At 37.3% G+C, this 135,234-nt stretch overlaps 7 protein-coding genes across 7 annotated transcripts; 4 read left to right on the forward strand and 3 right to left on the reverse strand.

Annotated features, from left to right (window-relative positions):
* Positions 1-955: 955 nt before the first annotated feature.
* On the reverse strand, positions 956-13,805 carry LOC586442 (serine/threonine-protein phosphatase 6 catalytic subunit). Its single transcript, XM_030988964.1, has 8 exons — positions 13,669-13,805; positions 11,168-11,263; positions 10,565-10,630; positions 9,989-10,130; positions 8,041-8,120; positions 7,204-7,321; positions 4,425-4,516; positions 956-3,974 (listed from the first exon to the last, which is right to left on the reverse strand). The coding sequence occupies exons 1-8, from the start codon at positions 13,744-13,746 to the stop codon at positions 3,726-3,728; spliced, it is 921 nt and encodes a 306-aa protein (XP_030844824.1). The 5' UTR covers positions 13,747-13,805; the 3' UTR covers positions 956-3,725.
* Positions 13,806-35,231: 21,426 nt separating this feature from the next.
* On the reverse strand, positions 35,232-44,704 carry LOC579235 (queuine tRNA-ribosyltransferase catalytic subunit 1-like). Its single transcript, XM_030988969.1, has 8 exons — positions 44,480-44,704; positions 42,548-42,616; positions 41,468-41,685; positions 40,650-40,765; positions 38,796-38,934; positions 38,042-38,117; positions 37,181-37,375; positions 35,232-36,601 (listed from the first exon to the last, which is right to left on the reverse strand). Exons 1-8 carry the CDS (start codon positions 44,702-44,704, stop codon positions 36,449-36,451), a joined length of 1,191 nt encoding a protein of 396 aa, XP_030844829.1. The 3' UTR covers positions 35,232-36,448.
* Positions 44,705-47,504: 2,800 nt separating this feature from the next.
* On the forward strand, positions 47,505-67,569 carry LOC105441372. The gene is made up of 16 exons (XM_030988980.1): positions 47,505-47,877; positions 51,715-51,895; positions 53,747-53,877; positions 54,180-54,280; positions 54,741-54,835; positions 55,586-55,782; positions 56,264-56,342; positions 60,391-60,580; positions 61,448-61,597; positions 63,487-63,683; positions 64,067-64,133; positions 64,609-64,804; positions 65,847-65,916; positions 66,518-66,589; positions 67,006-67,070; positions 67,554-67,569. Exons 1-12 carry the CDS (start codon positions 47,675-47,677, stop codon positions 64,692-64,694), a joined length of 1,677 nt encoding a protein of 558 aa, XP_030844840.1. The 5' UTR covers positions 47,505-47,674; the 3' UTR covers positions 64,695-64,804; positions 65,847-65,916; positions 66,518-66,589; positions 67,006-67,070; positions 67,554-67,569.
* LOC115925393 lies at positions 64,721-77,163 on the forward strand. Its single transcript, XM_030989116.1, has 11 exons — positions 64,721-64,804; positions 65,847-65,916; positions 66,518-66,589; positions 67,554-67,610; positions 68,160-68,251; positions 68,977-70,094; positions 70,710-70,805; positions 71,753-71,985; positions 73,255-73,308; positions 75,152-75,290; positions 75,823-77,163. The coding sequence occupies exons 1-11, from the start codon at positions 64,721-64,723 to the stop codon at positions 75,890-75,892; spliced, it is 2,085 nt and encodes a 694-aa protein (XP_030844976.1). The 3' UTR covers positions 75,893-77,163.
* Positions 77,164-82,084: 4,921 nt separating this feature from the next.
* LOC581579 (phosphatidylserine lipase ABHD16A) lies at positions 82,085-98,590 on the reverse strand. Its single transcript, XM_781568.5, has 19 exons — positions 97,987-98,590; positions 97,216-97,272; positions 96,385-96,451; positions 95,514-95,600; positions 94,511-94,596; positions 93,717-93,781; positions 92,777-92,949; positions 91,685-91,830; positions 91,001-91,064; positions 90,395-90,444; positions 89,296-89,460; positions 88,167-88,230; positions 87,537-87,600; positions 87,065-87,121; positions 86,150-86,212; positions 85,548-85,624; positions 83,786-83,884; positions 82,727-82,773; positions 82,085-82,199 (listed from the first exon to the last, which is right to left on the reverse strand). The coding sequence occupies exons 1-19, from the start codon at positions 98,053-98,055 to the stop codon at positions 82,101-82,103; spliced, it is 1,599 nt and encodes a 532-aa protein (XP_786661.3). The 5' UTR covers positions 98,056-98,590; the 3' UTR covers positions 82,085-82,100.
* A 1,746-nt stretch (positions 98,591-100,336) lies between these two features.
* On the forward strand, positions 100,337-111,376 carry LOC115918742 (multivesicular body subunit 12B-like). Its single transcript, XM_030988996.1, has 9 exons — positions 100,337-100,401; positions 102,546-102,626; positions 104,151-104,252; positions 104,640-104,736; positions 105,897-106,029; positions 106,598-106,726; positions 109,719-109,837; positions 110,109-110,170; positions 111,090-111,376. The coding sequence occupies exons 2-9, from the start codon at positions 102,555-102,557 to the stop codon at positions 111,204-111,206; spliced, it is 831 nt and encodes a 276-aa protein (XP_030844856.1). The 5' UTR covers positions 100,337-100,401; positions 102,546-102,554; the 3' UTR covers positions 111,207-111,376.
* A 6,449-nt stretch (positions 111,377-117,825) lies between these two features.
* Positions 117,826-127,729, forward strand: LOC115918743. Its single transcript, XM_030989001.1, has 2 exons — positions 117,826-118,320; positions 125,084-127,729. Exon 2 carries the CDS (start codon positions 125,939-125,941, stop codon positions 127,205-127,207), a length of 1,269 nt encoding a protein of 422 aa, XP_030844861.1. The 5' UTR covers positions 117,826-118,320; positions 125,084-125,938; the 3' UTR covers positions 127,208-127,729.
* Positions 127,730-135,234: the final 7,505 nt, after the last annotated feature.

Consider the following 135,234-nt stretch of genomic DNA (forward strand, 5'->3'; position numbering starts at 1 on the left):
GACCACCCATCTACAAAGACCACATTTTTGTTCCCTTGAAACTGGTTCCTCATTGAAACATGTACTGATGGAAGCTGTTCATAAAGACCGCCTGCCTATAAAATATAACATTGGTATATGATGTACGTGAGGCTCTGAATATTCAGAATGATAAATTGTCCCAACCTCGTTTACAAGCACATGCACGCAGAAATAGGTATATGGGACTACATACACATGCAGATTTAGTGTCTGGCCCAAACCCTTTAGCTATTTATCTGTTTGAACTGTCCTTTAATGGATTTATGAAAATGATTGAACTGCACTGCACTATTCTCATCATATTTTGAAAATAAGGGCATTTTGAGAGTACGGTAATGCTTTTCAGAAGACATTTCTACGGCAATATGCTTCTAAACCGAGAGAAAAAGAATGGGAGAGTTTACAAATTATGTTTCAACTTTACAAGAACTCAACTTTTCCTTCAAGGAATGGCTAGGCATCGAGGTCATCCAAGTTTGCATATGATGGGTGGACTGTCATGTGATATATCTGATATTGGTTCATTTATCACTAGCCAATATATTTAAAGTGTGTTTTATGGGGTTATAGATTGAAGTTCTAGCAAGTGCTTCACTGCTACACAGTGCCTAAAGAAAATGAAGAGACAAGTTGAACATGATGAAAAGTGTGTGGAATATTAGCTATCATGTCATAGCAAGACTTACAAAGTTAGCTTTAGTATTTGTCAACAGTATACAGATAACAAAATCTGACATATAAATGTGAATGTTACTTTATTGTTCAAGGAAACAATACTAGATAAGAGATTAAACCCTTGTTGTGAAAACTGCACTTTAGTTTAGATATTCATTTGTGACGGATGTAGATACGTGTGTGTGAGAGAGAGGATGGGGGAGGTAAGAAAGGGAGAGAGAGACAGTACTTGAAACATACAATAAAAATACTGGTATGATTTTTTTTTCTTCAGGTTTATTCATATATTTATACACTTTTTCTCACCAGATAATATACAACGCTACACTGCATAGAGATATATCCATATGAAATTTTAATCAAATCCCCATCTTTGAATAATACAGAAATTGTGAAGATATCTCTTCCCCATCTTAACAAAATGAACCCCTCCTTTATTCTCAGTCACATTGTAAGCCTGTTGACAGACTACAAGATTGACAAAGCCCATGTACAATTCAACTATGCAAGGGAGTGAAGGGACATATTCTAGATTTAGAAGACAAAATTAAGGGATGTGGCATGAATTTTTTTTTATATAGGAGTTGGCCCAGGAAATTTCTGTTACAACTCTGGACTATAAATTGTATATAAAAAAAATCATCACATCTAAACACAAACGAACATAGGTGTATATCACAAGCGAATGAAAACTGAATGGCTAAATTGAGATGAAGATGAACTACACGTATACACTTCTTCTGGATCAAACTTTCTCATGCAAATTGAGACTGAACACGAGAATCTTTGGTTTTTAATTACATATCATGCAACTTAATGTTTAGTAAACAAAGAAAAATATTCCAGTATGAAAGAAACATGTGTCAGACAACAACAATCTCTAAGATAATATCTCATTCAAGAACAAATTCTTCTTGAAATTCAGGCAAACTATGGGTCCAATTCTGTTGCTTCGACAAATGTCCTTTCAGATCAGGAATTTTAAAAGTATAAATAAATACTACATTCTTCAAATTGGCAACACGGTGGCAAATTTGAAATCGGTTTAAAAACAAAAATCAGAATGCTTGCCTAGTGATATCATTTCCATTCAGCTGTTTTCATTTCTCTTATATGTATGAAATGATATGAACGGGTATTAAAAATGTCAGTGACGCATGCTTGATGAAAATACTGATTTCATTAGAAATCAAACACTTTGAAATGGCCCTCATCATCTCTGCATCATAAAAATCACACAAAAATACAGTGACACAAACATCGGAAAAGAAACAAATATTAAAATTAAAACAATAAGAAAATATAAAGAGCAAATAATGTTAAAAAGGCATGAAAAAGACATTGAATTTGCTTTAAAATAAATTCTGTTTACTGAATTTGAAGACTTATCACACAAAGTGTTAGGATGGTTAGAGTAATGCAAGTTAGTTGTTCCTGAGTTTGATGTAATGGGACTTCTAAGACAATTAAATGTGATCAATATATGAAACCTGTGTTTGCCTATTTTTATTATCAAGTAGGTAGTAATATTTCCATTCCTATTTGTCAAATTTTCCTAATAACAAAACCTGGGTGGTATTTCCCAAAGATCCTAAGCTGAACTTATCTCCGAGTTGGATTTAACAATTATGGAAAGCTGTTAGCATTTTTGAAAATATTTCATAAAATCTACCGTTTTAAAAGGCATAAAATGTTGATTTAAATCATTCATATTTTCTATTATAAAGGAGATTTCACGTTCTTGATGTGAAGTTTATAAAAATTCTAAAATACTTGAATTTTTGCTATTGAATATATCTTTGTTAAGGCTACAAATTGCTCTCCATAATGTTTAAGTCCAACTTAGAGATAAGTTCAACTTTAAGATTTTTGTGAAAACACCCCCATATCTCTTATCCTCATACTGTACATTGTGCACACATCCACATACTGGATCCTATCTCATCCCATACCTAATGTCTAATGTATGAACATGCACTACACAATATTATTTACAATAATTTACAAAATACTTGTAAAATATAATTATACATCTTGATATCTCTTCCCTATCTTCCGTACATGTTGTTTATAATGCAAAAGAGAAAATGTCAGGGTGACTACCGGTACATATCTTTGAATATTCCAGCCGTCAATTCACAATCATGACTCAGAGGTGAGGTGATCCAGACCATGTTTAATGGGAGAGCCATGAATAATATTGTCATAATTTAAGAGCGTATTCATCAATTTCTTGTTATTGTTAGTCACTCAAATCTGGCTGTAAAAATGGTAAAATAATGTTGAAAATACAGAAACGGTAAATATGCATCAAGTAGAAATACGGTTACATGTAAATTAAAGGCGTGGATCATGGGAACAACTGAACAATAAATACATGGATAATAGTATGATGTTCTTTATAAGTTAGGTACGTAGCTTAAAACCAGATTTTTGTGAGTGCAACGTGAGAAAGATTCAATTTATTGCAAGGATATATGAATAAGATTTACATCTTTTTTTTAAATACAAAGATTGGCTCTTTGATTTCATCCAGCCATTAACAAGCTAGTTTATTTCCAAAATAGCAATAACCATCGTGCTTCTTGTATCTAGATTTCTCACATGACAATATACGCATGATTTTTAATAAGATCAATATCTTGCTTCTAGAGGACCAGAATATAGATGTCCTTCATATTGACCATAAAACAGTGACTTCATAGTGCATTTTTTTTTTTTTACTAGATTAGCTGGATGGGATTGAAAATGAAAATACAGTCAAACCTGTCTTAGTAGCCACCTGTCCATAACGACCACCTGTCTACAGCGGTCACCTTTGTCTACCTCTAAGAAGAAATGTGTGTTATAGACCTGTTATAGCGGCCAGTATTCCCACCTCCCTTGGGTGGCCTTAATAGACAGGTTTGACTGTACATTAGGCCGATCCATGGCAACAGGTGCAGATAGGATTGTTTTAATAATCCTAATCAATTATGCCACTTTCTCTGGGTCGAACAGTCTTTATAGGATGGACAAAATGTGGAGAATCAGAGGAAATATGGAGTTGTCGTCCTGGCTGGAATCACGCGTTCGCTGTCTGGAACGTTGCGGAATAGTTTAGCCTCTCGGGTCGTGGCGTCGTTGAATGCGAGTATCGAGGCGATGTTTCCACAACGGTAGCAGTAGTTGGGGGCGCTCCACACCGTTACTAGCTTATCGTCAAACATGTACTTGTATCCTTCTTGCACCAGCTGGTGAGCTCTGCATATTAGCTTCAGGTTGTTGATGTGAACAAACTGAATAAAGAAGGCAAAAATGTAAATACAAGTTGGTGAGTAATAAGTTATGCATTAATCATACACCTGTGACCTCTTTGCACCAACTGTTTTGTTTGTTTGATGATGATTGTTGTACCCGACAATTAAGAATGCATGTATACATGCTTGTAAGTAAGCAATCATGGGACCAACGGCTTTAAGTCCTCTCTGAGGGACTTGGGTAATCAGGAATAATGCCTTACCAAAGGGCAAAAGAGCATTGACTTGGTTTCGAACCCTGGACCTCCCGGTTACAAGACCACTGCTCTACCACTGAGCCATTACGCCTCCTAGCTCTCCACATTTGCTTTAAACTCTCAAAACTCAAATGATCAGGAATTTTCTAAATTATAAATACAAATTTTGTATGATTCAAGACTACAAAAGGAAAACTTTATTCTCTTCTCAAAAACTGTTTTCAATACTGACCTCATTAGTGACCTTTGACCCAAACAGCCAGCCTGCTCCCCTCGGACTGATGGCCCATGTTTCCACGTTGTCAGGGTCCGACCAGACGAGATGTGAAGACTACACAGTCAAGGAGAATCAACATTGAACATCAAACATTGTCATTTATTAACCAACGCGATAAAATAAGTGTGTGATATCATATCAAAATTAGTATCAACTAATATCAAGTAAATTATACATTCATACACTATTTCTACAATCGACCTGCGCCATATTTATTGCGAACCTCAAAGGATGATGACACATAGCAGAGCAGATAAAATACAGGGGTGGTATTCTGAACATTGTTGTAAGTTTTGTGTTATCTTTTGTTGTATCTTCCAGAGATAACACAGCGCTAATATTGTTGTAAGTTGGTATTCTGAACATCATTTTATCCCTGTGTTATCTCTTGAAGGACCGCCTCTATCTTATCTTTGACCACTGTTGACACGCCCATATGTATGGACCCTACCAATCAAAATCTGTGTTATATAAACATGATAAGTAGGTCAACCAATAGGAATACTTTATGCCATATCTGAAGATGCACCTAGCTCTTGGGCGTAATTAGTTTTTTGAGTGCTTATTACGCGCATCATCATTTTGCGCTGTTGAATGTGGATCATGAAGACAAATCACGCTTTCACTACATTGGTTAAGATGAGAGCATTAAAATCGTCATATCCTAGCATGTAATATCTTAAAAAGTTCTCATCTGTGATGTTTCCGGTCAACACAAAATCTTCTTCTAACTCATCATTGACACAAAGTTGGTTCTGGGCAAGAAATATTGCCGCCATTATGTCACCACGAAAGATACAACAACCCCCTACCTGTTGTAAATATTGTTGTAAATACCATGCAAGATAAGATAAGATAAAAGATACAACAACTTTCAGAATACCAATTATCTCGACATATTATCTCTCGTGCGCATATGCAAATGAGGATTAAACGCCACTTTATTAATAATACGCACAATTACAAGTGCACCAAACTATGAGCGCAGGCGCGGCCAATGAGATGAGAGAAAAGATACAACAAAAGATAACACAAAAGTTACAACAGTGTTCAGAATACCAACTTTATCTTATCTCCAAAGATACAACAATATTAGAGATAACACAGGGTTCAGAATACCGCCCCAGATTTCTCATTTATATGAAATCAAATCAGTTGTCCAATACCTCAAATATGTTTGAAATTCTTAAGAATCATACTTCCACAGAGATGCCAACCTTCTTCAACAAAAACTAGATGGAATTCGACTGCGCGCAGTCGAAAATGATGCCTCCGTCATAGAGCAATTTTACCAACCAAAACAGAAGAAATTTTTCAAATTCAAGTTCATTTGTAATCCATTAACAGGTTCTCAAAATATCGTGATTACAAGCTATTTTTGCATACATAATGAGCCATGACCTTTGACCTCATGACCCAAGAATCTACTCGGTTCATTGGCTCTGCAAGATACATACATGATCTAAGTTTGGCAGGAATCCATCAATCTGTTCTAATGATAATGCGATCACAAGCCATTTTTGCATACATAATGAGCCACGTGACCTTTGACCTCATGACCCCAAAATCTAATCAGTTCATCGGCTCTGCAAGTAACATACATGACTAAAGTTTGGCAGGAATCCATCAATCTGTTCTTGAGATAACGTGATCACGAGCTGTTTTTGCATATATAATGAGCCCTGTGACCTTTGACCTTTGACCTCGTGACCCCAAACTCTAATCAGTTCTTTGGCTCTGCAAGATAAATACATGACCAAAGTTTGGCAGGAATCCATCAATCTGTTCTTCAGATAACGCGATCACGAGCCGTTTATGCTTACATAATGAGCCCTGTGACCTTTGACCTTTGACCTCGTGACCCCAAAATCTAATCAGTTCATCGGCTCTGCAAAATAAATACATGACTAAAGTTTGGCAGGGATCCATCGATCGGTTCTTCAGATAACGCGATCACGAGCTGTTTTTGCATACATAATGAGCCCTGTGACCTTTGACCTCGTGACCCCAAAATCTAATCAGTTCATCGGCTCTGCAAGATACATACATGACCAAAGTTTGGCAGGAATCCAGCAATTGGTTCTTCAGATAACGCGATCACGAGAACGGGACGTACGGACGTACGGACGGAAACTCGGACGGACGTACGGACGGACGGACAACCCGAAAACATAATGCCTCCGGCTACTTCGTAACGGAGGCATAAAAAGTATTCTTAAGAGCAAAAAACAGTATTTTAGGACAAAAAACAGTATTCTTGAAAAAGTCTCTCAACTTAACATATCGCCCAATCGAGCAGCTTAAAAAACCCGGCAGTACCACGTATACATACCCGGATAGGAGTGCGACGTGCATACATTACACGTGGGTTGTTCGCAATGTGCGCAGTTTGGGGCCCGTATCACCATCCTGCGTGCATCATTTGAAGATGTAGGTGCATAATACACTTACGACACAAAGCCCATGATCAGAAATTAAGACAAACGTCATAAAAAAAAATTTAAATTTTTTTTTAAAAAACGTAACAAAACATACAAAAAACGTACTGCCGTATTGATAGCGAAAAAACGGAACAAATACGGCAAAAACGGAACAGTTGGCATCTCTGCTTCCATGTATCACCCATTCCCATCGATGTAATCTTTACTTTTCGTATTTCAAACCTCAAGAATATTCTTTTTCTGGTCAGATTTGTCTGACAAATACACAGTAATACTGAGTTTGTAAAGGATATCACAAAATGCTCCTTTGTGTGGTATTTCCTGGGCACGTTCTATCATTCTGATCTGATCGATGGTTTTGACGTCTGGTGACAGGCCTCCGTGCACACATAGAACCTGTTCATCTATGATCTAATAAAGACAGAAAGAAAATAAAAGAATAAGTGAGCAACTTATTGTAAGGTTGATCAAGCTCTTCTATCTCTATCAAACACTCATAAAGAGTACCCCTTTACTCCTCTCAATGCATGCTTTTGTCTGTCTGTCTGTCTGTCTGTCTGTCTCCCTCCCTCCTAGTGTGGTACGGTATGTCACTGAAACAGCTCCCGTAGGACTTTTGTGCCAAAATTGGATTCATTGGGGTCAAAGCTATCAAAAATTGATGGGGTTTAAATTTTCCAGAAGACACCAAATTTCCCTATTGCGCTCTATATAAGCCATTTTGGCGCCCAATATGGACCCCCCAGGAAATGAAGGAGGGGTCTGAAAATTTGAACCCCATCATTTTTGGCCAATTGGAACCCTTTTGAAGCCAAAACAGCAACAAAAAAAATCCAAAAAATCCAAAAAAAAAAATCAATTTGGGCCAAAAAATCCTACAGGATTACATACCATACCGCACTATCCCTTTCTCTATTTTTCTCTGTCTATGCCTTTTTTCTCTTATTGATTACAGTTACAGCATTCGATTTGTGTACTACCTTATCATGTGTAATATTTAATTGGATTTAATTACAATTTTCTCAAAATATAACTGAAAACATGCAAAAATATATATATTGGACTCCATTCTATAATTCATATAATTCATTTAACCCACATTGCAATATAATAATTGATTAGGTACTTACTGCAGCAATGGTAAGAAGATCAAAGACTTTGGTACAGTATCTCCATGCATTGGCATTGCCGTATTTCGTCTGACATTCGTCTACAACACAATGACATTAAAGATAAAGTTAAGTACTGGTCATGTGATTGCATTGTGAAAGAAAAGGTGTGGAATGGATCAGAAAAAATTGATCATGTAGCATGTGTAAGTATTGGTGTGTACTGCAACGTTCTGGAGTCCTCAAAATAATAATAAATTTGGCCCAGTCTTGGTAAAATAACAAGCACTGCACACAGAAAGATGTATATGGAACCACACAAATGGTGTCGGGCCTACTTAAAGTACCTTGATTCCCTTATCTTTCTATGCTCATTACTCAGCCAGTATACATTTTCTACCAAAACTGTTTGGCAAATGATATTTACATGTATTTGTAATTTGAACATTCAGTGTAAGTTTTGTTTGTTCTGTAAGAATTCATTTTCTTTTTTTTACCCAAACTCAATTTTATTTTTAACAAAATGGACTTCACAAATCAACATATCTGTTGATGAATACTTGAAGACAAGAATGGGCGCATGTGAGAAGAGGTATGCTGCCAGTACCCCTTTGAGTCTTTGCTGAGGTTAAGGCAAAGTGAAGAATATGCCACTGAGATATTAAACAGCAACTGAACCATAAGCCTCCAAAAGGAGGAATGAAAATATCACGATGACTGCAGGTACTGCTTTCATGCGTTATCAATTATATTAAAGTGTATGCAATAAACTTAAATCGATTTATATAGCTATGCTTAGAATAGAAAACTGAATGGCGATTTTATTTCTGAGGTAAGAAGAAAATAAAATAGCCTTATAGCAAGGTATAGCGTACAATTGCGAGAGGGAAGTACCAAGAAAAATATATCTTAGTCATTAACATAATGAATATATATTATTGCCCAAAAGAGTATTTTTTCTTACCTATTTTCATTGAATGATTGTGACAAGATCTGATCTATTTTTGATGGATAAAGTTGAATTTTTATTCAGATCTTTATTGTTCTATATCTATGACTCCTTAGATTGATCAATACAGTTCTGTGAACATATAAACTTTATCCATCAAGAATAAATCATACTGTCACAACCATTTCAAGAAAAAAGAGGTAACCAAAATTTATTCAACTTTGTGGGCAACAGTGTACCATTATCATTAATTTCCCCATAAAGGGAGCTTCTTTAGGAATCTTTTCCAGGGTTGTACCGTAAATCTCTGTGTATAAGGCGCACTTTTTTTCCGTCTGGAAAAATCGAAAGTCGGGGGTGCGCCTAATACACAAGTACAGGATATTTTGAGTTCTCAAAATGCTACTTTTTAATGGTTTCCGAAAATCTCTGTGTCTCAACATGAATTACATAATGCAAATAAAGAATAGGATCTACTATTTGAAGTTAAACTACGTTCCTAATTTGAAGGGAAGAGAGTTTTTTTTTTTTTTTTTTTTCCACTTGCGATAAATTATGCCCCTTCACAAAGCACTTTGCCGGCGGAAGCTCTCCCATGTCTCCAGCTCACTTACCTGTATCATGCAGCTCACTTACACGGGGGATATCGAATCACCACTCAAAAACTAGCCTGTCTAAATTTCGGTTTGGACTCGGGAGGAAAATTTTTCTGTCATCTTTAGTTTTAAAAACAACATTGTTACTATTCTTTTTTACTTTGACTTTTTGACTGTAAAGTCATAATAAATAAAAAGTCCTTCCCAATTCCCTGCATCATGGCTTTGGTTTCCAAACGGGACTGCACAATTTGCCGATTAAGTTTGTGTCGGCTGAAAAGCAAACCCAAAAGGAAAAAAAAACGATTTTTTTTTTTTTTTTTTTTTTTTTGAATCTCAAAAATAGGGGTGCGCCTTATACACAGGTGCGCCTTATACACAGAGTTTTACGATATTCAGCGATAGATTGATTACTTGAACTCACCATAGAATCCATAGACCTGTGTAATTTGTCTGCTCTCGTGGTTCCCACGTAGCAGAACAATACGGTCCGGGAACTTAGCTTTGAGTGTGAGTAACCGGGTGAATGTCTCTAAGCTGTAGTACCCTCTGTCTACAAAGTCTCCCTGCAACAAAAAAACAATGAGACTCATGGAGTATTTCAAAATGACACCCTGAATTGGAATTCTTTTCGAACCTGTGTCGTGGTCTGATGGATACATCGTTGGCTGTGGATCACATGGTTTGTGATTAAGAGTCTTGCGGCAGAATTAATGTCCTTCGACATAAGGACTATATAAACCTAGAGCCAAGTCCAAGGGTAGAAACTATCATATTGTCAGTCTGGAGCTAGACGGGCGTCAAACAATATCATTTTATCAAAACCTAATGCCCCTTTGGCTCCAAATGGATGATATTAGTATAAAAACAAACCTACACATTCTTCAATCCCTTATTACTAAATTTTGGGTAAATTTTCATTAAAATTACATGCAGAATTCACTTGGATTTTTAAAACAAGATTCCACTAACAAGAGGATTAAAAAAAAAAAATTGTTACCATAAAAATGTAGCTTGTATCTGGGATCTGACCTCCTGTCCTGAACAGCTCTTCCAAGTCATAAAACTGCAAAAAAAGAAGGAGAAAAAACTTATACAACAATAAAATTGTAAATTGGTAAAGGTGAGTGTAAATTAAAGAGATAGAAAGATAGCAGATGGGTGAATTTGATAAATCTAAAGAAGACAAAGGCATTTAAAAAGCGTTTTTTACCGCTACTCGAAAAGAAAAAAGGCACAACATCTTAAAGCCAGTTCTTCTTATAACGATACATTAAACGAGGGGGAGGAGGAGGAGGAGGAGGAGGGAGGAGGAGGAGGAGGAGGAGGAGGAGGAGGAGAGAGGAGGAAGGAGGAGGAGGAGGGAGGAGGAAGGAGGAGGAGGGGGAGGAGGGGAAGGAGGAGGGGGAGGAGGGGGAGGGGGAGGGGGAGGGGGAGGGGGAGGGGGAGGGGGAGGGGGAGGGGGAGGGGAGGGGAGGAGGGGGAGGGGGAGGGGGAGGGGGAGGAGGAGGAGGAGGAGGAGGAGGAGGAGGAGGAGGAGGAGGAGGAAGGAGGTGGAAGAAAGCAACAAATCTAAGAATACTACTCAAGTACATCAAATTACCTGGCCATGTATATCTCCACACACTGTCACTGGAGTTGATACCGGCTGAACGTTGCATTCTTCTAACTGCAGGTCACACACCAAGTCACATAATTTCTAGGAGATGAAAAGTAGAGAAATATTTTTATTTGGAAGGCATGAAGTACATACAGGAGGAGCATGTGTAGTACACACATACAGAGGCATATATATCAAGGTAGACCAAATGCTCCAGACTCTGATATCGACGATTATTCCAACTGACTCACTGAATGCCTCTATGCAGAGACTGAAGTACATCGTACAGGTGAGGCAATACACTTTGCATGATTGCTAATCTCATCATGTGCACTAACTTCAAGAAAAAAGCGGACAGATTAGATTAGCTGAAAGTTAAGTCCTTATGTTTTTATATTTTACAATGATTTTCAACATTTTTGTTTATAGTTTATATAAAATTTGACTTATTTTCTTTCTACTCATCATTTTTAAGACTAGATAACTTGTGCATGTGGCAAGGATTACCATCTGTGTATAGGGAAGATTGACAAATATTGTCAATTTTACTAAAGAATTCCCCACACCAGATGGGTAGGATGAGAGAAGCCAGTTAAAGAAAAGTCAATTTCCCAGAGACTCTCTATAGACATTAAGTTCTCAAATATATTGATGAGATTGGAAAACAAAAAGTTAAGCTCAAAGTAAAGTAGCAATGGCTTCTTACAAGGAGCTTTCAAGGCTGAAAGGGGTGCTCAAAATGTACATGATAAACCGCCGAGTTGCCAATTGGCGTTTGATTAATTATACAATGTCTACTTCCCAATCTTCTATCAGATTTTACTTGAACTTAACCTGATATGATCCTCTCATTTTTAATTTCATACCTTTGTATTGGGCAACCTGATGCCCGAGTTGAGCGGACTTTTCCTTTTGTTTCATCTCCGTACAACAGAATTTACTACAATTAATGCTTAGGCCTATCCTAATTTGTGCATTGCAATAACAAATAAAACATGCAGTTGGTGCATCAATTGAACAGTTAATAATACTTTCAAATAGACCTCTATTCTAAACATCCTGACCATTTGTCCTTTCACATTTTCATTCTATCTGAATTTTGAAACCTGTGCCTGATTTTGAGGGGACTGGCAGGCATTTTACTTAATAGTAGTAGCAGCACACGGACATGTCATTGATTAGACCGAAAGCTTCAGTCTCTATACCGTCGGTTGTTCCACTGAGACTACGTCTGGCTCCACTAGACCTCCGGTTATAGAGACTGAACGATCGCCTATGCCAGCCTATGTTGAAGATATCACGGCTAGATTTTAGCCGTTAGGCCCCTCCCACAAACATGAACAAACTTGCCACGGCCGTATTGTTATGCCCCCAAAATCCCCCAAAATGTCATTTTACCTCGTGCATATCCAATTTTACATTAGGCCTAGGCTATAATACATCGGTTCCACTTACTAACTTGATTGAAATAATCCGTTTAATGGTCCCTTTTAAGGAAATTATGGGTCAAAATCGACATCCATGTTGAAAATCTTGCAAGCCGTGTTTTAAACTCTCGCTGCCGTCAATCTCATCCCTTCTAGTCTACGCCGAAGGCAAAAATGATTATGAAGCAAAAACTGTGATAACGCCATTACGAACGTGTAGATGGCGCACAGTTTTTCCTTCATAATCATTTTGCCTTCGGCGTAGAGTAGAAGGGATGAGATTGACGGCAGCAAGAGTTTAACACGGCTTGCAAGATTTTCAACATGGATGTCGATTTTGACCCATAATTTCCTTAAAAGGGACCATTAAACGGATTATTTCAATCAAGTTAGTAAGTGGAACCGATGTATTATAGCCTAGGCCTAATGTAAAATTGGATATGCACGAGGTAAAATGACATTTTGGGGGATTTTGGGGGCATAACAATACGGCCGTGGCAAGTTTGTTCATGTTTGTGGGAGGGGCCTAACGGCTAAAATCTAGCCGTGATATCTTCAACATGGGCTGGCATAGGCGATCGTTCTGTCTCTATAACCGGAGGTCTAGTGGAGCCAGACGTAGTCTCAGTGGAACAACCGACGGTATAGAGACTGAAGCTTTCGGTCTAGTCATTGATCAGGTTCTTGATTTAGCAATTTAGCGGCGACTCGAGTCCAAGATTGAAACATTTTCAATGTGATATTTACTCACGACAGTTCTGTTGTAAAAGAATATTTACAAGTTGCTTGTGATGCTCAAATGACATTATGTATTGAATGTCTCAATCTTAAACTTTACCTTTCGTCCTACATCAACTCAATCGCCACTGCACTGCACTGCACTGCACTGCACTATCGCATTATCAAGGCAGTTGCTGAGCTGAGCTGATCGCTGAGCGGCGCACAGCGTTAGTGTAACTGTAAGTGCCAATGCATGAAAACCACGGCTTCGCAAACCACGGAAAAGATTTGTGGTTTATATTTAAAATAACACAAATGATAAATATTTAGCTAGTTTCTAAGAGTGTCCGTACATACCTTCAAGTCATTTTCTGGAAGATATTTGCACTGCTTCGCAATCTCTATCCATCTATCGAGGTTCGATGTTTCTGCCATTTTGAATGAATCTGTGAGTCATGAGCTAAGAACCGGAAGTTGATGATTCTTGTTATGTATGCGCTACATGCACGGTGGCTGCATCGAGGGGATGGGAGCCAAAGGAGGGCTAGGGGTGGCGGTGGTGGTGGTGGTGGGGGGGGGGGGGGGGGGGGGTATTTACGTCATAGCCATTCAGTTAGAACAAGAAGTGAAAGAAATAAATAAATAAAAGAAGAAAAGGAGATTGAAAAAAAAGAGAGAGAGGGAGATTAAAACATTTAATTAAAACAAATATGTACATACTGCAGATCCTCCGGGCCCCCCCCCCCCCCGAAAAAAAAAAAAAATTGAGAGAGAACCATAACATATTGAACTTTGCAAGAATCAAATGACAAATGAATGACAAATGAATGTCAAGGTAATGTCAAGAATTTTATCAATTGCCTGTCAATCTACCCCCTTTCTTTCATCATCGTCGTCATCATCATCATTGTCATCATCATCATCATCATCTTCATCATCATCATACTGACATTTCTGGATTGAATTTAATCTATAAGTTATGTGCATGAAATCTAAATTTCGATCAGGAACTTCAATTGCCTGTCAATCTACCCCCTTTCTTTCATCATCATCGTCATCATCATCGTCATCATCATCATCATCATCATATCGACATTTCTGGATTGAATTTAATCTATAAGTAATGTGCATGAAATCTAAATTTCGATAAGGAATGTATGTGGATATAATAAATCAGATGTGCATAATTACTATACACCATCATTGCAGTCACTTTTTTTAATACCGTTTACATTTAAGCTGAAAAACACATATAAGCAAATGAATACATCTGAAGACATCGTGTACTTATAAAATATTTATTCAAAACTTTCCCTCATTTCATTTCCTTTCCTTATATACAACATACATAAATAATAAACATGCAAAGTAAAAGGAGACTTCGCATAGCAGCACGTAATATACACGTTTTTATCAATTAACAAACAAGTATAAACATGATGACTTTTAAAAGTACTTTGATCTATAAAAACATCCAGGTCATATATATGTGAATGATTCAAAACCAAATAATTAAATAAAACAGAAAAAAAAGAAGGAAAAAAAAAGAACATAGGTAAACATGATACATGAATTGGCCACTAAACGATAGTTAGATATCTTGATCAAACCTGATCACATAAATGTGTTGGTCCTCTGCATTTAATGTGGTAAGAGCATTGGTTATTTGATTTAGTGGTCACACCACTAAATCATCGCAAGCTAGAAGTAAACAAATATATACCGGTAGTACATGTAGTTATCATTATCAGAAGAGGATGACTGAGCCTTTAGTAAAATTGTGTTTTTGAAGAAATCTTTGCAGAAAAAAAACAATTGCAATAACTACAATCTGTGTTTTGATAGTTTACAAAATAAATATAGGATATAGGTTGCATATATGTTCTGACAGGCAAATGGTTCTATCTGTACAATCTATAAATACTTTTCTATGGTATTTGAATACCTGATAAACAGAATATTGTATTTCACCATTGGGCATACAACCTGAACTGTCATTATATCTCCCAAACCTAGGCCTAGCTGTCTCATAAAACTTGATATAATACCTTAGATTAATATAGCACCATTATCCATTCTAATTAAATGCTCAAGGCGCTTCAAAATATTAGGGAACACATTACATCATGACAAAGGAATCGTGTACATTTACATATACATAAGAAAGGAAACAATACAAAAATGAAAGCATGTATAAACACAAAATTGAACAAATGGGGTTTAAGGTTGCTCTTAAAAGACGTTGAAGAATCAGAGTTCTTCAGCTCCTATCAATATTAAATGCTAAATTTCTATGACAAATTTGCTCTCAGCCAATCAAATGCCACGATTTCAGTAGCTTATAGCATTTATTTGATAACAACTTTTGTGAAACAGGGCCTAGAACCTGAGCCATTAATGAAGATAAAGAGACCTACAAGAATCATAATACACATACATAGGTACATACAAGATACAAGATATTTTATTTGGTCTTTACAAACATGATAGTTACATAGAAACTTGGTTTCCACTGGCGTTACAATAATAATCAAGAAAATACATAATTACAAGAAATGAATATATCACGTTTATAGAAATAGAGGAAATAAGGAACAAATACATATGCAAAAGATAATGCATGGTTTCCCAAAATTCAGGAATCATTAAAAATAGAGAATCTCTGTTCTTGCCTTTATAAAGAATTTAGAAGTATACAACGCCACCCTTTATAGAAAGTAATCCACGAAGGATTGAATCTGGTTTCAAAGTGGACGTAATATTCAAATTGTGTTTTTGAAGAAATCTTTGCAGAACAAATGTCCAAGTGCGATAACTACCATCTGTTTTTTGATAGTTTACAAAATAAATATAGGATATTGGATGCATACCCTTTATAGAAAGTACTTCTATTTATGGCTAAAATCCACGAAAAATTAAACCTGGTTTCAAAGTGGATGTAATATTCAAGATATGGAATTGTCAGAGCTGTGCTGCCAAGGTGGAGTATGCAGTTAGACATGTATGAAAGGAAGTTGGTTGATAGAAGGATGTTGGTTGATGAAAGGATGTGTGCGTTTGTGCATCTGTGCGTCTGTGTGTGATGATGTATGTAGTCTGTTTGTTTATTTTAAATCTTTAAATGTTTTTCACTTTTTCTTTTTTTGGGATACCATGTTACAAGCATTTTGCGTTTCGGTATTCCTAACCATACCGGGTAATTTTATTTACTGTTTTGAATTGATATACTGTTATTGTTTTCATTGATATTATTTAATGGTTGAATCAATGAATACAAATACAAAATACAAGAACACTTGTTGAGGTGTCGCCGAGTGACTTTGTCCTCCGCACCCTGGACCTTAAACAGAAAGTACTGTTCGCCTCGGAGGAAAAGGGAGCAGCAATCTGCTATGGCAGCACGCAGGTCCACAAGATGGCATGGAGAGCAATCTCCACCGGTCTCCAGGATGCTGTTATCCAGCATGAGCTCAGATCAACTCTGCAGCAAGATGTCTAGGATGAGGAGCTCCTGGAGGTATTGACTACTGCAGTTGCCCATGAGAGCGAGTGGCAACAAAAGTTAAAACCCCACCAAGCTTGAGTTGCTGCTGCTGTCATCACAGAACCGACACAACCGACACATTCTGACCCTTAACAAACAAGTAAGCCAGAGACATTGGACTTGAAAGAATTGACAAATAGCATACAACAGATTGTCAAGGCGTAGCTCAGTGCGCTGATGGCTCAACAGAGAGGACCAAGAGCTGGTAGGAGAGAGAGGGGCAGCGAGGCATGCCAGCAGCAAGGACAAGGGGAGAGCTGTCGCCACTGTTTTTGCTGTGGAAGCTCCGAACACTATGCCAGGGGCTGCCACTTAAGGAGGCAGGGAAACGGGGTAGGGTTACTCGGGAGGGACAACCAGTAACCTCAGACCCGTCACAGTCCCTACCTACCATCAACACGACAACAATCAATCCCAAGACGAGGACGAGGATGGTGAAACTGGTAGGAAAGCAATGCATTGTATCTCTGGTCCTGAATGATACTCCTGTGGAAGTCTTGTGGGACACAGAGGGGCACAAGTCTCGATAATATCATCAGATTAGCTGCGACGGTGCATACCAAAAGCCCAAGTACTACCGATTTCAGCTAACCTGGATGGAGAAGAGTTTGCGTCTGCGTGACTTCATTACTATACTACTAAATGAACCATTTTTTCTGTTAACTGTCGGCATATGGTTAAGTGTATGTGTGTGTCTGTGTGTTAGGGTGTATATGTGTCTGTGTGTGACCTCGCCTGACCAAGGCGAGATTCTTGAGATTCAAGGATAAAGTAAAAATCCAGTAGAATGCTAAACAACTAAAGGGATCTAAAATTGTAATCTTGGATGAGTTGCCACTCCTAATAAGGAAGGAAAGAAGTGCCCAGATGCCGGCGTTAAAGGTAGCGAGACACGTGGGAATTTTTTTTTTTTGCCTCGCAGACCCTTATCATTTCTCCTAACAGATCCTCCGTGCTCAGGACAGGTTCCGCCAGGGAGGGCCAAATATTTGTATGTAAGATATATAGAATTGTCATTCATTTGCATTATTTTGTACAAACATGGCTTGACCTAAATGGCTAGATTACTTTTCTAGCGATGATTTGTGAACCATGATAGTAATTGCCCGTAACGTATATGTATAGCTTTTGATGTAATTGTGTGTGTGTGTATGAATGAATATGTGTAAATGTGTAAATGAATATGTTATGGTAAAATAATCTTTCCATTAATATATAGTTTTCTCTCTGGTGGGGACCTTCAGCTTCCCCTCTCCCAGAAATCCTACCCCATCAGCATGATGACGACGGAATAAGCGTAAATGCGAACCCTGTCGACGCGTGGTATGAATATACTAATGACACTGGAACCCAAACGTCAGACCCTGAGGACCACATCGCCAAATTAATGGACAGATGCCGTATTTCTATCAAACAAATCCCGGACTCAACACGCACTGAGGCCTGCAGCAAGACTCAGGTCTACTTTCACACGTTAAAAAGTAGAGAAAGTGTTTCAATGGTTATTTTGGGTGTGGCCTGTGTTACCATCCTGGAAAACTTGTAGACAGAACTGTGAAGTATCCTATTGATGTGTGTGATTATGAAGATAGGGATAATGACATGCAGGATGATATGGCTCAATCCATGCAGGAAGGAAGAACGATGAGAGGATTCAAGGGTTCAAGTGCCTTTAGTAACTTAGATTATTTTCCAATTGCTTGGGGATTCCCTGCAGATTTTATGCATTGTTTACTGTTGGAAGTTGTAAGACAAATAGCAGACTTATGGTTTTCATCACCAGCTGGCGATCCATACTATATCGGGCCTCCCAGAATACTGTCTTTGTTAGATGAACGACTCAAGTCAATTAAATCTCCTAGCTTTGTTGCCAGAGCCTCATGTCCAATGTCAGAGCGAAAATTTTGGAAGGCCACTGAATGGTACATGTGGTTGCTTTTTTATAGTTTACCATGTCTGAGCGGCATTTTGCCAAATATTTATATGAATCATTGGGTCATTCTTGTTCAAGCTTCCTCTCTGCTTGTGCATCAATGCAAAATACTTTGTGTTTCAATGGTTATTTTGGGTGTGGCCTGTGTTACCATCCTGGAAAACTTGTAGACAGAGTTGTGAAATATCCTATTGATGTGTGTGATTAGGAAGATAGGGATAATAATGACATGCAGGATGATATGGCTCAATCCATGTAGGAAGGAAGAACGATAAGAGGAGTCAAGGGTCAATCCAAGTGCCTTTATTAACTTAGATTATTTTCCAATAGCTTGGGGATTCCCTGCAGATTTTATGCATTGTTTACTGTTGGAAGTTGTAAGACAAATAGCAGACTTATGGTTTTCATCACCAGCTGGTGATCCATACTATATCGGGTCTCCCAGAATACTGTCTTTGTTAGACGAACGACTCGAGTCAATTAAACCTCCTAGCTTTGTTGCCAGAGCACCAAGTTCAATGTCAGAGCGAAAATTTTGGAAGGCCACTGAATGGTACATGTGGTTGCTTTTTTATAGTTTACCATGTCTGAGCGGCATTTTGCCAGATATTTATATGAATGATTGGTTGTTACTACAGAAATGTATTTCTCCTGATGATTGAAACACAAGTGATATACTGATAGTTTCATTTGTAGGCAGAATGCAGATCTTGTATGGATCTGCAGCCATGTCATTTAATTTGAATTCTTTAACACATTTACCCAAAAGTGTCAGCATGTGGGTATGTCCCTTATGGACACGCTCATGTTTTCCATTTGAGTCGTTTAACTGGCGCATTAAACACCAGTTGCAAGGGTACAGAGGAATTATTACACAAACTATGCTTACGTTTTTAATTTTGCAGAATCTTCCTCACTGGATAGACATTTATTCAACGTCTCCTATTCCAAGTGATTTCTCTAACGTAATGCTAAATAAAAGAAAAATTGAAGACAGAATGACTGCAAATTTTGGGGATGTGTTTGTCCTGGGCATTGGCAAGCTTCGTGATCTCTCTGCACATAAAACTGATGCTCTTCAAAGAACTGATTATTTTGTTAGGGAACGTAATGAGGTTCAGGAGTTCAAAAGAATGTATAAGAATGGAATGTCCTTTTACACTATTACATACAAGGCCCAAAGTATTCATAGAAATAATAGTCTTGTGTTACTTCAGAATCAGGGAGTAGGAGAATTGCAGAGTATACTCAGTTATAATCAGCAGTGTATCATGATTGTAAAGTTTTTGGCTATAATGGAAGAGTCCCCATTTGTAGACATGCACACACCGGCTGCAACTCGCATTTGAGAATATAAAATGGCTTTGAACCGGAGATCCAGGCCTTGTATGCAAATGAACCTGAGTGTGGCAGAGCAGCAGAAGAAGGAACATTACAGAGACTTGTTGAAGACCCCGACAGGTAGCTTGCCGGACCCTGATGGACTTATACAAGGATGGGAGTCTGAGGCAACAGCCATCACTAAGTGGCCACCGACAATGGCATTCGAGATAGGTTCCTATCTTCAAAATATTGATGACATCCCTCTTTGAAAGAGACTGATTTCTGATTATAAGGATAACCATCCGGCTGGATGAAGGAAGTCAAATTCCATCAGATCACCCCCAGACAGCAAGTTCTGCTTTCTTTGCACGAAGTGCACACCATCTCAACGTGTTCGTGACATTCCGTGGAGTTTGTGGATTGCTGTGGAGAAACAGAGTGGAGTGGTGCATAGTGCTTTTTGCCAGTGTTTTGCTGGGTGAGTTAGCCCGCATTCTTTTTATAAAGCTTTAAAAAATCATTGAAATTGTATGTGAATTACAACCCATTAATCACATGTACATATTACACTGCAGGTACCTGATTTGAAGCAAAACCAAGAGGGTTTTTTTCTCTGAAGTTGGGCAATAACATTTCATTAATTAACTTGGCTTTTAATTTATTATCGATTACAGGTACAGTTCAACATGCAACCATGTAGCTGCTCTGCTCTTCAAGATTGACTTCGCATGGCGTCATGGGCTCACCAATCCAGCCTGCACTTCAAGGGAGTGTGAGTGGTCAGTATTTGCAGGCAAGAATGTGGTAGACTGTGCACAGTTTCATGACCTGGACCAAGCATCAGTTTTCGAGACAAGGTATTTTCATAATTTTTTAAGATAAATTAACCCAAAATAAACAAAATTGAGATGCATGGTGCAGTGTATTAATTGTGTCTTCATGCACCATCATTGTATGTATTTTTATACAGCTTTGAATTCTGGTATATTAGACAATGATTATTTGTTGGATTTTATATCTATTCAATACTTGTCAAACTTTGGTATCATTATAGTAATATTTGTTTTATCACTTGGTGTGTGTATTAGAAAAAAATATCAATCAATGAAATACAGAATAATATTTATACATGTAAATTCAAATTTTTGTTATATTAAACAATAATTTGCCAATGAAGAAAAACATAAGTTTATGAGATGATCCAGAGAACGATTTCATGAGTTAAGTTCTAAAAATGCATTATTATCTCTAAAAATTATTTTCTTTTTCTTTTCCAGCTTCATCTCCCAGAGCTGAAGGACACAACACCACCACACATCGCCTCTTTTCACCGTTGAGCAGCAGATCGATGACAGGGAAGTCAACTCTGAAGTCCTTGACGGAAGAATTCAGCTCGACCTCCCCAAAAGCCAGCTGCTTCCAGTTTGTCAACGTCACCGCCAACAAGCAGCCTAAAGTTCCCGAGGTCGCAGCTGAGGAAGAGGTTTCTTCGCTAAACCTACCGCTACCACTCCCAGCCTACGCTTCACATTTCTTTTCGGGGGAGGATTTCCTCAGGGAACTGCCTATCTACACAACAGACATGACAAGACTGATTGAACGAATGACACGTGGACAAGCAGACAACAATGACTGGCACCTTTACCGGCATGGACGGATCACCGGCTCCACTGCTCATGCTGTCCTGACAAGAGGAAGAAAGTTGGCAGCAAGCGATGGAGCAGGGCCGTCCACCACAGCACCTTCAAATCTTGCCAATCGTATATTAGGTCGCGAGGTGGTGTCTGCATCGATCCCTGCCTTGAAGTATGGGAGGGAAATGGAAGGAGAGGCCAGAGCAGCCTACGTCATCACTTAGCTAAAAAATCTTCTCTCTACTTTGTTTATGAACTTTAAAATCCAGGAGGCAATTTTCTTCTTTTCTTAGAATGTTGTACTTTCTATCTGATTTAAAATCATAAACAAACAATTACTGTCTGTGTGCAAACAAGGATAACAAGGAAGTTTTCTTCCGTAAGATGTTTTGTTGCTGTCATAAGTTTATGCCATGCACAGACCAGTTATCAACTGGTGCAACTGGAAATATGCAACAGACCACCAGTCACACCAAATTTCCGCTTAATATGCATCATGGACCAGTTAGAATCAACTGGAACCAGTTGAATTTAACTGGTTCCGGTTGAAGTTATCTGGAACCAGTTGGAAATTTCAACTGGTGGTAACTGGTTTTTCCTTCTGGGTGGGCCGGGACATGGTTTTTGATCACCTTTAGTGATAGTTCCATTTTCTCTCTTTTAATCCTTGATGCAGGTCAAGGATCTGGAGATATCATTGATGGTGGAGGATCTGGATCTCCAGACGAAACGCTGTGAGGGTTGGCCAGTCAATCAAAATGGAGTCCAGAATGACGTAACAATCTCCTTAGATGCTAGGCGTTTAGACACAACTCCGGAAAAAAGCTCATCGATGAGCCGAAAAAAAATAGGAAAGAACTCTTACGTGAGAACATGGCTACAGCAATAAAAAATTGCCAAAGTGCAAAGTACAGAATTAAATTGCGAGAAGTACAAATTTTAGCTGAACTATGAATGTATATTGAGCATACTCTATCACCATCATGCAGAAGCTTCCAAAAGCAATTTGATCTTGGTCTTTGTAATATCGATATAGACCTGCAGCTTTTGGATCTAGGTGTAGATACTAAAAGCAAAGAATACAGCTTCAAGGCTAGGAATATATGCCAAAGCTTGATGCATGTCTTGATCCTCAGTAGGATCTGCTTGTCTGTACCACTCTTACAAGATTTGTGACATCCCTGAAAATTAAACTTGCTGCTAACCTACACCTGCAGGATACCGTCAAAGTTGCTGAGTATCATGGAGTGGTACAAATCTGAGAACTAAAGAAATGAGTTGAAGAAACACCTTGAGCACGGCTTACAAAGTAACTGAAATCAATCAACAAATTATGGAATTGGCTGTGCACCAATGCTCAATGCTAATACCCAAAGGGCAACTCTAAAGCAGACATCTGCAGGCTTTGGAAAAATTGTCAGATGTTAATGGCAAATTTTGTGCTATCATAAAGGGGCATGGATGTTGCAAACAGTGCACCATGTGGTATCCATCAGATGGAAAACTAGACCCTGTTCAATTCTATGATAATTCTGTGAACACCAAGTGTAAAGGAGACTTAGCAGCTGGTGTACAATTCATGTTGGAAAGAGCACTTGGCCATAAAAAATGACAAAACTAGTGGCACGCTGAGCTTCGTCTAATTAGTTTTCAAGAATCGTTGAGGCGTTCCATCCAGGATCTTGAAGACATCGTCACATGACCGATTGCCGTAATGAGTGATTACGGGGCATCATCCTTCCGACACAAGTCTCCAGGGATCGATTCATCGTAGAAACCATGTCGGTATTTGATCTTCTGATATAGCAACAAATATTAGCAAATACCAAACAAAAGGCCTTTTGTATTGGATAACTTCAGATAAAGAACTGGAAACAGGAAGTTAACTTCAGACGGGAGTCCACTCGTTGTTAATTGAGTAATTAATTGACAGCACTAATATTTACATATATGTGTAATAACAGATTCTTATGAATACCGGTATAGTTGTGTTTTATATTTCAAAGTTAAATCGTTACCAAAGTTCAAACTGTAACCAAGAGAACATACTGTTGAATTTAGATACTGATTTAGTTTTAATTAAACATTCTTTAAAACTCATGTATCAGAGTCTTCTTGGCTATTTTGTTGTATCCTTGAAAAATCTTGACAATAAAATTGTCTCTCTTTGAATGCCAATGCCAGAAATATTCAAAACGCTCAAGTGATTGTGAACGAGGAAATGGCCGTGCACCAAAAAACATAATTTCAAACAGCTCATCAATATGTTAGACCTGAAATGACCTCAATGCAAGCAAGCACATGCATATTACTAGGTAAACCATCTGCAAGTAATGCATTATACAATGTACTAGGTTATCATGGAAGTTCTAGAAAACAACAGGGGAGGGATCAAAATAAGCTTTGAAGGGCACTTATACGTAAAGAAGAGAACCCATTCAGATAGGAAAGTTAGATGGCAGCCTTTCTGCTTTTTCCCATTTATACAAATCATTTTGTTGCAGTTTGATGTTAGTTCTTCATGATAAGCCAATTGCTCTTCTTCTGGTGACCCAGTTCTTGTTTGGGTCCACAAACTATCAGAACATTCAAGATAGCTTATATCGGCATTTCCTTCTTGCCTTGTAAATTACATGGACACGCATATTTTAAGTCACCTCGCACTTGCGATAGACATTCGTAGTCTCCATGGTTTGTTTTTCCGAGACGTCCAATCACGGCGTTCAATAGCCTCATGTTTTTACCTAGATGCGTGATTTTTCACCACTCTTCTGTTTGTACTCAATAGAGACACACGTTATTACAGGACACAGTCATTGCAATGCATCACTCCATACTTACTTTGTAGCGTACGACCTTTGCAACTTTTTATTCTCCGCGTTTCAAATCGTCCGCGTTCGGATTTCTTCTTCGCTGGACTGTATACCGCGAATCTTTATTTGTTTCACTCGCCGAGTAGGCTATATTCTTCAGTTCACGCTCGTGCTAGCCAGAGGCAGCCATTTTGTTTTCTTGACACATCACGTTGTTTGTACATATATTTCCGGTAGATTCGTCGAAACCTCCGACAAACTTTTAGTCTAGGATATAGTATTGCTGTGTTGTATATATTGATAGCGTATTTTCTCGCTGAACATTTTCGTCGACGAGACATAGTTTTGGACCAAGTTAGTTCTTTTCAGCTACGTTCGTCGAGAAGACAACTTATAAGTTCTAGTTTAAATCACTTCAAGTTTACCTGTTTACTTAGACTGATCGGTGAGTACAAACTACAACCTTCTTTTTTCTCACGTCTTTATAATTGAACCTACGCTTTGTAGAGACACAAAGGAACCAAGATGAAGGTTGTGCATTTTGACTGTTTAAAACCATGTGATGGAGACAAGCCTAATAAATGGAAGACACCTCCTACTAGATGAGAAGATGCTGGAAATGATGCCAGAGAGATAGATAGAGCCCAACTCTGAAGAGGTTGATTATGATTCAATGCCCGACGTGACTGTAAATAAGAGACAAGAAGTTACTAGACGCTATCCACTAAGGAAAAGAAGACCCACACGTTTCTTTTATTAAACAATGGTTTTGTGGAAATAAACTGTACTATAAGCATCGTAACTTATAAAATCTTGTTTATATTTATTCTACACATATCAGATGAAGAGCTACGTCCGGAAGACGATCGGAATACAACAGAGGCCTGCATCTTATAGGTGCAGGTACTGCCAGTACCGCTCTACAATTCAGGAACTATTACGCCTGCACGAATTGGAAGTCCACAGGTAAAAGAGTGGACCACACACGCTACCTACAGCCCCAAGGTACAGGAGGCACCACCGACATCAGGAACTTCTGCCCGGGCGCCTACCAACCCCAACTAGGTCTCCAATCACCTAGTCCATAAAACCAAGGCGAAGCGTTACTCTGGTGCTATTCGAGGAATTTCCGGCTATCATATCGCCGCTAGCTTCCCCTACCAAGCTAGACTCCGAACCCCACATCGTGGAGGAAATCTGGGAGGAACTAAACACAGTCAACAATGCCACCCAGGTGGAACTCGATGTAGGAAACAGGGAAACTCAAACCGACCCCACTCCTACTGTTAATGATCTATTTCAATCAGGAATGGCTGCCATAAAGAAGAGAGGAACCATCGTGAGCGACATAAGGAGCCACACAGCTGGACAGGAGATTATCCACACCGTAGAAACAGTTGAACTTCTGGATGGAACGAAATACAACCGTTGCTCCTACACAACATGGAACGTGCACTTATATATTCTTAATTTTTCATCGCCCTAGATTACCTATCACAAATAAATTCTAATTCTTAAATCTACTCAGTGGTGTTACAATGTCGTATCGCAGTATCGTATCAAGAAGGATAATGAAGACATTCAAGCCGTCTGTGATACAATTGAAAAAATGGTCAACCCATTCCAAGAAACCAATCTCCAGCAGTATCGTATCAAGAAGGATAATGAGGACGTTCAAGCAGTCTGTGATACAATTGAAAAAATGGTCAACCCATTCCAAGAAACCAATCTCCAGCAGTATCGTATCAAGAAGGATAATGAGGACATTCAAGCAGTCTGTAATACAATTGAAAGAATGGTCAACCCATTCGAAGAAACCAGTGAATGTTTGTTGCACATATCATCTGGGATTGTTGCTACAGAAGAAATAAAGAATGATTTTCTACTTGCTCATAGCCGCGGTCAATGTCAAACAGAAGAATACTTTCAAGACAGACAATCAAACAAACTATCAACAGAGACACAAAGACTAAGGGAGGAGGATCGGATTAGTAACTCCAGAAGTTCCGACCACAGATGGGTACCGTCTCATCATCTTAGAACAGCCATACAGCACCAGTGTGCAACCATGCATGGCTGGGAAGAGTGATTCAGCAGCAGCAGTCAAAGATCTCCTGCAGTATCGTATCAAGAAGGATAATGAAGACATTCAAGCCGTCTGTGATATAATGAAACAATGGTCAACCCATTCAAAGAAACCAGTGATTGTTTGTTGCACGTATCATCCAGCAGTGTTGCTACAGAAGAAGTCAAGAATGGTTCGCTACTTAGTCATAGCCACGGTCAATGTCAAACAGAAGAATATTTCAAGACAGACTTCAGTCAGGGACCAAAGACCTCTTCACAACAATCAAACAAAAAGGACTAAAAATATTCACAACAATGAAGAAGAAAGAAGCATAAAAAAGCAATGTAAACAGGCAAAAACATCGGCAGATAAGAGTATGTTGGCCAAAATGCTCATTGCTTCCTGAAGTCGAGACATTGACCTACAAGATTTGATGAAGCACAAACTAACATCATATACTTTGGCCTTGGCAACAGACGAAGGGAACTTAGTCAATACAAACAAAGCTTCTTTGCTTCGACATTTTGAAGTAAAATGTGTGCAAACTTCATATGAACCATTTATCCTGAAAGAAACAGTTTGGGTAGTTGATGGAATGGCACTCATTCAACAAATTGGTGGACGCATTTCGTCATTAATGACCTTTGGAAATCTCGCAGAATGTATCCTCAAATAGCTTATAGGTTTGGCTACTTATCTGTATGCCAACTCAATCCACTTCGCAATTGACCAGTACCCATCTGTTTCAATAAAATTAGGAGACGCTCATTCAGCAAATTTGTGGACACATGTCGTCAGTGATGACCTTTGGAAATCTCGCAGAATGTCTCCTCAATAGCTTATAGGTTTGGCTACTTATTTGTACGCCAACTCAATCCACTTTGTAACTGACCAGTAACCATCTGTTTCAATAAAATGAGGAGAGCGAGGCAAACTAACTAAATATGTTCTCTTTAAACAAAGAATAAAAAGGCAGGTAATGATATTCCAGAAGTCATTATGGATGGCACGATTATTACTCAAGTATCAAATATTAACTTTTTAGGTATCAAAATAAGTGAATTCTTATCTTAGAAACCACATATTGATGATCTTTGATCTTGTACTTATGTATACTTATATCTTTATGTGTCATTATCATACAAATGCCTTTGCTAGATATTTTCAATGATCTTTTAGGCACAAATGCCTCTTAACACTTGTATTTCACCTGTCAATGCGCAGATTTTCATCAATTTCTTCCCAAAACTAGAATCAGTCAAAATTCCTTACGTTGTAATAGAATAGGTTATGGAATGACCTGGACAATTTATGTCATGTCTGCAGTATGACCACCATGATTGGGATCTCTTCTTCTGTACAGTGGGTATGTGCAGTTTGAATGAAACGTACATGTATGTTGTCTAAATTCCTTTGGGTCAGCTGAATTATCTCTTGTCATTATTGTAGTAGGAATTGCCCCCACCCTCCTACAAGCTATTACAAGCTCATACAAGCTCCTAACACAAGGGGGCGCCATTGGTCTTCATGCACTGGCAAGGCAGACAAGCTCCTAACACAAGAGGGCGCCATTGGTCTTCGTGCACTGGCAAGACAGATTGAGAACTAGACACTGACTGATACCAGACTTGAGGGAGCCTAAAGATATCAGTAAGTGCCTTCTTTGTCTCTTTTGTAGTATTTAAGAAGTAGTACATCGTAGCCTATGATCTGTAGACCAGGGCTACTTTATTGGCGCTGCGAGCAAATTACTTTCTTGCATTTGCGAGGAATTTTAAGACTTGTGATTTTTGCACAGCGAGCACGGCTGCCCTAAAGCATTAGGTAACATATGCGGTCCGATGCGCTGGGCTAAGCTGCTCGCTGTGATTTGCTATAATCAGTAGACTAGATCCTAAGTTAAATTTCGAATTTTCGTCTTGGGCAGGGCGGGCTATTCTGCTTTGCCTATTTCGTCATTTGTTGTGTATATTTTTCTGTTGTTTCGTGTGGGTGTCGCGAGCTGGGCTGTAATATTAGCTCAGTTTAAGACATTTTTGCTGTGATTTTTTGGTCGATCGTCTGCTCTCGTTAACTCCGAGTATAGTTCCGGCGCGGCTAGGAATTGGAATTGGAACCAAAAGCGGGTATCGGAAGGACCCATGCGGTGATCTGCACTTCTCCTCGGGAAGCCGGAGCCGCGATGGAGGAACCCGCTATAAAGACCGTAAGACTAAGGCCTGTTGGAGTCGCGGATGGGTTACCCTTGCCCGAGGACAGGGTGCGGGTCGAACAAGAGAAAGATCCTACTCTGAAGGCGCTGAGTAAATGGCTAGAGGATCAGCGGGAACCCGATGAGGCCACCATAATGCTGTGGGGTCCGGAGGAGAAGTTCCTCTGGATTAACAGGACTCGGTTCACGCTGGTCGAAGGGGTCATCTGCAAAAATGCTGAGGACCAGGGTTTATTGCTGCTAGTGCCCAGGTCGTTGAGGGAGGAGGTCATGTATGCAGGTCATGACCTTCCGGCTGCGGGTCATCCCGGCAGGGATCGGACAAAGTCGTACATTCGGGTCAAGTACTTTTGGTACAAAATGGGCCAGGATGTGGCGGAGTATGTCCGAACTTGCCAGGCCTGCAATCAGAACAAAAAGACAACCAGGTACGGTAAAAGTCCCATGCGCAATTATCACGCGGGGGCACCTATGGAGCGGGTTCACCTGGATTTTCTTGGGCCCTTGCCTAAGTCATCCAGGGGAAACGAGCACATACTCATGATGGTGGACCAGTTCACCAAGTGGGTAGAGTGTATCCCACTACCATCTCAGAAGGCGGAGGAGACTGCCCGTGCTGCAGTGGGGGAATTCTTCTGCCGTTTCGGCTATCCGTTTGCGGTTTTTACGGATCAGGGGCGCAATTTTGAAAGCAAACTCTTTAAGGGAGTTTGCAAAGTCCTGCTGATTCACAAGGCCAAGACAACACCGTACCGACCTTCGGGAAATGGCCAGGTAGAAAGGTATAACCGTACCTTGATGGATGCAGTCCGGTGCTACGTGGGGCGGAACCAAAATGAATGGGACGAGTACCTGCCACAAATCTCTGGAGCACTCTGCGCTACAGTTAACCGGAATACCGGATATACCGCTAACCGGTTGATGCTCGGGCGGGAGGTGAACCAGCCAGCCCATTTAATGTATCCCCTCCCCAGGGGCAATTTGACCCTGGATCGAGAGGAGTACTTGAGCAAGCTGGTCAAGGCAACCCAGGCGGCGCATGAGGCAGCTAGGGCCAATCTACAGAGCGCCCAGAAACGAATGAAGTGCGATTACGATGTGCACTCGTTCCGGCGGCAATTCAATGAGGGTGATCCAGTGTATGTCCTTGACACTGCACAGGTCAAGGGCAGATGTAAGAAACTGAGCAGCCCTTGGAAAGGCCCCGGGAGGGTGGTTAAGGGGCTGACTCCAGATCTTTATCGGGTAGAACTCCGAAAGTCGATCTCCACTGTCCATCAGGATCGCCTCAAGCCATGCCGGGACCGGGAGTTGCCGGAGTGGTGCCAAGAGAGCAGGCGAGTCGACCCGGAGACCTTGTTTTGTATATGTCGCCAGCCATATGATGAGACCCGTTTTATGATCGGCTGCGACGGCTGCGAAAATTGGTTCCATGGGGACTACGTAGGGGTAACCCCAGCGAGAGTACCCATATAGATAAGTATTGTCCTCTGTGTGTGGAGCGAAGGAAGAGGTAAGGTTAGAGGTAGTTATTTTGGGGCGGGAACTAATTGTGTTTCCGCCTTTCTCTTTTCTTCCCTACAGATGGGAGGAAGCGGCGAATTTGCTGCTACCTTTGGACGACACAGAGGACTTCTCAGACCTGGAAGACATATCGGAGGGGGATAGGCTTTTGGCGCCCTCTGAGGAGCAAGGGGGCCCGGGTTTCTTGGGGTTCCTGGGAGTACCGTTAGGGGAGGGGCAGATATGGCACCTCCAAGGGAGGAAGTAGTAGCTAGGGGGGTCCTGGATTGGCTCGGGAGGGGTAGACACCTTCCATATCCGGGTGTAATAGTGCGTATGGCCCCGTCGCAGCTTCCCTGGGACGTAGTCCTGGGGTCCCTCGATGGGGCGTATGGGCGGGCGGTCACCAATGATGATGCGGGCTGGGTTGGTTGCCCGCATGAGTACCTCCGGGGGCGTTTGCCCCTGGAGGAATACATCAGCAGGTTCCCGTTACTGGGGGCTGGGGAGGGAGCCGAGGAGGAGGACGAGGCACTTATGTACTTCGACCCCGATACTCCTTGGTGGGAGCCGGGCATGGTTGAGAGCCAGTTAAGCCAGGATGCGAGAAACCAGCCAGGCCAGGGAAAGCGGCCATTGAGCGGGTCAGTCACAGGACCTGCTAAGAAGTATAAGGGGCGGGGGGCGTGTCCTATGTGCGGGGCCCGCCCTAGTGTCAAACTCCAGCAGCACGTATACGTATCCTGACAAACACCAGCAAGACTGGGATAGATATATTCCTTTTGCTACCGCCGCGTACAGAAGCACCGTACACAAAACAATACAAGAGACACCAAACATGATGATGTTTGGCCGAGAAGTTACCTATCCTTTAGACCTTTCGTTTGAGCAAGCAACTTCAAAACTAAACACTGATTATGCTCAGGATCTACGAAACAGAATGGATAGTATGTATTCGAGGGTAACAGAACAAAGTGACAAAAACTTGAGACGACAAAAGCGAAACTATGATAGGCACACGAATGACGAAACGTTCACTGTAGGTCAATTTGTTTGGCTTTGCAATGACCAAAGAAAGAAGGTATAAGTCCAAAACTAACAAACCGATGGGACGGACCTTTCCGAGTAATAACTAAACTATCCAATGTAACTTATCGCATTCAGCGAACACCCAGAACACCTCAGAAGATCATTCACTGCGATCGACTGAAACTATATGAAGGACCAGAACTCAACGCTTGGAAAAAACCAAAAACACAAAGAACCATCATATGTGATGTCGAGGAGACACTCAACAATCACGACGGAACTTGTAACAATAACAAAGACAACAATACTAACACGGCCGAACTTGACAGACGTTATCCCCAAAGAAATAGACGTCCGCCTACTTATTTTTACTAATAAAACTATCATTTCTAATTTCGGCACATGAAGTAATAAATATATTTCGATATTATCATAACTAAAACATAACCATGGTCTTCAAGTGCCGGACGTGTAGATATAAGAACAGTAACGAGGAAGTTGTGAGAAATCACGAGAGAGACAGACATGGCGACAGTAAGCCTAGAGATCGAAGCCGATTCACCGGGATGTACTGGCTTTTGTCCCCAGAGCGTGACGTCCAGCCACTATCAGTCCCTTCAGTAGAACAACTGATTCTTTCGCCAGCATTCGTCAAACAGAACCTGAATGTTGATTTTCTTCTAGACAAACTTAAGATTTCTGTGGAACAACAGCAAGCTGTCGAGCAAGCAGCAAGCTGTCTAGCGAGCAACAAAGGGCCAGCGACACAACCCTGTGTGGCATCAACTCAGGAAAGGGAGGTTAACCGCTAGCAATTTTGGGGTCGTGTTGAAGGCGAAAAAGAGTCACACCATCTCTTATCAAACGGCTAATAAGGACTTACGACCTAAGCGGCGTCCAAGCCATCAACTGGGTGGGGCATAACCCAAGAGGAGGAAGGTATCAAAGCGTTAAAGGCATCCAAGCAATAGGAGGTAGTCGACTCTGGACTCTGGCTGTCCTGGTCAGGTGTTTCATCAACTAAAACTGATTTTGATTTTTAAAATCAATTTTAAGGCCGAATCAGTTCTAGCTTAAAACCAATACTTGTGAGCCGTTTCATCAAATCGATTTTAAGCTAAAATTGAATTTAATTGATTTATATATATATGCGAACGAGCCTAATCATATTGTATCCATTATCCCGCAAAATGGCGTCGTCTGGAAAAGGAGGAAAAGGCCCGAAGAGTGGTGGAAAGGAAAGTAAAATCCGGTTTTCTTATCTAAGGCCATGTAAAATTGATTTCATGTTGATCGTCCCTGCCCGCTTCCTTTTTTCCGCCCGCCTCCTTATATTTGATATTTGATATATTTTCGTTTTATTCAGAAAACAACACAGAATACTTACCATATGCATCTTTTCCACCTTTTCTTCAAATACGCTGTTCAAATATTCTTGTACAAACATACTAAGACTCTAGAAAAAATTGTATTGAAATGTAGAGTGGTTGATATGCTATATGATCGGCTAAATGCTGAAGTGAAGCTGCGCTAAAAAATGATGTGATGATGCATGCGCTGCGCATGCATATATTGCATGTATATGCTTGAGTCGAGGAGCTAGCTAGAGATGAGTCGATTGAGTCGACTGATCATCGCATCGCAGATACCTCACGATAGCGCGGCCGAGCTCTAGCGCTGGATTTCAGACAGCATGCATGCGCGTAAATGCATGCGCATGCAACGACTTGCATACCTTGCCGACGATATATCTACCCATATGGCCAAAGCTGAGATGAGCCGACTTTTCAGCCAGCTAGCTAGTATAGTGTTGCCAGGTCGTGATAGGCGCAAATCGCCAAAAAGTTGACGGAAAATGTATACCTATACTATCTATAGCAAAAAAGAAATATATTTATGTTTGGATTTTATTTTATTCACCATATCATTTTTTATTTTATTTTTGCTCACCAAAAGTCACCAAATAAATATCCAGATCGGCAATGGGCAACGTTGCTAGCTAGCCCTGGCACCTTTCGCCGCGCGCGCCTAGCTCACCTACGTTAGGCGCGGTGGAAGTGCGCGTTTGTGTATATATTTTGTGCATGAGGTCCATACCGTAAGTACTAGTACCTGTATGTATATACGTACGGTATGCATGTCGTAGCCGTGTTGTAGTTTTTTTTCGTCATCGTGATTTCATCCCATCCGCTTCTTTGTTTTGTTTACACCATCAGAATGTCTTCTTTTGTTTGTTGTATGATTGAGGGAAGGCGGGGAAAGGGGAAGAAATGGTTTAGAAGATCAACATATTCATCTACAACTATATTGGACATTTTCAACAAATTTTCATCTGGACAGTGGGACGGAGGGGATGACATCGCAGTACCATCGTTACAAAAAAAAAATATCAAATATCAAATAACATGGTACACCCTCCTCCTCTTTTTCAAAAAATCTGGACGATCAACATGTAATCAATTTTACATGGCCTAATAATTATATCTACAAATGAGAAACATTTTTTTAATATTAGATAATCATTGGGTTATTTTAATTTTTGAGATGATAGTTTCATTTCTTTATTAATATTTATAATATTGCATCGTAAATTAGCTCTAAATTTTAATGCAGACGACCGAAGATAAATGTAGTCCCATTCGTATAATCTTGTGTCGGGTAAGGGCACTTTACCCGACACGTACTACACCGTACACGATTGATCACGAGAGTGTTGACATCAACATCAACAGTAGATCTAGAGTCTATACGGAAGAAAAGGTAGCCCTGTTGGTCTTCTGGTCGCTTCTTCTTTTGGTTGTGATTAACAGAGGAAAACAACTTTAGTATGGAATGAAAGATAATGTCATTCTTCTCATCCAAATGGCAATAGATTCTAGAATTAGAAATCTTGAAACAAAAATCTAAATAAATCAGCCCATCAAAAGATGGGTCTAGACGGTAGACCCACTCCAACAAAGCATAGACGCTAGAGTCAATGCTAATAATATGCGTACTGACCTTTAGCCAGGCTCTAGGGGGAAAAATGTGATTGATCTCAAAACAAAATTGGGAATTCATTACCGGTAATTATTATAATTAACAAAATTAATTCTGCTTGTGTCTAAAACGAATCCCAAGTCAATAATACTATTGTAGGCCCTACTTTGATCTGAATTTAAATCAAAAAATGTTTTTCCTTGCAGTTGTATTTCAATTTTTTTCCTTATCATTATATGTACAGTTCAGAGCTGGTAATTTTGAAGACTGGGAGACTCTCATGATGATTAATTTCATCAGGGACAACTGGAAAAAGTTGTTTTCCCGTGCAGGACACAGTGGGACGAGAGTATGTTTCTAGACTGTAGTGAACTATCTTGTGGATAAATTATTTTATTGAGCAGGTAGTCTTTACATGTATTTTTACTGTATTTTTTTTTTTTTGATGGGGGGGGGGGATGGGTGGTATGAATATTTCAGTTTTGCAATCATTTTTATTATAAAGAACATTTCTTCAATTTCACTGAACTTTTGTATTTGATAGATTTAATCAATATATAGTTCCTGCCAGAATATTGCCTGTTTCAATTGCTTCTCTTCAAAATTATTTGATGGACTTGTTGGTGAGGAAGCCATCCATTCACCCAGCGGAATGCAACTATCGCGGAGGCGGTTAAGAGAAAAGAAGAATGAAGAAGGGGGCTTCGACATAGGGATGCTGTTGCTATGCAGTATTACATAACATCACCCTGCGAGGAACCTCTGTACAACCCTCACTGAGGAGAAGCCCCTAATCAAGAAGATGCCACATCATCACTTATTCATTGTACACTCTCACTTGCCATGTGGAGTTAGAGTAATAAACAGGTAGGCTGCAAAAGGGACATAGTACCTTAACAGATGAAGTTGTATGTATGGAGACAGGACTCCCAAACAAGAAAATTCTATAAATTGTCACCGGGTACTTACAACGTTTTGAGGATAACATTGAATATTTCAGCAGCTGGCGAGTCAAGGCGATATCATTTCAGGACCAGATCTTCATCACGCTCATGAAGCTGCACCAAAATTACACGAATTTACATCTAGCACAACTATTCCACACCAGCACTGCCACAATCTGCAACGCCGTCATCACATTCTTCCACATCTTATTTGATCTACTCTACGAAGACACGATGAAGACTGTCCCATCCCGCGATAAAAACAAATTGTCTATGCCAGACGCATTCCAACTATTTGGGAGTTGCAAAATGGTTATCGAGTGCACTGATGTGGAGATTGCTGCTCCGAAGCTAATGAGCGATCAAAAGAGAACCTACTCTTCATATAGAGGTACCCATTCCTTTAAACTTCTCCCGGGTGTAGCAACAAATGCTGTCATCACTTATTGCAGCAAGCTGTTTCCAGGGTCAGTTTCTGACAAGGCTGTAGTAAAGGAATATGTCATCCTCACACATTTCAAGGCCGGCGACCTCATCCTTGCTGACAAGGGTTTTCTCATCCAGGACATTGTGTCATCAGGTGTTGCAGTCAACATACCCCCTTCCTATCCCACGGCAAGTTCAGCGAGGGCGAGGTGAAGATCACCAAAAACATTGCGAAGTGCCGGATCCACGTGGAAAGTGCCAACGCCCGCCTGAGGACTTCAGGATTCTAAATTTCATTCCCCCCTACCTTAGGTGCTACACTGAAAAAATTGTGAAAGTCTGTTGCTCTCTAGTCAATCTACAGCATTCTCTCATCAGAGAGATTAGAGAGGGAAGCTGACGGGAAATATTATGACGCATGGTAATCATAGACGATATGAAATTGAGGGACACATGCACTTTATAAATAATTACCCATATTTATGTACCTCGTTTTTTTCTATTGATAAATTATGTATTGTATTTTCTATCATTTGTATGTTCACTGTCAATAAAGCCATTGGAAGCCAAATTTCTATGTAATTTTTGCATGCATGGATCAATAAAATAATCTTGAATCTTGAATCTACAAGAACCCGCAAATATACAACAACAGACAATATTAAATATGTGGATTAAAAAAAATAATCTGCTATTAAGTGACAGACCTAGCTATTAAATACAGTGCTGTCATCTCTCTAATTCTACATTAACCGATCTGAGTGATTCTACGACCCACGTTGGGTAGTTCTTGTCTGGATAAAGATCCTTGAAGTATGACCTGATGAACTCCGGAAACCTCCCCTCCATGATACTCTCTCGTATATTTTTCATCAATCTCATCTGAATAATGAAAAAAGAAAGAAAATGAAGGAGTAAAGAGACAAGATTTGTCAACTGTATTTGACAGCTAGGCAAGCCCAGGGCTGGTATTCAATGCAATACTTAAGTTTGAAATATGAATATTTTACTTAGTCTTCGGATTAGATAAAACACTTAGCCAAATTTGGTATTCAGTTCAAACTTTTAGCTAAGTATTTTATCCTAAATTCAAGACAGCTTTGGAGGCCTTAATTGGCAGGCATATGGTTTTCTAACGCAGTATCATAACCTGTGCATAATCATATTAGCACGCATTACTTTTGATTGATCGTGTGATGTCACAATGCTTATCAGTATTAGTATTTTAGTTAAATTTTGTCTTACGTATGTAAAAGTCTAAAATGCAATTTGAGAACGAGATAAGTAACATTCTTAGTTTAGTAATTTACTTAGTAAATTTCTTACTTATTCTAAGTTTTGAATCGAATAGCATACGGTAAAAAGTCTGCAACTCTTTATGAAACACATTTCAATAAAATATGGTGAACGACTGAAATAGTCAAATATGAAACTAGAATGATTTCAGATTGTGATACTGACCTGGAAAGCTATATTATGTATGCTAAGGAGTTGGCAAGCCACAGTACTGAAGTTCCATATGGAGTGGATGTAGGCCCTCGTGTGACGTTGACATGTGAAGCATACGCAGTCCTTGTCGACGGGCTGAAAGTCGTTTGCAAACTGCTTATTCTTGAGTTGAAGTTGGCCGTCCATGAGTAGAGCACAGCCAAATCTCTGGCAATGATAAATAAAATTATATAAAGGGTAATAATTATGATGATAATGATTATGTAATGATAGTGATATGATCCATCATAGGAGATGCTCAAGGTAGCTACAGAATATTACTATGCCTTGGCTTTAGTTAAACTGCCCCGAGGTGCTCAAAACATTCAAGGAATGTCTTATAACCAGGTACCCATTTATCTCAACTAGCAACTATCTATATTTGTATTGCCCAAGGACATTTATAAGTGATGCAGATGAACACTTGAACCATGAACTTTTCAATCTACTATTTTACCAAGATACCTTGGTAAGAACTTTGTACCATAAAGCAAGAATCTGGATTATTAAACTCAGGTCACTCATCACAGTTTACTTTCATTGTTATGATAATAAATGAACTTCAACCCCAATGAACTATATCGAGTAAGATTTAGATCAATAAGTCCATCTTAAAGCCCCTCTGCACTAGTTTGGCATGGAGGGATTAGACCTCCCTGCAAGGTCACTGTCAGGTGGTTATCTCATCAAATCAGCTCTCAAATAATATAAGAAAAAGGGCATCATGGGGGATCAACAGGTACGGCTTAGGCATTGTTGGCTGTATATAGGGCGCAAGTAGCTATAAGTAGTGCAGTGGGGCTTTACAAGAAAATAGAAAAGTGGGCTTCTTACCGCTGTTCTTGTTGGGTAGACGCAGTCATACATATCTACACCTAATGCACAGCATACTACAAGGTCCATTGCATATCTGAGAGTAGAGTAAAAAACAGGTTTGACAGATCACAAACATCCCACAATATATGAAGGCATAGGTAAAAAACAACTATAGATTGGAAATACAAAAACATAAAAAAATAAATAAATAAGGGGGAAATTGGCAAATTTTTCTAAAAATATGTTATTGATTGTTTTGGACAAATGTGAGTTCTACTCGATTAACTATATGAGAGTTTTGACATCAAAATTTCATGGAAATGGACTGAATTAAAACAAAATTTTGATAAAGGTTATATAAACATTGTTGATGAGTAATAAATCTCATGACTGACTTTTGGTGTTGATATATTTATTTCAAAGAAGGAGTACAAAAGACTGATACAGCCGGCTCTTAAGGCCATTAAAAAAAACACATGTTTAGCATCTTGCTTTTTTGAAAAATAGGGAGGAGGAGACCCTTTTTTTTCTTCCAAAATGGCTGCTCGGCAAATATTCCCGACAGCTAGTCGGGCTATTTTTCAAGATGGCCGGCGCCATCAGCATTTTATATATATACTTTTTTTGTAGAAATAGACCATCTTATTAGTATGCTTTTCATGTTTTTTCATTTAAAAAGAAAACAAAAGCAGGCGGCCTCAAAAAAAGGAAGGGTGCAAGGAGGCTAAATAAGATTTTTTTTTAAATGGCCAAAGATTGTTTGACTACTCACCCAACTCCCATGCAATATCTGGGTTTATTTTTTGGTAAGTGGTCAGTTGATAGGGACACCATTCTCCAGAACTTGTCCTTTTCTTCCCCACCGCTAAGACCTCCAATAGCATAGCCTGGCGTGTCACGCTTTACCATCTCTGAAATTAATGATGAGAAGAAGAAAAAAACGCGTTAGGAATATCAAAGTAAGGAAGCTATTAAGAAGAGAGTCTTTCTTGTTTCTTTCGCAAGTCAATCGCAGAGCCTCTAAATACTAAGAGGTACAGAAAAAAACATTTCTTTCCACAGGTATAACTCTCAATGGATAGTAACAAAGATTACAATTGCATATCCTAGTGAATCGTTTTTTGCAAATTTGCATCTTCTTTTTTATCTTTATATAACAAATTGAAATCCAACTACAACGTACATCTGTGAATCTTGATGTGCATCCCCTCTTTCTTTTTTTCTTCTTTTTTTATGTCTTTTTTCCCCTTTTACCAATATTTTGTTCCCTCCATATTTGTATTATTATGTATCCTTTGAGGGTAGTCATACTATAAAGCTTTGCTTACTTTGTCCACCCTCCTGTTTGATGTTTTCGATTGGTTACAGCCAGCCTTACTTTATTCTACATATATTCTTTTGTAATGTTTGTTTGTTATATACTTGTAAAAATGCAAAAGAAAAAGAAAATCAAACAGAAATAAATAAATCAAAAATCAAATCAAATCAATCAAAGTATGGAGAGAACAGACATGAATTTGAGACTTCCAAGGACATAGCCTGCAGTATATTATACATCAGGGCAATTCCACGGTAACGGAAGGACACTCAGACAAGATTTTTGAACTTCAGGTTCATACTAAAAGAAATGTTTTATTAGTATGTATTAAACTATGGGGAACAAAATGTGTTTCAGTCAAGTGGAAAGCTTCATCAACTTCACAAAGTTTGGATAAACACTAATTAACTGGAAAAACCATGTCCATTTTTATGTCCTTCCGTTACTGAGATAATTAATATGCACATTCTTAAACTACTTAACTATAATGACAATTTTTGTTGGGGAGAATTAAAGGCACTTATATAGGTATTATATCTGTACTGTTTCACATCTTATACTAATAAAACAGTTCTTTTAGTATGAACCTGAAGTTCAAAAATCTTGTCTGAGTGTCCTTCCGTTACCGTGGAATTGCCCATCATCATCTCTTCAATTTATGATGAAATCAACAATACTAAACCTCCAAGGCACAGGCGAAAGTATAATGATTAATAATAATTATTAAGAGAACATTAATCCAAATACACATCGTATCGCATATAGTGCCTTGAGTTCATGTGTCAGTTTTAGTTTTGATGCAAATCAAATACGGTCGGATAGGTGCCTGTAATATAAATAGCTATGTCATGTTAAAGGGATTGGGTAACTTTGTCTCAGATTCTGTCCTGGATTTAACTCATGCTGCAATGACAATTATAAACCTTCAGGTCGGTCAGGAATCCCATGACTTTTACAAGTCGATCGCCTGTCTGATTATCAAGATATCTAAGATTGGAAATCAAAATTAAATTTAGCGTTTTCCTAACGGTTTTCATAACACTACAGTCTATTAGGGAAATCGAGTATGGTAAAACCGGTCACTCAAAGATTTTTACTTTTTTGAGGCCCTTCTTGATCATTTTGAAGCACAATTTTTTTAGGGCTTCAATATTACACCATATCACAGACACTGATAACACGTACATGTAGGGTCGTGCATCTCAGATTTAACATTGTTCAACGATGCCTTTAAAGCAACTTAATGTAGGGGTAGAGTTCCCCTTTGAAATGGTAACAAATTATAAATCTTAAATTGGTTCAAAGTACCTTTGAGACACTGTATCCTGAGGTCTTTGTCCAATCCACCTTGAATGATGGCAAACAGATTCTGATCATGTGGCCTCCCTTGGGCCTTTATACAGCGATCTAGCCAACGAATTGACCTGGTCATCAAAAGAACAAGAACAAAATAATTAACGATATATCGTATGAAGTCGGATATCATGACAGAAGAGATTCCATGGGGCTTCATAAAGCCGTCTTGTTAATGGATTGACCTGACATCACAAGAGTAAGAAGTTAACAGGGTATTAATATCATACCGAGTAGGAAATAACAAGCATGCACAAATTGTGATCATGTTGCCTTCCATGGACTTTTTACCAGTAATCTAGCCAATGAATCGACCTGGAAACGAAACCATAACAATGTAATGTTACTGAATTCTCACACATAGATGAGGTACTGTAGGAAAGAAGCAGGCATATGCATAAAGAAAAATGAGTTTTGAATGGGATATCTCAAAAACTCATAACCTGTTCAATTTGAATTCGCACAGAGCACATTTCAAGAATTTGAAATGTATATAAAGCAAGTTTTCTCACATTTCTTCCAATGTATAATACAATAAACATTGATATTATTGTACAGACCTGGGCCCCGTCCTACAAAGAGTTGATATCAATCGCAACTACATAGAGATTGCAAACTTGCGATTGATTGGAGGATTTGCAATTGATTTGGATCAATCACAACTCTTTGTAAGACTGGGCCTTCAGATGTTGCATTTGAATTAACTTCGTTTATATTCATAAATAAATCAGTTTTTGTCATCACCACCATCATCATAAATTGAGTGAGTTTACCTATGCATTGCCTCCTCCACCCTTGGCCCTGTAGTCAGACTATGCACCACATCATCTAGCTGCATGATAATGTCTGCCCCGATGCTGTTCTGAATCTCGATGGATCTTTCCGGAGTGAGGAGCATCTCCTTCTGGTTGTAGGGGGACTCAAACTTCACGCCCTGCTCTGTGATCTCAGCGAGCTTCAACAGAGATACCATTTGGAACCCACCACTGTCCTGCAAAGAATATAGAATATGGTTAAAAAAAAGAGAGGTGAGAAATTTATATCAAATCGTCTTCAGATTTTAAAAGAAAGAGATAGTCATCAGATCTTCATGCTTTAATTTTCCTAGAGGCCACAAATCATTTTGCCTTAAATGTTTTAACACCTGGTAATGTCCCTTCCTACGTAACAAAGATTGAAGGGGGCTTATCAAACAACCCCCTCCCCCCAAAAAAATATTGTATATTTTTAGTAGATACAAAATCATCACCCTTTAAAAGGAATAGATTAAAAATTAAACTATGAGAAATATAATCGATATACAAATAATGAGCTTGAAAAACCTTGAAATGACAAAACATTTTTTAAGGCGCCCATGGTACTGGTAGTTGATTAATCTTTTCCTGGAAAATATGCATTTGTTGAAAAAAATTCCTATCGTTACACTTCATCTCCCATTATCAGTTTGCTTCTTTCTTTCTTTTTTGTTGAAGGAATTTCTGAAACATCTGTAGTGATTCAGCCTGAGCCAATACGGCTCTGGCGGGTATAAACCCATATGCGCGCAAGTCCCGCATTTGGCGACACCCGCGGTAGTTTCCGCAGTCATGCCCGATACTGGGTATGTCAGATTTGAACTGGAACTGCAACCGCGCTACATGCCGTCTGCTGTTCCTCCGAGTCTCTGATCTCAACATAGCTTCGTGGAGCTCCACCGTCGGTGTTTCATCGAGTCTTCGAGATTTACTGCAGTTCTACAGCCTATGGTAGGATTGACCCTTATTATAGTAATTTATAGCATTGCATAAGTTAGCAGTAGTTATTTAGGCCCAGTAAGATTATATTCCGCCCCGTCACTATACATCTTCACTTACTGTAAGCAATGCCCTGTTCCAATTCATGAAGTGATGTAACCCTCCTGCTTTTTCTAATGTATCAGGACCCTGTATAGTGTAAGACAGAAGAAAAAAAGGGAGAAATACATGTTACCAAATATACAAAGATATAGGTGGTTAACCATGACAAAATTGAAAAATAAATATATGAGGTCTTGGACGGAATAATTAATAATCAAACTCAAAGATGGAGCACACGCAACTGTGTATCTATTCTTGCAAATGGCAACAATTAGGCGTGTACAGAAACCAATATGCATGGATAGTTTGATATCAAGCCGCCATTATCATGATTGTTATAGATTCTCTAGAATTTATAGTGAAACTGAAAAGGTAATCAAGACTATCGCAATTGATGACATTCATGACAGTTACCATAGGTCTATAGACTATTATTGACAGAATCATTGCTCAATTACACTTCAGAGTTTGAGTCCAAATTATTTTGCTTGTCAATTATCAATACTAGCTCATAAGTAGGCACATTCATGGGGCACTAGAGGGCGCTTCGCGAGCGTACGAAAATCTGAATGGCCTTGCTGCGGTGGGTCGGCAATAATCAGCCCAAAACTTGGATATGGGAGGGTGGAAGGATATATCTTTTTTATAATGTTATCCGGTCTTACCCCTAACCATCCTATGTTTAATCTATGTAGAAATAACATGCGAGTACGATAAGAGAAACATCGGGCCCATTACTGATGCAACTTTTTAAATATTAGCCTAGAAATGACCACCGACAAATCTTCATAAAATCTGAGTTATAAACAACTCACAACTAGGCTCGGTAATGCAAATACGATTTTCTGAAAATTCAGGTGTGATTTTTTAAGTTTCTTTCAAGTATATTTCTGCGCATCGCAGCGCAAATTTTCTTCACTGCTTCAAAATCACCCTTGAAATTTTTTTTTGCAACGAATTTGATACAGGGTCCGCGAGTGTTTCCCGTTCCTTGCGTGGTGAAAGTTTGGTAATACAAAGTTTGCATTGACTCGCGCACGAAAAAATGGCTCGAAAACAAATGTCAAAACGAGAAATAAACAAGCTTTTGTATAGTTATAAGAGATCTACCAAGGTTTCTTTGTCGATATAATTTATTATATAGTCTCAATTAGAATTCAGAATTATCTCACTGAAACCGACGAAGTTCTCGATCGTAGTTATTTTCACTTTGCCAGCAGACGTTCTAGCGTGGTTTTGGCAAAAAGCTAGCCCGCCACCTTCCCACCTCGAACCTTTCGAGTTCCGCTAAAATTGTGCGCTGCGGAGCTCCGAGGGTGCGTTGGTATCGCTGGCAAACTCTCGGGCGCGCGGCTAGCTCCCCACGACGGACCATTCGCGGTATGGCGAGAGTGTGTGTGTGAGATACGATTTTGGATTCGAGAACGCACGTACCACAATCGTGCGCGTCATTTTCTGCTGTCGAATGTCTACGACCAATTTTACATGTACGATTTTTAGTACAGATACTTGGTCAGTTTTCTTCTAATATCTTTGGTTTTACAACATTTAAAAATATAATTTCTTCAAATTTGCTCCTGACTCGGTTCAGACTAGACCTAATTGTCTGATGTGTTTTCAAGTCAATTTCTTGAATATATTTTTTTGCATGAATTTGCCTATCATAAGATTAACATCTCAATCCACAGTCTCCGAAATTGAGTGTGACTGCACTGCAAAAAAAGCAAGCAAACTAAAAAATTCAAAAGCCATCCGTTCTTCAATTTCAGTTTCAACTACCCATAATTTTAGTCGAATCAGAATTGAAGAGTCAAGGTAAAGCAGCTTGCAAAAGCCTAACTAACTCATGTGCATCCACCCCCCCCCCCCCCCCCCCCCGAGGAGTGTCGCACCATGGATCATGGTCGCGTCCTAGCGGCCTAGGCAAGGCGGTCAGCTCGCAACACTTACGGGTCTCATTCCCAAGTGATACGTGTTTCCTAAAATAAGCTGGCAATTTAAGTCTTTCAGCTGCTCACACGTCACCCCTTTCATGGTTCCTTGAGTTCCAACTGGCATGAATACTGGCGTATCCACAACTTGATGGGGAAGTTTCATTTTACAAACCCTCGCTTTCGTTGTGCCACATTCTGCGAGGATTTGTAACGAAAGCGCATGTTTCGTGGGCGCTGCCATTTTGCTTGCTGATGATTTGACTGCGCATGCGTTGATGATAAAGAATGATACGGAGGAAGGAGGATGAAGCCACTGATCTAGATGAGGTACGATAACGATGATGATTCTAATGATAAAGATGAGGACGGGGTTGTTTATGATGGTGATGAATGATCGCGAATGACATGATGATGATCATTATGATATGATGATGAATAATGATGACGATGTTGATGATGATGATGATGAGTGCGGGCGTTTATATGTGTATATCAGTAATTATTTACTCAGGGGAGGACCGTCTTTTGAAGGCATAATGGGCCCGCGGGGGGGGGGGGGGGGGGGGGGGGCTGTAGCCCCTGCATCTTTCTTCAGAACATGCCACATCTTGTAGTATATTTTGGTCGTATATAGATTGCATATTTTCAGCTAGTAAATAGGCCTATTATTTATTTAAAAAAAAAAAAAAACTCCTCTTAATTTTATTGTTCGGTCATCTCGGGCACTGTTTTATTATCTTCCAAAATCCTTATGAGTTATGATCTAGACAGGCACATGTCTGATTGTGTGAAACTTTTCAGCAGGGCCTATAATTGTATACACAAAACAGAACAAACTACAACAACACTGATTTTTCAATATAGTGGGGACCTGCATGTTACCGTATATCTTTATCGCTTAGTACTATGTTACGATTGCCGTTTTGTTCCATAATGTATTGTGTTAATTTTGAATTGTTCTCCAATTATTTGTAAATATTGTGATTCTGTTTTGATTAAAAAAAAATTACAAAAACAATCTTGACAGTGCTTCTTTACGGGTAGTATAGGTTCGGGAGCATTTGTAATGTGTGTTATGAAAGAAAGATAAATAAAACTTGAACTTGAACTTGAACATTTGCCGGATATAGCGCCGAGCCTCCGGAACGGTTCTCGGAGTTTTTAACAATTTAGAACCTTAAAAATTACCGTCAGAGCGATTGTAATTTTCTCCTTGAAAGTCACAAAGCCCCGATCAGTTCATTTTATAAATCATCTCTTTATAGAACTATTTTGTTATCGTACTGTTCTACTTTTGTCCGAAATCTTTATATAGGCCTAAATATAGTTAATGTTGAGCCAACTCATCAAAAATGTAATTTGTTTGCCAGTGTAATTTGATGTTTCGTGTTCTTCCTTTCTTTCTCTTCATCTCTCTCTCTCCCACCCCCTCTCTCTCCCCCCTCTCTCTCTCTCTCTCTCTCGCTCACTCTGTCACTCGCTCACTCTCTCACTCCATCATGAATTTTCGTAACAGATCTCCTCTGAAAGCTCTATAGATATGTTTATTTTGATGAAGACTGTAATAAATGATGGTCAAAATGAAATCCGTAATGTGCGGAATTTTTTTTCTCGGGCGATTATCATCCCTAAAAGGGTGAATATTGTAGCACATATTCACGCACACTAAGTCGTAGAAACGAATACATAATATAATTCGGGTGGTGGTAAAAAAAAAACACACTTAATTTTAGAAAACAATAAGAACTATACGCCGGCGGTATTTTTTAATTTGAAGTCTCCTACGTAATGTTAAGATTTATGTGTGAAACTCTTTTTGTTATAGGCTAATTGTGCCATAACTTGGAACAACGATTGTACCACCAATAGATTCTTGTATAGGTTCCCATCTTTATGTAAAGTGGAGTTCAGCACATTTCACAAGAGTGGGTAGGCCTAGTACGTGGCTGAAGTTGTAATACAATTTGATTATCGAGTATTATATCGAGTATTAAACTGCTAATATAATTATATAAACCAGAAAGAATGCTGCGTTCCAGTACAAAGTCTTTATTTTATGTCCCACAAACTGACAAAATCTTATGGCCCAGTCTTATGGAGACAGTTCCTTTTCATATGCAGCCACTGTTTTATTAATTGCCGGACGATAACTTAGAAATATAGAAACATACGAAAAGTTCAGAAGTAACATCAGTCTATTTATCACTTTACTCACAACTATGAACCCAGTGCACCATTTCCACTTTTTCTGTATTCTGTTGCGAAAAGGCATGCGCGTACGCAGGATTTGTTCAAGGGGGGGGGGGGGGGGGGGGGGGGGGGGGTGGACATTTTTAAATCGGGCCGCAAATTTCTTTTTTTTGGTCCCCCCAAAAATCGCAACGACTCAGCAAGCCGCTGAAAAAGCGGGGGGTGGGGGGGGGGGGGGGGGGGCCTGCGTACAGGTATATAGAGTCGCATATCGACATCCCAGGAGCTAGAGATCGATATGCAATTAATTATGCCTAGTCTATGTTGAATTGTTAATTATGCGCTATACATAATCCTTTTAACTATTATTGTCATTATCATCTCATTTTAATCATTTCTGAGTGTACTATCAATATTATGTTATTATTCTCAGGACAGAACTAAAAAATTAAAAAATGCATTGCCAATTAATGTAAACGATCAAGGGGCGGGGTCCGAACCCGGGTCGAGATGAATTTCAGGAATATATTTATTAGTCTCGTGTGTTATGATCCAAGACTATCTTTGGAACCTGCTGATTCGGCCTTAACTATCTCGACCGCTAAGAGGACGATTGAACATCCAATCAGCTCGACTCTCAAGTAGAATATTAAAATACATTTCTTTATCGGTTTAAAATTGTATGTCCTTTCAAAATTAAGTAAATTGTAAAAGCAATTACTTTTCTATGTAATATTTTGATAGAAACTCTAAAACATCACAACTGAAGAGCCCGCTGAAGGATGGGTCGATGCTTATAGCCTGAGTTATGTTTGGCCGAATTTCGGAGCCCCCAAATTCGCGACGCAATGTAAATTCGCATCGATCGTAACGACGACAGTTGTGTACGGAAGAGACAGACCTAGCAACATAGGGTTAACTATGAATAACTCCTGTATTTTGTCATATTTTATTTCATAATTAGTCCTGGATCATATTTAAACCGTAATAATGTAATTTAGAGCACGAAAATTAACCGGAGATGACCTTAAATTGGCGGCAGGATGAGTACTTCGAGTCGCTGCTGGCGCAGCCCGAGGACCTGGAGGCACACAGGGCGTTGGAGCTGCTGGTGGATGATATCCACAAAGACAAGGAAAAGACCATCAATGCTTTCATCTCTCACTATGGTTCCGAAGACTTTCTCTGGGGTATTGTCCGGCTACTGGCTGAAAAGAATGCAAGGTAGATTCACATTCATATTAACAGTTAACCGACCATACACCATGTGCTTAACCAAACACAGGTCATTATTAATTATGTGCAAAAGAGAGTTTTTTATTTTATTTTACTGGTTCAAACAACCACTGCAGGATAAACAACCCAGAATGAATTAGGCGCTAGTTCAGATTCAGAAGTCTATCCAAAATTTGACCCGGAAGTCCCGCGTGGAGATACCCTACTTAAACATACCTAAAATGAAGTAAATATTCATAAAAGTCCAAATAACGGTCATGATTTAAAAGTTGATATGTTTGTTACCTGTTTCGTTGCAATTTTCTTATCTTTTTCGGAGTATTTTTCAAAGACTTATAATATGCACTTTCTCAAAGGATTCACGGCATACTGCAGCACAATACAATTACATACCGTCTCGACGGTCGGGTGCGCGTGCGGGCGCGCGTGTGTGTTAGGTTAGCGACTGAAATCTTAGTTTACAGTCGCTAACTGAACACGCGCGCGCCCGCACCCAGTACAGTATTTTTTGTTGTTGAAAGATAGCATTTCAAAGCTTGTTGATGAAATGTACTTAAATTTGAAACTTCTCACTATTTTCACTAGTTTTGTACTTTTGTTGTTGTTGAATTTGTAGTAAAGACGAATATATTGTTTGCATATACACAGACAGGGGTGCTGGGCAGACGTGGGTATACTCTAGCCATGCTGGGAGAGTCATTCACAATAACAAAATATATAGTGTTGTATATTGATTTCCCTTTTTCTTTTTGAAAGAAAATTCAAATTCAAGTTTTTGCTCTCTAGAGGTAGATCTATACGCGTACATCTACGTTTACCGTCTCTATGAAAATGATATAAATTCTTTACCTACACTGTACAGTGAGACTAGAGGAGCAAATCCCTATAATACATTTCACAAGAGAAAAATAAAGTATTATTTAAATGATAGTAAATACATCAAAGAGAGAGAGAGAGAGAGAGAGAGAGGATAAGAAAGGGGGAATATGATATTGCCCAAATGTAAACTGTTTGATGAAGGACTGTGTCTTTCGAAAATATAATGCATTTTTAATACCTTAAATTACCAATAGTCTCGAACTGTTATACAATGCCCCTCATGGTGCTTCAATGTGTGGACTGATATGGAAGTTACAACATCATGTACATGTGTAATATATGCTGACTGTCTGGCAGAGTGTTGTTTTGTATATTTGGAGGTCAAAATATGCCTGAGATAGAATTTCCCAAATCCCCAATTTACGGTCAGAGATAACTTCAACATTTTTTAATTTTGTAGGTGGACAAGTCCTTTTCAGGTTGTTTATTGAACCTTTGTTACACCCCTCAAAATCCCCTTGAAGACTTTTACAATGTACAGTATGTAGCAATAGATCTGCTGGATTTGTTGAAGAGTAAACAGTGAGATGGTGTGAGAGACATATGTCAGCTGTAAACATTTTATTGTTGATGGTATATCATAGTCTTAGCAAAGCCTTCCTGCAAACAGTGTTTTCACTTTCCCATTGTCTGTGTTTGAAAGTGTAAGAGTTGAGATAAAGGGTACGGTAGTCTTGATTTGAATGCAGTCTGACTTGAGGGGAAACAGAAATTCATTTGTGTCTGTATTTGTGCTGGTGAAAGAGTCTAGAGAGAGGGCAAATAGTATTTTAAAGTGACATTTCTTTGTTGAATTGTAAATCCCGAATGCAAATATGTGAAAATAGAATTCCAGCTTGCATGCTAAGTAAGGATTTATTGGTATTCTAATGCAGCATTTTTCAACCAAGATGCTAGAAGACATGCATTAATTGCTAGGTGTGCCGCAAGAGAATGATTACCAATTTATTTTGGAATTAAGTTAAATTTGTAAAATCAAAGTGCACAATATGCCCCAAAACATCATCCTGTGTATTTTGATGATGAAATAACATAAAGAGCCCCATTTTCTTTGCATACTTCGCTCTCTCACAAACTTTATGGTTGCAGGCATTGAGCTGCATGAATACCATCCTATTCCGGGATGTCAGAATATTGTCACATTGTTTTTCTTTAATCAAAATGAAAATTTTACTCCAGTAAAGTGCCTTTTTTTTCCTCACTTACCAAATCCAAAAAAGATGATTCTTGGTAATGAGATTCTTGAATATCAACTTATTCAGGTATCTAGTTTCCCCAATAAATGATTTACAATTTCTTATCTTTGAGTGTATTGATGACAATTAATACAATTTTTACCGTAATATATTAGAAATGCAATTCTTTTTGGCTTTTTTTAATTTTTTTTTTATATATTTATATATTTGGGCAGGTGTACACAATGTACATGTATGTATATAAGAGTGATGAAAAACAACTTTTAACTCCCAAAAGGGTTCTGTGTCACTGATTTCTAATGGATATTAAAGCATAATGGTTTGGAGACCTTCTGGTTGAAGTGTGCATGGATTATGCATTGATTTATTCTCAAATGTATGAGTTTTAGATTGGAAGTTTCATGCAAAATTGTATTTTTAATTTTATTTAGAAAAAGTGGTGCTGTACAATTTGTACATGTTCTTTGTTGAGAAAAGTGGTGTCTTACGTTTTGTTAATATGTTTGGTAATAATAAGCATAACACAGGAATAAAAAAGAAGATATGGAATTTATGATTGACAAATTTGATTTGTCAATTTTGGTATCTTTCTGCCCATGCAAATTCAGACTGATAGTTTAGTTCTTCATTTTACCATCTTTTTGTTTCAAATGCTATCTTGATCACCATGCAGCTGTACATTTTCTTTTGAGTAACTGAAAACAAAAAAATTAAATGCAATTTAATGTAAAAAAACAACAACATAACTTTCAGAGAAACTCCCCTTTTGACACAATAGAGCAGTTTTGAAAATAGATTATTCCTGCACTAACTATACACTCTGTACTTTGGGACCTCGTTATTGATCCAACTATCGTGAATTAGGGCCGATTTCTGGGTCTTTTGATGGCAAGAAGTGTAACGTCACAAAGGATTTTCTTGTCCTTATTGATTATCTGAACAAAACATTTAGTAGAAACTATTTGTGGATAGCTGCTATACAATAGGGGTGTGGTAGAGAATTGCTTCTCCGAACTCTAGCTGACAAAGGATCTTGTAGCGTTGTTCTTGTGTATAATGGTATAATAAGAATACATGGAGACTTTACTTGTTTGAAAATTAAGGACACATAAAGGAAAAAGACATGCACCCATTATACAATAACAGGCTAAAACAAAAAAAGTCCATTTTCTACATTTTCATATGGCCCTAAAATTTGTTAGATTTTGAAAAGGATGTGTGCAAGATCGATACACACAATTCTAACATGCAGCAAACATGTGATGTAACCCTTCTTTTTTTTTAAAATCTATAATGATGAAGTCATTGGTAAATTCTAGGTGATATAATATTATATAGCTCCCTGATTTTTAATGTTTATTTCTTGTTTTAATTCGTTCGTTATTCTCCTCAAGCTATTATATCATCATACATGGGATTCAATCAAATATATTATTTTCATTATTATTGTATTCATTTTTGCCAAGTTTTTTCTTCTTCTACTTCTTGTTCTTCTTCTTGTTCTTCTTATTCTTATTATCATCATTATTATCATCACTATCATCATCATCATCATCAGCAGCAGCAGCAGCAGCAGCAACAGCATCAATCATCAATCATCATCATCATCATCATCATCATTATCATCATTTTCATTTGTAGTAGTGTTGCTGTTTTTTATCATTGATGATTAATTTCTCACATTTTGTAAAGCAAATAAAAACAAATAATATGTAGAACTGACTTTGACAATAAAACAATTATTTTACAGAGTCGCTGGGAATGCTGCCTACATCTTTGGTACCCTAGCAGAGCATGACGTAGGTCAACTTCGTGTGATGTCACTGGTCAAGGGGTCCTCGCCTCATCACATACTGACCGATCTCACTGGGATGCTCTCCTACGACGATACAGAGTGTGTCATGAATGCTGCTGGAACCATGGGAACATTGGTAAGAAAAGTCATCAGATGCTATGTATAAATATCAAAAGAGAGGTATTAAAGGGCAAGTCCACTCCAAAAATAACTTACTTACAAAAGAAGCAGAAAAATCAGACAAACCAATCCAAAAAAAAATTGAGCAAAATCTATAACCTTCTGAACCTTCTGAAATTGTAGTCAGCAGGGCGGTATTCCGCATATCGCTATTATGGCAGGTGATGCATGCTAGAGTGTGTTTCTGAAATTATCAACTGATGTAGCTATTACTGACTGCTGGTCGAGGGTATTCCATGCTCGTCCAGTTCTTGGAAAAAAGGAGTATTTGTATACGTCCTTTCTGGCAAAGGGGATTTCTATTGAGTGATGGTGGTTTCTTCTTAACCTTGACCCTGTTGATACTTGTATGTAGTCCTCTTGCTTTAGGCCCACCTTTCCCTTGTAGATTTTGTACAGCATAACCAATCGACTCTTTTCCCTCCTGCGTTCAAGTGATTCCCATTCAAGGCAGGTCTGCATTTGTGTGACACTGCTGTCCCTTTGGTAGTTTCCTGTTACGAAGCGTGCCGCCCTCCTTTGAACTGCATCCAGTTTATTAATCTGCCCTATCCTGTATGGGTCCCAGGCACAGCTTGCGTATTCTAACACTGGTCTCACTAGGGTCGTGTATGCGATGGCTTTCACATTCCCTGGGCAAAACCATAGGTTTCTCCTGAGGAATCCTAACGTGCGGTTGGCTTTCATGGCTGTGTTGTCAACATGGTTCGCCCACGTCAGTTTACTGTCTATTTCCACTCCCAGATAAGGATGAGAGCTTGTCTGTTGTAAGTATTGTCCACAGAAGATATAATCCCTTGTCAGAGGTTTTTTCTTATTCGAGATAATCATCACTGAACACTTGGAAGCGTTGAACTTCATGTTCCACCTATCTTGCCACGACTCCAGAGATGTAAGATCCGCCTGTAAGGAGTCTGTGTGCCTCTCGTTCTCTACTTCCTTGTATACCAAACAGTCATCTGCGAATAGTCTGGTCTGGCTTTTCAGCAGGGCTGGAAGGTCATTGATATACATCAGGAACAGTAACGGCCCAAGCACTGTCCCCTGGGGCACCCCGGATAGAACTTTGCTTGTTGATGACGGACTACCTTCACAAGTCACTCTCTGGGTTCGGAATGTCAAGAAATTCCTAAGCCACCGATGTGTATGGTGTCTAATCCCGTAGTAGTGAAGCTTTTCCAGTAGTCGTTCATGTGGAACCTTGTCGAACGCTTTAGCAAAGTCCAAGATGGCCATGTGTACCGAGTTACCCCGGTCAAGTATTCTAGCAACATCATCGATAAGAGAGTCATGAATTTTTAATGAAATGAAAAACTTTTTCACTACTTGTACATGTGAGGGTTAACCCAATTTCACTCTTCTCCAGCTATCTGTTATTCAATCAGTTGAATATAATTTTTGTTATGGGTAAAAAATACAAACACGATGCTAGCTGGGTATAAAGTTAACGATTCAATTATTCATACTGAGCTACCAATTAGGTTTCCTAATTTGTCAGGTATGTGAACTAATTGATTTGCCTGATTTATGTTTCTTGAGAATGTGACATACCGGTACTACAGCTTACATCTAAAAATTATTCAAAGAAGGTCCTAAATCAACCAGTCCATCATTCTTGAGTAATGAAAAACGCAACCAAAAAAAAACATCAAATTTACAAGGGGTATGAATTCAGTCGGTAACTGCACCGGTATGTCTATTTAATTTGCAGTATTCACCAAAAGTCATTCAGTAGTTCTAGGGATTCACCCTAGTCCTCCTGTGTCTTAATCAAATGTCCTAAGCTCGTATTACATCCTTTTTACAGGCGGAGAGCAAGGCTGGTAGAGACTGGATGCTGGGTGATTCATGCTTAGATGATCTGCTGAGAAAGGTTACCAGTCTCCTATCCTCGTCTAACATGTGGACCGCTAGCAATGCAGCTCTTGTTCTTGCCAGGTATTGACCGTTCCCTACCTTTCTTTTCCATTTCTTATTTTGGTTCTAAATATCATAATATTTGTTATTCTAAAAGGCCTGTATGAATATAGTATCGAGAAAAATGGTAACTTAAAGTGTGATTGGGACACAGTTTTGTTCCCTGACAAGATTTCAATCTAACCTCTTCTCAAACTCTGTTAGACTGTACTTTAAAAAAACATATTAACAAAATGAAGAAGTAAAAGTCCCTTCCATGATTTAGAAATCTGACTTGTATCAAATAGCTTTGTTTTATTTTGTTGTTGTCCTTTCTTGATCAGGTTATCGATAGCAGAGCAGGGATGTCAGCGCGTGTTGAATCATTACAGCTCTCTGCAAATCTTGACCAAGCTGGTCGAATCTCTAGGAATGGACGAAGCAGGTAGGTCAAAGGTCACTGAGGAAAGATGATGTACATTGAGAGACCAGCATCTAATAACGATGCTTTATGTGTCTAAAGAACTTGTTCAGATATGGCACAGTAAACCACTGCAAAAGAGCTGCCACATTTTTTAAAAAGTGTAAATGTTTTTTTTTATTAAGAGTATCTAAACTGCAATATCTCTTTGTAGAAGTAAAATTGGAAGCTCATACTTTGTACATACATGTATGCAGCAGTGATATGGCACCCCTTACATCAAGAGCAAAACATGTTTTGGATATTGGTACAATTAAAGGTACCGTTTTCTTCTTCTTGAGTGTAGATCCCAAACAAGAAGGCGTGGGGTGTGCGAACTATTTGTTTCTTAGTTCTGTTTTGTTTTTGAAGTTGTATTTGTAACCATTGACTTATGGACAAACGATATTCCAACTCTCAGAATTTTGCTCCTTTCTTTTTATAGGAAGGGGGATGAATGCAGCATTTGCCATTGGACGTCTCTGTGACATTGATGATGGCCGACTGAGATTGCTGAATCACAGAGACTCAGAGAAAATGGTAAGAGCTAGCGTATCAATATTTGTTTGCTGCCTGAGAAGAAATGCCTGTATACAAAAAAAATTATGTGTATTTTGACCTAGAAAATGAATTACTGATATATATATAATATCGTCTGTTTGGAGCCAGATGGGCGTGGACTCATAAACCTTAGCACAGAGTTATCTCCTTTCTGGCTGGCTTTTCTTTTTGGTTATATTGATATCATGACAACTAGGATATCAGTGATACCATATCTTATCTTCTTTCTATTTCTTGTGCCATGCACTACAGCTGGAAAGCTTGTGTTGCATGTTGAACAGTAAAGACTTTGGCTGTGGCAAGAATGTCTGCTAGTCTATGAGCTGCCTAGCAAAGCAAAATTTAGATTAAACATATGGCATCAACTGGACAATGACATCAGTTTATTTATTTTTGGTTATATTGATATCATGACAACTAAGATGACAGATATTATATCTTATCTTTGTTACGTATGATATGCGATATCCGGTACCCGTGGTAGTTGAATAAACAACATGTCTACCATAACAAACCCGTCTGCCGACTCTCTATTATCCTGAGTTATTTGCCATTACTAAGACCCTCAAACTCAACATGTCTACCATAACAAACCCGTCTGCCGACTCTCTATTATCCTGAGTTATCTTCCATTACTAAGACCCTCAAACTCATCATGGTGGCAACGTCGGATATTTGAAAAAGGATAACAGATATCTTACGTTCTTTCTCTTTCTTGTGCCACCACAGCTGGAAAGCTTGTGTTGCATGTTGACCAGTAAAGACTCCGGCTGTGGCAAGAATGCCTGCTACGCTCTGAGCTGCCTGGCAAGCAGTGACCAGGGTCACAAGCGACTATTGCTTCACAAGAACTCTGATCTGATGCTCCATCTGCTGGCCCAGCAGCTGAGTAACGACGATGGAGAGACAGCATGGTTTGCTGCTATGTAAGTCATGTAGCTAGAGTCTCTCAAATTAATTGATTCATTCATATTTCTATATTTCCTTCTTATTTCTTTCTTTCTTTCTTTTTTTGGTTATTTTTTGGTTATTTTTTGGTTCTTTTTTTCTGCTTTCATTTTCTCACGCCGGTAATTTTTCTTCTTACTCTTATTCTTCTTTTTCTTCTTCTTGTTCTTCTTGTTCTTCTTGTTCTTCTTGTTGATCTTGTTCTTGTCTTTATTCAAAGTCAGTGAAAAGGTAGGGTCTGTTGTTTCATTGGATCCATTATGATTCTAGCAGTATTTTTTAAGAATCATCATAGAATTTTCATTTGTTATTCCACAGTCATGCACTTTCACTGAGTTCTTATTTTTTCTTGAAATATATAATGTAAACGAGATACTGAAAAAGTACAGGATTATATGAGAAGTTGTGGTTTCTTAAAACTAGAGATGACTTTATTTCTTCATATCGTTAATTTTGCAGGACTCTTCGAACTCTGGCTGGAAAGAGACAGGGTGTACTCAGACTCCGAGACCATACCGATGTTGTACCACTCCTAAAGGTATGTTTAAAGCTACCCTATAGATATAGGTATGTTTAAAATAACTATTGTTAGGTGATACGTACGTAGACGTATCACCTTTTGATTTCGTCAAGATTTTTATTATTTATTTTTTTATTTTTATTATCAGGTGGGCTGTATAACGTACAGACCACCTTATAATTTCGTTAGAATTGCCTTTATTTATTTATTATTATTAAATATTTTTCTTATTTCTAACCGCTTTTTTGTTAGCAAGATAACTTAAAAATGGCTCAATCAAATGCCTTGAAATTTGGCACACATATGTATAGGCATATGTACAAAGCATAATAACGTTTTCAACATTGACCTTTGCTGATGACGTCATCTAGGCGCCATTTTGTAAAATTTTACGAAAATCAACTTATGATCATATCTTCATAACCAAAAGGTATTTCTCATTCATATTCATCATGACCAAGGTCAATATCCGTCCGGTCAATTGCAGGTCAAATAACGCGCGCATGCGCGCACGTCCGTGCGTCAATGCGCGCGCAAATTTTTTGAATGCTCAAAATCATCTCAAAATCATTTTACATACGTTTTAGGCCATTCTAAGCATTTTATAAAAAATCGCGCACACACACGCGCATGCGCGCGGCGCGCGCGTTTTCGCGCGTAAAAATATTACACAACATAGAATCGCCTTTTTTTTTCTTTCATAATATTCCACATATTTTTACAAACAAATTGATACCATGTTTGTCTCTTTATGACTATTAATAACGGAATGATCGACCGTTTAACATAAATTTCCGTGCGCGCGAGCTCTTGTAATACATAGCATATATGGACAAAAACATGCCTATATAAGATCCACTGTAGCTCCTTAGGATGCACGGTGACCCCAATTTGGGGGTCATATTTTGATAAAGTATGAATTGGAGATATGATTTCATGTCTCATTTGTCCCTCAATTAACTCATGACGTCATCATAATGGCCTCCAAACTCAAAATTTCAATTTGCATATTATGACGTCAGCATATTTTTAGAAAATTGAATTTTTCTCTGTAAATATTGATCGATTGTCTTCCAAATTTTGATGTGTTGTAGCTGAGACAATTTTTTACAAATGAAGGTATCACAAATTTTCATTTTGACAAAAGCATCATGGCGTAGTTTTGTGATTAAAGGAGGCATGTCAATTTTCACATTTTGCGTGTATTCTCTATGGGACATGATTTTTTCTCAAAACTGGATTCTTTCGCGAGCAATATCTCTGTCGTTTAGCTTCGTTAACGCTGAACTTCAAGTATGTTGTAGCTGAGACAATAAGCTATCTCATATGTACCCTTTATTTTGTCTCAAATTTTAGTTCGACCAGCCCACCTATACTTGTTCCAAACAAGTATTACAAATCTAGTTTATTATTATTCTTCCTCGAATTTGTTCGCAGGATATCTCAAGACTGAATGAAGCCATTGTTATGAATCTTTCAATGATGATAGATCTTAGTCTAACTTAGAACTGCGTGACTTTTCAAAGACTCAAAGTCATCGTGACGTCATCCAGGCGCCATTTTGTGAAAATCAACTAATGATCATATCTTCATAACTGATAAGAATTTTTCATTCATATTTATCATGATTAAGATTAATATCCGTCCGGTCAATTTAAGGTCAATAAACGTGCGAAAACGCGCGCGAGCGTGTTCGTGCGCGCGTTAATGCGCGCGCAAAAATTTAAAATGCTCTAAATCGTCTTAAAATTTTTTTGCATACGTTTCGGGCCATTTAAAGCATTTTGCACAAAAAAACGCGCACACGCGCATGCGTGCGCGTTTCCGCGCGTAATGGCATTTTGCAACATAGAATCGCCGAATTTTCTCTGTCATCATATTTGGCACATTTTTCCAAGCATTTTGATAACTTGTTCACCTTTTATTAACGCAATGAGCGTCCGTTAAAGTTGACAGCACGCGCGGATTTGTGTTATCTTTATCCACAATACATGGGCAAAAACATGCCTATATAAAATTCATTGTAACTCTTTAGAATAGATAGAAACTCCTAATATTTTTTCATATTTGGATAGATTATGAGACGGAGATATGATTTCATGTCTCATTTGATCCTCAATTAAATCATGACGTCATCATAATGGCCTCCAAACTCAAAATTTAAATTTGCATATTATGACGTCAGCATATTTTGGGAAAATTGACTGTATCTCTGTAAATATCGATTAATTTTCTTTCAAATTTTGATATGTTCTAGCTGAGACAATTTTCTACAAATTCAGCATTCATAATTTTCCAGTTTGACAAAGGTATCATGGCGTATTTTTGCGACTAAAGGAGGCATGTCAATTTTTCACATTTTGCGTGTATTGTCTATGGGACATGACTATTTCTCAAAACTGGATCCTACATTTCCGTCTTTCGCGAGCAACATCTCCGTTGTTTTAGCTTTGTTTACGCTGAGATTCGAATATGTTGTAGCTGAGACAATTACCTATCTCCAATGTGCACTTCATTTTTTGATCATATGCCGGGATCATGCTCATATTTCACTTGCAAAGTAGGACTTCAGAATTCCATTTCCCGTTTACGTGTAATCGCTATGGGAGATGTTTTGGTATATCAGTAACGCACTTGACTTTCAACCTCGAGATCCCTGGTTCGAGTCCAGGTGTCTCCAACAATTTTTTCTCCACTTTTTTTTCCTTTTGACCTTTCACTGTACCATCTCCTTTGATTATTTAAACACGTAGAATCGCAAATAATGTGATAAACAACCCTTTTTACTTTATTATTACCCTATTTTCACTTAAACCATTACTTTTTGCGTGTTATCCCTATGGGAGATGACTTTTTCTCAAATCTGGAGTCTACATTCCTGTCTTTTGCGAGCAATATCGCCGTTATTTCTGCTTGGATTTCGTTTATTTTGAAGTATGTTGTAGCTGAGACTATATGCTATCTGAATCAACCCTTATTTTTTCAATAAGATGTCAGGATCGCGCTCATGATCATGATCATTATCATCATGATCATCATTATCATAATGATGATAATCATTTATCAATTACATTTCCATTTCTTTGAATAAGATAAAATCGTCAAAAGGTGTTCTTCATGATGTAAATTAGAGTCAAATGTGTAACTGGTTACTGCACAGGGTCAAAGGTCATATATTGTTTCAATCTATCTTCCCTAGATCCATGATGGTCAAGGAGACACAATTTAATCTTGACATATGGATAGATCATAATGGGAGAAGCATATAAATGGGAGAAGCATTTCATAAAATAATATATCGTGTAATGCATTATTCGTTATGTAAACCATTATCATACGTATCACCTAATTCGTCTAAGTGACGAATTAAAGTCTAGTTTTATCTTGGTTCATTCACTTGCCTCTCAATCCAAGAGTTAAGGGTTTAAATCGCAGCCGGGCACTAACGTTCTTTGCCCCTCTGCACCCAGTTGTGCTAGAACATTACATATTTTGCTAAGAATGGGACAATAATCTTTGAGTGCCAGGAGCATTAGGTTTGAATTAAGGACTTGAGCGCTTTTTAAGAAGCCACCGCATTTTTACTATTTTGTATCATTATTCTGCAGTTTACTAGAAGTTCATATTACTATACATTCATGTTCATATATTATTAATATGTATAGATATATTTATATATATATACATATATATATATATATTGAAATGTTATGACTACTAGTATATTTACTCTCAATTATTAAATATAAAACAAAAGTTTGACACAATGTGGCTTGTCACAAACATTTTTGATACATTTATACCCTCTTCTTACTGTTAGGCAAACAAATTGCCATAAACTTCAAAAACTTTAAACCTGCTTTAGTGACCACCTGCAAAAACCACATTTTTGTTTTCCTTGAAATTGGTTTCTCATTGAATAATGTGTACTAAAGGAACCTGTCTACAAAGACCACTTTATGTGTTTTCCTTGGGCAGTCACTATTGACAGGTTTGACTGTACTGTTATATATAGGCTTGAATCTACAAGTAATTGATAACAATTCTATATATTTACATTTCACAGCAAATATCCCTGACGCCTAGCGTGAACCCTGACCTCTTGGAAGAAGTTGACCTGACCCTTGAACTCTTGAAGCACCTTGCCAGACCCGAAGCTCCTGGGTTAGAGGTCAAAGGTCCCCATGAGATAGAGGTCACTTGGCCGGTCGTCGAGTTGAAGAGCGGATCACCTGTGACATACACCTTGTTCTGCGGTGAGTTGTTAGTCACGCGGGATAATGAAGATTATTTGTGACATTTACTTTTGGTAGGATAAGGAAATTTGGATAAAACTAAACGGACATGGTCTTGCTTAGTTTTGTCAGAAATGTATTTTGATGCTTTGCCCCTTTAAGTTTATATTTTGTGAAGTTTATTATTGTATATGAAAGAAGCTCAAAAGTATGGCTCTCACTGAACTTTGGCTGTGTGTAAATTCACCACACTGTAATTTCACAGTAGTCTGTAAAAATAGTGGGGGAAAAAAGTCTCCATGGGGGGGGGGGGGGGAGGTGGGGGCAGTGACTCTTGAGGAGTTATTCAGATGCAATCCATTTGAAGAAAATATATTTTTAGATATGGTGAGCTATATTATATTGTATTTCATATCATTTTGGGGGATTCAGGCCATTACTGTACATATACAGTGAAACCTGTCTATAAAAACCATCCAAGGGAGAAAAGAAAAGTATGGTGGTATCTATAGGCAGGTGGTCTTTATGTACAGGTTCCTTTAGTATATGTTTTAATGAGAAACCATTTTCAAGGAAAACCAAAAATGAGGTCTTTGTAGACGGGTGGTCGCTAAACCAGGTTGACCGTATAGCTATTAAAGCTCATCTGTACTAGTTTATAGGAGGGATTAGACCACCCTGCAAGGTCACTGGGCAGGTAGTTATCTCATCAACTCGGCTCTCAATTAAAATAAGAAAAAGAGGATCATGGGGGACCAATGGTCACAGATTAAGCATTGTTTTCTATATGGAGGGAGCAAGTAGCTACAAGTAGTACAGTGTGGCTTTAAATTTATACTACTTTCTGTTGTATTCAGTGTTCTTTTTTTTTGTTGGTTGAATTTCCAGAAAGCAAGCAGGTGTATCATGGTCCTGACACTGTGCAGCTAGTCTCTAATCTCAGACCCTTCACCAAGTATATCTTCAAGCTTCAGATACACACCGAGGGCGATGACAGTCCGCACAGCAACGACTGTGTTGCTAAGACACAGGATGCAGGTGAGTTTGTTTATTGTTCGTTGTTTGTCTCAAAGGATTTAAGGATTTTTATTATTTTTTAACAATGAATAAAGTTGCATAAAACCATTCCAGATCAAATGAGTGTGCATAATATCAGTCAATTGTTATTTGATTATTCCAAAAGAAAATATTTTGAAGAAAGAGCAGTTTTAATACAATATGAAGTTGGCCACTGCCTTAAAGTTTATCAATTAGCTAAAAAGTTGTGTGCAGCTTGAATATACAAAATCCACCTCAATTTATTTCATCTGGCATTCTATGGGCTAAAAGGATAAGGATTGTGGAGAAAATAAAAAATTATATCAAACAGCAGACGCAGAATCCAAATTGGACTTGGGTTCCATGCTCATGTTTTGAATATAGTCTTATGACATGGAACTACTTACTTACAGAGAAATAACTTTGTTGGTGATTGGTACACTTTAAAGACCATCAATACTACTGGGCCAGAAGGTATTAGACCACACAGCGAGGTCACTGACAGGTGGCTATCTCATTAACTCAGCTCTCAACTAACATAAGAAAAAGAGGATCATGAGGGACCAACAAACACCGATTGGGGAAGTTTTCTATATCAGTTTCAAGTTTTATTTCTGCATTTTCCATAAACAATAACAAAAATAACAATGAATACATGTTAGCAATATAATGATAAGTAATACAAGTAGTAATTCACAAATAAATAAATATAAATAATCAATAGTACAATTAATCGTATTTGAAAAGAAAGAAAAGGGGGAGAATGCAGAAGACCGATATCGTAAGCAGAGCTTGAAATGATACCGGCCTTACAAAAGGAGGAGAGGAGACAGGAAGAAAGAGCGGGTGAAGAGAGTGCTGTGCAAAGTGAAGAGTGCACTGCGCGAGCTCCTCAATCTATCAAATAATTTCCTTTTTATATACAAATAAACAATGAATATTTATATTAAAACAAAGTACATGTAGTATATTATGACCAGAATCTAATTTTCATACCTTATCAATAAATATTCTTTCATCTTCACTTTAAAGGAAACAAGTGTTGTACATAATTTTAATGTTATAAGCAAGGAGTTCCACACATCGGGTCCATTGTGTCTTATTGATTTTTGTGCCAAAACAATTTTTGGGTTAGTTAAATGAAAATCCATAGAGTGCCTTGTGGGGTACGAATGTACATTAACATTATGAATATAAAAATCATGAAAGGACTTAGGAAGTAAGTTGGAGACATATTTATACATAAAAATAGCTGTTTGAAAAATGTGCATATCAGTTACTTTGAGAGTTTTCAATGTTTTAAAAATAGGTGTAGTGTGTGCTAAATAATCAGATTGTGTACAAATTCGTAAGGCTTTCTTTTGTAAAAGTTCAAGTGAATTAATTTTAGTTTTACAACAGTTTCCCCATACGATATTACAATAATTAATATGCGAAAGTACAAAAGCATTATAAATCATAAAAAGAGATTTGGGAGTTAGTAATAATTTCAATTTATATAATATTCCAATGTTCCTAGAAACAGTGTTCAATATATTATGTATATGATCGGACCAAGTTAAATTAGAATCAATGGTTATCCCCAAATATTTGACAGAATTTTTTTCTAAAAGCAAAATATCATTAATATATAATCTAACATTTACTTTTGGTGAATGAACATTTCTAAAGTATATAAAATTTGTTTTAGTAAAATTTAAAGATAACTTATTAGACTTAAGCCAAACATATATTTTAGATAATTCAACATTTAAGATTGACGTAAGTGTGTCTATATAGAGGGAGCAAGTAGCTACAAGTAGGACAGTGGGGCTTTAACTTTAAATGAGTTTTTCTTTGACCAACTGATCATATTTAGTAATCATTTCTTCCTTCCATCTTTCCATCAGTTCCCGATGCTCCAGAGGCATTGCGTATCCTGGGTATAACCACCTCCCAGATCAGACTAGGATGGGCCCCGCCCCAGTACAACAACGGCGGCCTCAAGGGATACGTGGTCTACAACGGCAAGCATCAGGTGGAAATGACCTCTGAACTCAACTCCATCATCAGCGGCCTGGCTCCAAAAACCACATATGAGCTTCATGTGAGTTACAAAATTATGTGTTTGGGTTTTGTTTTTATGTTCATGAAGAAGTAGAGTTGTTTTATGACCTTAAATTTTTTTTTTATCTTGTAATTTAAGAACTTACATACAGAACAAAATGAAGTGGTGGAAATCATTATCTGTCTCCATGCGTGAGATATTTCTATAAAAATACGCAGTGAATGTCTCATGTGATTAACTGAGGACGATTCAGCCGAGGATGCAGGTTCGAAACTGAGTCACGTCGTTCGGATGGTAACTTTTAAAGGTCGGTCTCCAGACGTAAATAATCATATCTGATTGATACACGTCTGTAAAAAACCTATACACGCACACACACTCATTTGATTAACTATATTTTGATACTTGATTCCTGGCCTTAGGTATGTGCATGTAATCATAAAGGGAAAGGACCTAAATCCTCTATATCTGCAACAACAGAAGAACTTGGTGAGTATGTTACGTTTGCTAGCAATTCAATTCGCTTTTCACTTTTTGCATTTTTGGTTGCCTAAAGGCAATAATCCATATTTATAATTTATGTATATCATGATTTTAAAAGCAGACCACAGTGGTATAGGTTACAAGATTTGATTATATCGAATTTCACTTTTCACTTTTTGCATTCTTGGTTGCCTAAAGGAAATACTCCACATTTTTTGTATTTATATAATTGTATAATATAATTTCAAAAGCAGACCACAGTGATATAGGTTGCAAGATTTTATTATATTAGAATATATAATTATGTAAAGTACAATAGTTTATAGCTGTTGATATTTACTTTAATTTGGATATAAAGGGGATTATTTTGTTGTTATACTGCCATTGAAAGGGGATGTATAATTAACAAAGTCTTTATCTTTTTGGTTTGTGATAAATCATTGATTATTTCGTCTGCTATTTGTAACTCTACCCTATTCAGGGAAGCACGCACCTAGCAAACCAACGCTGACAGCACGTGGGCGGAGTCAAATCCACGTGACCTGGGCCCCGCCCGATTACCCTTAGGGAGGATATACCGGTTTGAAGTCACTATGAACGGTAAAGTGGTTTACTCGGGGCGAGAGCTGAGCTTCACCGTCAAGAATCTCACTCCTAATACTGAGTATACCTTTACGGTAAGTCAACTATATGGTTGTTAAGATTACTAAATTGAAGAAGTAGTGGTAAGTAGTTTTAGAAGGAAAAGCAGCAGATTGCATTATAACGTGGTTTACTCTGGACGAGATCTGAGCTTCACCGTCAAGAATCTCACTCCTAATACTGAGTATACCTTTACGGTAAGTCAACTACCGTAAATAACGTTGTATAAACCGCCCTCGTGTATTAACCGCACCCCTCTTTTTCGCCCTTAAAAAAAAAAAAAAAAAAAAATTTTTTTTTTTTTTTTTTTTTTTTTTTTTGCCGAGATTTTTTTTGTGTGTGTGTGTAAGATCATTACGGTACTGTAAATTAAAAAACAGTAGGGACCTAGGATAGAACCTTGTGGTACACCATGTAATAGAAGAAAAATTGGAGGAATTATTATTATAAACTACATATTGAGATCTATCAGAAAGATTACTTTCAAACCAAGATGACAGACAAATTTGAGTGTTGTTCTAGTGTCCGAGTGGTGAGTCAACACACCGATTACCGAGCTGGGAGACATTGCCAGGCATAGCGCCAGGTGGAGGGGCATAAATTGAAACTTTAAAAAAAAAAAAAAAAAAAAAAAAATTTTTTTTTTTTTTTTTTTTTTTGGTGTACCGTGTATAAACCGCACCCCCGACTTTGAAATTTTTTCGGCGGCAAAAAAGTGCGGTTTATACACCGTTATATACGGTATATGGTTGTTAAGATTACTAAATTGAAGAAGTAGTGGTAGTAGTTTTAGAAGGAAGGTCAGCAAAAATACAATTCATATATTGTCTGTTTGGAGCCAAAACGATATTTATTCTGTGTGAAAGTATATGAATGAATTTGATTACAGGGCCCTCAGGGAAAATAGTTTTGATACCAATGAGGCTTTCCTGCGTAAGGAAGGCACACTATTGTAATTGTTGTTGTTATTAGTATTAACATTATTATTATTATTATTATTATTATTATCATTGTTGTCGTTATTGTTATTATTGTTATTGTTATTATTACTATTATTATTATGAATCTTTTATTTAGGTGATCGCTGTGACCAGTGAAGGCAAATGTGAGAGTGACCCGGTGAAGAAGAAAACTGGAAAGGATGAATGTAAGTGATTTTTTTTTCCTTGATTAACTGTCAGAAGAGATACAAAAGACTGATTTATTATTTCCAACAAATTATGTATTGTACTTGTAAAGGATGTCATTGTGTTTTTGGTCCTGGTACATATATATCAGCGAATGTTTTTTTAATGATTTGTTCTATTTTACGAAGGTATGAAAATGGTGCGATTTTTTACTTTCACTTTGTTCTCAATGTTCAGATAATGTACAGTTCAAGTCATTTATTTCATTCAAAATACGATTCAAAGAGTTAAAATACAAATACATACACATGTTGAAATATAAGGAAAATAATAGAAAGTTATGAGAAATTTATGAGAGAAGTATGAGAGAAAAAAGAGAACATACAAAGATATGGGATTACAAGGGTTGGTAGCCAAAGAACCTCATGTCCCAGTGATGATATAAATCAATGAATTGAAATAATCATGGGGAAATAGGAAAAATGGGTTAAAAGTTTTTTTTTTTTTTCTTACAATTAAAAAAAAGGAATGGAGCGAACAAAAGAGAATTTGAGATGTCAAAGCCAAAGCCAAATACCCAAGTTCATAAGATGTTTCACTGTTTTCTCTTTGTTCCTTCAGATAACGTCCAGTCTACAGCACCAGTCTTCTTCTCTCACCCAACCAAAAACTCCTTAGAAGCAAAGCCAAGCAGTAAGTCACAATAGGCCTGTCTTCATCAGCTCGAGTTTGCCAAATACCTCGCTATTTTCAGACTCGGGATATTATCCCGAAGCTCGAAGTTGCATCTTCACTAGACCGATACGCTCATCACAAAGTAGCTCTGACGGGTGCAAATTAGCCCACTATTTGGGAAATAGCATGATATTTTTTAAACAAGACGCAAATTAACTGGTAAAGACTTCCCCAATGTGTACATCTGGGCCCCATTTCACAGAAATTGTCATCAGTGAAACTGTATGAATGCAGCTGAGGTACTCTATAATTAAAGTTCTTTATACATGTATATGATCTCTTTGATTTGGAAGATCCCTTTTCTGTCCTAATTCTTCTTCTTTTTTTATAAGCTTATTTTCAGTCGGGGTAATTTTATCAATTTTTTTCTCCAGACAAACCCACAGAAAGATCACATCCTCGATCTCTTTCAAGGCACAGTAAGAAGAGAGAACATCATGTGAGTACAGCAAACCTGTGTATAGTGGTCACTTTTGTAGAAAGAATGCTTGTATGCAGTGTCTATCTCCCTTCGCAGGGGTCAGAGGTCATGTTAGTCTCCAAAATTCAGGCATTTTGACAATTGTTTGATTGTTTTTTTTTTTAAAGACGTATAACAGGAGCTTTGTTTTTGACGTGTATGTTTGATAGAAATGTTCTCTTGCAACGATTCAAGAGCCCAGCTTACAGTGTCTACCTCATGAAAAGTTGAAAAGTGCTAACCTCTGTTTAAATGAAAGAAATGTTAATGCAGATAAAAGCTCCTTTTTTATGCAAGTACACTGCAGTGGACAGCTGATTAGTCTTCATTTTAAGTGAACCATAATTATGAAGTGATCATTTGTTAAGGATTCATGAGTATTTGATCATGAAATAACCTAGCAACACATCTCAAAACACGTTTGGTATAAATCTTTTCTTCATTTCTTGTTTTCACCAATAGTTGAAGCCAGGGAGTTCCCTGCAAGCTTTGATACATCAATCTCAAGACCCATATCAGGTGAATATACAACAATTAATATCAAATTTATCGCTACTGGTATGATTATGATATAGGAATCAACCATTTCTAACATAGATAGATGGAAGTATTGTAAGTATTTACTAGTTGTGTAGCTTTAATTTCAGTTTTTTATTTACCATAATCCTTGGTACTTCTAATCAAATAATGTGTGTTTCAATTGTTTTAGGGTATCAACAACTTCTAACGTTGGTGAAAATTACTATGATACTATTGTTACTTGTACATTTATATCACTCTAATTTCAGTTTCCTATTGACCAATGCACTCCATACAAGCTATTTCTGATGGAATTAATCGTAAGAACGACAATATAACTTACCGGTAGTTATTTTGTCTGTTATGTATGTATTGTGTCTCATTATGTGTATATATGTTTATATTGTATTACTAACCATCGGAAATGGAACTTACCTGATATGGAAAATAAATTATATACTTATACTTACACTTGGAAGATAAGTATTATATTTAACCTTTTGTTCCAATTTTTCTGAGATTTTTTTGATTTTCATCTCAATGCTGTAGCTGCATCCAGCTCATGGAGTGGGAATCACAAAAAGAGGTCATCTAGAGTTCGTAGTGCGCGGAAACAGAGGGAGTCTCATCAATCGAGCACGGTAAGATGATCCGTTATTGATATGATGATATTAATAATAATAATGATAATATGTCTTGTTATTAAACCCAGGGTAGCCACATCAGTATTAATACTGATCTCCCTGAGGGCCCTGCAATTGTATTATTGTCCCCGACTTTAGCTGAACTACCATGAAAGGCACTTAAGCATTCAAGGAATTTCTTTGTACCAGGTACCAATTTACTTCACCTGGGTTGAGGGTGGCAAATGTGGATTAATATCTTGCCAAAAGACATTTGTTCCTGCGGCTGGACTCGAATCCCAAACCATGCAATCCATGAGATTCACAGTCCGGTGACGTATCTGCTAAACCATGACACCTCTACAGGCGGGTGCAATTGATTATTGTCGCACTGAAACTTGTGTTACATTCAGTCACATGTTTTATATCATTTAAACTATCCGATTCTGTGCGAGCTGTAGGAATAAAACATCAAGCAGATTTCTTTGATATCAATTGAAACCAAGAGACAATTAGCATTAGAGTTACATGCAGGCCTTTCAAAATCACTATAATTTTAAAAACGTTTATCCGAGTTTCATAGCCTGTAAACGTGATGTGTTTTATAATAGAAAAGCATGATAGACAGATAAGGGAATGCATTCTGATTGTTGAATGAAAAAGGTTGATCTTCTTTTAATAGTATGAGAAGATGCCGTTCATATTTAAAAGGGCTTACCATTCTCTGCTCCTCTTTTTTTCAGGATGATGCCCGTAAGAATCGTCACATCGCCGCTTTGAAGATGCTGGAGAGAGGTCAGAAATCATCTACAGGAGAAGAGTCCTCAGAGTGGTCTGAGGAGGACCAGTGGAAAAGACTTACACACCGGCAGGTTGCTGGTTCAAACCACACCACAGTGAATCCAAGTAGACATAGTGAGCCAAAAGATGAGCCAGAATTCTTGAGTGTCACCGTATCTTACAAGGATTGCAGCGATGATGATGCGCTTCACAGAGAGGGCGCTACTGAGAAATCTGCTTCGGCGGAATCAAACGAGATCAGGAGAAAGCATAAGGTGTCACGGAAGGATGTTACGTTTGACGACAAAGTGTTCTCTGAAAAGAGAGACAGGAGAAAGCAGCATCCCGTTGGTGCACATGGAGAAGGTTTGCCTAGCGAAGGAATCCTAGAGCACTTCCCTGCGGACAGCGTGGACAGGAGGGCCCTGATGCGTCTATCGATGTCCATGAAGAGACAACAGACTGCACTAGGAGTGGAGCATGAAGGTTTGAAGTATCCCGGAGACGTCATGTCATCGCATATGCCTCAGAGGACTGGTCGATTGCACCATGCCAGCAAGCAGGATTCCAACTCGAAGAAGCAGCGCCAGCTTGAGTCTCTGGCCCACGGCAACCGCCTATCGTTCAACCCTTCCCTTGCCATGCAAGACCTCAGGTTGCAGGAGAACTCAAATACCTCAAACAATCCAACATCCGGTGCTGGGGAGAACAAAGACTTCACCTTGATGGCTAATGGGTGTGTCGTCTACCAAGAGAAACCGGACTCTGCCGAGAAGAAGGAGCATCCGATGAGGCGCAAGTCATCTGTCCAAGAGGACATCAATGACGTGGAGAAGCTTCCCGACCAGCTACCTGATAGGTCTCCCAGGGAGGTCGGATCACTCAGAGGCTCTTGGAATGATGTCGATAGGTTTGGGTTTAGCGACAGTGATAACGATGTCTTTGATGAAGCGGGCGGGATGGTCAGTGGAGCACCTAGTCTTCTTGATGATAACAATAACCACAACAGCAATAGCAGCACCAGAGGAGATAAATCACTCTCTGCCATCAACAAGGGTCTCAAACGGGATATCCTCTCCAGGTAAGATTCTGTGAGCTATATGCTACAAGAGGTGATTTTTTGCAATGCATCCCTAACAACATATATATTTTTTAATTTGTTTCATCCAAGAATGAAAAATTTCTTGATATGACCATTAAATAATATTAGTGATACCAGAAAGAACCATTAGTAAACTGTCATACCGAGAAAATATTCTTTTTTGTCTCGCCGCTATAGCAAAGCGAGACATAGGCAGGGCTTTTTATCTGGTACGTATTGAAAACTTTGATTGCTACATTGTTTAGAGTATACATGTTATGTGTTAACTGCAGCAGTCCATTTTTTTAGCTGATGGAAGCAGGTTAAGACTTACTTTTTAATTGTTCTTCACCATCTACCGGTATCTTGTTAAATTGACTTGTGATTTAGGATGAATCTTTGACATAATCTCATTCAATCTGCAACAATCAATTCTTTTGGTAAATCAGATTTTTGATTGAAGATTGTTGAGTTACTTTTTGTATGTGCATGAATTACCCACTAACATAAACTTGCTAATCTCATTCAATCTTCATCAATCAAATCCTTTGATAAATCAGATGCTTGATTGAAGATCATTGATTGAAGATTGTTGACTAATTATTTCTTATGCAGGAACCCACTGATGGATCACGCCTTGCCATCACGTAGCATCTTAGCTGACCATGGCTCCTTCTATCAGAGAACCAACACCTTCATCTCAAGCCATCGGTAAGGAAGCAGGAAAATGATTGGGTGGTATTCTCGAAAGTGGACTAACTTTAGTCCATGGTTTAATCCACCAACTAAGTATGGAATGCCAAGTGTCCATATGAATATGTTTTTGAATAATTTTATCTGTCACTAAATTAAAATAAAATGTAATAACATAATTAATAAACAACAATATAACTATGATGTCATTATGTTATCATGGTTATTTAGGGACATATCAAATCATTCAAAAATATATTCATATGGACACTTGGCGTTCCATACTTAGTCGGTGGATTAAACCATGGACTAAAGTTAGTCCACTTTCGAGAATTCTTCAGGTTTTCCAGTTACAGTCAAAGTCAAATCTGTCTATTTTTGAAGGCCACCCATGGGAAACACAAACAGGGGCCTTTGTAGAAAATTGGTCTTTCTAGACAGGTTCTTCGACACATGTTTCCTCCTAGAGGGAGGTGATTCATATATGGGTGACCACTATAGACAGGTGGCCTATATATGGAGATGGAAATCAAGTTCCGCCATCAAACCTTTAAAAAGGCTACTCAAATAAAATAAAGCACATTTGATTTAGAAACCTTTATCAGGGATGCCAGTTTTCAGGCAAAAGTCTAAATTCAGGCCCTGGCGAGTTATTTTCAAGCCATAGTTTATGGCTCTTGTGTACAAGATACCTCATTTCTAGGCAGTTTTCAGGCCCTCTGATCAATTCTCACTGGCTTCCTGCTTTATGCCTTGGTCAGATATGACGTGGCCAAACCTTGATAGCTTTTATTTTCATGATGAATACGCAAAGTGCAAAATACATCATATTTCTGTATCTTGTAACACACAGAGCTCAGTGAATACGCGCAGTTTCCATTCATTTGAATGTAACAAAACTGTGGTGGATCACCGCGCCATATCTGAACGAGCCTTCACTGTCTAAAATTGTTTTATGTTAACAGGCCCACCCTCAAGAAGAATCTAGCAAGACTAGTAGCCCCTGGCCCCCACAACATGCCCCCTCCGGCCAGCGCTCAGACATCGACCTATGACCCCGAGTTCCCTAGCAACAAGAAGTCTGGGGGCGGGGCCAATAGTTACCAGTTCATCCCCACCCAATTCCGCACCCAGCCCGTCAATCTACCCACCCCTCTCCTTCCCAGGGGAAACACGCTTGCCAGCTTACAAGACAGAAGTAAGTTTTCCATCAAAGTATTTTGAAAATTCCATTGAATAGTGAATTTGTTTTGCATACATTTACCTGTAATTCTGTGATTTTCATTACATATTCAATAGAAAAACATTTTGTGCCCAGATCCACAAGGACATTAAAGTAGTCACCCAAAGAACATTCATGACAACTGATAATTATGGAAAAATCATATATGGATGGAAAGATTTTCTCTTGAAAAACACGAATAATTTGCTGAAAAATCATATAGATATCATGGAAAGGCGTAAAATGCAATTTGTGGCTGTGTGTCTCGCATGTGACGTCCCGAATCTTGACGCTCTACGGAGGACAGCTGAAGGCAGAAAATCTGGGTCTCAAAATTAACATTATTGAGAGATGATTACTGCGGGCTCCAAACATATTTTGAAGAGGGAAGTTGTTGTATTTGATCAGTAAGGCTTCCCCTTTGCAATGATATGAATTTTGCATCAATTCAAAACACATTTGATTCTTCGGGTGACTACTTTAACTCATATATTCAAACACAGAGTTTGAAACGCCCTTCTGGCTCTTAACAGAAGATATTGTCTGTTGAGAAGCATAAGGGCGTCGACTCCGAGTCACAGGATATGAGTTGATTCCCCTCGAGCTTTCGGCAGATGATACGATATTAACAACATTATTCATATTTTAATACAATCAATCATTTCATTTTGTAGACAATACTCAAATTTGTAACCTAGCGATCAACCGATTTCATATTTTAGTTTTCCATTTTCATGATTTACAGTCTTTTGATTTATCTATACTTTACATTGGACCATTATATAACATTTTTTCTCTTTTCTCCAAATTGAAACGATGACCCATTTGTTATTTGTAATTTTCATTTTACATGTCTGCAATTCATGACATATGTGTTCTCCATTTTACTCTGTATCATTTTCCTTGTAAAAGAACATCATCTTGTTTCACAATCACCTTCACATCCGTCCTCTCATTCCACAAATAAAGTATATAGTTTATTGAGAGTAGTGCACTACTCATTAAGATATATATCTGTTCTTCAAACGTCATAATGATCTTCATTTTTATTTCATAGTCTTAACTTAGAGTTTCATACATGTGTCATTATGAGATACATATCTCCTCGCACGGTATACTTAAAAACTTCTTCACATGTACATGTAGTTCATAGTGTCATTATCTCCTTTTAGTTTATATAATTGTGAGATACTCTTCTCACAAATTATGTATGTCCTTCAATCTTTCTTCATCTTCATTTTGTAGTCTTACCGGCCAATCTAAGGCTCGCACGCTGTTATACTAGTCCAGAAATTGATCGTAAGGCTGTGTGCGATTGAAAACTACCATTTCTATATCAAAGCAGTAACACTTGAAGGCTAGATTATAGTTTTCTATTAACTAAATTGTCTATTTTGATAACAATTTAACAGCATTGCTATCTTATTAGTTAATTTTTTTAACAGTAGCTGTTAGTTATACTCACAGCTTTGTTTTATTTGTAGAGCTAACAGTTTAGAAATTGAGGCTGTGTGCGATTGAAAAGTACCATTTCTTTACAAAGCAGTAACACTCGAAAGGCTAGATTATAGTTCTCCAACTAAAATTGTATATTTTGATAACAATTAGCAGTGCTACCTTAACTTTTAATGTTGTTAACAGTAGCTGTTAGTTATAATTACTGCTTTGTTTTGTTTGTAAAGCTAACAATAAAAGTAAGTTGTCTTGAGATTTGTCAATAAAACTCATACTCATAATACTAAAGCTTTGTTTAATACCTTGATCATATCAGCTTTTATTAGCCATAAATATTTGTATCAATTATGCTTGTTTTTTTTAAGAGCACTAACAAACAAGTGATTTCCGGAATTTTTATTTTCAGTTAATAGTACGATTAGATGTATCTTAATAGTTACATACCATGTTTTATTTTACCGGTAGAAAATTTATAATAGTCTACTGCCATAGACTTATTTTGATTACAGCCATATATTCCTCTTTAACATGGCAAAAAAGAAAAGAAAAAGAAGGCATGTTGATTATCATAATGATTATCAAAATTGGAAATGATTGTGAACACAACATTGTTCTCTATCATTTGGTCACTGACGGAGGAGAAGACAAACTGAAAATACAAGAATATTAAGTCTGTTTCTATCACTTTCCACCACAATAAGCTAAGTGGTAGGATATTTTGTTTTTATTATGTTCTCACTATAATTATGACATGTAACGTCACCCTCACTAATAGTAATTCACAGTGGTTAGTTTCGAATCATCCTGCTTGTTTTATTTGGTCCTCAGATTTGAAAACGAAAAGGTCCCGTTCACTGAGCAAGTAATGTGCTCTCACACAGGTAGTAGGAAGTATGTAACGATGTATGTCCTAATTGTCGGAATGAAATGTTTGATGTGATTTTATTGTTGTTTCTCAATCCCTCATTATTATGCCCCAATCCTTTACCCTTGCCTTGCCCCCCCCCCCCCCCCACATCGGCTTCTACCCTTTGAGATCCTTCACAAAACTGTTCATACCATTTTATACTTTAATACAGGTATTAACTCAAGGCCATCCCCCTCCCCCTCCCCCTCCCCCCACCCCTTGTCAGTCGCTTTGCTTAACAGTGTCTGCACTGTGAGTGTGAGACTAACCTGCCAGATTACTACATAATGCCCTTTACTAATAGCTGCTGTGGACATTTGACACAGCCAGAGAGACTAGCGGACAGTAGCTAGGCTCTGCTCAAGGCTCTAAATAGTAACTGTGGTAAAGCGTTGAATTAGAGTCTGTGTCTGCAGAAAAGATTACTTACAATATAAAAATCACTGAATCTGCACTTTTGATAACTTGTCATTTTTTGTTTTCTTGCAATGCACAAGTTTGAAGTTCATGAAGAGATTTGAACAATTCTTGAAAACTTCTTACAAATGATATACGTTGTAGTCATTTGGCGTTTGTAGTAGTTCTAATGTGAATTTCAGTATGTAAGGGAAATATTTTGAAGTTTCCATTTTAATTATGGATATTAATAAGAATGTACCTCATGGGGGTGGTATTAAGAGTTTTAAGAGTGAGTTCCATTTAGTTATTGATGAGTTTCTAAATATGCCGAGTCCGCCTTACGTAGCAAATGTGAACTGAATTTCTATTGTTTCTGTTCAGGTGCCTTTGTACGGAAGCTTGAGGCCCTTTCACATTTGTCATCATCTCCAGGTGCTAAATCAGTTCCATTCTGCAATGACTGTGGTAAAGAATCAGACCCCAAGCCCGTCTCCCTCCGTTATTCACACAAACATGAATCGTAAGTGACTTTCACACATCTCTCTCTGTCTCTCTCTCTCGGTTTGGACACTGGACGGTATTAAAATATCTTTGATAAATTAATTATATTCTCATCATTGAAATGTATGTCATCATTGATACAAAATACACCAGAAGCTTGTTTTGGTGTATATATGTTCATGTAGGTTGTGTGGTTGTCACATCATCAAAATTATTAATCTTGTTATGTCAATGTAGGAAACCTTTAAGAGTATCTATCTGTTTGAATTATATTTTAAACAAATCAGATGTTGTCATGAAGACATTTGTACAGATATACAAACAGTAAAACAGCTGTCAAAGTCAAAACATCACACTGAGCAGAATAAAAACAAAACATGATATTAGAAATTTGAAAATTATTAAATGGGGGAAATTTAGAAATACCGGTTTTGTAGTCTGGAAAACAGAGTAAAGAGCAGTAGTTTATATTGTCCGCTGTAATTTGTTGTTGCCATCTTATCTAACATCTCATCCTGATTATCGTCTTCTTTTCTTCCTTCTTCTTCTAGACATGCCCTCCATGGCCCCAGATTAAGGAGCGGTCATTCAGGGATGATGTCACCCCCTGTTGCTAGGTGACACCATCGCTCCTTCCTCCAAGACCACACCCATCATCATTAGAGAACCATCTTCTAGAGGAACATTTTAATACGGCACATAATCTACCGGATTATCAGCATTGTAATGGTATCCCAACGTGTTACTAGGTAAACAAAATTATTATCCCCTCTAAAGATTATTTTACTTGTTTCCTAGCTACCTAACAATGAAATTTAACAGTTCCAAGATTTTGCCTGCTTTTGTATGATTTCTGTTGAAATTTAGAACAGTCATATAGACAGTGTCATTGGTTTGCAGTATATGAAAATGAAACTGAATCAGAGAAATGTGATATTTCTCACACAGATAATGATGATTTAAAATGATCTTCTTCCTCAAAATCACTGTTTTGGCAATTTAAAAAGAGAATAAATTTAGAACAAAATTACCATGGTATTTCAATGATGCATTAGGTTCCTGAGTAATTCAGTGTTCTATTTGCATTGATATTTTGAAAATTTGTATTTTAATGTACTTCAATTTTAGTTGTGATAGGATATTCTAGATACTCATTTTGAAAGGAAGTTTGGAAAAGACTTCCGGGTACCTTAATTTTGTTTTTTTAAATATACTGTCATAGCTTTTGTGAGTTGATGTCACTGTAGTGGTTTGGTTTTCAGGTAGTGTTCTTCAAAAGCAGAAGCTTTCAAGAGAATTAATCTTTGGCAAGTTTCGTGAATGGTCCAGAATTGCTAAAAGTTTATTGTCGCTAGAACACAACATTGGAACTTGCAGGATGTAAGTTTCTCGGGCAAGCATAAACAATTCATGATGGTTTGTGGTTTTATATAGTATACAAATGATGCATGCGAATAAGTTCATTATACGATCTATCCGCACTTGAGTCAAGGCTGTGCGCATCTATCGTACAAATTAAGCCATCAGGCTGAGTACATGAGGTGCATAAAAGCCTCAACAAGAGCTGATAGATCCTGTAACCAACGAACGAAACGTGCATCATTCAAAGTTTGTTTTATACATTGTACAATGAAACTCCTAGATCCTCTTTTATTTGATGTAAAAATAATTAATTTCAAGATTGTTTTGGGTCACCGCTGACAAATAAACCCCAAGTTTAATAGGCTTTAATACTCTAACGTGTACACAGAGATAGGCGCACTTGCCTCTTCACACGTAATAATTTGATTAGGATCTAGGAGTGAGTTGTAAAATATATTCTATGTATATGTCCTCAGGGAGCACAATTTATTTCTAAGTATAAGTATTAAAGATAAGAACATTCCAGGGTTGTTGAGGTAGTAGGCATTGTAGTGTTTATTTAGTTTTTTAATACATTGAAGCTACTCTAATGTATTATTCCATTGGAGAGAGAGGTAGAGAGAGAGAGAGAGCGAGAGAGAGAGAGAGAGAGAGAGAGAGAGTGTGAGTGAGAGATAGAGAGAGAGAAAGAATCAGAAAGAAGAGGAGGAGAAGAATGAGAAAGAGGAAGAGGGACAGAGAGAGCCGGAAGGGAGTCAAGAGCAAGGGAGAAAAAGAAGAGAAAAGCAGGATTAGAAAGTGAGTTAATAGGAGAGAATACTACATGTACATATAGTGTAGTAAAAATGAGATAGTGCAAGATAATGATTATTCAACATACTGAAAGAAAAGAGGAGAAGAAAAATGGAAATGTAGAAATAGATGAGAGAGAGAAAGAACACTGGAAGAGTAAGAAATGGATCTATGATATATAAATAGAAAACATAGTTCTTATTTTCATAGCTTAGTATTCAACTTAAAGGTTCATGATACAAGAATATATGTTATGTCAAATAGCATTCATACAAGTGAGAGATAAACAATTTAGAATCATGTAGTATCTGCATTTAGTTATATTTTAAGTATACCCATAGTGATCATTATAAGTATGAAATATCATTTAAGTGACCAGTTTTACCTCCTACTATATATCTAAATAAATTATTTATTCTGTTCCTGTTCTTATAGACAACTTGGTATTTATTTGTAATAAGATAATATAAGGATACAAGTTTTATGCAGCTGGTGTATGTATTTAATATTTCGATTAAAATTGTAATATTTTAAAGGTATAATAGAATACTTTAGATGAATGCATAATGTATTTTAGAAGTTATTTTTCCCTGCTCTCAATTCAATCTATAATTAATGTTGAAAGTATCTGAGCAGAGATTTAGAATATAGTTTTTACTTGGACAGGATTTTCTGTTCCTTCAATTTTTCATAAATTGAATATTCAGTTGGCCATATCTTGATCATGATATATTAATTTTAAAGAGAAAACGAGATGAAATAAAGCAGTTCCGTCCGATGTGTTGTGGTGCAATGATTGAAGTGCATAATCTTGGAATAAATTAAAGGAGAATTTTCATGATGTACGCGGTATACACGCGTGATGTATCGGGTCCTATTTATGTTTTACATTGCAGTATAATTTTGTGTGATTGATTTGTTTAAAAAGCTTCCATTTCTACTTCCGATGCTCATCTGATGGAACTAGTGATCTCTGCTCCTAAATATCAGTATTTTTCGTTTATGAAGTTCACTTTGTTCCTTTGAAATGTGTACATTGTATTCATTTGTAGATGTATGTACAAATGTATGTACCGATAAGCACTTTTCCTTCAAAAGCAATTTTTCTATCATCATCTTGATATATTGTTATCTTTTACATTTATATAATTGCATATAATTGTATATTAATAAATAGTCCCATTCTGGAACATGAAACATGGTTTCTCCTGAATATTGTTTTTCCAATCTCTGTGCTGTATCTGCCCTGTAAAACTTAAATGTAACTTGTCCTAGTAATAGTACCAATATTGGTAGTAATTAGTCCCTAAAGTAAGGTGACAGAGTTTTGATATTTTAGTTAAAACCCCAAGATTATCATGAAACTAATTGGCTCTATTTTTCTTTATCTCCTGTGAAATTTGATCAACACATTAAAAAAGATCAGAAAATACATTTAAGAAATAGATAAATATATATTGGATATAGTATGCGAACTATACCCATAGATAACAAAATTCACACATAGATAAGATCCATATATTCATGACATTCTTTTTCTTTATTTTCTTTAATATACAATCACAAATAAACATTGTACTATATACATTGTACAAACATGTATGAGCCAAGGCATACAAATGAAACACACTCTTATGAAAAAAAGCAACTTAAAATGCTCTAATGCAGGTCTTATAAAGCAATACTGAACTGATGAAATTTCTGTCCTAGTGTAGTTTATTGCATGGCGCCATCTCATGGTCAACTTGCCAACAGTGCGTGACCCAATGTCTAATTTCCACTTCGCAGACTGAGGAACCGATGCGACAACCAACAGCGCAGCTAGGGAAGCAGCAAGTGCCTCCATGCAAACGATATCATCTAGAAAAGCGTGTCTACTGATAGCGCCTCGGCAAGAGAATCTTTCATCAAAATTTGGCCCTATTTTGCAGATATTCAGATAAATACATTCAGCTTTCAAGAGTATGCACCTCTATGAGTGACATGACATATTCGTTTATGATACTCTCAAAGCTTTATACAGAACAGTGACTTACTTTATTAACAAACAAAAACAAAATAATAATTCGGAGACAACATTTGGCATCGTTCACGTTCGGCTGGACTTCGACAGAATATTTAAATACAGCAAAATCTTGAAAATTGAGCGAAACGTCAACATCCATGATGACCAAAGAGGAAATATTGCTGTTGAGAGCCGGAAGGGCTTTAAATCTTTGTTCATGTATATGAGTTAACGCCCTTCTGGCTTCAAAAAGATGAATTTTTATTAATTTCAATATATAAGCCAAACATGATCAAAGAAAAGACTCAAATAAATATCATTACCATTTTCACATATAATTTACATGCAACACCGTTTTAACACATTCTATTTATTCATTAACTAAATGTATCTCAAAGAAGAGAAATAACTACATTTATATCAAAAGCAGACAAACTTTATATGTATTGCATATTAATATCTGCATGGAAAGAACATAAATTTCATATAATTCAAATCATATCCCTGTTCTAAAGTTTCAAATCCACACTTTGTTTTGTTTTGAAAGAATTTACATGCATCTTCTTCAGGATCTATTCTACTTTAAATTTTTACTTTTTGCAAAATCAGATAGCAACCAGGCATGCATACTATGTATATCATTGCGTATCATTATCGTTGTTTGTAATTAATTTTTTTCATGTAATCATAATAATAATAATAGCCTAATAGTCCAATCCAAATTTTATTAAATAATGATGATTGATAGTTGAGAGCGAGTTCTGTGTGATCCTGTAGACTTAAAAAGAAACGGAAATTCTTTTTGCCCAATTGATCGTGAGCCCGGCAGCCACTGAGCAGCGCCAGATCGACGTTGCTCTATCCCTTATTGTTGAACGCCAAACAAGGTAGCAACAACTCCCATATCAGGCATAAATGTTTATTTTTATTCTGCCCTATCTCTATTTCCTTCTTTCCTATTAAGAGCATACGAACTTTTTTGTGTTAGTGATATGTGCTATACAAGTAACGTTCATTATTATTATTATTATTATTATTATTATTATGTACGCCATTCATTTACATGTTATAAGTATGCCGCTGCTTTTATGCGGTGGTTTACCGCGCCATACCTGAACGTGCCTTGGATCAAGCACATTGTATTCCACTTGATTTCTTGCTTATCCTCCTATTGACCCATGCACGTTCATATATAGTAATATTCAAGTTCGGATAGCGCTTGATATTACGTTTCTGAGCGCTTTATGTTGTAATTATGATCATCCCGGTTAAAGGATTCAATTGCTAATCCGAACATGATAGTGCACACGCTCCACACCCTGGGGAGTATTCCGGGTATCTAATGAACTCGTAGGTGGAGAGTGGTAAATGTAGATTAATGTCTTTGCCAAAGGACGTTATTGCTGCAACGGGACTTGAACCATGTGATCCATAGTTGGGTGAAGTGTCGTCTACATATATTGTACAATCATCATTATTATTTCTAGTGAAGAACTAGATTGCACACACAAAGATCCCACGACATGTCAATGGATCATATTTATTCGTGCATGAAGCCTCAATAGGTTTAAATCTCATTGATAAGCACTACTCTTCACAATCGTGTCAAAACCCAAGAAATAAGGCATTACTCAGTCTCTGTGCATGCTGCCAGCCCCAACACGAAGCTCTTAGATCCAGTCTATTTTCGTACTATTTCAGCAAACTGATGATACAAACCTCAAGGAAATGGGTAAGGGATAAGGGGCTGCTCTTTGCATCTCATCACAACGGTCCATTGAGATACGACATCCTCGCAGCGGCGTGCTAGAGGGTCGGATGTGCGACTGACAGTGATTGGAGTGGAGGGGAGGGAGGTGGGGGAGGGGTAATTATACTTCATCTCATTATCCACAGCCCCCAGAGGTTGGAAGTAATATGCTGGGTGATTTGAGAGAAGCAAGGATAGTGACCCAAAGTGGAGAGAGGGTAGCCTTATTTCATCTCAGCAAGATCCTTTCATGGTGTGCTTAGAGAAGCGAATGCGTGACTGAAACTAAGCAATAAGGGGAGGGGGGGGGGCACTGATTTCATCTCGCCAAAATTGGGTAAGATGGTACTGTAATTGATCCTGGCGAGTGTGTTAAGAGGGGGGCGAGGTTTTGCCACCGAGAGTGAAACAAGAATGGAGGGGGAGGGAGGGGGGTGGGGGAGGGGGCTATCCATTCATCTCGTCGTCCAAAGTCCATGGGGGTAGGAAGAGGGGCGAGGTTTTGCCACCAAGAGTGAAGCAAGGGGAGGGGGGCGGGGGAGGGGGCTATCAATTCATCTCATCGTCCAGACTCCATGGGGGTAGGAAGAGGGGCAAGGTTTTGCCATCGAGGGTGAACCAGGGGTGGGGGGGGGGGGGCTATAAATTCATCTCGTCGTCCAGAGACCATGGGGGTAGGAAGAGGGGCAAGGTTTTGCCACCGAGGGTGAACCAGGGGTGGGGGGGGGGGGGGCTATCAATTCATCTCATCATCCAGAGACCATGGGGGTAGGAAGAGGGGCAAGGTTTTGCCACCGAGGGTGAACCAGGGGTGGGGGGGGGGCTATCAATTCATCTCATCATCCAGAGACCATGGGGGTAGGAAGAGGGGCAAGGTTTTGCCACCGAGCGTGAAGCAAGGGGTGGGGAGGAGGCGGCTATCAATTCATCTCATCGTCCAGAGACCATGGGGGTAGGAAGTAAGACGCTGGCAGGGGGGAACAGTGAGTGGAGTCAAAGTCTGTCATGTACTTTGTGCTCTGAAAAGAGCAAAACAAAGAAGAAAATAAAGAATACAGAAAATATGTTGAATTCATCACATGGGATATAACAGTTCTTTCCACAGTTACAGTTTTCGAGCAATGATTGTAGAAGGATTTTTAACTTAAGTGACCTATATAACCTTCAATCTATTCATCATCATCATAAGACTTACATTTGATGACACACAAACGACATCCAAAACATTGTGCGGGTACATGTATTGCTATTGAAATCCCTATATTGCAAGATCCGTAGATATGACCTCTGACCTTTATGTCCACCCAGGCCCTAAAGTTTAACTGAGAAAGATTCGTTGACAACACGTTTTTAAGTTATCCTCCCAAAAATAACAAAGATTCTCTGATGAATATGAGATATATAAAGCTGTACATAATCTCAGTATTTATTAATTGATATAATAATTGCTCCAAAAAAATATCAAAATTGAGTTGTTATGACTGCAAAGACTTTTTTAAATTAATAGATCATGTCAAATTAATAAAAAAAAGTATTTTCAACTCACCAAGTACAAAGTCAATTGCACCTTCCTTGCATGAGTCATGTCTTCACCTGAAAAAATGAAGCAAATATAATTTTTGAACAACATCATCATAGGAAACAGCATAAAAAGGCGGTATCCCATTCACAGACATATTAGAATGAGGCTTAGTATTTATTGTATTATGTGATTTGAAATATGAATTAAATTTGAAACTTTCCCGAAGCCATTCTGACAGGGTGATTCTGCAGAAAATAGAAACTCTGATTGTAAATTTCACAATCATCCTAATCACAACAAAATCGCTCAAGACCTAGGGCCCCTCGATTGGAGGGGGAAAAATTAATATGTCTATAGATGCCAAAGTATCCATCAAGAAATTTCTGTAAGAAAATCCCCTTTTTTGTTCGAAGTCACTGACCTAACAATCCCGTTTCTATCCTCTGACAGCAAGCAGTTTTACAATGACTGAAAAATTGCTTTAGAACCTTATCACACAAGGGCTTAAAAATAAGTTAAGCCTAGAAAATCAATCTCAATTGGTCAGGATAATGAAAAAGATGGTATCACCCATAGCGGATTGAGAGAGAGAGATAGTTGCGACACACCAACATGTACGTGATCAAGGTCCATACATGGAGCTCCCAATACGCTGTAGTTTCTTCCCAAGTACAATCTCTATGGGAGGAAACTATTTGAAGCTCCATGAATTGACCTTTGATCGTGTCCATGTAGGCGTGTCACAACTATCTCTCTCAATATGCTATGGTCCATTGAAACCTGTACATTAAGACCATTCAAGGGAGACAAGACAAGTGGTCTTTATGGGCAGGTGGTTGTTATGTAGAGGTTCATTTTGTAGAGGTTCATTTAGTACACATTTCAATGGCAAAACATAAATGAAAAACAATATTCAAGGGAAACAGAAAATGTGGTCTTTATAGACAGGTGTTCTTTCTTTACACGCTATGGTACAGCAAAACCTGTATATCAAGACCATTCAAGGGAGACAAGAAATGTGGTCTTTATAGACAGGTGGTCTTTCTTTACAGGTTGTCGCTAAAGCAGGTTTAACTGTATTACCTATGAGCATGGGGAACTTGGTAGAGTGCTTCTCAGCATAGTCTTTAAGAACCCGTAAGCAGGCGGAGTCTTCTACGTCAAACGCTGAATACATGGATACTGTAAGAGAGACAAAATGAAAAGATATCTCAACAATGCATCATGGAATAGTGATGGCCTGGTGCTAGAGTCGCTGCCCGCCAAGCAGTAGATGCAGGTTCAAGTCCCGCTGCTTCCAAGATTTTTTCTGACTTGTTTTTCAATTACAGATCGATCAATCAATCTTATTTACTGGGTGTAAGCCACAAATATGTTTAAATAATTGAAATTTCTCCAAGGAAGCATAGTACATTTACAAGAAAATGCAAAGATCACTCCACAGAGTAAACAAGAATACTTTTCACTACAGATCTTATGAATATTCATATTAGAAATATGTTAATATTGCGCAGGGGCCCTGCTGATGTAAGTTTGTGACTGGGAGATCAATTAAAGCACCCAGTATGTGTAAAACCTAGTTATTTTTCTTGCTTACAAATGCTTTCAAGTATTTGTATTTTAGCGTGAGGTGAAAGTCTGATCCTTAAATTATGTGGAATCATCTCCCCCTAATATCAATGTTATCAATAAGATTGCAAAACAGGATTTAAGCAATAAAGTTATATTACAAATCAAACAAAATGTTGGTTTTATACTTTAATCCAATTATTAAATACAACAGCCATTGAATCACTGGGATAATATAGTATTAATGACTGCTTTGAGAGAAATAGTTGTTTTTATACGCTCAAGGGCAATAGCCCAATGGTAACCTTCCCGAGAGCGTATAAAAACAACTATTTCTCGAATATTAAAGCAGTCATTAATACTTTTATATGCCGAAAAAAAAGAGTCAACTTATGACACCACCTTGGCCTTTATCTAGTTTATTTGCACGGTTGTTTTTTATGAGCGTATCTTTGAGAGTAGACTAAAAAATAAAAAATAAAAAAAACTTTTGTCAAAGATAGGATTCGATCTCTTGCATACAAATGGTGATGTAAGTAAAATCACCGCCTTAGACCGCTCGGCCATCGCGCACTGTTACCATACCTAGCAGTTTTCTCTGATATACATGTATACATTAAAATGGATTGAAAACGGCTTCGCGTGCTGGATGCTTCGCGGCAGCTCCATTAAACGGGCCCTTCTTTTACTTTTGCAATGCATATTGGCACGAACTTAGATCAAGATCTATCGGCAGATGTTGTTTTTGGAAGTTTATTTTCGTCTTCATGTCAACAATGCAAGATAAAATTGTCGGTAAGATCGAGAGATTAAATTGTATTAAAATTACTGACCAATTCTTTGCACACGTACGGTATCCTCGATCGCTCAGACCATTTTTTAACATGTAAACCTATGGGTATTTCACCAAGACTGAACTATTTTCCCGGTAACCATGGTTACTGAGATTTTAGAACTATTTTTTATAACTATTACATGGGTTTGGAATTTTACCGAGAATTTTACAGGAATAGTTAAAGTTTATGAATGCAATTTCGACTAATCAGATAGCTGGATTTCTTAAGTGAGGTATATAACAAACATTACATCATCTTAAATTAGTCTAATCTTGGCTCAAATATTTATGATTACAAAATGTCAGAGAAATATAAAAAAACATGCATTTCCACAGTTGTAGTCGAATAGTCTATTATTTCCTACCTTTCAGGTCTTTTTACTACATTTTAAAAACAATACACAGAAAAAATGTCATTGATAGGTAGACTACAGTACTTACACATGCTTAGTTGATCTGTAATGCTGATGAATTGCCTCAAAACTTTTGTCACCTCTTCATCTAACAGCTTTGGATACCTGTAACAAATTTCAAAGGTGTAAAACATCTAATGATATCATGATTTTGATCTAAACTGCATCATAATTTACATGTATATTGTTTCCTTATTCAATTCTTTAATTTATAAAAAAAAGGGGAAAAAAATGCAAGATGCATTATACAGACAGATTTTTTAGATTTGAATCACCAACACCTGGTTCTGTGCATTGTACATCATCTATTGTGGAACTGTTTTCCTCTAGCTTCAAATAATTATGATAATAATAACTAAATAAGAACAACAATAACAATAGTTTTATCTCAACATCTGCTATCGTACCATAATACATGTGGTATAGATAGATATACAGTTCATCATGTGATCATTTACCAACAAATCCAAACAATCTTACCAATATTTAAGAGTTTAATTAATATCAACAAACAATAAAAGATGAAAAGAATAATCACTTGAAATGATCATACACACACGCTAAAAACATGTGCTTTTTAGCGATGCGATTGCTCAAGACAACATGTAACAATACACACATAATCTATACCTTGATTGTAATATCTTGATTAGGAGATCATTCCCTCTGTTATATGCTACATCAGGAAATTCACTGAAAGAAAAAAAATGTATAAAGAGTCGATCAGGAAAATATCTTAAATACCGGTACATCCTTTTGGGATTATGAAGGAAACATTTTTTTCTTTCAGACAGCACATACAGAGATTCCAATTGACCTACAATTCAAATTTTTAGAAACCATTTCCATTTGTACGAATATTCTAAACATTATTTTATCTGACATAATTGCTGGATTGAATTGAATGAATTTCCTGTGCGAACTTCGGGAAGCCAGCAATGAACTAATTTGTCTGAAAAGAAATTGATGAGAACATTCAAAATTTAAAATACACACTGCAACAATTTCCAGTTAAAAATAATCCCTTCATAATTTGAACTGTATGAATGAAAGGGTATTAATTTCCATATTTTGAAGCTGTTAAACATAGCTATCAATAATTTCATTGACATCTAGGATCGAAGGTCTTGTTGAGATATGACGTGGTAAAACCATGGCGGTCTTTAATAAAGACGTGAAGTGTAATACACATTGCTTTTCTGTATCTTATAAATGATAATAATAGTTCGTTCTTTTATAGCGCATTTCAGGACCGCAGGCCCTCTCAAATGGGCTTTACAGATATATTATTACCCCGGTCATCGGATTCAGGCTTAACCACACACAATGTATGCACATTCTCCACTCCCTGGGGAGCATTCCTGCCAGGCGTCATTTTTGCAAGCGCACACTTGCTCATCTAACACATTATAGCACAGAACTCAGTCGATACTCGGAACGATCTCTGTTACCTGCATTTGTCATTCATTTACAAGTGAAAAAAAAAGTTGTAATATTTTGCGGCGGTTTACCGGGTCATATCTGAATGAGCCTTCAACTACTTACGATGTTATAATGATTTCATCCTTTGTTCTTCTAACTATCCTCAGGGGACCCTTGTAGCTGCACCAAACAAAAAGCAAATAGGAGACATGAAAACATAGAAATTCTTCAGAAAACTTTAAAAAAATTATCCCTTCATAATAGACAGATAGAATAGTAACATGAGTAATAAAACAAATAAAAATAGCTAGGAAAGAGTCCTTTTAAATATCTAAAAATATTTCCCTTTGTGGCAGTTTGTTAATCAAGGTTCAAGGTTCAAGGTTCATTTTATTTCTTTCTTTCACAACATTTTCACATATTATAATAGAACAAAAAACAGCATAAGAAAAAAACAATTTAAGTGCATCACACCAGTTAAATTTGTCAGCAAATGAAAACAGCAATTTATCTGACCAATAATTTATTACAATCATTTTTCCATTCATGATTCAACTAAAGTTCCATGAATATTGTGTTTTCTATTTCAACTTACTTGCTAAGGTTGTCTGCTATCTTCATGTTCATGTATGTCTTTATTGTTGAAGCAACAAAATATGCTAAAGAAAAAACAAACAAACAACAACAATAAATCGAAAAGTATATCACTGATACACAGGTTCTATAATGCCATGTCAGTCAGGTACCGCAGTATACAGTATTAACAGTTTTCTGGATGTGATTACGAATCTTCAGAGAGATTAAACTTCAAAAACATGATTTCCTATTGCTACAAAAAGATATTTAGCGATTGACTTGATTTGAGGCACTACCATACATTTTAAAATTGTTCTACATATACTTAATAGCTATAACTGTAAGCTAAATTTCTAATCATGTTTCTAAATATCTTTGGAATCTTTGCCTGTAAACATTCCTTCTTACTTAGACAGTACTGTACTACAAGAAATATTAATTCTTTCTTTTTTCTTTGTACATGTATGAACATGTAGTAGAAAGGAACAGTATGCTTTAAATTAATGTATCACAAGTATTTTAGTGCTTTATTAATATTGAAATGAACAACATCAAGAGAATAAACATAACCAAACATTACATAACATCAAGACTTTTCGAGCTCATGGACGTATAATAACAATGTTTTGACTGAATAGAAATTACTTACACAAACTTTGCGGCATCTTAGCTATAGCAAGAGGTATAAGATCATCAAACGTTGCATCTACAATCTATAAGGGGAAACAAACAGATAAAAAAGTCAAGTTATCATCAAAATAGAAATAAAACTTTTGAAAAGAAATAGTTCTTTCTTCACAATCAGTGAAAAAACACCCTGTTTTGGTAAACTTTAACTTGCCGTGCTGCAGATTCTTCAGACCTATGTCGTAGCTGGCGCTGTTGCTTTTGCAGTACGATGATAAGGGTCACTTTAAAGCCCCACTGCACTTCTGTGCCCTCTATAGGGTAAACAATGCCTAATTGGTGCCCGTTGGTCCCCCATGATCCCATTTTTCTTATGTTAATTGAGATTTGATTTGATGAGGTAACCACCTGTCAGTGACCTTACAGTGAGGTCTAATCCCTCCTGGCCAAATTAGTGTAGTGGGGCTTTAATAGGCTTGAAATTCAACCAGTGTTACATCGTCATTTATAAATTTGGGCCATAAAGAGATAAACTTAAATTTGGTGAACCCCCATGTCTGTTGCGACCGTGGTTATCATGGCTTTGTTTAACAACCCCAACTTAACACAGTCATGTTTAATAACAGATTGTGATCATGATCATTATCACATTCAATACAATCATGATCATTCTCCTCCTCATCATCCTCATCACCGTTATTATAATCATCATCACTTTTATCATAAACACCATCTTCATCATTGTCATCACTACACATCAAGGAGCTTCTTCTGTATCTCTTTTCATTTTCTATTATCATCATCAAACAGATGGTGTCCGCCATCAGCAGCAAAACCAAAAAGCAACAAACTCAACACCCTTCTACTTTGTTAAAAAACAAACCGAGAAGCAACTTACAACAAATGAAAGCTGTGGATAATTCATATTCATACTATCATATTCATCACAATCATGATCTTTCTCCTCCTCCTCATCCCCTTTATCATCACCATCACTTTCATCATAAACACCATCTTCATCATTGTAATTCTTTTCATTTTCCATTATCATCCTCAAACAGTTGATGTTCCCCATCAGAGGCAAAACCAAAAGCAACAAACTCAACACCCTACCACTTTGGTAAAAACAAACAAACCGAGAAGCAACTTACAACAAATGAAAGCTGCGGATAATTCATGGCCGCCCATGACGTAGCGAATCCTCCTATAGACCAGGCAAACAGACTGATGTCATCGTACGCAAAGCCAAGCTCGTCCACTGCGTACTGCATAACCGCTGCAATGGCGTTGCCTTCAGACTCGGGAAACGGTGACCCCTAAAATAAGGATGTGGCGAGAATTGGGAGGGGAGATTTATTGTCAATATTTCCAAGAGATTATACATCAAGGGGGAGTTTCACAAAACTTGTCATCAATGACAAATAACAGTTTTTGTTATAAGCTACTGAAATCCTTGCTTCTGATTGGTCATTAGCAGATTTGTCACTGAATTTTGTCATTTGTCATTGAAAAAAGGCTTTGTGAAATAGGTGCAAACCCAGCTGACCAAGAGTGTAGTTCAAATTAAAAAAAATATTTGCCTACTACATTTGATGTGTATATACATACAACAAAATTATTCATACCCTTTAATACCACGTTTTGTAATTTTTTAAGTATGTGAAAAATTAATTTGTACCCATTTACGTTTCTTGAGAATGTGAAGCATTGAAGGTTACATCTAACCGCCCTAATTTGACCAGTCCGCCTTTCATTCTTGAGGTGGTCTGATCAGAGTAGAACGTTAAAGCAATCAAATGAATAGAAGATACTGATGGGAGAACAATAAAGGAAGGATAATTAAAGTGACAAAGAGAAGCAAAGATGAAGAAGTAAGTACAGACAGGGTTTAAAGATATAGATCAGTTTGGAAATGCCCCCCCCCCCCTCTCAAAAAATGAAATGGAAGCTCTTATTACCAATCATGTGAAAGAATATGTTTTGACTAATACGGGATCATACAAATTTTTCCGGGAAACCGCCTACTAATTGATAATTTTGGTAAATTATTATATCTATCCAGTCCGGAAAGATATAATAATTTATCGCGTAGTCCCATATACATCTTTCTGTGTACAGTACTTGTAACTTTACCAAGACTGGGCCAAATTTCTTATCATTTTGATGATTCCAAAACGTTTCTTTCACAATGCAATCGCATGACCAGAACTGGTCTTTACTTTTAAGAAGAGGAGGAGGATATGAACTTACGGTACTCCCTCCAAATCCAGGGTGGTTCCATCCAAGCACAGAATATCCAGCTACAAAACAGAGAGAAAATCTTTCGGGTTTAGCAAAACGAGAATTCACAAAAGTCCTCATCAGTAAAATAACTCTCTGAATCTAGCTACATCTACCACATACAAGTTCTTTGCAACTATAACTTCCTTGTTACACTATGTCCTTCATCATTTGAAAAAAAAATCACTTTCTTTAATTAAATTCTATCACATCCAACTCACTCCTAGATCCTAATCAATTGATTGGTAAAACGTGGTCACATGTAATTAATTTACTGAGACTATCCCACGTTTTCAATGAAAAAGCATGCAATAGTTTCCAGTACTATCCAACACATTTTAAGTACATGATGCGCGCGAGTGCGTGCAGAGGTTAGTGCTGTTACTGTGTGTGGGCCTATACTTGCGTAGCACTGGGCATACGTGCGTCTAGAGGTAAGTGCACTTATCTCTGTGTGCATGCTAAAGTAAGCCTATTAATATCAGAATTTATTTATCAGCGATAATCAAAGTTCTTTTTACAAGGTCAAGATCAAGTTCATCAAAAGAACTCATCATGTAAACAACAACAACTCACCTTTGAGGGGTGTCTCCATGCACCCTATCTCGTAAAATCCTGCATTTCCTTCACTCGTAATCACCTACATAGCAAAAAATAAGACGGCATAAGAGATGATTTTAAAGTGTACCAACCACCTAATATATAATTTGTGTATAGCACGAATGTATAAAATGAACCTCAAAAAACTTTTATCTGTCATCTCATGGGCAAACGGACGAGTAAGAAGAAAATATAGAAAAACAAATAACCCTGGTCTTAAAGAGAAGGTTGAAATCTGGGAAGAGGTGAAAAATAATTTGCGAGCGTTATCATTCTATTATGCAAGTGTGGAAGAACATCAGATAAAAAATGTTCTCTGAAAAGCATGGCTCTTCAAATGCCTTAATATTCTAAATAAGGCATGTAACATCATAACAATCGGGCCAGATTTTTATGCCACATGTTCGTGTAGTCCCATATGCATCTTACTGTGTACAGCGCTTGTAACTTCACCCAGACTGGGCCAGATTTCCTATCATTTTGATGATTCCAGAACCTTGAGGTACACACCAATACTTATATGCTAGATGATCAACCTTTTTGGATTGATTCCACAACGTTTCTTTCACATTGCAATCGCATGCCCAGACCTCAACTTTATCTTGAAGAGGTACATCAAATGTCAAGTTTTACTGTTCATGTATTCTTTCAATACCGTACCAGTTTTTGTCCATTGGGGAATACCGTCTTGAGTCTCCTGTCTACAAACATGGTGTCGATAGAGTTGCCATCCTTGGTCCTGAGTTTAGCTCTCTTCCCGTGGTCCTTCTCAACCAGTTTCATCCTCCCGAGAAGAAGTTGAGAACCTGAGTGGACAGGGGAACAGGGAGAGGACATAGAAGGGTGAAAGAAGTACGGTTGAACCTGCTTTTATCGACCACCTGTATAGAAAGACCACCTGTATAGAAAGACCACTCGTCTACAAAGACCACATTTTGTGTTTCCCTTGAAAATAGTTTCTCACTGAAAAATGTACTAGAGGAACCTGTAAATAAAAACCACCTGCCAATAAAGACCACTTTTCTTGTCTCTCTACCATTAGACATAACAAACACCTCATCTGTTGCTGTCTTCAAAGTTTCGTGAAAGACGCACTTGTTTTCAGGAGATTTTGTATTTTTTTAAGTGTGTGTCTGAAAGTAGCACTGTTGGAAGTTTTGTTTCCAATTCAGTGCAATTGAGGATATTTTTAAAGTAGCTGCAATCTATAAATAAGAATATAACACATTTTTATTTTAAACTGAACAATAATAATACTAAATGAAGTCAGAGGCGTAATAATAACATTGAATAAATTGATGCGCGTAGGTTCAGATAAACAAACACACCAAAAAAAGAATTGCACGATCTATGGAAAATGTAAGGAACGATTAGCGTTATAAAGATATTACTTTGTACTTTCGACATACTTTCTAAGATCAATTCCAGAAGAGAGAAAGATAACTAGAGGAAAGAGAAGAGGAGGCGGAAAATGAGAATAGGAGGCGGGAAGAGAGAAAGAAAAGGTGGGAAAGAGTAGAGATGAATTGGAGAGAGAGAGAGAGAGAGGAAAGAAGGCACATGGTAGACTGAAAGGGTATGACAGAAAGCTGAGATGACAGTAGTTGAATAAAATGTTGGAAATCAATGAATGATCTCAGAATGAATGAAGAGCTTCAGAATAGGAAGGAACAATTCATGAAATATTTCATCGTCTGAGCAAATGGAGATAAGAAGTGGAGACCTGTAAAAGATAACAGGATTTTTACATACCTATCGCTGCATTGAGCAGAGCTGTGCTTCCTGGATACACTATCCTGCACCCAAAGCTGTGAATGGCCAGGTAACCAAGCAGTTGGCATGGCAACCCACCAAGCCATTCAACAGCACCCCGGGATCTCTGGGAGCCTGGAGAGGACTGGTCCTTCCACAGCGGCTGGCTGGCACTGAATGGTAGCAAATGAAAATAAGCCGATTACAATAAGGTGTGAGCGGACTGTATGGGGTTCATTAGCATGAGGATCAATTACTGCACACACTGCATTCATTTTTATAGTTAACTCATGTTTCTGTATGAAGAGTTACCCTTTCAGGAAAGGGTTTATCTTTAGGGCTATTAAAATTGATCACATATTGTTCTTCAAAATTGGCAACAATAATATTTTCTCTTATTGCTATCTCGTTAAAATAAAATTCAATGTATCTGAACACAATATACATTGGCAAGAATGTTGTCAAAAAGTAGAAAAATTGCCAAATTTTATTGATAAACAATGCAATCTCTGCCAATTTAAGAATTTTAAAGCTTGTCCTTTTTTAAATTCCTGAACATCAAACACAATATAGTCAGGAGAACTGTGCTACAGTAACACTCATATTCCCCATAACTAGAGGCATAACAAAAGATGGTCATTACTTTGCAAGTCATATAGCTTTAGCGGCGCATAATCAATTTCTCACAAATGACATGTACAGTTAACTCTCAATAAAATTAACTCTGCAGCACAAGTCAAAACTGTTGGGACTGCAAATAAAACTTAGAAAGTGTAAATAACACATATCTTGCATGAGTTTGGTACAAAAAATTGATTGGACTTGTGTGACTATGAGTTATTGAGAGTTAACTGTCATTGTATCACCGCCTATTGTTTCACAAAAATACAATGATAATATTGTTAAAAATAAACATTGCATGTGTGTATTCATTATATACCTTTCACTCCACTGATAATCGACTGGCCAAGCAGCGAATTCGAAATCATAGATCTGCAACTCTTTCTGAAAAAAAAAAAAAAATCAAAAGTATTTAGTATTTGATCAATTGATCCAAGACTCATTGCAACACTGACTGAAACAAGCATGAAGTTTAATACCTTTGTTACAGTGAAATATCTTACTTAGAAATCAAATGCAAATATGTCCATATCCAAATTTCTCACAAATTGTTATTATCATTATTCTTTTTGGTAACCATTTGGTATTAAAATCATCATGAATAGCACGATAAACTATCATGGCGGCCATCTCTTTGTAACAGCCACGTGTCTTCAGTAGTATAGAACAGTCTATGTCTCAGAAGAATCTGTTGTAAGACCTGTCTAGAAAGGCCACCTCTCTACAGTGGCTACCTTTACCGTTTCCCCGAGGTGGCCTTCATCTATATCTGTAAAGCACAAGACACATCTTTGTATCGATGTATTGGGCGCTCTATAAAAGCGGAATATTATTATTATCATATTATTATGGACAGGTTCGCGGTGGCCTTTTCAGACAGATTTGTATACAGTCAAACCTGCTTTAAAGACCACCTGTACAGAAAGACCACTAGTCTAGGAAGACCACATTTTTTGTTTCCCTTGAAGATAGTTTCTCATTGAAACATGTACTAAAAGAACTTGTACTCAAAGACCACCTACCGTACCTATAAAGACCACTTTTCTAGTCTCCCACGAGTGGTCTTTATATACAGGTTTCACTGTATTAATGAGAAAGATAAGTCTTACTCACCCTCTTCTCACTCTGTTCATTCCTATTGATCTCATCCAGTAGACTGATGAAAGTACCATACTCTGGATTACTAACTCTTCCTAAACCTGAATTAAAAAAAAAAAAACATTAATCAGAAACAATCTTTCATAGTGTCCTGCATCATTGAGAGAATACCCAATTAACACTGAGAGACCAGTTTATAAGATATTTGTTCTGCTTTAAAATGCCATGTTTTATTTTAAATTTTGAGACTGTAGTATTAAATGATTCTATCTATTTTTTTCTTTCTTTATTACCCATGTCAACAAATCTTGGCCATTTGAGGGGAAGTACCGTAACTTATTTCTTTGGTCATTGTTGTTGTTAGTTTGACTGGGGTCAAAGATGGGGTGTCTGATTTGTATATTTATTTCTTTCTAAGACATACACTTCATTCTGTTGTATTATTAAAGGGCTATCCAACTTTTGTATGTACACTTTGTATGGAAGCAGAAAAATCAGATAAACAGAATGGCGAAAGTTTAAAATAAAACGGATTAATGATAGGAGAGTTTTTAATGTTTGAAATAATCACTATCAAAAGCTATACGAATCTCAAATTCGCAATTTTGTCAGTGGATTGTGACGTATTTATGGACAACTCTCCCATACATCGTGTACAAAAATATCATTGATTTGTCTTTTTCTGCACATTGCCTTCTCCTTTGGGGCACTACTCAAAATGTATTATGGATAGCACACTACGATAGGTCCTATAGAAAGAAAAGACTCTCCTGAATCATAAATAGGTCCTATAGAAAGAAAAGACTCTCCCGAATCATAAATTTTAGTTAGTGTGTGTGTTGGAACAAATAGGAAAGTTGTCCCGCACTACATCAGAGTGACATGATCGATTCGGCCAATTTGAAATATACGTATAGTGATTACAACTTTAAACAAATTGGAGGTATTTTTGAAAGTATGCTAGTCTTTTTTCATTAGGCCAGTCCTGTAATTCAAATTTCAATATCTAAGAAATTACCTCGAACATAGTAGGCTCCACATAATGCAAGTAGTACCATGCCACCAAACTTTCCAAGACTCAAAGCCCCATCCAGGCTGAAGTAACCTGAAAACATTGAATTTATCACACAAATATGCATCAATTAAGGCATTATGATAATAAAAACAATAATAATACCAGTTTCTTATATACTGCTTTTCTTTTATCATCTGACCAAAGTGCTCGCAGTATTCCATAGATTGAATTACTACCAATCAGATGAACCTCTTCAAGGATGCTTGTAGTATTGTTATTACCCCTGTCACTGGTTTCAACTACAATTCTGCACTTTACGGTACATTCTCCACTCCCTGGGGAGCATTCCAGCTAGTCGCCTTTTTATAGGCGTGCACATGCTGATCCAACCACAACGATATTCGTGTCCAGGAGAGGAGAAATGTAGATGAAATGCCTTGCTCAAAGACATAAGGGCCATGCCGGGGTTAGAACCCACAACCTTTGCAATTCCAGTCAAGTGATAAAACCACTCGACTACGACACCTCTTTGGAAGTCTTATGTCCGTTTGTTTGTTTTGGTTCATTTTTTTTTTGATTAAAAAATAAATGGCTACATTTCAGAAATTATCACTAGTTCCATAATTCATTAAAAATTATATACCGATTGTTTAGAATCTTTCAATATACATATTCTAGATTCTGCTTGTAAATAAAATTTCACATATTTTACTGTTAAAACAGCTTTCTGTCAAGATGACAATCTTATCTGGTTGACAAATAATTAATTTGATATTTCTTCAATAACATTATGGCCTTAATTTATTTCTTTTTTTATTTATGGCATTAAATCTGTATTGTGTGTCATTTTTTGTTGACCCCTGAAGATTCTTACCTCTTCGATACAAGATCGTTAAGATTATTGGAGATGTGTAGTATCCAAATGACCAGCAAAATGAAATCTGAAAAGATAAAAATAAAATAAAAATAGGAAGGAAAAAGATCTTGTATTCCTTCTTTCCATTCTTTAGTTGATAGGGATCATCATATTCCACAAAGTTCTAAACCACAATAAAATGTAATATTGCCAAAACAATTTTTTTTTTGGGGGGGGGGAGGATTAGGAAAAATAAAAATGTTTTCAAAAGCATTTTCTTTTTATCACATACATTTTAAATTTCCTCTAAGTGAATGAAACAGTTAATCCAAAAAACATAATTTCATGGTACAAATGAACAATGACCAAATCCCAATAATTCAGATACTCTTTAATTTTTCTTTCAAAACAACTGTTTTTATGTCATTATGTACTGTGAAAGGGAAATGTTTTGAATTGGAGAGCATCTCTGATACTGTCTTCATATGTATGATAACAATTCTTCAATACAATAAGCCACCTCGGAGATGGCACTTGTACAAATGACCCCCATATATCTACAGATCTTTTACACATAGAGACTTCCCACTTTGTGCAGTTTCGAATAATCACTGCCAAAGTGATGGAGCTGCTTCATGAATACCTTTTGTGTGCCCTCTTGAAGAAAAAAAAAAATCCACCTGTGTATCATTGAATGTACTGCAGGTGCATAAATGATTACATAACTTTCATGAACCATATCCATTAATCATCTTGATGGGTATTACAGTTTTGTACAAACTACCTTTATCTGCCCATGAGCACATGCAGTATCTTCAAAGTGGCTCATTCAACCTCTAACTAACTTACCAGCTTGATGATATTGTCACTGTGCTTCTCAACAGAATTGGGTTGGTAATCATGACCCTAAAGAATAATAAAGATTACAAAAGATCAATCATTAACTGGCATATCTAAACAAAATCAGCAATCATATGTGCATAATGACCTACAGGTAGGACTTAAAGGGTGTAGGAGATGATGGCGAAGGGTCTAGAATATTGCTGAAAATATGATATTTACTCACATTTTCAGTAAAAAGCAAACTTTGAACAGTCCGAGCTGGTCCGAGAATGAGGATCGTCCACAAAAACGTGGATATCCTCGTAAACACGGACAAATCGCGTCCTAAAATATAAGGATTGTCCATGAAAATGCGGACAATCCTTATGTTTTAGGACACATCTTTCCGCATTAACGAAGACGATCTAAATTCTCGGACCATCGGCCAGCGCCCCTACTGTTGAAGCCAGTGTGCATGTGCAAGTTTCATCGGGTGCGGTATGGGTGATTAGGAATGCATTTTAGATTTGTTTACATCACTCTTTACGCAGAACAGTATGGGTGCCAATTAAGGCTGAGTGATATCAATATCATATTTAATATTATCACCTCGCCCTTAGGGCTACTAATAGTAGCACTAATGCTACTATTCAATAATTGCTCTAAAATTTGTCTAACCATATTTTTACAAACACAAAATGCGGTATGTGGGACATCCTTATAAAATGCTTGCTCACATCACAGCACAGTCTATTACAATTTTTTTTAGAAAGAAATATAGAATACTGTGATGTTTACCTTAACTGTTCCATGAGAATTCGTTCTGTACAGCCTTGCTCCAAAGATACACCGTACAAGTGAAGCCATTTTCTTTTTTTGATTGTCTGTAGACCTGTACTGTAGCTAGAACTTCCAGTAGAAAGAGAGAAGAGAAGAGTTAGCATGAGAGGACACTAAACGTCCAAACTGTCGACCAACCACAACTCAAATTATAAGAATCGACCCATTTCTAGTTCTAAGGTTTTAACTTTTAAACGAATGTGAGCGTGAGTAAATGTATCGATAATTTACGTCTTTATTTAGTTATACAGTAAAATATGATTTAAATCTCATTTGATAAAGAAATGTATTTCAAAACTTCGATATTATTAGTCGTGCTCTACAGCGGTCGATATACTTGGGGCCGAATCAGTGTGTTCCGCGTAGTCTTGGATCAAAATGTGTTCCTAAAATTCATTCATAGACCCCGTCCCCCTTAAAAAAACTACTTTGCAAATAATTAGTTATCTTGTTTTAGTGTGGTCCTATGATACTATTGAAGTGATAATTGATGATTGCAAAGGACTTTAAGGAGATATAATTGTGATACTCTCATTATTTGTTGATTGAATATTATTACAAATTAACTGAGCACGATAACCATGGTGGATGGTAATTTGGACCAAAAAACAATGGTTACGTATACCATGGTACTCTTTAAAGAGTACCATGGTATAATTTGTAAGGGCATGAAAAGGAGATATCTTTGATGACTGAATCACAAATTAAGGAGTTAAGTCACAGCCATATTCGATCCACTCTGTATCAGACATCAAACTCACTTCCCATATACTTCTTTTTACACGTTAATTCCCTCGATCCTCTGTTTGTTTATTGTTAATTCTAGCTCCTAGATACTTCCCCTCTCCATCTCTCACATCCTCCTCCTCGTAATTGTTCGACTCTCTCCCTCTCTCCACCCTCTCTCTCTCTCTCTCTCTCTCTCTCTCTCTCTCTCTCTCTCTCCCTCTCTCTCTTTCTCATATCTCTATCTTTTTCTATCTCTACCTATAGATCTAATCAATATGAGAACAAAAATCATTATAAATTACAAATAATAGTTAAAACAATTGAAATAAAAATCCAATCCCTCCCTAGATATTTCCCCTCTCCATCTCTCACATCCTCCTCCTTGTAATTGTTCGACCGGCCTCTCCCTCTCTCCACCCTCTCTATCTCTCTCTCTCTCTCTCTCTCTCTCTCTCTCTCTCTCTCTCCCCTCTCTCTTTCTCATATCTCTATCTTTTTCTATCTCTACCTATAGATCTAATCAATATGAGAACAAAAATCATTATAAATTACAAATAATAGTTAAAACAATTGAAATAAAAATCCTTGAGGGAGTTCTCTTGGAACTTCGCCGGTTTTAATTATTTTTTTTTAGATAATAATAATAATAATAATAATAGTGGCTACTTGTATAGCGCACAGGTTCACCTTTCGGTGCTCATGGCACTTAGAAAAGAGTACATGTAACAGGCATAAGAAAGAAAAAACAATAAACCGAAAAACAAATTCGGAATTCTCCTAGACATAGTAAATTAAAATATTGAAGTTTAATTCATTTAATTAATTAATTAATTTATTTTATTTATTTATTGATAGAAATTTATTTTATTCAAAGATAGAGAATCAATTCTCTATCTTTGAATCTTAGAGATCAACAAAATTATGTCCGATTGCTAGCCCGCCCCCCCCCCCCCCACTCCGAGAACGGACGGACCCCATGCGTGTTACCTAAATGTCCGGTAAAGGGGTTCTTTTCGTGCGACAAAGTCCGGCCGAGAATTGTTAAAAAAGGGGTGTATTAACTTTTCACCCGGAGATTTCTTTAAAAAGGGGGTGTTTTTTCTTTTTTTCTCTCATCTAGCTGTTAGGACTCCTGAGAAATTATTCCGAAATTAGGGGGTTACATTGAGCATTTTTCATGATTTAGGGGGGTATCCAAGGCAGGAAAAGCCCGCGAAAATCCCGCGAAAGGGGGGTTTGGAAATGTTGGCAGTCCTCAGAAAGGGGGTGCTTTCAAAAAGAGGGAACAAGCATATGCGTACCCTAAATAACACTGAGTGGGGAAGGGGGGGGGGGGCCGGGATCGCTAGTCTTATAAATCTGACGGTGACCAACTAAATTGCAACTTTTGATTATATAGTGTTAAGATTTTGAACCTAATTTTCACAAATTAAGGTCAGATTCATCTATTAGTAGTACCTAGCTTAAACGATATTTGGTTGTATATTCTTATGGAAGATAAATTTTCAGTTCAGTTCAAGAGCAGAGCACTGTTGATTTCCCAGTGCATTGACTTAAGACTACTACTTCTAGAGTTTATTTTTAGGTATTTTCTAATAGGCTAATCAGCAATCAATTTCCTGGCCTGGAGCACCTTTGGCTTTGGTAAGATACATTTACTTGTTTGTTTTCAAAGGATTGGATGTTATAAATATATAGGCGAATTTATTAAACCGATCTGCATATTTTTATATGGAATATTCATGTAGATTTAGTATAGAATCGATGTTGACTCTTGAGTCTTTGAATTGTAAAGTTGTATTGTAAGTGTAACCGGCATCAGACTCAGAGTCAGACCCACTCGTGTAAATTGATGTAGGCCTATCTTGACCTACATAGATTTGTTTAGACTAGAGGCGTCATTTAATATATGAACTCCAGTCTTAAAAGGCAGTGTACAGATCTAGTAATTTGTTACCACAAGCTGATTGATTTTTGTGTGTGGATGGGTGGGTATGTTGCGTTAAAGTCACGCAAAAAATTAAGTTTTTCATTTCTGGGGCTCCATTTCATTTCAAATTTTTGGGAAATTTTCTGGGGCTCTTTTTTCTGGGGCTACTTTTTCGTTAATTCATAAAAGGATAGGCCTACAGTTTGTTAAGATTTGTTTAGTAGGCTAAGGTTTCGGGCTTCCTGCTTCATAATTGCCTAGGTCTAGGTATTATTATTAAAGGTAAAGACCAGTTAATTTATGGTCATGCGATTGCATTGTGAAAGAAACGTTGTGGAATCGATCAGAAAAGGTTGATCATCTAGCATCTAGCATCTGCAAGGTTCTGGAATCATCAAAATGATAAGAAATTTGGCCCATTCGTTGTAAAGTTACAAGCACTAAAATCTATATGAATTAGTAGGCGGTTTCCCGGCAAATTTTTTATCATCATGTATTAGTCAAAACATATTCTTTCACATGATTGGTAATGAGAGCTTCCATTTCATTTTTTTGAAATTGGGGCGTTTCCAATACTGGTCTTTACCTTTAAAAAAGAAACCCCTTTTTCTAGTTCAATAACTAGATCTAAGCTCAGCTCAACTGACAAACACCGCACAGCGGCAATGCACTGTGTTGTATGCGTGTCAGTCACAGTGATTTTGTCTGATTTTCTTTACTTTGAAGAAATGATTATTAAAATTACGTAAACATGGCGAGAATAATCACAAAATAGGCTTTAATTTCATACCTCTATTTATGGAAACTTTATAAAATTGCGGCAATCGTGAATTTGTGATGGAAATTGATTGCAGTTTCGCAATGTTTAGGTCTAGGTTCAGCTAATATGATCTACCAAAACAAAATCGACTGCCAAAATGTGTTTTGGCATACTTGCGTGCGACTCGGTTAGCCAGGTAAGGTATGGAATAGGGTTCCATTTTTTTTTACGACCGATTTTTGGGTATACAATTTTACACGGAGATTCAGCGTGCGGACCAAGAAATGCACACAATGAATACAAAGCTAGAAGAGAGCGCGCGGCCACTCGTAATCGTTACGGGGGCAATTTAAGATCATTTCACTTGTTGATGTCGCCCCCAAAATCTGATTTTGAGCCTATTTCGGGGGCTGTTTATGGTGTTTCCGGGGCGAATCCGCCCTCTGCCCCCATGTATTTTTCGGGCTGGTTGAAGTACAGGACAGATGGTAGGGCCATGCCAATAAGCGCCACTCCAGCAAAGCATAGAGAGTCAATGCTAATACGTAGTGACCTCTAGCACTGCATGCTTGCTGTGAGGTAGGTATTATTAGACCCATACACAAATACACACACCACATGCATTTCTCAGTGACGCAGCGCAGAGACTTTCACATTATGAACAATATAACCTCGGGAAGCCGGACCAATTTCAAAAGTAGACAGTGAACTGGTGGTATTTTATTACGCAGAATCTGTTTTTCGCATCGCCAGTGCGCTGATCTGGATCCCCATACCCGTAGACCGCCGAAGAAAAAAAATCATCCGCAAAAATGCGGACAATCCTTATCTTTTAGGACGGTGGACAAACATGTCCGTTCTCTGTCTTGATGTGGCTATGAACTTTACTGTAACCTACTTTTTCCCCACAGGTCCTGGATATTCTAAGGTGTCCTTAAAGAAACACATGTAATCTTTAAGATGAAAATAAGAAAACTTCTTAAAGTTAATTAAACATGAGAAAACGTCTGAAATTCTTGCTAGTCAAATTACAAGTGAAAATAGTGACATTTTCACAGACACAATTATTATTGTATTATCTTTCTACTTTTTTTTCAGTTTGTAAGAATGACGGATTATCCAATTACAGGCATTTGTATTGTAGCTGATAAGAATAGATGCCCAGATGGATACACAGTGGTATGTATATACAGCAGTTGCATGTCTGTTTGAGTTTCACGAGATTTTTCTGTTAATGGCATTCCGAAATAAAATTATACAATTTTTCATATATATTTCATATGAATTAAAAGCAAATTACCGTCTATACATAAAATACAATTTTACAAATATGCTACAGTATTTTGTTAAAAAACTTCTACATTTATTATGGGGATACCAACAAATTTGTATACTGTATTTCTTCTGTATTTTGTTCTGTTACTGTTGTACTTATATTCGTAACTGGTAATGCATTTTGTTGTTACCAGACAGGGCCTCATGAGAGACCACCACTATTGGTGGAAATATGCTACCCTGTGTAAATGTCAGAAATAAATAAAGAAATGAAATAAATAAAAGAATATGTAACTCTGAGCAGTTTGGGATATAAATCGAACTAATGTATCAACTATCGATTTATTATTGACAATACATTTTGTAATTAATATTGATAACCCCCTTATGTTTACTGTGCTAGTCATTGACTAATTTACCAAGAATCTAATGAATAACAACACATGGCTTACTTGAAATGAAAGATGCAGTACACATTTTTATTGAAATCAAGTACTTCAAATTAAATGAAGAAAATAAAAGGTAATGAAATTGAATGCGGAATAGGTCCAACTTAGTGTTAAGTTCTAATTAGGATCTTTGTGAAACACCCCCAGGTTTTATGAAATCCAACTTATGGTTGCAATAAATGAATGATTTAATATAATATAATATACAAAACATTGTGTTTGGCGTCACCACAATATTAAAACTGTTCTATGATTTAAGGGTATTATTAAGGTCCCAGCAGCTTTTAAAGATGGAGTTTGATTCATATTTTTTAATGATAAATGATTAACAGAACAGTTAATGCTGTACCGGTGTTAAAAATCCTTAGATGTTTTAGATAACAATATTTGGTAATTAACTGAATATCTTACCAATTGTAATATGAAATACTGATTTTAGTTTTAAAAATAACCCTTTAAGATTTGTCGTAATCAACATGACTCAAGACTGTATTTGATACATCTATTTTTATTCTAATATTGAAGTTTGATGGAGTTTGTTTCATAGTTTTTAATGATAAATGATGAACAGAACAGTTACTGTGTATTAAAAATCCTTAGATGTTTTAGATAACAAACTTTGGTAGATAACTGAATATCTAACCAATTTTCATATGAAATACTAATTTTAGCTTAAAAAATAACCCTTTAAGATTTGTCGTAATCAACATGACTCAAGACTGTATTTGATACATCTATTTTTATTCTAATATTGAAGTTTGATGGAGTTTGTTTCATATATTTTAATGATAAATGATAAACAGAACAGTTACTGTGTATTAAAAATCCTTAGATGTTTTAGCTAACAATATTTTTTAAATATCTAAATATCTAACCAATTTTCATATGAAATAATAATTTTAGTTTGAAAAATAACCCTGTAAGACTGTATTTGATACATCTATTTTGATTCTAATGTTGAAACGCTATCGTAATGCAGATTGAAACCACAACAGACAACCAGGATGCCGATCTATGGAAAGATAAATTCTTGAAGAAAAAGATCACAAGATACATGTGTTACACCAAGGATCTTAAACCTGTAAGTTTTACTATCATGTTTTAAAATAGTGTGGTATCTTTTTTTGAAGACAATTAATGTGTAAGAGTTGAATGAGTTTCAAGAAGTAAATCTGCAAACTCTAGAATGTACTAAAGTGTACTACAACTATAATAATATTAATCATTTTGGAGTGCTAGAAACAAAAAGTACCATAGTGCTTTAATACAAAATTACAGAACATGAAATAAATAGACTTATAAAATTAGGTTAAACTCTTCTTCATAATTTTAACAGGTGCGGTAACGAGTGACAATTGCTTATTAAAGTTGCTTAATTTTGAACATATCCTTGTACTTACTGCCTTACTTACTACATAATACCTACCGGTACGCAGAGTTTTAGTGACATATTTTGTTTTTTTCTCAGTTGGCTGGAGATAAGGTATTGGTTGATGTCATGGTCATCAAGGAGAATGAATCGATCCCGTCTGGCTACACTTGTATACAAAACACCTATGATACAAGTAATGTTCTGTCAATTTATTCATCTACCCCAATCCAATCCACAAAGTATCTTGTGTATTGCCCTTTCTGTACAGTTACAAAGCACTTCACAATATATATACAGTGCGTCCAAGAAAAAATGAAACCGTGAAGTATCGATGTTCTATCATAACTTAATCACAACTATAATTAATGAATGATACATATTTGGAAAGCTTAGAGTCTCCTCTTTCATGTGATGCTACTCAGATGATGCATATTTCACGCATTAGTGATTAAAAGCAATTTGAAGGAAGGAAACCAAAAAGGCATTTGGCAGGCGGTATCTGAATTTCGAAGAAAAATTCACATTTCTAGAAAGTTGAGTTTCTGCCCTTTCATATGACACCTCAATCAGGAAAAATGAGCGAGGAATGACAAAGTTCTGTTTGTTTAAAGTAGTGCTTGCATTTCCATAATTTTATTAAACGAATTCGTTTTTTAACTGGCTGCCTGCCGTATCAATAAACGAAATTAACAAAAGACTTAACTCCGTTTCGTTGACAATCAGCCGTAGACGAGAGTCTTCATGCATGGCTGATTGTCAACGAAACGGAGTTAAGTCTTTTGTCAAATCTGCTTTTTGCTACTGCTTAGCCCCCAAATGTGACAAATATGTTTTCCAAGAAAATATACAATGTATGTAGTGTATTAAGAACAATTAAGTCCAAGAGATCTTCAAATTATTATTGTTGAAACTTAAATGGTATGAATTTAATGGCCATTTGTGAAAAATGTTGTTTGAGAGAATAGTCATGTTCAAATATTTAAAAAAAAATCCACTATCATTTTTGTGATCTATATTTTGTTTAAAGACATTTTTGTTGTTGTTTGTCTTTAATTCTTTCTGTATTCTCTCTCTCTCACTACTTATGTCTAAAAACTGTATTGCTCTCCTCTTACATTTGACTTCCTTTTCTCTTTTGAGTTTGCTCTTTTTCCTTTCTTTTATTTTCTTGCCTTGCCTGTCGTTCCCCTTCACATTCTTTTTTTTCTTTCCCTTGCTCTCTTGTTTTCTCTATCTCTATCTCTCTCTCTCTCTCTCTCTCTCTCTCTCTCTCGCTCACGCTTTCTCTCGGTTTCTCTCTGTTTCTCTCTCATATTGCGTTTTTTCTCATTTTCTCTCTATGTTTGCCTACAGGTGAACCGGTGCTGAAGAAGAAGCTGCTCGTCATTCAACTGTTTAACAGGAAAGCAACGGAGAAAGCTATCACTGAGATTTATCTCACCTCTTCCAAGACAAAGACTAAGCCTGTGGAGGTGTCTGCAAGAGGGTAAGTTTTTCTAATTTTCATAAAAACAACAACAACAATAATAATAATAATTAATAATGATGATGATGATGATGACGATGATGGTGATGATGGCAAGAACATACATGCACCTTCAAGAAAAAACATCTTTTGGTGATTGGAACACTTTAATGCAGGAGCCACCTGTAAGTCATTGGTGAAGAATAAGCTTAAACACAAGACTTTCCCCATTGTCAAAATGTACAGGAATGAGTGCCGTGGTCTAGTGGATATGTCAGAGGACTGTGGATCGCATGGTTTGTGGTTCAAGTCCCACCCTGACACTAACGTCCTTTGACAAGACATTAATGCACATTTGCCACTCTCCACCCAGGTGAAGCAAATGGGTGCCCAGTAGGAAGAAATTCCTTGAATGCTTTTATTAGCGCCTTATCATGGCAGCTCGGCTACAGCTGGGGTAATAATGTGATACTTTGTATTTAGCACAGTAGAGTATATTCAACTGGTAGCTAGGCTATATAAATGGACATGTTATTAATATTACTCTCATTTCACTATTCTTTTTTTTTAAAATCCACTTTTGATGCAGGGATATCAATGGTATCAACATGTTCCTGAGGATGGGTCCTGTGATGCAGCTTATACCGATTGCATCGGTTCGCAAGGCTCCGGTGCCAGCACCCAGACAAAACGTCAACCAGCCGCAAAGCTCAACAGAGTGAGTACAGATATTTCAAGTTTAAAGTATTGTCTTAAAGGGGGTGTAGCATGATGAGACTACATGTTTTTCCTGTGGCCTGACTTGTGGCCAATCAGGTATAATATGACTACTGACGACGCGTCCGCAGTATTCATGTGCGTGCAACATATGCAAAACCGAAACGTGAGGAGAACTTCAGTCTGTTTAGCGAACACTAGCGCGCGCTGACCGTTAATCAAATCTACTCGTTTACGTGCAGTTGTCAAAAAAAAGTCGTGGATGGCGTTAACCAGTATTTGCCATGCTACACCCCCTTTAAGTCACAACGGGTTCATATGTTGATGGGTCAGTCTTGAATGCGTTTTTAGTAATGTATGTTGACTCTTTTGAGCCAGAAGGGCAGTAACTGTGTAAGTTTTATCTCCCTTCTGGCTTTAAACAGTCGATATGATTTAACTGCAATTAACCTAGAATGGCATACTACGTGCACATACAACTTTTAAGGGCATAATATTTTTGATCCCCTCCATTTCATTCTAATGGGCAGTTCTTTTCTTCTATTCTTAAAACCACTTATTCTTGTTCTCTTTTCTATTCTTTGCCTTATGAAATTTTCTCGTTCTCGTTCTTCACTCTCAATATCTTCTTTAGGACTTATAATATTCTCTTTTGTATTCCTTATTTGTAATTGTCATCAAATGGCTATCTACTTTTGGTTGAATAATGACTATTTTCTTTCCACAATTTTCACAGAGCATATGATATGTACATGTATACTGATGGGTACGTAAGCATGATGCCTTTGTGGTTATTGTGATGTAAAGGTGTTATCAGAGTCAAGGATAGATGCATGTCGTTTTCTGGAACATACAGTTATCAACTAATTTATTCATACCCTTACCAAGTTTTGAAATTTTGCAAGTATGTGAAAAATTGAGTTGTCCCATTCTATGTGACTTGAGAAAGTGACAAATTAAAGGTAATAGATCAAACAGTATTCAACAATGGCTCTAATTCAACCAGTCCACCTTTCATTCTGAAGTTTTCTAATAAATGCAAAATACATTCTTGAGTTATGAAAAACACAATAAACATCAAATTTTCAGGGGGTATCAATAATGCAGTTGTAAACTGTAGAATATGATACATGTATATTCTAAAGAATCTAAACAATGACATAAAGTGATTGATGTAATAATAGTTGCAGTGGCTTCTGATATGATCCCTCTTTAATCCATGGACATACAAGCTGGGCCCTGTTTCATAAAACTTGTTGTCAATAACAAACGCTACATTTCTATGACAAATTTGCTCTCAGCCAATGAAAGGCCACGATTTCAGTAGCTTATAACAGTTATTGGAACTTGTTATTGATAACAAGTTTTATGAAAGAGGGCCCTGGAGTATGCTTGGATTGAAACCCAATGAAATGCACATTGAAGACCGTTAAAGGCAAAGACCAGTTATGGTCATGCGATTGCATTGTGAAAGAAATGTTGTGGAATCGATCAGAAAAGGTTGATCATCTAGCATCTAGCATCTGCAAGGTTCTGGAATCATCAAAATGATAAGAAATTTGGCCCATTCTTCGTAAAGTTACAAGCACTATACACAGAAAGATGTATATGGGACTACCCTATATCTCTCACAGACCATGAGAGAAACAAATTTACCAAATATATGAATTAGTAGGCGGTTTCCCGGCAAATTTTTTATCATCATGTCTTAGTCAAAACATATTCTTTCACATGATTGCATGGTAATGAGAGCTTCCATTTCATTTTTTGAAATTGGGGCGTTTCCAATACTGGTCTTTACCTTTAAAGGCATTGTTTAACAATGTTAAATCTGAGATGCATGGCCCAACATGTTATCAGTGTCTGTGATATGGTGTCATATTGAAGCTCCAACAAAAATTGCATTAATCATGAAGTGCCTCAAAAAAGTAAAAATCTTTGAGTGACCGGATTTACCATATTCATTTTCCCCAATAGACTGTAGTGTTATAAAAAAATAAAAAAAACGTTTTTTGAATTTTGATTTCCAATCATAAATATCTTGATAATCAGACAGGCGATCAGCTTGTAAAAGTCATGGGGTCAGTGACTGACCTAAAGGTTTATAATTATCATTGCAGCATGAGCGAAATCCATGATTTTGTTTCAGAATCTGAGGCAATGTTACCCAATTCCTTTAAAAGAAACATGTCTGTAGAGGGTTAACGTTTCCAATAAAACCCTTCTTAAATCATCTGGTGACAGCGCCATCTGTTGTTTACGACAGTATAACTAAGCCAGTGGCAGCTATGGAACTTGGGACTAAGTTGACAGTGGTCATAAGTGTGGTATATGAATAATATATATGATTTGTAAGGCAACTGATACCTGGTAGTCATGATCGATGGAAGAAGGTAACTGCCTTTTTGAGAAACGACAAATTTGGGCCTACATATACATATGGAAGGACTGTTTGATTATAATGGAGCATGTTTTGAAGTACATGTATTTAGACCTTGTATTATTGTTGAATATAGGCCTTGATTTAAATCCCAAATTGCATCCTGTATCTAGAACACCTGCTAAACTTGTGATCTATATGCACTCATGTTGTTGACTTGATGTTAATTCATGTATTATTTGTTTGTCTATCTTTCTTGATTGCTTGTACTTTTGTTGGATCAGTATTAAAACATGAATAATCATGGGACCACAACTATATACATGACATAGTTGAGATGTCTTCATGAAATTTGTACTGTTTGTCCATTTTTCAACATTTTCTAAAAGGAGAAGCAAATACGAGCATATATCGTATTGAAGCAAATATTGGCTCCATCACGCAAATCAACAATCCTTTTGATTGGAACTGTTGAAGTTTCATTCTGTATGATGAAACAAATTTACTTCTTACTTTCAGAAAGAAGGTTGAAGGTGGTGATATTTCCCCTAAATGTATTATTTATGAAACATTTTCAATATATTTATTTCTAACCTTTGATCTCTTTACCCAGATTGCCACAGCAGTCGGGTCCAACACAGCTTCCGTACTCCTGGGATAAGGCACGTTCCAGCCGTCAATCAACGCTACGTACATCACAGTCCCTCAACTTAGAAACGGATATACTCTCAGGTATGGTCAAAACAGTGTCTTGTAGACAGTCCTTTGTGGTATTTATCAGTTTTGTTAATTAAAGGTAATACAATGTTTGGGAAAGTTTGAAACTTGGCTGGATAGTGATTCTTTACAATGTTGATATATTCGGATGCCCCTGTGTATGTATTATAAGCACTAGAAAATTTAGCCCCTCAAACACTTCTGCTTTTGTATTGTATTGTTTTATATAATTTTTTAATCATTCTCTCTCTGTCTCTCTTTGTCTCTCTGTCACTATATCCAACAGCTATTGAAGGTGTACCCTTCCAAATCGACCCCACACTTCAAGCCATAACAACTATATCAACTGTGAGTATTTATAGATAGTGTTTCCAACTTTCTACCTTAAGCATCTCCTGTCTTTATAATAAGAACAGTCTACTAGTATTTGACTCTTGAAAACAATCCATTGACATTTTAAAACTAAGTGATACTGTGAAATATTTTTGTTTGTTTTTTTGTTATTAAGATTGGAAGTTTGTTCTGGTTTTAGGGGTTAACATAATACTATAATAATTAGCCTTGAATCATAACCTATAAATATGTTACATCATCTGACCAGCAGTAAACCAATTTGATTTACTATTCAGGACTCTTTTTGTAGGGACTAATGGCTTGACTTGTTACAACAATAATCTAATGGGTAATGATAACATTATGTAGCTAATATTTACCATTGCAAAATATAGTATACAAATATTGCATCCTTCCGTGTTTAGTATTATATGATTCAACATATCCAGAGTTTCCTGAGTGATGTCATATTTCACTGAGGCCGTAAGCCGAGGTTGAAATATGATGGCACAAGGAAATTCTGAAATTGGAGGTGAATAGATGTTATATTCAACGATTTGTTATATAAAATTGAGGGCATTTATGACCCTTTGGAGTCAGGCCTTCTTCATTGCACTTGCACTCAGGTTATCTTTGCATTGGATGCATTCAGCTAAGACGAGGCAAACGATGGGTATGCGCGGGGACGAGAGGTGCGCAGTCTAATTCACTTTTGTTACACGCTATACTGTGCCTAAAAAGATTGTTATGTTGCATGCTCATGCAGATATAACAAAATGCAGAGTGTCGCATGACGCCCTTTCAGCCTGTAGAATACTTGCTAACAAATTTGATTGGCAGTACCTTGTATTCCGTATGAATCCAAGATTGAAATCAATATTCATCATACTCAAATCTTTTATATTGCCCTTCTTTTGTATATTTTCTTTGACAGTTTGATGTACCTCGCATTCCGTATAAATCAGAGATGGAAATCAATGACCAGTTTTACTACGATTTCAACTTTGAAGCTCAGACGAAGCAGAGGTTAACGATGTGTGATTCACCATAGCATACAGCATCATAGAAATTTAGAGTCTTGCAAGCGTGCGATTAAAATAGTTCAGATTAAATAATAGTACATAGTCAAACCTGTATATAAAGACCACCCAAGGGAGACAAGAAAAGTGGTCTTTATAGGCAGGTGGTCTTTAAGTACAGGTCCCTTTAGTAGAGGTTTCAATGAGAAACCATATTTGAGGGGAAATAATGTGGTCTTTACAGACAGGGTGTGTTTTTATACAGGTGGTTGCTAAAGCAGGTTTGATTATAGTAGGATTCAATATCATGATTGCAGAGACTTTCAAGAAATCAGCTCTAGGGCAGTTTAAATGCCCTGTTTTTATTGTCAATGGAAATCATTTATTGTTATTGTAATATCTCACTTTTAAAAGATGACGCACATGGCTATTGACATTGTGTTATGTTGATGTCTTGGAAATCGTTGCAATCCTGTTTCCTCAGAATCCGGCAAACTTTACCCTAAATATGTTGGCCTATTTTTTTTTCATATTTGATAACGTTTTGTGGTGCCAATAACCCAATGGTATATCAGGGTCTGTATATGAAGAGTTGCAGTTGATCCAAATCAATCACAATTCTTCCAATCAATCGCAAGTTTGCAGTCTCCTATCTCTTATGTACATACGTGTAGTTGCGATTGATATCAGTCACGAGTAAGTTGTGATTAATATCAACTCTTTGTAAGGCAGGGGCCCAGGATTCTTAAATATGGTGAATAGTTCGAATATTTTGAGGCAGTTTGTTTTAATTTGTTAGTGTTCTCTGGAGCTTCTTCATCATGCTTTCCATTTGAAAGATCATGAAGAAAAAAGAAAAAAAAAATCCTTATCTAATAGAAACTTAGAATAACTGGAAAATCTTGTTGTTTTAAAATTGCAATGAAGTACACCTTTCAGAGATGATCTTGCCTAACCCCAACATTTATTATCCCAACGTTTTTTTTCTTTTCCGAGCCATTTTGAAGATTGCAATGGTTTAGATTTTGTACACTATGTCACATGTTTTTTCTACAGCTCCTGTTCTCCAGAAGCATGAAGTGAATTGTCATTTGATTTCTGTTCCATAATATCATTATGACATCATTATATGACTGGTTTATCATTGTTATGTAACAATTCTGAACATTTTGAGTGTATGTATATATGAAGTTGCTTAGCAACCATATTTTTTCAATTTTTACCAGGGAGGCTATGTATCACATACTGCATATTGCATGACCTATCGATCTGAAGGTTTGCTCAAGCCGACTATAATTGGTTGCTTTCCCTGGCTAGGCAGGTCCCAGAAAGTGAGAAAACAATTAACCAGATGGTGTCTTTTATTGAAAGATATGGTTTTATGCGCACTATGTCACATGTTTTTCATACAGCTCCAGGGGGGTGTTTTACAAAGATCCTAAGTCGAACTTAACAAATTATAGAGAGCCATTTGTAGCCTTAAATTAAAATATATTAAAAAGTGAAAACTCAATTATTTTATAGTTTTTATAAATTCCACATCAATAACATTAAATCTCCTTGATGATAGAAAATATGAATGATTTGCATCAACATTTTATGCCTTTTAAAATAACTTGTGCAAAATATTTTCATAGATGCTAACAGCTTTCCATAATTGTTAAGTCCAACTTAGAGATAAGTTCAACTTAGGATCTCTGTGAAACACCCCCTGTTCTCTAGAAGCATAAAGTCAATTATCATTTAAATTCTTTTCCATATTATCATTATGACATCATCATTTTATGATTGACTATCGTTGCTCTCCATGTTGAAGCTTTTTGACCTTCATAGATATTTTTACTTCATTTTTGTTTCCATCTATATAGATCACAAACTTAGACATTTTACTTGTTTTTAACTTGGATTATAAAATGAGCATTGTCATTTCTGGAATTTTTTATATGTATTGGAAGTTCTAAGGGAAAACCCAGGGTATTTTGTGACACATGTAACAGACTGCATCACATATTTTCCTATTTCTGATATTTGTATTATTTTGATAGCCCTGCTGTAGCTTAGATCAGAGGAAATATATCAAGAAATATGACACTTATAAATTATTTTGAAATGGGACATAATTATATTAAATACATGTACCCTAGAATAGTCCTTTAATGTATGTCTCAAGCCTAGAAGATATGATTTCTACCCCCCCCCCCCCCCAAAAAAAAAAAAAAAAAAAAAAAACCTTAATATCAAAGAACATCTTTATAGATTTTGAAAATAGTCAGTGCTCCCCTCCCCCTCAAAGATTTAGATTGAGATGTCAGCAACAGGTTGAACTGTTAGTTTACAAAGATGTTTTCAGAAACCATTTTAAGCAGTGCGGATTGTCAAATAAATTGCACCCTCGAAGCTGCTTCTCCCCCACCTTAAATGCTATTTCAGATTTTAAATCAATCATAATGCCTGCAAGACAAACAACTTGTAAATATGAAGCATCATCGTTTACACTTACCCAGAGTTATTAATTCATTGTCAGATTAACTTGCCTGTAGTTTATATCAAATTACTAATTTGCATCTATTGAGTTGGCTTATATACTTAACCATAAATATTTAAATGTTTAGCCTTTTTCCAGGCAGATTTCTGTCTTATTTGTTTGTTTAGTTTTTTTAATCATGAATCTGTTTTTCTTGTAGATAAGTGTAAATATATTTTTAACTTATGCAACATTTTGTTCGGGCTTAGTTTGTATACTAGTTAGCACAATAAAATCAAAGAAATTATACAATGCCAGTAATTTTTGCAATACTCAGTATGAAAATATCATGTATGTCTGCATGTCTACATTGTTTATTCTTTGAAGAAGTAATAAAATAATCGATATGTAGACATTCAATTAATCAAATGTATCTGTGTCCAAAGTTGTTTACATGTCCTTGTGCATATTCTCTCCTACACAAAACTCATTGTTTTTCTCCACTCATCCTTCCTTCTAGTTTTATTTTTATCCATGCTTTATATATGTTATTTTATATTTTAACTTTATGATAATCATTTCTGTGCATAGTCTGAATCAAGTATAACTAGAAAAACATAAGCAGTAATTTTGCATTTTGAATAATATCCTTCTATTTCAGCCTCTCTCCCTCTCTCTCTTTCTCTCTCTCTCTCTCTCTCTTTCTTATTCCCCCTTTATCGTGTTTGCTCTTTCCACCTTCTCCCCCTCTCTTTTATCACATTATACTCTGGTAATTTGTTTTAGTATTTGTTTTCATTTCAGGGTAATATAAAAAAGAAAAGAAAATCATGACACTAAGAATAGACGTGAATAACAACACGACTTGCATTAATAATTGTACAAACCCTGATCAATGTATTACTTTTGAGCATAGGTCCAGCCACTGAAGGAGGGGGGGGGGGGGCACCTGTTTCACTCGAAAAATGATATACCAATTTATAATGCCTCTCATCGGGGAAGGATATGGGAGTGCACATGGGTTCTTTAGTATTCTTTTCACATGCCCGTTTCATCCATTCTATCCCTTCTGTTCCTTTGCTTCTTCTTCATTTGAAGTTTTTTTTGGGGGGCGCATTTCCCAGCCCCCCCCCCCGTATAGCTTCATCATTGTATGTAACAGTCCCTTACAAAAATACTACTGTCATAGAATGGCCGACTCGGAGAGAGGAGAATGAGTTGCCGTAATTGCTTTCTTTCTTTTTATTCATGCTTTCATTTTTGCGAGTGGCTATACTCTGTACCAAATAATGGTGATGAATTAAACATGATTTTCATGTTTGATTAAATGATCAATATACTCATTTTATCATGTTGTACTTATATATATTTACAGTTAACAACTAAACATTCATATCCTTTGTAAATTTGATATGGTTTTTTTGTAACTGAAGAATGAAGGACGGAATTATTGATTTATATTTTAGATGTATGGTTTAATATGTCTCATTTTCAAGGAACATAAATCATGACAAATCAATTTTTCACATACTTAAAAAATTAAAAACTTGGTAAAGGTATGAATAATTAAGTTGTTAACTGATGTTTTAATTGTATTAATTTCTTATTAATGTATTCTGTATTCTTTATTACATTTACCCCTCCTCTCATAGTCTTTGATGACCTACATTGTGACGTGAGAGTGTGTGCCCCTCGCACCGCTGCATGATTGGAATTTACCAGTTTTATGAGTAGGCTCTATAGCTCGTAAATATTAACGCAATTCATGCCTTTGTACGATGTATATATAAGAATAACATATTATTTTTAGATTCTCAATTGCGTTGAAAATATTTTATACCCCAAAGGTATCATGACAAAAGAATCACTGGTCCGGGGCCATGTTATATTACTTAGGTTCATTGATACTGTGTTTCACAGAACTGAGCTAAATTCCAGTTAGGAGCATATCCTCTGTCCTCTCTGACCAGTGGCGTACCTGGGGTACTCCGTCAGGGGGGCAAGCGACCGAAACAAACAAAAAAGGCGATGCTAATTTTCACTTCTGGCGAGCGAGCGAGCAAAAAAAAAAATCTTTAAGTAACGTTTGGTATATAAACTGGTATTGTTGCAAGTTGGGGGTGGGAACATTCACTTGTTAGCGACGTTAATTTCATTTTTTTGCAAACGAGTGTAGCGAGCAAGAAAAAAAATCACTTCTTTTTTAATAATTGCCACTTAAACTTGGTTCAATTGTCCCATGCAGGGCGCGGGAACAATATTGTGTTTAGGGTGATTTTATACCCATTTTAGCTAGCGAGCGAAAATACATCTTTCTCTCAATGAATTGCTATATACAATTTGTTTCATTGTTGCAGGTAGGGGGCGGGCACAATCGTGTTTAAGGCAATGTCAATCCCATTTTGGCGGGTAGGCAACCCCCTACATTTCTCTTTTTAATGATATTGTAGCAGGTTAGTGGTGGGCACATAATTCCACGAGCTAGCGAGCGTAGCGAGCGAAAAAATCACTTTTCTTTTATAGGAAAAATATGGTACATAAAACTTGGGTTCATTGTTCCATGTCAGGGACGTGATTATTAAAAGCGGTGTTATTTCTATTTTGGCGAGCGAGCGAGCAAAAAATAATCACTTCTCTTTTATAGGGAAAATATGGTATATAAACTTTGGTTCATTGTTCCATGTCAGGGACGTGATTATTAAAAGCGGTGTTATTTCTATTTTGGCGAGCGAGCGTAGCGAGCGAGCAAAATTTTTGTAATGATAATTGGTTCATAAATTTCAGATTTTTTTGTTGCAGGGCAGGGCTTACACAATCATGTCTAAGGTGATGTTAATTCCGTTTTGGCGAGCACTAGCACACCAAAACTTCTTTGAATAACGTTTGGTACATAATTATTAACTGGTTGTTGCAGGTTGGGGCGGGCACGTTAGCGGTGTCAATTCCATTTTGGCGAGCGAGCATAGCGAGCAAGCAAAAAAAAAAATATATCTTTTAATAGAAATTAATAAATAAACTTGTTTTTATTGGTGCAGGTCAGGATGGACGCGTTTAACGCGATTCAATTCCTTTTTGGCGGGAGGGCGAAAAAAATCTTCCATTTTTAATGATATTGTTGCAGGTCAAGGGTGGGCACAATTGTTTCCAAAGCAATGTCTATTCATTTTATTCGCGAGCGAGAAAAATGAATTAGTCTCTTTTAGTAACATTTGGTACATATATTGTGTGTTATTGTTGCCATGGTTGCAGGTCGGGGCCCGTCGGGGCAGGCACAATTGTATTCTAGGCAATACTAATCCTTTTCTTTTTTCAGGGGGACGATCAAGTGAAAACATTTAATACAAAATAGGCTAGCAAGCAGTTCGCGCCAGCGAAGAGTTTCAAATTTGTTATATCACTTATATTTTCCTATTTTCATTTGTTTTAATTTTTCAGGGCCGTATGCGGAATATTTTTTTGGTGGGGGAGGGGGAAAGATGCGTTAAAAGTTTTCGAAGAATCTCAAAAGCAAAAGGAGTGAAGGGAGTTCGAGCGACCGAACTGGTCATGAGGGTACTTTTGCATTTTCAAAAGTAGAATTGAAGGATTTGGTATAGGCCTACACTACATTTTCAGGAAAAAAAATGTACGTTTTCAAAATATCTGGGGTCAACTGCCCCCCCCCCCCCTGGTGCGTACGGCCATGGTCTTTAAAAAAAAAAAAATCCCCATATTTATTCCTTTCCTTTTCCCTTTTTCTTCCTTTTCTCTTCTTCTTCCTTTTTTTCCCCTTTTTTCTCTTTCTTTCCTTTTTTCTTCCCTTTTTTCTTCCCTTTTCCTTTTTTCTTTTTCTTTCCTTTTCCTTTCTTTTCTTTTCTTTCCCCTTTTTCTTTTTTTCCCCTGGAGCCCGTCAGGGGGGCACTCTGCCCCCCCTGCCCCCCCCATAGGTACGCCAGTGTCTCTGACGCATATTGAACAGTTTATATGGATTCATTTCCAAGACCCCATGTTCCTCAATCTTTGGTTAACACGTCATTTAAGAACGACATTCGTCATTATAAAAGCAAACAAATCCCAATTGATTTTTTCCCAAATACCGGCTTCAATACCGCCACCGTATAGTAAGCCTACCGAACCAGACGATCATTAAAACAAGCGGTTGCTAGGGATTTGCTGTTTCACGCTTTTTTTCTTCACCGCGCCAGTGAATTTCTAGCACGTCACGTTCTACTCAAATAACGACTAATTCTTTGAGGCAATCGTTAAAAGCTTTTATAGAAAGGGTCACGCGACACTGCCTCTCGCCATGTATTATTCGTGAAAATTGCAATAACAAAGAAATTTTCTCAGATATACCCATACCGGGTGGTTGTATGTACACGAAGAAGCTTATTTATCAGCATACTGAACAAACAACGACTAATTATATATGAAGGCCAACACGTGTGTTTTTGTTTTTTAGTTCGGAGAACTTTGGCAGACTTTACAGCGAGAATGAGCTTAGCATAGGCTTGCCCTCTTAAGAACTCTGCAGAGCAAATATTTTAGAAATAAAAGCCGAACAGTAAATAGTTAGACATGTCGGCCTCGATAACGTTTTGTACGTATGTGCAGATGTGCAGATGTGATACACTTTTCGACAGTGAAGAAAACTGCGCTGGAAATCTTTCAAAGCAAGTTGCTGAGAAGCGAATATGATTCTGGTAAGTTGATATAATTATATTTTGTTATTATAATTATAGGCCTATTTTATATTTTATAATGTACGTTGCTCATTCTTACTTTTTTCGTTTATAAACGTTATTAAATAAATCCAATAAATAGTTTTCTTTTTGTCATAGTGACTTTTACTTCTATTAGCTAAAAGTGACATATAATGGTAAGTGGCTACATGGAATCTAACCATGTCTAATTCCAACACCCATTATATGAAATATAGCTAAAGAGAATGTCTGTTTAAAAACCTAACCAAACATTTCAAATGATTATTGGATAAAACTGAAACTTGGAGACTTTTCCATGAATAGAAAGTCTTCATTACCGCGCTAAACATACTTTAAGTGTTATAATGATAATGTAATACTTTTTTTTTAATGTAACTTAAAAAAAGACATGTGATATAAAATTATGCTTACTTCTATGAAAATTATTACATTTAAAACACTATACAAGGTCTGTACATCAATCCGGAGACACTTTACACACAGCTTTGTAGACTAAAAGTGTTGAAAGATATATTAAAAGGGTTTTCGCGACGCACTCTTTCTCTTATATTATGGCATCATCAACCACGCGTGAGGTCTAAAGTTGGTTGTAAATTTAGTTTTAATAGGATATCATATATACTGGGAAGTGAACTTTGCCGTTCCCTCTTAAATCTTCAACCGTCTATTTATGGATAATTTATATAATGCTTTTTGCCATATAATTCGTATGACTATATATGAGGAAGTGTGATAGATGCGAGAAAAACACACCAATCTACAGTTCTCACCAAACCGGCATTAAACATGTGCCGTGTCCTAGCAACCATAAACAGAAAGCCTCGAAAATTTATGCTACAAAGTGCAAAAGGGTTGTGCATTTCCACGTCTAGATACACACTTCAACGTTTTATACGATACCCGTATATTAACCTGTTGACTACTGAATTCTTTCATTGCCATAGGCTTAATACATGGGCCACCCGGTTTCAGTAAGCAATGGGTTAACAGGAAACTGTTCAGCCATTTCGTCTACCGGAACCTCTTGATATGAAAGCAAGTAGAATTACTCGTATCGTTTGTGTATAAAGCGTATAACTCCCTCATGAACTCGTAAACAGCACAATTATAATAATCGTTATAGTTATAATTTGTCGAGTTTTTTTAATTTTTTTTAATGAAGTCAGTGATTAATACAAATAATAAAATAATAATAACATTCCGCTGTTATATAGCGCTTAATTAATACATCAACGACCATCCACTGATCACAGGACGTAGCGGAATCGGGGGCTCCGGGGGCTTGGGGGGGGGGGGGGGCTATTGTCCCCCGTCAAAATCGTCAAATACTTAATGCTCGCGCGTGCTCTTTCAGTTCTAGTCTCAGTTTAGTTTAGTTTCATATTTTACATTTACATTCATTACATAAATCCTAAGCAATAAATAATAAGAATTAAAACAATTATTCTTTCAATAGGTGTAAAAATACATACAATAATATCAGACCATGACAGTAATAAAACAGCCTAAATAACGTACGTAAATATAAGTACAATTGCATGGTAATTAAACTGAAATTTGACAAACATATTTGTTGTGAAGTACGGGGGAATTTAGTAAAAAGCTAAGCTTGTAAATTATATATTCCTTGTATATTCCCTTTTCCTTCTGTTCACAGTACATCAAATGCTCTCAGCCAAACTCCAAAACATTCCCCCCTTTAAAAAAATATTATTCATTTTATTGTAAATAGAATGATGTGGTTCTGTATAATGCGACAACACACAATTCTTCTGCCCCCCATCCTCTTCTTCGGTCAAAGAATCCTTCATTGATCGACCATTGGGTCAGCAAGTAATTATCCTGTACGAGAATCACCCTAACTTTTATGACAGGTATTATATATCTTTGTCTCTTTTATTCTTTTCCTTCGTCCCGTCGACTAAATGACGGTCATTTGGCATAATTGGGGCTCTGAGTAAACAAGGCTTGATTAAAAGGTAGTATAACCCAGGTAACGGGGTGTATTCTAAATCACTGTGGTCGCTCGTACTGGTTTCTTGTCTATATATAGTATGAAAATGTGTCTTATTTGCCAGAGGGAATGATACAATAATACAAAATACAGTATTGATTATGGAAAAGACCAAACGAAAAACAAATGATTGTCAGGAATGGCCCTGAAAGAGAGAGAGAGAGAGAGAGAGAGAGAGAGAGAGAGAGAGAGAGAGAGAGGGGGGGGGGGGAACAGCATACCAAATATATACAGATTCAAATTAATCAATTATATATAATAATTGATAATAAATAAATTTGGGATTCAGGTATGCCTAGACCTACCATGGGAATTTCGGTCGACAAAATAAAAAATGATTCCATGATATTTGTCCTCATGTGTCTACAGAATTAAGTCGTCTTCAGTGTTCGTTTTTACCATATTGGATATAAATTTATTACAACTTGCAGTTGAGCTCAATTGCAAAAAATGTTGAAGTTATATGATTAGCTGTTTAGGGTATCCATTATTGTTTCTTCTTTTAAAAAATTCGACATTTTAAAATGAACCGAATTGGACTTAGGTAGGGGACAGTATCCCCTTCCCGAACTTATTAGAATGTAATTAAAAATGGTACCTTTATCTCCCAAACATCTTCCTTTGATGTAATGCGAGATCTTTTCAGGACCGCTGTATACTAATTATGCTTCTATCTGACCGTATAGGCCTACTCTTCTCATGCAAGGTCCCGAGTAGGATTAATTAGTTAAATTGTATGTGTCCAACGGAGGGTAACCGAGTGCCAATAGTATAACTGCATGGGGCTTGCTTGACAATAATTGAAGACGCACTCAAACTCTCGGGGCTTATAATTATGACGTAGATTCAGGTATTATGACCTAGAGTAAGGTATACACATAATACGGCTCCAGCAGGAAAATGGTTTTCATATTTTAAATGCGGATAACTAAGTAAAGATCGATGCTGAAATCAAAAACCCTTTCGGTACATTTTATGAAACACTCAGTCAATGCCATCGTTTTCAGCATCAAATCATATATCTTTTCTGTATCTTTCCCAGTCTTTCCCCTTACATCATGAACAATAGAATCATATTGTCTTGTATCAATACAGGATAGATCTTATCTAAACTATTAGTCGATAATATTATTGACTCTTCCATAAAACCACCACTTGTAACCTTTCGAACCACTTAAAAATCGTCAATCTTCAGGATGTAGAATATGATACTAAGTTTTTCACGATCTAAATCCTATAAGTAACAGCGGTAACTATGTAAGTTAACAGTGCAGGCTTAAAAGGTTTTGTAGATATATCTAGTATGACATCGATTGGACTGATATGCACAGATCCCTTCACAGATAGTAACTATCGAAAATTGTCATAAACATCAATAGAGCGGTAATGTATCAGTTTTCGTGCTTTGATGTTGTTTGTGTTGTTGTTATCATGATTGTTGTGTTTTGTTTATGTTTTCGTTTTTTTCTTTGTCTGTGAAGCATGTGCGTGGAAAGAAAAGAGTCACTGTAATGTTAGAGATTTGTAAGCGCGATGGTTAAGTGGTAGGGAAGTGGTCTCGTAACCGGGAGATCCAGGATCGAAATTAAGTATTAACACAATTTGCTGCGTATTTGCTTTTATTAGTAAGGCTTTAATCCTCATTCCCGTGCCCTTTGGAGTGGACTTGAAGTTTCAATACCAGCATTATGGAATTTTGATAACTGAATGTAATGAAAGACCACCACCACCACCACCACCACCATTATTGGTGATAATGAGTCACCCTGTCTAAATATTATAAATAACTAAATAAATAAATAAATAAATAGAACTGAAGGTGATACAATACTGTGCAAATAAGTGATACAACCTTTATGACACTTTATATTAGAGATAACAAATAATCGCCATTGTTTCATGGCTTTGTTTACATACTGTATCAGCTATTTTGATCGGTATAGATACTGCCACTTCACTGACTGAAACGTGTCTTTAGAATTTGATGAGCCTCTTAGTCTTATCAATTAAAAATGAATCGGGATAGGATTTCGTGACTATTTGGAGTTATGAGCTCATTTCTATTTTTTTTCTTTTTATCTAACCCTCGATTTTAATTTCTCTCGCTTATCGTCTATGTTCTCTCTTTTTCATCCTACGTTTCCCCCTCCCTCTGTATCTCGTTCCCATTTCAACAGGGTTTTCAACCTACCCCCCCCCCACCGTCTCTCTCTCTCTCTCTCTCTCTCTCTCTCCTCTCCTCTTCTCTCTTTCTTTCGCTTGGCGCTTACTATTTTTCTCTCACCTGCTATCTCTCATATTTTTGCTCGACATATATTTTCCTTTATCTCTCCCCTCTCGTCCCCCTTTTAATTTTCTACCGTCCTATCACCCCTTTTTCATATTGTGTCATTTAAAAAATGCCTCTCAACTGAATTCAAAATTTCAGCTGTTCCATTTAATACAAAATGTCTGGTGCTTATGCTCGTTCATTATGCTTTCTCTCTCTCTCTACATTAAAGGTAATACAAAGTTTTGGGAAATTTGGAAAATTGGCTGGATAATGATTCTTTATAATTTTGATATATTTGGATGCCCCTGTGGATGTATTATAAGCACCATAAAATTTGGTCCCTAAAACACTTCTGCTTTCGAGAAAAATTGAATATAAAAATTTACCGGTGCTCCCGGTAGATTTTGATAAATATCAAATAGCGCCTACGACCATACAATGGTAGCTGCGACCATGAAAATCTCAGAATGTGTATTTTTGATATATAATTTCCAAACGGGATAAGCCAATTTGTCGATTTTAGTCAGGAAACATTGTTTATAGCTAAATTAATATCTTGACCTTGAGAGGGAGCTATACAACATAAAGAGCTTATTATTTACAATATCATCACTTTAGAGTTGATTTCAACCGCGACAACGATCACTTAATATTGTAGGACCGCATATGCTTCCAATTTGTTCTTTTGACCCCCATACCAAAACTTTGTAATACCTTTAAGTGACACCCCTAGCTCAACCCGAGCCATCTCTCTACACTGCATGGACACGTTAAGGATCAAACTCATTACATTCTTTGTAATTTATATAGGGATTCTTGACAGCTGTTTTTAATGAGAGCATTCTGTAATCACAGGGAAGGAGAGGGTGGTGGTGGGGGGGGGGGGGGGGGGGGGAGGTAAAAAAACTGTATTTAAAAAAACCTCACAAGCATGCAGATGATAAATTATGGTAATTCCTGCTGTCATACAGATTATACTATTGACAAATGCGCAGTGTCTATCCCCTCGTGTCTTCTTCATTCAAATGAAAACCCCAAGATCCTTTTCTCCGTGCCATTGTCGATTAAGTACACAATCGATAGGGGTAAAAATGAGAGAATAGCCCGCCCGTTGTTCCTATTATTTATTTTTAACTTAGGGGACGGGTAAGGGCAGGTCTATAAACGTGCATAGCGGGCTACCAAGACCGATCGAAGACCGTCACTCGCTCATTTTTCCAATTTTACAACAAGTTTCAGCCGATCAACCTGATTTAGCTTACCTCCTGGTATTATATAGAGTGTATTATGAAATCATTATAATACGCACTCATAACCTGCTACCAATTTAAAGAAAGAAAAAGTTGCTCTGAGGCTAAATTAGGTTCACCCGGTCACTTTTTTCTGTCTCTGCCACATTATAAAATCTGAAGTGTTCAAATCGACATTTTTAATTAGAAGGGACGAGGGGTGAAATCATTCTCAAAATGGTAGATAACACTTTTAACATGGTTGATTCAACACTATTGAGGTTAATAACACCATGTTAAAAGTGTTAATCAATACTGTCACTCATTAATTGGCCCTTTGAAGTTTCGATTTTTAATTTGAGTTTTTAAAATGAATGAATAAATTTACAGGGTGACACTCTGCTTTTCCATGCTTATAGCTTGAGAGTTCGACGAAACTTGAAGGCGATATACACACCAAGACCCGACCTATTTCATCTTGATGTAGCACATAAGTTTCCGATAGGCTTTTTCTAGCTTAAACATTGTGATAATATGGAATGGAAGTTCATTGAGTTGACATTCAATCTAGATGTTTAGAGTTCGAATCCTTGACCCGTGTGTATTAGTTGATACCAGGCATTCAATCCGAAGTTGTCGTTATCGTCAATCGTTATAAATAAACACATCACAGAATGTATTTCTATTAGCTGCTAAGGCTGTTTAGTCATTGTGGGCAGATTAGAAAAACAACCCATAAGCAAGGATAATAATTTCAGAATGCAATAGGGTGATACAGCAATAAATATGAGCTATGCACAAACACAAACACACACACGGAATATAAATTCGTTTCATCAATCATTAATCAGTGGTGATGCGTTTACCACCCCCCCAAAAAAAGTGTATCGTCGCCCCGATTAACAATACCACAAATTTCATATATATATATATAATGTTACGATTGACATGAGCTGTGCATTAATATTGTTTGGTAATAATTTTGTTGCACTTTTGTCAGAAACTGATAATCACAATTATTGATAAACTCATACAAAAGCATCAATTCACATTCTGGTATTTTCCAAAGTTGAATAGGGCTATCTTTGTTAAAGTTTTATGTTTGCCCATTATTGCACATACTTTTTTAAACCTCATATAGAGGTTGTGCATGGCGGGCATAGGTTTTCCCTTAAATATATAAATTTATCGACAATGTTTTGTTGTTCTTTCTTCTTTCGTCTACAGAATTTCAAGCTTCACTTTGATCACGCTGCTTGACTTTAACACGTCAACATCCTACATGGGTTGAAAGACATTGTGACGTCACGTTAAGCCCTGTGTCAGATAACTACTCGCAACACCATTATCACATGATATCGTCACTGTCTGCTTGAGAAAACTTCAAGAGGAACAGCGATCGATAAAATTTGTTCGCGAGAAAAGTACAGGTCAGTGCGTGCGGAGAAAAGGAGAGGAGCTTCATATCGCGCGGAGACGCGCGGCCATCACAACTCACCGGGGACTGTTCTGTTACAGGAAGCGAATCCCAGCAAAAAAAAGGGAGTCTCTTCATGTCTTCTGCGGCACCTGGAAGGAGCTTTTCAATTAGAGGAACTCAAGAAGAATAAAAAAGGCAGGGGGTAAAGAAAAAATAGGCTTGATGAATCCACGGCAAATCAGTGAAGCAAGTAGTATTGATTTTTGAGACACATGAGTCGAGCCTTCTTTATTCGCCTCCTCTTTGGAGACGACTGTTAATCTTAGTAACAGATTTGCATTCGTTAAGTGTTGTTATATGGTGTTGTGGACAGAACAGTTCATCGACGGTTGTATATAGAACCTCTATTGAAGGATATTTTTATTGAATCTTATACGAAATATGTTTGAATATTTCTTGTTGGATTAAGTTTAAACGCTGATGTACACTTTATTAACTTAATGATTTGATGTTTTGACATCCGTCTTGTGTACGTCAGTGGAAACCCGATGACAGTTCCTCGACCGATTGATGTGCTACAGCGAGCTTGAAGATGCAAGTGCATTTGGATATATTTATTGGATGAATATAGATTTTATTTGATTGCCAGTGTATTTTCTGATATGGTTTTAACAATGGGAGATGATTTTTATCGACAACGAACAGCCACGAGCGGGCGACGAGTTCGGCGGGAATCTGATGCGAGGCGCGATCTCGAACGCATGCATCTGATGACGATACGGCGAGAGAAGATGAGATTGCAAGAAGAGTTGGATCGTGTACGCGTCAAAGGAGGAGGAAAAGCAGGAATGAGCCAAGCAAGCAAAAATGCCCAACTCCTGTCGAGTCGTTTCGTGATGACTGCCAACGATAAAGGAGCGAGTCAGCGACGAACACGACTACGAATATCGACGGCGACATCGCCACAGAGAGCGACATCGCCGTATGTTCTACGACGGAACACGACCAACACGAAGTTGGGCTCGAGTATGAACCCAGATAAGGAACTTCCTCAGATCGGGTACATGGCAACACCGTTGACAGGAGAGCTGGATTCCAGGAGGCTCAAGGATGAAGTTAGAGACCCGAAAACGAAAATTAACGAACTGAAGAAGAACGAGGGGCAACAGAAGAAACTTTTGTCGCTCAAGGTAGACATGTTTACTCGATCTCTTTCCCCAGTCTCTATCGCAAGCGCTCGGTCACCGGGCCGATCACCCGTTCATAGCCCAACGTCAAAGCCCGAGGACAAACATCCAACAATGGATGATGTCGACGTTACGTCGTCTGACTATGTATTTAGTCCTAGAGCGACATTTCCACCGGGGGCAAAAAAAAGGGGACATTTCGACATTTCAAACACTCGGCTTGTGCCCATAGACGTCGAGGTGAATGGCATGGGTAGCGATCACGGGCTAACTCAACGCGACGACGTTCTACCCACGATATCGAACACGCAGATAGTCCCAACTCCACTACCATCTCGACCAACTGTCATCCGCCGACAGAGTCAAGTCGCCATTTTGGAACGAAACGACCAAAAGAAGAACAAATACGCCACTACTAAAGATTCAAAAGATTCCGGTAGGAACAACAACAGCAAGGGCGACACCGCAAAGCTATCCGTGGAATCTGAACTAAACCTTGCCGTTCTCGGTCGCGACGCGAAACGTGTGAAGGAGATCGTTGAAAACCCTGAAATCGTGTTCGACCAGCAGAAGTACGCTCCCGATGGTGCGTTGAGGACCGTTCACATGTTGCCGCCTGCGGATAACGCGTTTTCACAGGCCAGACAGGCAAGGTACCTGAGATGGAGGGATCCCAATGAAACGAACAGAGAAAGGGAATTGACCGTTTCTGAAATATTCGCCAAAGGCACAAATAGCTTCTAATACAACAGTGAATGGGGGGGGGGGGCTGACGGTACCATGTAGCTACGTCACTGAATGTTGGAAATAAACAATCATCCGAAAGGGAAGTTCTGCTGCATTTTGTTGAAGTGCAGCCTTTTTGAGAAAGCATGACTATGGGTAAAAATGTAGCACTGCATGTTTAGAGACCTAGACAAGGTTGACACTTATATACGGTTTAAACGGCCAATAGTGTCCATCAAAAACATTTCTCTTGGTTAACTTTACTTTTTGTTATCGTAAATATAAGGCAAATTCAACCGAATTCATCGGTGTCAATTGTTTAATGTCACTTTCGCCAATACGTGTAAATGAAAAATACGCGTGTATATTATGTTCACCAGGCAAAATGTTACGCCATTATGTATCTTGACGGAACGTTTCTTACTTGAGTGAACACCAAGGCAAGTTTTCAATAAACTTTAAAGGTAAAGACCGGAAGTGGTAAAATTGCAGTTCAAGGATTTTGGGTGCAAAATATCCATTTAATATTGTTTAAATATTGCCTTCAGAGGTTTAGATGGCAAATCTTCAACCTAAGTTCTCCAAAAAAAAAAAGCAGAAATATATGCCCAAATGTTCAATATTGAAGTGCATTCGCGATATCTATCCAGGCCGGATCAATATGATAATTTACCAAATATACCAATTAGAAGGCGGTTTCCCGACAAAATTGGTGTCATCACGAATTAGTCAAAACATGCGATTTCACATGATTGGTAATAAGAGCTTTCATTTCATTTTTTAAGAGGGGGCGTTTCCTAAACTGGTCTATACCTTTAAGATGTTTATCTTAAGTCTAAGAAAAATGTCTAAGTATTTGTGTTGTTTAAGAAAGTTGCCATAGCCATATACTAAGCACTTTCTCGTAGATAAAGTCTAAGAATATATACTTACTCTCATTGCGATATTCTTAGCCCCAATGCTTTTATGGAACTCACATTTTTGCTAAGACTTTTTTCTTAGCAAAAATATAAGGAAACGTTTTTAAATTTCATGCTTAAAAAATATTGAATACGGGCCCTGGAATAAGACTAGCCGGTTATATGATTTTTAAACCTCTCGAGTAAAATAGTTTATTGGCTGTATATAATATACGCAAACAACTTGTTATCCTGTAAGCTTACATTTTTAAAGTCGTGCACATTGCAGGTGCCATATGACCTCACAGTGACCATAATGGTAGGAGTACTCCACAGGGAGTGGAAATGGTGCATACTGTGTGCATGAATGAATCTGATGAACGGGGTAGTAATGACATCTCTAAAGCACTCTGAGAATATCGAGTTATTCGTGTTATATAAACATTAAGATTTTTCTTTTCTTTTCAAAACATCGCATTTAGCTTGCTTAAACCATAATGTCATGATAAATTTACACCCCACCCCCCTAAACATTCGGTTATTCATTCGTGTTGCATAATGTAATCGGCATCCATCTGTAGTTGACAACAATGCATTTCGTATACTCCAAACTTTATGTCATTTCAATGATATCATGTTTGACGATGGAATTGTTGTGCCAAATACTTGTTTGATTGCATAATTTTTAATTAGTGTAGGGATGCTATATCATCAGCCTCTTTCTGTAAATTTTGCCTTCATAATACTTCAACAAACTGTTACATTTAAGCAAACTAATATATATTTTTGTGTCGGCAAATTTATTCAGAATTGCTATTTTACGTTCTGATTCTGATAAATGGAGAAGCTGAAATTCTAAATGCTTTACTTTGTGTGTCATCTTTAAGAAATTGATCGCTGCATTTATCGCACTTTATTGGAACTATGTGAAAGAGAAGAGCTGCAATTACACACATACACTGATATTTCAAGCCGCAGAGGCAGAGAAGGAAATGCGAATAATCATATCATGTACAAAATAATTTTAACCCTTTGAGTACACGAATAACATGCACAATGATTCGATAAGTGCCTAAATTATGTCATTTTGTTTAGAATGAACTGTTGAAGTTTACAGCTTCCTCGTTCAATCTCAACTTTATTGTGAACTGTGAAGTTGTTGCTAATACACTCCATGATTGCCATTTTCCATAAAAATGTAATATAAATTCACAATTCAAATCAAAGTCTTTGTTTTTATACTTTTGTTCATGCTTTTATTCATGTAGAGAAATAAACCTTTAATTATAGAATGTTTGCTTGGTGGATGCTGACAAAAAAAAAATCAAAAGATGAATGTTTTTGCTCCAGAAGGAATCGATAAAGAAAAAGAAGTGAAATTTTGAAAGTCGAGATCGCTTCTGAAACTGGGAAATCTCAAATTGGCAATGCGGTTTATAGTGATGTCATAGAAGGAGAACAAGAAAAGGAGATCAAGAGAAAAATATTTTGCATCGTGGAATGGCGTGTAGAAATATGATATCTATGCATATTTTATAATGATAAAGGTTTCACCCATCACGAAAAACTGAAAATAAGTTATTGCAATAATTTATGTCGAGTGAATGGGATTTTTTTCTCTGCTTGTGCAACACACTATCGTTAGCAACAAATAATGGAACATTCCCGTGCTATAAGGGATCAAAATTCATAATTTTCTTCATTTTCTGTTGATTTACTGCGAAATTGTCTGCGATATTTATTTCTTAGTTTGTGTGTCTCTTTTTTCATTCAGATTAAGTTTCATGAAGGGTTAATTCCCCTCGAATAAGAATGAGATGCAGAAGGAGAGTGTGTTTGTGTGTGCGTGCACAGGGGTGTGTGTGTGTGTGTGTGTGTGTGTGAGAGTGAGAGAGAGAGAGAGAGGGAGAAAGAGAGAGAGAGAGAGAGAGAGAGAGGTGGGGGAGAGATAAGTAAGAAGAAAAATAAGTAAAAATAGAAGGAGGAGGAGGAGGAGTGTGAAGAGGATAGATAAATAAGGATAAAAAGAAAGGATAAAATACAAACACAGAAAGGGAAAAGATAAGCGAGAGAGAGAGAGAGAGAGAGAGAGAGAGGGGGGAGGGGGGGGGGGGGGGGGGGAGGGGGAGTAGTAACCTTTGTTTTATCAAGTGTTTTTCGTATTCTTTAACATTTTTTTTAAATGCAGATTTACTGCCATCCAAAAACTCTTTATACTTTTTTCTGTCCTTAAATTGTAGGTAGAGTTTGTCAGCAAATGTCTTTTGTAACAACAATAATTTCACAAAATGAAGAGAAAAAAACGGAATGACCAAATTGAGTGTTTTTCTCTTAAAGACTTTGGGGTTTAGCTATTAGAGTCATCCAATGCGGTGTTGTATCAAATCGAAATGTATTTATAGAGCTTCTAATTATCTATATGACTAATACATGTCAATCATTGTCATCTGCATTACTTTGCCTGCCGTGATTACGTGCACATATACATGGTGTCTGATAGATAATATTCCAACGCCACAGGTCAAGGAGCAAAACCACTGTTCATAGCACTCATTACATTTTAAAACATTATAAAAATCTACCGGTGTGTTATTTATCTCGAGTGGGATCTTACAATTGGCAATTGAAGTTTGAAACGTCGTGCGACATTCGCTTGATTACGGTTTCTTTCCTGATAACAATCGATAACAAATTGTGCCTTTTCATGTATGACCTTATACAGTCATGTATATCATGTAAATATTTCAAGCGAACTAAGTAAACATACATTTTGCACCCCCTATTTATCAAAGTTCTAGCATATCTTGCATGCAAATCAAACGAACGGATCCGTTACCATTTTCACCGAATCAATATAAAGCACCATTCCAAAATCTAACAAAAGATCATTATGGTTTTAGATTTTTCACAAGTATTGATCGTATTATGAAACACCTTTAAACCGTGGCGGAGGATGATTTCGATTTATTGATTTTCAGTGAGTGTATGTTGTTTTTTGTAAGATCGTCAATTATATGTTCTGCCCTCCTCATTCAACGACTATAGTTGCACATATAGTCATAGGCTGTCACCGTCCGCACATGAAATTATTCGGTGGGGATTTGAAAATCGGAGATTTGGAGAATGGAGGGAGGAGGAGGAGGAGGAGGAGGAGGAGGAGGAGGAGGAGCTAGGTGCTTGGGGAGAAAGAGGAGGAGGAGGACCAGAGATGAATAAGGGATAAAAAGAAACTGAAAAAAGGAGAGAGGAGAGGGGGAGGAGGGACGGTGAGACAGATAGAGAAAGACAGAGACAGACAGAGACATAGAGAGGGAGAAAGAGAGTGAGAGATGGAGGGAGAGAGAGAGAGAGAGAGAGTGAGAGATGGAGGGAGATGTGTGCGTGTGTGTGTGCGTGGGTGCGGGGGGGGGGGGATGGGGTAGGATTCCCCTTGATTTTCACAACTACCTATGGAAGTAGGAAGATTAAACCAGTGCAGATTGCCCTGGGATAACCCAAAGATACACCCACCATCATTTGATTAAATCATTTTCCGTTTCGGTTAAGCTTCATAGGATTTTTCACTTACAGGGACAGACCCGGGATTTCTTTAAGGGCGGGGTTGCAGAATTCCAAAGATACTCAACGGGGCGCATTGCTGGACTTTTTTTTACCTATATGTGCTCTGATTGATTATATATTTTACGTCTAATTCATGTATTCTCCAGCCTTGGCCGTTGTCAGTGAGATATTAGGGACTTTTAGATATACACGACGAGAACATGGACTTCTACGTGTGACATCCTTTTAAGGCAATGTGACGTCCTTTTAAGACACCGGCAGGCGGCAGTGCCCGGCAGTGCCTTAAAGGAGGTCACATTGCCTTAAAAGGATGTCACACATAGCAGTCCACGTTCTCGTCGTGCAAATCTAAAAGTCCCTAATGTCAATGTACCGTTCACACACTTTCATGGGTGATGCAGAATGATATTCAAATTCTCCTTGATGGGGTGAGTTCTTGAAAGTCCTTTTCGTACTTTTTAAATTCTCAAATAACTCCTTTGTCGAGTGAGAGAATGGTACAGATCATATTTTTAGCATTTTCTTTTATTTCAGTAAACGAAGGAGGTGCTCTTGTCATCATCTTCTAATGTTAATGTTATTACCCACCCCCTCTCTCCCCCCTCTCTCTCTCTCTCTCTCTCTCTCTCTCTCTCTCACTATTTCTCTCTCTATTTCTATTCCCCCCCTCTCTCTCTCTCTCTTGTACATCTAGCATTGAAGTCACTACCTTAGCACCATTTTCTATCATCTGAACAATGTTACCAAGTCCCTTTAACACCTGATTGGAGAGTGGCAAAGGATATTCGTGCCGCGGTGGGATTCGAACCGCGAACCATGTGTTCCAAAGTCCGACGACGGTCCTATACACCACGACTCCTTTTCAGGACCCACGAGCCCGAAGATCCTTGGTCATGTGGGTCTCCGGATAACTCCTGGGAAGGTTCATGAGTCGAACTTCCACAAGATTGGGAACGAAGGAGGCGCGATGGCTTTGTGGTAGAGCAGTGGTCTCATAACCCGTGGGTCCCTGGTTCGAAACCAAGTCAATGCGCTTCTTTCCTCTGGTAGGGCATTAATCTTCTTAACCAAGTCCATTGGAGAGGACTTAAAAAGCCGTTGATCCCCTCGTAGCTTACTTACAAGCAAAAACATGCTTAGGTAAAACAAACCAACCGACCAAAATTGAAATCCTTTTCTTCTGTTCACCTTTTGACAAATGCATATTTTAATAAACAACTACTTCGAATGCGTTCATTGATATTTTGGGCGGTTAAGCCTTTGTTTAATACCATCTCTTTATATTTAAAAAATCCATCATCAGTCTTTAAGTCATCAATTACCAGTGAGACACAATAATTTGATTGGTAAAAATTGATTAATGGTAAACATGGTCACTAATTGTAATGTCGGCTGCACTGCAGTGTACCGAAGGATTGCAAGACTTCCGGATAAATGTATGCCCCCTGCAACCCTCGTGAAATGAATCGCATCTCGAACACTTGCTTTAAAGGTACTATGTCCCTTTTGCAGCCAACCTCAAATGCTGTAGAACTTTGCAGGAATTATGAATATGTCATTTATGTCCTATCTGTAAAATTTAAACGTTAGCAGTGTCCTCATATTCAAATTATGCAAGGAAACCCGTTTACTTGCTAGACTTCACTGTCAGACACTATCGAGTGACTCACTGGCTTTCTTTCTTCTTTGGTAATAACATACATGAAAAGAGTTGTAAAGGGCACATGAGCATTTGTCTACATCAAAAACCCACTTCTTGTGATGGCCAAGATTAAACTGATTGAATCTTTGCGCAGCATAAAACGTATGACCATTCGGTACAATTGTCAGAAAATCAAGACTATTACTTTTGGGCTCTATAGCCCTAAAGTCGATCTGACAACTAATAGTCGTTATTTTCCCACTTGAAGACATTTTCAAGCCCCACCTTTTTTAGGGAAGTTCTAAATTAGTATTATCTTTCAAATGCAGTTGGAATTTAACTTTTTCATTTTTTGGCCTGCAAATGGGACATAGTACCTTTAACGTGCTCGAAGATGAGAAAACGTAAATATAGTAGGATATCAACGTACACACTAGCATCATCAGAGCTGCCAATCCTAGGTATGCTAATTTCTCTAATCACCTTCCATTGTCTGTCATAGAGTGTGATGCATCCATCCCAGCTGTCATACAATATGGTGATACAATAACTGCTAAATCAATGCTGATATACATTTGAAACAAGAGCATGATCATGAATGGAAATAATATCGAAAAATCAACCTAATTTAGCAATAGGCTATTCAATGCATGCATCCTTCTGAAGTGCCTCGATACAAATTAGTTTATTCCCCTGTTACAAATAATTGTATCTCAATAGTCAGCGTACGAATTGCATACAGTATTTGTTGCTAAGTCGGACAAACATTATTTCAATAGGCCATTATTTTACATTACCAAAATAGTATATTGCATTCTCCAACACCTATTGAAATGGGCGTACATTATAATGACGTATTACAAACTATGTATATATGTATGGGATATACCGTAGAATATTAATATTGGACTTGATCTCTCGAGAGTAGTTTGCGATCGTGTGCAAGGTATCATGTTTCACAAACCTTGTTATCAATAACAAAATCGAAGTCATGGTTATAAGCTACTGAAATCATTGAATTCGATTGGCTGTGAGCAGATTTGGTAACTTCCGGCGGTTGCTATTGATGACTAATATTATGAAATGGGACCCTGGAACATGCTAGTGGAGATAGAATCCTCGCGGGGATGTCGGTCGTTCACTTGACTTTCCATCAAGAGTTTGTGAATTCGAAACTCAGGTTCCATGGTTAGAATGGCCAGTAATAAGGTGTACACCTTATTCGTAAAAAAAAAGGAAACCCGATTTTCTCCAGCATCACCTCGTCAACAAAAAAGAGTAACACTCCGGTTCCAAACAAAACAAAGTAATGCATACAAAATATTTGTGTGACACCCCTAGCCTGGCACATTAATCGTTATGTAGGCGACGGGAGAATTCCTGAAAGTGTCTATGCCACAGAGTTGCCAATTTGTGTTTCACCGATTACAATCTCAAACAATGAAACCTACCTTTATGCTTTTTCTTCACACCATCTGGCTGAACCCCAATTGATCTGTTTATCTACTTTTGCTTCTTCTATTTACAACCAATTTCAATGTGAACTACCCATGCCATGAAAGGGCGCCATTAAGTGTAAGGATTTCTTTCTGGAGGAATGTCGTGGTCTAGTCGATATGTCACCGGACTGTTGATCGCGTCCCGGGTCACCGCGGCACCAAAGTCCAATTTATTAATCTAAATATGCCACTTTCCACCCAGGTGAGGGAAACGGTTACCTGGTAGGAATTAATTACTGTATAAGAACCCACTATTATACCTAATTCGAAATCAAACTAATGATTAATAATAAACCAAATTAAGCATTCCTTAGTTAAAAATGGTTTTATAGAGGACTCGGCGCATCAGGACAAATATAGGAAAGAAAATTATTAATCAGATTTGAGAGAACTGCTTGACGGGGATGAACACTGTCTTTAGAATTCTGAGCTATGGTCATATCC

Source organism: Strongylocentrotus purpuratus, unplaced genomic scaffold (assembly GCF_000002235.5).
Source record: "Strongylocentrotus purpuratus isolate Spur 01 unplaced genomic scaffold, Spur_5.0 spur5_contig_841, whole genome shotgun sequence".
NCBI classification, from domain to species: domain Eukaryota; kingdom Metazoa; phylum Echinodermata; class Echinoidea; order Camarodonta; family Strongylocentrotidae; genus Strongylocentrotus; species Strongylocentrotus purpuratus.

Bases quoted from the DNA above. Each gene is read 5' to 3' on its own strand.
- LOC586442 (XM_030988964.1), bottom strand. From the start codon at position 13,746: ATGGCAGAAACATCGAACCTCGATAGATGGATAGAGATTGCGAAGCAG. The intron at 10,631-11,167 runs GTAATTTGATGT...CTTTTTTTGCAG, and splicing joins GTGGAGATATACATGGCCAG to TTTTATGACTTGGAAGAGCT. The intron at 4,517-7,203 runs ATATCCTTTACA...TGTAGTCTTCAC, and splicing joins ACACAAAGGAGCATTTTGTG to ATCTCGTCTGGTCGGACCCT.
- LOC579235 (XM_030988969.1), bottom strand. From the start codon at position 44,704: ATGGCAGCGCCCACGAAACATGCGCTTTCGTTACAAATCCTCGCAGAA. The intron at 40,766-41,467 runs GTAAACTCACTC...TTTGATGACCAG, and splicing joins GTGGAGGAGGCAATGCATAG to GTCAATTCGTTGGCTAGATC. The intron at 36,602-37,180 runs GTCAGTATCACA...TTCATTATTCAG, and splicing joins TACATAATATAGCTTTCCAG to ATGAGATTGATGAAAAATAT.
- LOC105441372 (XM_030988980.1), top strand. From the start codon at position 47,675: ATGACCTTAAATTGGCGGCAGGATGAGTACTTCGAGTCGCTGCTGGCG. The intron at 54,281-54,740 runs GTAGGTCAAAGG...TTCTTTTTATAG, and splicing joins TCTAGGAATGGACGAAGCAG to GAAGGGGGATGAATGCAGCA. The intron at 60,581-61,447 runs GTGAGTTGTTAG...TTGAATTTCCAG, and splicing joins GACATACACCTTGTTCTGCG to AAAGCAAGCAGGTGTATCAT.
- LOC115925393 (XM_030989116.1), top strand. From the start codon at position 64,721: ATGAACGGTAAAGTGGTTTACTCGGGGCGAGAGCTGAGCTTCACCGTC. The intron at 66,590-67,553 runs GTAAGTCACAAT...TTTCACCAATAG, and splicing joins CTTAGAAGCAAAGCCAAGCA to TTGAAGCCAGGGAGTTCCCT. The intron at 73,309-75,151 runs GTAAGGCTGTGT...GTTTCTGTTCAG, and splicing joins TACTAGTCCAGAAATTGATC to GTGCCTTTGTACGGAAGCTT.
- LOC581579 (XM_781568.5), bottom strand. From the start codon at position 98,055: ATGGCTTCACTTGTACGGTGTATCTTTGGAGCAAGGCTGTACAGAACG. The intron at 96,452-97,215 runs GTAAGTTAGTTA...TTATCTTTTCAG, and splicing joins GTGACAATATCATCAAGCTG to ATTTCATTTTGCTGGTCATT. The intron at 89,461-90,394 runs GTAAGTTCATAT...TCCTTATTTTAG, and splicing joins CTGGATTTGGAGGGAGTACC to GGGTCACCGTTTCCCGAGTC.
- LOC115918742 (XM_030988996.1), top strand. From the start codon at position 102,555: ATGACGGATTATCCAATTACAGGCATTTGTATTGTAGCTGATAAGAAT. The intron at 104,253-104,639 runs GTAAGTTTTACT...TTTTTTTCTCAG, and splicing joins ACACCAAGGATCTTAAACCT to TTGGCTGGAGATAAGGTATT. The intron at 109,838-110,108 runs GTATGGTCAAAA...TATATCCAACAG, and splicing joins AGAAACGGATATACTCTCAG to CTATTGAAGGTGTACCCTTC.
- LOC115918743 (XM_030989001.1), top strand. From the start codon at position 125,939: ATGGTTTTAACAATGGGAGATGATTTTTATCGACAACGAACAGCCACG.